We start from the raw sequence: 140675 nt of genomic DNA on the forward strand, positions 1-140675 counted from the left end.
CAGTCCAAGCCTCCCTGGAGGTGCTGGCCCTGCCTTGCTGCTGGTGTCTGCTCTCCAGCCTGGGATGGGGCTGGATTTTGGGGGCAGTTTGCCCTGGCAGCCCATCCTGCACTGCTCCGGACCCCATTCCAGGCTGGCAGGAGCTGGATGCTCGCTGCTCTTCCTCTCGCTGCTCTTCCTCTCGCTCACTAGATGGCATCACCCTGGAGCTCCTGAAGGGCTCTCCGGCTCTTTCCCTGCATCTGGCACTCTCTGGGACATCCCTTCCACCAGATCTCTGCCCTCTCCTCAGGCTTTCAGTACTTTTCCAGGGTGCTCCCCCATTTTAGGGTTCTGCTCCCCCTGGGCAGGATGGGTGCTGCCTGCTGCCAGTGGCTGGCACCTAAACCCTGCAATTCAGGGCTCACAGCAGTGGAAAATCATTCCTGCTGACTGCTGAGAATCAGAGAGATCTGGAAAAATGGGAAATCTCTGCTGGGCTGGGCTCCAGCTGCAGGGATGTGTCCTCTGTGGGGGTAGGAGCATCATTTTGGACTGATTTTTGTGAGGTGGGTCAGGGAGGATGGATGGATGGATGGATGGATGGATGGATGGATGGATGGATGGATGGATGGATGGATGGATGGATGGATTTGTTCTGCACTCAGGGAGGACCAGGACATTCAGGTTCCTGGCACAATCCCCCAGTTCTGAAATGGCCAAGAGAGCAGCAGAGGCTCTCCATGCCAGGATGGCTGCAGTCAGTGTTCCCTCTGCAGTCAGGGCTGGTGGTGGGGCTCTGCCTTCTCATTCCACTCCTTCCTGAGAGGAATAGGGGATTTGTCTTTGCAAACAAGCTGTGGGTCTGCTGGTAGATAAAACCAGCTCTGGAAAATAAAAGAAACAATGGGAAGGATTCCGCTGATTGATGAATGGAAAAAGAGATTTGCTTTTACAATAAATGTTAGGTTTGCTGATAAATGAAATTAGACACTGAGAGATGAAGGGAACGATGGGGAAGAAAAACCCCTAAAATTCCATAAGAATTAAAAATTAAAAGGGAGGATTATACATTAGAGAGAAATCTTTGGGAAATCTCTGGTATGAGGCGTTTTGGGAAGTCTGTACCTCTCAAGTACCTCAGCCAATAGGGAAAGAGAGAAGGGAAATGCAGCCAGGAAATCGGGATAAAAGGGAGGCTGCATCCTCCAAAAATTCGAGACATCCCAGGGGAATGCCCCATGGCCCCTCCCTCAATTCCAATAAAGCCAGAAAGGACTCCTCTGTCTCTTTTTTGGACATAAACCTCTGGTGTTTGTGGATTAATTTTCCTAACACTCCCTGACACCAGGCAGACCTCAGGGACTGCCCAGCTGTGCCCAAACAGCTGGAGCCCACTCACAGCCATGCAGAAACCCATTTGTCCATCCGAGCTGAGGGATGGTTTTCAGAAGTCGTTTGCCCTCTTGTTTTAAACTGCTCAGATCCTGACAGGCACGAGGGAGAGCGCCCGAGCCTGACTCTTGTGTAGGTCCTGACCTCTCCTGTGTAGTTATTTTAGCACAGTTATTTTATTTTATTTGGCTTCACGAAGCTTCAGCCTGTGGTGAGGGCAGCAGGGGATGAATGTTCACCCTAAAACTCCCCTCAGCTGCACCTGCAGCACCCAGCCTTTTTGTGGGACATCTCTGCTGTCCTGCAGCAGCATCCCCTGAGGTGTGGACAAGCACAGGACTCCCGGGCCGCTCACAGAGCCCTCATCTGGGCTCCCTTACAAACCCTTGGCAGATTCCTTGAGGAATGAATGTCCAGGGCACAGCAGAGCCCCAGGCAGGCTCTGCCTCTCCCCAGTCGATTCCCAGAGTTATCTCCCACAGGAGGCGATCTGGTCAGCATGCAAAGCCACTCCCCACTCCTCTCTACAGCCCTCATTAGACTTGTTAATTAAGCACTGGAGCCATTTTGCAGCCTGAGCTGAGATTCTCTCCAAGCCCTGCTGGTTCCTGGGTGCTCATTAGCTGTGAGGAGTGATGGAATCCCTTCAGCGGGCCCAGGGAGAAGACAATGCTGATGCTTAAATGCTTCTCTACCTTAATTCTTCTTTTCAGCATGTGAAGACCAGAAATTGTTTCATTCCTCTCTCAATCAGCCTTCTCCATTGCTCCACATGTCAGTGTGCACTCCCTCTCTTAGCAGCTGGTTTGGGTGTTTTCCTCACCATGCTCTGGGGGATTTGTGCATCTCTCAGGGCTTTTGAACTGGTAAAACTTCCTCTGCTCCAGCCTGGACACCCCACACAACACCAGGAGCTGCAGTTGCAGATGTTGGTGCTGTCCCAGGCTCTCCACGAGCACTTCCACCCCCAGCATGCCACAGGAATGTCACAACGACAGAAGGAAGGGAGGATTCCACAGCTCATCCCCACTTCTCCTCAGAGCACATCTGACCGAGCAGTGGTGACTGGGGCAGGAGTGGGGGTAATGTGCAGGAACCCAGTGCTGGGTCTGCACCCCAGCGGGCACCAGGGAGGTGACCAGTGGCCTGATGTCCCCTCCAGACAGCCCAGCAACGCTTCTGCAGCCACCTCTGCAGGGGCTGGGGGCTTTGCTGAGGGGGAGGAGGATGAAGACGAGCCCTTGGGGAGGGGCAATAAAGCCCTGGCAAAGTGCCTGCACCTCCATCAATTCTCTGGGGTGGCTGTAGCAAAGTTAATAGTATTTAAAAAGAGCCACATTTAAGGAGCCGTTAAGGAGTGAGATGAGTTGTTTATGATTAAATTAAATTCATATGAAAACTAATGACCTGCCAGTGTAAGCCTTGAGTAACTTTATAATGTAATTAAAAGCCCAGCGGGGGAGAGAGCTGTGGTTATGCCATGTGTTGAGGAGCTGCTGGGAGCACGGAGGCCAGGGGTAAGTGCTGGTGCAGAGAAGTGCCTGGGCACTGCCCTGGCTCCTCTCCTGGCACCGTGGGCACGGAGTGGGGCTGCCAGGAGGAGAGGTGGCTGCAGGGGGTCAGCTCCTGGCTGGCAGGGGTAGAATCATGGGTCGGTTGGGCTGGAAGGGACCTTAAAGATCATCCCATTCCATGGGCAGGGACACCTTCCTCGATCCCAGGCTGCTCCAAGCCCTGTTCAACCTGGCCTTGGCCGCTGCCAGGAATGGAACTTCCCTGGACAACCTGGGCCGGGCCTCACCACGCTCACGGTGAAGAATTCCTTCCTGATATCTAATCTCAGCCTGCTCTGACAGGAGCCATTCCCTGCTCCTGTCACTGCACGCCCTTGTGAGCAGGAATGCGGCTTGTCCCGGGCACGGCAGCTCTGGCCTGAGCAGGACAGCCCTTCCCTGCTCGTTCCCTGCCTCCTGGAGGGACGTGGCTGCTGCCGGCCACCCACGGGCACTGCTGCGATGGGACAAGGGCAGAGACACCTGAGGGCACTGCTGCGATGGGACAAGGGCAGAGACACCCCGGGGGCACTGCTGTGATGGGACAACATCAGAAACACCTGAGGGCACTGCTGTGATGGGACAACATCAGAAACACCTGAGGGCACTGCTGTGATGGGACAAGGGCAGAAACACCCCGGGGGCACTGCTGTGATGGGACAAGGGCAGAAACACCCGCGGGCACTGCTGTGATGGGACAAGGGCAGAGACACCCGCGGGCACTGCTGTGATGGGACAAGGGCAGAGACACCTGAGGGCACTGCTGTGATGGGACAACATCAGAAACACCCGCGGGCACTGCTGCGATGGGACAAGGGCAGAGACACCCCGGGGGCACTGCTGTGATGGGACAAGGGCAGAAACACCCGCGGGCACTGCTGTGATGGGACAAGAGCAGAACCACCTGAGGGCACTGCTGTGATGGGACAAGGGCAGAACCACCTGAGGGCACTGCTGTGATGGGACAACATCAGAACCACCCGCGGGCACTGCTGCGATGGGACAACATCAGAACCACCCGCGGGCACTGCTGTGATGGGACAAGGGCAGAACCACCCGCGGGCACTGCTGTGATGGGACAACATCAGAACCACCCGCGGGCACTGCTGTGATGGGACAAGGGCAGAGACACCCGCGGGCACTGCTGTGATGGGACAAGGGCAGAGACACCCCGGGGGCACTGCTGTGATGGGACAAGGGCAGAGACACCTGAGGGCACTGCTGTGATGGGACAAGGGCAGAGACACCCGCGGGCACTGCTGTGATGGGACAACATCAGAACCACCCGCGGGCACTGCTGCGATGGGACAACATCAGAACCACCCGCGGGCACTGCTGTGATGGGACAAGGGCAGAATCACCCGCGGGCACTGCTGTGATGGGACAAGAGCAGAACCACCTGAGGGCACTGCTGTGATGGGACAAGGGCAGAAACACCCCGGGGGCACTGCTGTGATGGGACAAGGGCAGAGACACCCGCGGGCACTGCTGTGATGGGACGAGAGCAGAACCACGCTCAGATAAGGGGGACAAACCGGGACCCGTTCCCGGGAGGGGCTCTCCGAGCCGTGTCGCCGCCGCAGCGCCGGGCTGGGTGCGGAGCGGACGGGCTGGGTGCGGAGCGGACGGGCTGGGTGCGGAGCGGACACCTCGGGCAGGCTGGGGCCGGCCGGCCCTTTAAGCGGGCGGCGGTGGGGCCGCCCCTCCGGCCGGGATAGGCCGGGCCGGGCCGGGGCCGCCTCCCGCCCCCGGAGCGGGCGGCGCGGGGAGGCTCGGCCGCGCTGCAGCCTCCGGTGCCGGCGGCGAGCGCCAGAGCGTCCCCGCTCCCCGAGGGGCACGGCAGCGGCGATGCCCAGGCGGAGCATCGCCGAGGTGAAGGTGCTGGACGTGCAGAAGCGGCGCATCCCCAACAAGCACTATGTGAGTGCCCAGCCCGGCCCTGGGCGAACAAAGGCCGGGCGCTGCCGGCCCCGCTCCCGCGCGGAGCTCCGGGAAGGGAGGACGGACGAGGAGGAGGAGAAAGAGAAAGAGGGCGGCAGCGCTGCCGGGGTGCCTCTCCCGGCTGTGCCGGGGGTGCCGCTCCCGGCTGTGCCCAGGGGGTCCCGCGGTGCCCGTGCCAGCCTGGGCATGCCCCGCCGCTGCCCCCGGCCCCGGGGGATGCCCGGGGGTGCGGGCGGGGGTTGCGCGCACCGGGCAGCGGCCACGGGCACCGCGGGGAAGCGTCCCCGCTCCTGCAGCCGGGGCCGTGGGACCTGTTGGTGGCGGAGTCCTGGGGCAAAGGGACCACCCGGCTGCTGCTTTCGGTGCCTGGGTAGTGCTCGGTCCCTAGGAAGGATCCCTCGTGTCCCCTGCCTTCCTGCGCGCTCCAAACTATTGCGGGTTTGTCTGGTTTTGAAGGTGGTTTTTTTTGGGTTTTTTTATGATTTAAACTTTGGTGTGTTTCCAGGCACACCCGCGGCGAGCTTGTGGGTGAATCCTGGCAACAGCGTAAAACAAAGCCCGAAATGTTCTTCCCTCCCGTGTTGCCGTAGCCCGGGGTGACCCAGTGACACACTCACTGCTCGCGGCACATCTGGGCTGTGCAGATGTGCTCTTCGCTCTGCCTGGAGCCAGTTGCCACAAGAGCCATGCTTTCAGAGCTCTGGGGAGATCAAGGGCTTCTCCAGGTCCCCTCGGCTGTTTGGTGGCATTGAGCAACAATTGGAGGAAAGTGAGGGCAGGAGGCGAGGGCAGCGGGGTCTCTCCTCGCATCAGGGATGCGGCGTGGCCGCTGCCACCCACCTCCCTTATCTCCCCTTCTTCCTGCTGCCCTGCCTGGAGCTTTGCCAGCCCTGGCAGAGCCTGGAACCGGTTCCAGATGTGCGCTGTTCCTGCTATCGTGTCCCTCGCAGCCTTACTCATCGCCGTGCGGCTCCGGAGCCGTGCGGAGCTCCGTGCGCTGCTGTTTGTCTTGGCGGCTCCGGGGCTTCGTGTCCCGTGACGAGCCGGGCTTGGCTGGCTCTGGGCTGGCTCTGGGCTGGCTCTGCTGTCTCTGCAGCCCTGCCGTGCCCCTCGGGAGCAGTGTCCCCACGGCAGGGACGCGCACCCGGTGCCGCACACGCTCTGCGCTGTCCCCGCTCGCCCTCCGCCCGTCGCGGAGAGCGGGCTGGAGCTGGGGCAGAGCACAAATAATGCCTGCCAGGCTGCAAAACCGGGCCGGCGATGTTTGCTGAGCAGGGAGCTGGGTGGAGGGGCTGTGGGTGGGGATGGGGAGCAGGGGCTGCGGGAGCGGTGACGGCTGTGAGCCCCGGACTCCCCAGCCCAGCCCATCCCTCTGCTCCAGCCTTCCCAGCCCATCCCATCCCTCTGCTCCAGCCTTCCCCTGCCCCGGGCTTGGACCCAAACCCAGCAGCGGGAGCCAGCGTGGCTGCACAGGGCTGAGCCAGGGAGGGGCCGGCAGCGCTGGAGTCAATGGGAGCGCTCGCCTTGCTGGAGGAATCGATAGAACCGGGCAGATTCACAAAGCCAGTTAATTATATGAAACCAAAGCTTTTTTTTTTTTCTTTCCCTTTTTTTCCTCCTGCAAAGAGAAAGAGAGGCAGCAAATCATGGCTGAATCATTTGTAGGCAGTGGCTGCTGGCACAGCGTGAATCCAAGGCGACCACCGAGTGTCCGTGCAAAAACCTTTGCCCTCTGCCTTCTCCCATCACACAGATGTGCTCTGCCCCAGCCCTGAGGCAGCTCTCCTGTCCCTGGGGAGGCAGCAGGACCACGCTGCCTTTTCCTCCTGCTGCCTCTGTGATGACCTGCCCTGCTCGGGCTCCTCTGCCCCAGCCACAGGTTTCCCTTTGCTGGACAAAGGTGTGATTGTGCTGCTCAAGGTGAGGCCACAGCAGAGAGTTATGAATTCCACTTTCCCAGAAAAGTGAGATCAAGGCAGTGTTTCCAAGCCCTTGTTGCACCTGCAGCAGGGAGGGCTGCCTCTATTCGGGCTGCTGTGGTTTGCTTTTCACCTGGGTAATTGATACAACAAGAATTGCAATGCCTGAGACAAAAAGTTGGTTGTTTTACAGCTCTGCGGTGGAGCAGGAGGCACAACATTTCCCCAAATTGCAGGGCAAGCACCCAGCAAGGTGCTGGGCAGGGTTTGGGTGGCTGGGTACAGGTGCTGAGGTGAGTTAGGCTCAGCACAGCCCTGTGCCCTCAAACTCCACTTGTGTTTTTAAGCTTTTCTTCATGGGCACTGCCTGGCAGGGGCATTGAGGAATGATCCTTGTGCAGGTGTTTGTTGCAGGATGCTCTGGCTCATGGCAGCCCATTTTCCAAGGGAAAAGGGGACTCCATCCTCCAGGCAGTGGCTGAGGTGACATTTTCAGTACATTTCCCACAGAGTCCTGTGTGAAGTGATCCCAGCTCAGGGATGCTGCCAGCGAGGGCTCCGGGGCCACCCTGCAGATCTGAGCAGGCAAAGTCCAAGAGGAAAGTTTAAAAATAATCATTGTGAGAGACAGAGGAGCAGACTGTCATTTCTCTGGTCTGGCCAAGCCTCTGATAAATGAATGTCTATTCAGAAAAGACCCAAAACAAAGCCATACTAGAAACAGACTGGATTTTCCTTTAAAGGACTTCATGCAGGACCTTTTTATAGTATTGTGTTTGTTACTCTAGTGCAGAAGCCCTAAAAGAAAGCTTTTTCCTACTAAATCCAGGTTGGGTTTTCTTTCCCTTGGGCAAGCTTCAGGATGTTCCATTTTGTTACAGCTGCAATGTTTTCTCTGTGTTAATAGCAATGCCATTGAATCCCAGCTCCATTTCTGCCTACCAGGAACATTTCCATAGTTATATAGGTTTAAATAGTTGTTCTGGATCACCATCCAAAATTATATATATCCATTCAACAGCATGCTGTTTGGGTGGGTTAGATTTTTGGGAAAGCTGGGTTGTGTTCTCTCAGGACTTCCTTTCCTCTGTGTATCCCTGAAAATGGGGGGTTTAAACAAAATGTGCAGCATACATTTATTTTGCAAACCCAGTGAACAAGATGGCAAAGCTTGAAACAAAGTGAAGACCTCATTTGTGGAAGCTGGGTTGTGAAAGTAATTAACAGTGAGTGGTGGAATCTGGCTAATGGGCCCTACAGGTGTTTGAAAACAAATCTGAGGAGAACCACGTTCAAAAAGTGAAGGTGCTGTTCTGTTTTTGATGTGGAATTTGTGATGTGGTGGTGTAGGTGTCCTCTCTGTTCCTGAGGCCATTTGTGGTTTCATTCTTGGTGCAGCCCAGCCCTGCTGTGCTTATCTGGAACTGATTATGGAGTGTTTGAATGGCAAGAGGACAGAGCTGCCAATCTACAGCTTCTTTAGTGCCTTATATTTATGAGCTGGAGGTATTTCTGAGGAGCACGTGCCCCACGGATGTTGTTTTGTGGTCCCAGCTGGAGCAGAGCTCGGTGGCCCCTGGCACGGTGTCCCCTTGAGCAGCTGAGTTATTCCCCTGGATTTTGGGAGGTGTTTCTGCCCTTGTGGATCATCCTGGTTGTTTGCCTTCACAAGGGTGTCAGGGATGACTTTTCCCTGTGCTGTCTCATGGAAGGGTGACCATGCCCTTGGAATGTGGGAATGTCCTGTGGGCAGCCCGAGGAGCTGAGCGAGGATGAGGAGGCTGGCATGAGTAGTGCGAAATCTATGCAGTGTGGTGTCCCCAGATAACCAAACTAGGAGTGGGACAGAGCCAGGGGAAGCTGCAGTCTCACTCCTGGTGGCCTCTAAAGCTTTGAGGGCTTTCTCAGCATCCTCAGTGGTGGTGTGCTGCTGTATCCTGTGGTTGTGCCTTGTCTCATCCCATTTCCTGTCAGCTGGGTGATGCTGTCCCAATGACATGGACAGGGAATTTGGTAGGAATTTTGCCCTGTCCTCGTGCCTGGCCCTGCTCTGCTCCACAGAGCTCACCAGGCTTTCCTCCTCACCTCTCAGCAGAGCTGAGCATGGAGCACTCTTACCTTTGTGGACGAAAACCAGCGCTCAGACTCAAACTCTGCTTTGTTTTTCTTCCCCAGCCATGTTTCTCAAGGCTGTTGAAAAGCTTGAGTGTGGAAGGGCCAAATCCTGCCTGGCCCTTGGCTAGTGAGCAGGAGCAGCTCCATGGGGGAAGCTGATGCTCACACTCAGTCCCGGCTGATGCTCACACTCAGTTCCAGCTGATGCTCACGCTCAGTTCCAGCTGATGCTCACACTCAGTTCCGGCTGATGCTCACACTCAGTTCCGGCTGATGCTCACACTCAGTTCAGGCTGATGCTCACACTCAGTTCAGGCTGATGCTCACATTCAGTTCAGGCTGATGCTCACATTCAGTTCAGGCTGATGCTCACACTCAGTTCAGGCTGATGCTCACACTCAGTTCCAGCTGATGCTCACACTCAGTTCCAGCTGATGCTCACACTCAGTTCAGGCTGATGCTCACACTCAGTTCCAGCTGATGCTCACGCTCAGTTCAGGCTGATGCTCACGCTCAGTTCAGGCTGATGCTCACACTCAGTTCCAGCTGATGCTCACGCTCAGTTCAGGCTGATGCTCACACTCAGTTCCAGCTGATGCTCACACTCAGTTCAGGCTGATGCTCACACTCAGTTCCAGCTGATGCTCACACTCAGTTCCGGCTGATGCTCACACTCAGTTCAGGCTGATGCTCACACTCAGTTCAGGCTGATGCTCACACTCAGTTCCAGCTGATGCTCACACTCACTCAGTCCCGGCTGATGCTCACACTCAGTTCAGGCTGATGCTCACATTCAGTTCAGGCTGATGCTCACGCTCAGTTCCAGCTGATGCTCACACTCAGTTCAGGCTGATGCTCACGCTCAGTTCCAGCTGATGCTCACACTCAGTCCCGGCTGATGCTCACACTCAGTCCCGGCTGATGCTCACACTCAGTTCCAGCTGATGCTCACACTCAGTTCAGGCTGATGCTCACACTCAGTTCCAGCTGATGCTCACACTCAGTTCCGGCTGATGCTCACACTCAGTTCAGGCTGATGCTCACACTCAGTTCAGGCTGATGCTCACGCTCAGTTCCAGCTGATGCTCACACTCAGTTCCAGCTGATGCTCACACTCAGTTCAGGCTGATGCTCACGCTCAGTTCCAGCTGATGCTCACGCTCAGTTCCAGCTGATGCTCACACTCAGTTCCAGCTGATGCTCACACTCAGTTCAGGCTGATGCTCACACTCAGTTCCAGCTGATGCTCACACTCAGTTCAGGCTGATGCTCACACTCAGTTCCAGCTGATGCTCACACTCAGTTCAGGCTGATGCTCACGCTCAGTCCCGGCTGATGCTCACGCTCAGTTCAGGCTGATGCTCACACTCAGTTCAGGCTGATGCTCACACTCAGTTCCAGCTGATGCTCACACTCAGTTCAGGCTGATGCTCACACTCAGTTCCAGCTGATGCTCACACTCACTCAGCTCTGGCTGATGCTCACACTCAGTCCCGGCTGATGCTCACACTCAGTTCTGGCTGATGCTCACACTCAGTTCCAGCTGATGCTCACACTCAGTCCCGGCTGATGCTCACACTCAGTTCCGGCTGATGCTCACACTCAGTTCAGGCTGATGCTCACACTCAGTTCAGGCTGATGCTCACACTCAGTCCCGGCTGATGCTCACACTCAGTTCCAGCTGATGCTCACACTCAGTTCCAGGTGATGCTCACACTCAGTTCAGGCTGATGCTCACACTCAGTCCCGGCTGATGCTCACGCTCAGTTCAGGCTGATGCTCACACTCAGTTCCAGCTGATGCTCACACTCACTCAGTCCCGGCTGATGCTCACACTCAGTTCCAGCTGATGCTCACACTCAGTTCCGGCTGATGCTCACGCTCAGTTCAGGCTGATGCTCACGCTCAGTTCAGGCTGATGCTCACACTCAGTTCAAGCTGATGCTCACACTCAGTTCCAGCTGATGCTCACACTCACTCAGTCCCGGCTGATGCTCACACTCAGTTCCAGCTGATGCTCACACTCACTCAGCTCTGGCTGATGCTCACACTCAGTTCAGGCTGATGCTCACACTCACTCAGCTCTGGCTGATGCTCACGCTCAGTCCCGGCTGATGCTCACACTCAGTTCAGGCTGATGCTCACACTCAGTCCCAGCTGATGCTCACACTCAGTTCAGGCTGATGCTCACACTCAGTTCAGGCTGATGCTCACACTCACTCAGTTCCAGCAGCTCTGGGGCCCTCCCTGGCCTCTGCCTGCCCCCAGCTCTCTGCCCTTGATGCCCCAGCTTTGCTTTGGAGGGTGTCTCTGTGTTCCTGTCGCAGTGTGGGGACAGGACACAGGAGAATCCCTGTGTGTGACCTGCAGAGGGGCTGGGGCAGGCTGGCTGCACTGCTGTGTGCCTGAGGGCTCTGAGCAGCCTCAGCTGGGCTGTCCTTGGGGGTGCCAGCCTGGTGGCTGTGCCCCTGCCATCCCAGCAGTGCTGTGCCCTGCCAGGCTGTATGGCAGCTTGGGGGGAAGAGGCTACAGATCAAAAAATCAAAGAAATCAAAGGGATGAGCTGGGGCCAGGGGAGAGGGGGCTGCTCTGCAGTGCTGGCTGTGTGCTCAGGCTGCCTGGGCTGCTGCTGAGGATCTGCCTGCCCTGGTGCTCCCTCCAGCCTTGGGAGGTGGTGAGATTTTGCCTGCCCTGTTTCCAGCCCTGCCTTGCTGTTTCTGCCTCCCCTGTGCCAGAGAGCCCAGGGCAGCATCCCTGGTGCCCTGGAACACCTTCCCATGCCAGCATGTCCCCCCTCCCAGCTGCCCAGCAGGCACAGAGCAGGGCTGAGGGGGTCACGAGCTGTCTGCCCACTCAGCTGGGCCTTGGCTGTCCCTCTGCTGCTCCCAGCTTTGGCATCCCCTGGCACAGGAGCCCCCTGTCCCCTCCCCAGCCCCACAGGCCTGCAGCAGTGAGGGCTGATGGAGAGGGGCCAAGCACAGCAGTTTGGTGCCAAGAACTTTCTTTGTTTCCAGCCACCTCCCTCCTTTTTTTTTCTTTTTTTTTTTCTTTTCCTCTTGCAATTTCCCACTCCCTTTTCTGTGTTAAACCCACCCTGGCTTGGCTGCGTTGCTCAGCTCCTTTGGTTTCTCTGCCCCTTTGGGTTTCCAAAGGGAGGGTGAGGCTCTCACATCTCCCCTCATTCCAGGGTCACCGCGTTCAGCGTGGGTGAAATCAAAAGCCTGATGCCTTTGACTGATGCTTTTCCTCTTTGCTGCTGAAAGATGCTTTAAATATGTGGAGTTTTCCACAGAGAGGTTCATTGTGCACAGTCCCCCTGGAGCTGAGACCACACAGGCTCCGAGCCTTTGGAAACAGCTCTGCAGACAGCTCAGCCCCCGCTGCAGGCTGCAGTGTCTGGGGCTGCTGCAGGAGCCCTGCTGGAGCCTGGGCACCTTCTCTGTGTCCCTGCACTGCCTGGAGATGTCATTCCAAGTCACCATGAGGTTGCTGTCCCCCCTGCCCGTGTCTGTGTGGAGGAGCTCTGGGCACAGGGGAGCTCTGGGATCCCTCAGGGAAGGCTCTGAGCTGATGCTGGGGTGGCTGAGCTGTTCTGGACACAGGGAAGCTCTGGAATCCCTCAGGGAAGTCTCTGAGCTGATGCTGGGGTGGCTGAGCTGCCCCTGGGCTCCACCTGGGTTCTGGATGCTTGATGATTTCTAATGTAAATGGCCGAGGTCATTTTCTCTGCCTGGTGCCAGGCAGGTTCCCAGTGCCCTCTCCCACGTCCTTTCCTGTGGGGTTTTTGTGTGTCCCCCCCAGCCAGGACACCGTGCAGATCTCCGTGAAAAACTTTGGAGAACTCCTGTAGGAGGGGAGGGAAGCTCAAACTGCAGCTCTAGGTTTTGCTCACCTTCCCTCTGCCTTTTTCCTGCTCACATCTGAGCAGTCCAGGCTGCTTCCCAGCTTGTCCTGGTGTGTTTATGCAGGGAGTCCAGAAGTGATTTTTCTGCGAGGTCACACGGCCTCATGTTTAAGAACGGGAAACTGGTTCTGTTATTTTTTAAATTTTTTTTTTTTTTTCGTATCTGTTCTTCATTTCCTTGCCTCGAGTCAGCAGTTTGAATCAGCTCCTCTCTCCCTCCCCGTGCTGTTGTGAGGGACTTTGTGCCTCTGTGGGCAGGGCAGGAGGGAGGATTTGGGGATGGCTCCTCGGTCCCTGAGGGCAGTGAAAGGCACCAGGAGCCACCGCTGGGTGCAGCCCCAGGGATTTCCAGCAGTCCCTGCAAAAACACTGCTGGGCTGGCTGCTCCCAGGGCTGGCTGCTTCATTTCTTCAAGAGGCAAAAGAAAGAAAAGGAAAATGAAATCTCTGGCTGCCCTTTCCAGAGTCTCGCTGGCTCCTCACCCCCTCTGTCCCCGTGACTCCCGTGGCTCTGGTGGGTCTGAGCTGGCTCCTGCAGCCTCCCAGGAGCTCCCTCCCTGCATCCAGGGCTGTCCTGGATCCCCCTGGCTCTCAGAGTGTCCCCTGGGCTGCTCTGACAGCTCTGGTGTGCTTGGCCAGCTGCCATCTGCATGTCTTGCAGCAAGCTGTCATTTCCTGACACTTCCCTTCCCTCCCAAAGGTTTTCAGCCCCATTTTCCACGGGCTGTTCTCCCTCTGAGAGAGGTGCTGGGCAGGGGACAGCAGTGACAGATGCTGGGTGATGATGGAGGGGACCAAGGGGAAGGCTGCAGGATCCCCTGGGCCTTTTTTCCATGTTATATTTCCATTTAGGGCATTTTGTGTGACCAAGGAGAGCCTTGGGCAGTGGTTGGTGGTCCTGATGTCACCCTGCTCAGTGGGTCACTTTTAAATACTTGGTTTGTCACCATTCCCATGTGCTGTAGGGATCCCAAGGAGCTTGGGAGCCCAGTTCTGTTGAACTCAGCCTTTTGCATCTGCAAGTTTCCATTTTCTGTGAGGGATCTGTTCCATCTCTGCCCTCCAAGGGATGGGAGCATGGAGAGGGTTTGGTGCTCATGAGAAATGCTCCTCTGAGCTGGCATCAAACCACATCCACCTGCACCTCAGAAATTGTGCCTGTGCCTCCTGCAGCTGCCAGCACTGAGGCTCCAGGGTGTCCTTTCCAGAGGGAGGAAGGGCAGCCACCATTCCTGGGTTCCACTGACTCAGCTCCTTCCCTTCCCTGGTCACAGCCCCCAGCTGGCCCAGGAAGGGCTGCAGGTGTTTGGAGGTTTGGGATTTGGGATTTGGACAGCTCAGCTGCTGGTTTTGGCCAGGGGCCCATCCCAAGCCCCCCCTGGATCCAGCCTCAGGAATCCCTGGAGAGGATCCAAGTGCCAGCCCCATCCCTGTGGGGGCACAGCCCTGGGGGATCCCCTCTCTTCCCCTTTTTCCTCCATGGAAAAGCCCTGCAGGTGGTTCCTCAGTGAAAAAGACCCATGGAATAACTGCTTTCCACATGTCCTGGGCTGGGGAAAAGCCTCTTCTCAGAGCAGCTGATGGGGTGGCTCCTGCTGGGACAAAATCTGGGTTGTTTGGGTTCCTGCTTTGTGGTGGCTGCTCCTGGCAGGACACGGGGCAGTGCCAGGCCAGCAGGGGAAACTTCAGAGCAAGGGCAGTGGTTTTAAAGCTGTCTTGGTTGTTGGAAGTGCCTTCCAAAAGCACCTGAGGAAGGGATTTTGGGGTCTGTGGGAGCTCGGTGCCTCATGGAAATGCTCACTGGGTGAGTGCAGTGTTCAGACCTTGTTGTTGGGTGAGAGGAGCACCAGGGTTGTGTTTTCTGGTGGATTTTTTATTTCTGAGACAGCAAGGACTGGATTAGATATTGGGAGACACCAAGATGTGGGATGAGGCTGTTGGAAGGATGAGGAATATCCACCAGCAGAGAGGAAGTTTGCTTTCCCCAGGTTTTATAGATACAGAGGAGCCCCAGCTCCTGTGGGCTCCTCCATCTTCAATGCTTTCCTTAAGTAGGTTGAGGAGAAACCCCTGGAGACCTTTCTGCTGCTGGACAGGGATGTGCAAGGGACTCTTCTCCCGAGCCCTGGGAGTTCTGCATTCCAGCACAGCAGCAGTGAGCTCATCAGAGAGCAGAAATTGCTGCAGAGGCCACAGGGGAGCCTGGGGTGCCCTCAGACCTCGTGCCTTCATTACCCTCAAGAGCTCTGAATGACTTTGGCTCAGTCTGTCCACATCCTGATTAAAATCCCAGTCTAACAAGCTGTTGACTCCAAATAAAGGCAGGGTAGGAATAAACAATGAGGAGGAGCTGGCCCCTGCTGCTGCCCCAGTGGAAGGCTCAGTGCAGGCAGGCAGCCAGCAGTGATATAACCCGAGCAGCGCCGGGGACTGCTGACAAACTGGGATAGCAGCTCAGCTCCCAGCCCACATGAGCTCATGCTGGCCCTGCAGCAGGTCCTGGGCAGGGGGTGAAGGGGTTTGAACCTGTGCTAGCACCAGGTTAACCCCTGGTTTGCTGGGGGAGTGCTGCCTCCCTTGGAGCACAGCGTGGCCTCCACAGCTGGAGCAGGTGTTGTCTTGGAGAGTCCATCTGTGCTCTTTGTGTTCATAGGGAGGAAATGAGGGTCCTTCATCTCAGAATAAGAGCTGGGGAGTGAGAGCAGAGCAGGGAATAGCTGCAGACTGAGGGACTGGGTTTAGGTGGGATATTGGGTGGGGAGCTATTGCAGACATCTTTTATGAAATATCCTTTCCTTAGGATTTTTTCCTCCTGAGAAGCTGAGAGGCCTCAAGAACAAAATGTAAACATTGATTATCTGCTGCTGTAGAATGCAACAGGTGGATCTGGGATTGGCCTGTGTTGGATGTTTCTAATTAATGGCCAATCACAGCCCAGCTGGCTCGGACAGAGAGCCAAGCCACAAACCTTTGTTATCATTCTTTCCTATTCTATTCTTAGCCAGCCTTCTGATGAAATCCTCTCTTCTATTCTTTTAGTATAGTTTTAATGTAATATATATCATAAAATAACAAATCAGCCTTCTGAAACATGGAGTCAGATCCTCATCCCTTCCCTCATCCTCAGACCCCTGTGAACACGGTCACGGGGAGCCCCTGGCACAGGGTGCCCAGAGCAGCTGTGGCTGCCCCTGGATCCCTGGCAGTGCCCAGGGCCAGGTGTTTGATCACCCTGGAAATGCCCAGGGCCAGGTGTTTGATCACCCTGGGACAGAGGAAGGTGTCCCTGCCATGGCAGGGGGTGGCACTGGATGATCTTTTAAGGTCTCTTCTAACCCAACCCAAATTCAACAAAAGTGGACCTTGAATTCCTGGTTTGCAAGTAGGGAAGTTCTTTATTTTAGCAGTAAGAACCTGATCCCTCTTGCTGCCTCGTTTTCTGTCTTAATGTGGAAGTGATTGCACTGGGAAGAGTTTGTCACCCTCAGGAGTGTCCCCACCTGTGCCAGCCCTCTGAGCAGCAGAGAGAGCTTTGAGGTAGATTTTCAGTGCAGGATTTGAGTGGCTTTGATAAACTCAAATAACTGAGTGTTGTGCTGTCCTGGTGTTTGAGCTTTGGATGCTGGTTGAGGGTGTTGGTCACATTCCAGAATCTGGAAAAATGGGAATCTCAGTAGGGAAACCCCTGAGGGATTCTCTTTTAAATACCAAAACATCAGCTTTTAAGAGCCTTGATGCTTGATTTTGCTAGCAGAAGTTCCAGCAGGTCCCTTCACCTGGGCTTCTGGACGTTTTGGTCCTTCTTCAAGGAACTGATGCTTGAATTTCTGGTGGAAATAAGGACTTGAGTTAGGAGGAAAAAAATACCCTGGGTTCTGCTCAGTCAATCTGCTATCAATTTGAGATTTGTGTCACTTGGGTGTTGCACTGGCACCTCACCAAGGGTTATCTCTGCTTTCTGTGAAACACAGAGGGGACATGAGATCAGCAATTGCCTCATTCTGAGATGTGCTTGTTGTCCTTCACAGAAGAGTTGGTGCTGAAATGGGCCGGGTTTGGTGTTTTGTGCTGAAATGGGCTGGGTTTGGTGTTTTGTTTTGTGCTGAAATGGGCTGGGTTTGGTGTTTTGTTGTGTGCTGAAATGGGCTGGGTTCGGTGTTTTGTGCTAAAATGGGCCGGGTTTGGTGTTTTGTTTTCTGCTGAAATGGGCCGGGTTTGGTGTTTTCTGCTGAAATGGGCCGGGTTTGGTGTTTTGTTTTGTGCTGAAATGGGCCGGGTTCGGTGTTTTGTGCTGAAATGGGCTGGGTTTGGTGTTTATTTTGTTTTGTGCTGAAATGGGCCGGGTTTGGTGTTTTGTTTTGTGCTGAAATGGGCCGGGTTTGGTGTTTTGTGCTGAAATGGGCCGGGTTCGGTGTTTTGTTGTGTGCTGAAATGGGCCGGGTTTGGTGTTTTCTGCTGAAATGGGCCGGGTTTGGTGTTTTCTGCTGAAATGGGCCGGGTTTGGTGTTTTGTTGTGTGCTGAAATGGGCCGGGTTTGGTGTTTTGTTGTGTGCTGAAATGGGCCGGGTTTGGTGTTTTGTGCTGAAATGGGCCGGGTTCGGTGTTTTCTGCTGAAATGGGCCGGGTTTGGTGTTTTGTGCTGAAATGGGCCGGGTTTGGTGTTTTGTGCTGAAATGGGCTGGGTTTGGTGTTTTGTTTTGTGCTGAAATGGGCTGGGTTTGGTGTTTTGTTTTGTGCTGAAATGGGCCGGGTTTGGTGTTTTGTGCTGAAATGGGCCGGGTTTGGTGTTTGTTTTGTTTTGTGCTGAAATGGGCCGGGTTTGGTGTTTTGTTTTGTGCTGAAATGGGCCGGGTTTGGTGTTTTGCTTTGCATTCATCCCCAGTTAGAGCCCGGTCTCGGGGTCTGTGAATCACCTGCAGTGACTGGGGCTGATCCTGTGGCATTTTAGGGATCAGGACGCTGATTTCCCCCCCTGCAGGTGTCAGAAACCCAAGCCCAAGCAGGTGGAGTTGCAGAGCCTGGGGGTTTGAGCTGTTGCGGTGCCGTTTGCAGCAGCCAGGCTGGTGCAGGTGCTGCCCTTGGATCTCAGCTTCAGCTTTGGTGCTGCAGCTGTAAATGGGGTGCCCAGGGTTCAGTTATCAGAACTCCTGTGGCTGGAGGGATTTGTGCTGTGTTTTTACACAGAAATGTCACTCCACACTCAATGTGTGCCCCCCTCCAGGGCCACAGAGCTCAGTCCACCACCAGAAACAAACATCTGCTTAAGCTGCAGCCCTGGGGCTCAATAATTTACCCTCACCTGTGCTGTGGTGTGGCTGAATTGATCTGAAGCATTCCCCTGCCTGTCACCCAGCGCTGGGGGGGCTGCACTGGCAGCTTTTTGGGTTGTGGCAGGGCTTTTTTGGGGTCCCTCACGCTGATTTGTGCCTCTGTTTTTCCCTCCAGGTGTACATCATCAAGGTCACCTGGTCCAATGGAGCCACCGAGGTCATTTACAGACGGTACAGCAAGTTCTTCGACCTGCAGGTGGGGAATCCTGGGGGTGCCAGGGGTGCTGGGGGGTGCCAGGGGTGCTGGGGATGCTCCAGCCCTCGTGGGCTGACGGGCTGAGCTCACTGCAGCTGCTGGTTTCTGCTTTACCTGTGCAATCGCTGGGGTTGTTATTGAGGGGGGGTTTGTTTGCCTTTGGGGAGGGTTTTGTCAGAGTTAGGTCCAAATTCCGCTCCTGTGGCTTCCCCAGCTGCTGTCACAGCAGAGCAGGGCTGAGAGCTGCCCCTGGGGAGGATTCGATGCCCTGGAGCAGGGGAAGTGCCCACTCACTCCCCTGGCAGCAGCTGCTTTGGCCCTGAAGGGAGCCTAGAGGAAAGATGGAGAGGGACTTTTTACAAAACCACGATGTGGCAGGAATGGCTCAAACTGAGAGAGTGGGTTAAGAGCAGATATCAGGAAAAATCCTCCCTGTGAGGGTGGCACAGGTGCCCAGAGAAGCTGTGGCTGCCTCTGGATCCCTGGCAGTGCCCAAGGAGAGGTTGGATGGAGCTCTGGACAAGCTGCTGTGGTAGAAAATGTCCCTGCCCATGGCAGGGTGTTGGAACTCAATGATCTGTACGGTCCCTTCCAAGCCAGGCCATGCCATTATTCTGATTTAATTCCCTCCTGGTGCAGGAGGGAGCCAGGAGGGAAATGGAAGTGGGGGAGAGGAGGCTGGAAAGGCAACTGGGGCAGGCTGGGCTGCAGGAAACCCAAAGCAGGGCTCTGGTGAGCAGGCAGGGGGTGTTCTGCACCTCCTCCTTGGTGGAGGTGAGCCAAGGGGTCTGGCTGGGCTTTATGAGCCCAAACACAACCTGAGCTGCTGGAGCAGGCTCTGTGCAGAGCAGAAAGGGAAATGCACAAAGGGATGGATCCCTGGGCTGGCAGAGGGGCTCTGGGGTGCCTGTGGCACCAGGGAGGAGCTGGGCACCCCCTGAGCCCTCTCAGGTGGGGCTGGGCATCCCCCTGGGCTGGATTCCCCTGTGACCGTGCTCACTGGGGTCTGAGGATGAGGGGAGAGACGAGGAGCTGACTCCGTGTTTCAGAAGGCTGATTTATTATTTTATGATATATATTATATTAAAACTATACTAAAAGAATAGAAGAAAAGCTTCTCCTCAGAAGGCTGGCTGAGAATAGAATAGAATGGAATGAATAACAAAGGTTTGTGGCTCGGACAGAGAGTCTGAGCCAGCTGGGCTGTGATTGGCCATTCATTAGAAACAACCACATGAGCCCAATCCCAGATTCACCTGTTGCATCCCACAGCAGCAGATAACCATTGTTCACATTTCATTTCTAATGAGGCCTCTCAGCTTCTCAGGAGGAGCAATCCTAAGGAAAGGATTTTCCATGAAAAGATGTCTGCGACATTCCTCTGCATCCAGACACGGCTGAAATTCCAGCCTGCCCAGCAGAGCCAGCCCTGGGCTTGCAGATGGCTTTGCCAGGTTCAGCTGCAGAGCCTGGGATGGGGCAGAGGCTGCTCTCAGCCCTGTCCCCTGCCCAGGGAGGGGGGCCCTGGCAGTGCAGGGGTTAAGCTGTGGGCAGCTGTTTGTGTAACCAAGGAAATATTAAAGTAAATAAATAAGGAACAGCTGTTGGGCCGCAGCCAGGGCTGGAAGGAAATGGAGCTCGTGCTTCCTTCTCTGCAGCATCTCCTCTTCATGGTGCTCCAGGCTCATTCCTCTGGCTGGGACACAGAATTTGGGGTGTCTGTGCCCCCAAACCCCTCTTGGGGTGTCTGTGCCCCCAGACCCTTTTGGGGTATCTGATCCTCCAGGCCTCTTTTGGGGTGTCTGTGCTTCCTGACCCCTTTTGGGGTGTCTGTGCTGGTTCCTTTTGGGGTATCTGATCCTCCAGGCCTCTTTTGGGGTGTCTGTGCTGGTTCCTTTTGGGGTATCTGATCCTCCAGTCCTCTTTTGGGGTGTCTCTGCCCCCAAACCCCTTTTGAGGTGTCTGTGCTGGTGGTTCCCTCTTGGGGTGTCTGTGCTGGTTCCCTCTTGGGGTGTCTGTGCTCCCAGACCCTTTTGGGGTATCTGATCCTCCAGGCCTCTTTTGGGGTGTCTGTGCTGGTGGTTCCCTTTTGGGGTGTCTGTGCTGGTTCCCTTTTGGGGTGTCTGATCCTCCAGTCCTCTTTTGGGGTGTCTGTTCTGGTTCCCTTTTGGGGTGTCTGTGCTGGTTCCCTGGGCTGGGGAAGGGCTGTGGGCAATCCTGGCTGTGCTCCCTCTGTCCCTCCATTCTGGCTGGAGCTGTGCACAATCCTGAGGTGGAAAATGTCATAACTGGAGCCAGGCACTCTGCAAAACACCTTTAGAAGCAGAGCTGCTTTATAAATACATAGAGATGTGTATCATGGTGGAGGTGGGAAAGTTTAAAGCAAACATCTTCTCCCTTTGCTGTTCCCTGCAGTTTTTTCCTTTAAAAAAATGAGAAAAATATTAAAACAGCCACTCCTTTTTGGCTCTGTTGAAAGAATGAAAGAAGCTGTGGTTTTTCCCTTCCTTCCCCCTTATCACACATGCTTCCTGGTGTCCTTCTTTTAAACTCGTGCTGCAGGACAGTGGAAATTGGATTGAGAGGTGAGGAGTGAAACAGATCCTCTGAGCACAGTGGAAAAAAATGCTCTAGGTAGGCTTGGTAGCAGTGCCTGGTGCCATTGCTGGAGGCCTTTCTTGTGTGACTCTTGCATGATTCTGGGCCAATTTTAGCTCTTCAGGCAGAAGTTTTCCATGCTGGAAATTATTCATGCCTCTGGTTATTTTAAAAAAAAAAAAAAAAGGGAAAATTCCACACAGCCCCCCAGAAAACGAGTGTGGGACTGAAACGGTTCAGCTGCTTCTGAAAACAGCAAGAGGGGAAAATATTTTTCCTAGGTCCAGTTCTGATGATCTTTTTGAGGTGCTGGAGGAAGAATTGGAAATTTGAGCCGCAGGTGAGCTCTGTGTCAAGAATCTGTCTGTCTTGTTATCCAGGGAAAACCCATGCAGGCTGATTGATGCTCACAGCCTTGAGCAATCCCAGCACATGCACGTTGGGGTCAGGATGTTTGTTCATTTAATACCAGTGCTACCAGTGGCTCTGGCTGCACTTTCCATGCTCCTGTCAGGGGCTGAGCAGGGTTTGTTTTTTAAAAGAGCAGGGAAAGGGTTGGTGCACCCTCCTTGGCTGTCAGGGGCTGGGACCTGGAAACTTCTGGATCCAGGTGGGAGAGAGGAGCCTGGTGGGGCTGAGGAGATGCTGCAGCCCCGTGGCAGTGGCTGGGGAGCTCCTCCTGGTATTCCCAGTGGGGCCACAGCTGAATCATTTGTCACCTTCCACGGTGGCTAAACAGTTATTTCAGGAGCAGGGCCAAGGAAAACGCGGTGAGTGCTGAGAGCAGGGCCAGGGGGCAAAGTGTGCTCCCCTCCCCAGGCAGGCAGGACACTGCAAACACTGAATGAACTGCAGTGAGGCCTGGAGGCTGCTGGACTCTGAATCCACAGAATCCTGGAGGCTGGAAAAGAGCCCCAAGGTCAGAGTCCAACCTCTGCCCCGTCCCCACCTTGTCCCCAGCCCAGAGCTCTGGGTGCTCATTATCATCCACAGAGATACTCAAAGATACAAATTCAAAGATACCAATCTTTAGCAATTAGAAGGGAGAATAGGCTGCCCAAAAGATTTAATTCCCATGTAGAACTTTGCACTTCTTATGATCTGTTGGTTCAGGGTAGATACTCAAGAAACCTTGTTCTGAAACTGCTCATTGAGCACCAGATCCTCCAGGTGCCACCTCCAGGGATGGGGATCCAACCCTCCCTGGGCAGTGCCAGTGCCTGAGCCCCCTTTCCATGGGGAAATTCCTGCTGGTGTCCACCCTGAGCCTGCCCTCAGCCCCCTTTCCATGGGGAAATCCCTTTGCCTTGGAGCCATCAGAGCAGCTGCATTCCCCATGCTGGGATGAGCAGTGTCAGAAGCCACCCTGCTGGTCACAGAGATGCCACAGGTTCCAGCCAGGAGCATTTCAGGCTTTTCCTGGGTACTGTGCCCTTCCCTTTCCTGTCCTTGGTGCCCAAGCCTGGCCCTGTCCTGCACAATTCCAGGTTCTGGCCCTGTCCTGCACAATTCCAGGTTCTGGCTTTGTCCTGCACAATTCCAGGTTCTGGCCCTGTCCTGCACAATTCCAGGTTCTGGCTCTGTCCTGCACAATTCCAGGTTCTGGCCCTGTCCTGCACAATTCCAGGTTCCCAGCTCGTGGCTGCTGCACCTTTCCAAGCACCACCACCCTGCCTTTCTCTTCCAAGGGTGGCAGGACCTCCTCTTTCTGCCTGCTTGGCTGTTTCCATTCCTTGTGCCACACCAGTGTCCCACAGGAGCTGTCACCTCTCCCCAAGGGCTGGTGACCCTGCCCACCCCTCAGCTGAGCTCAGCTGCTTCCTCCTGGAGCCAGGCCAGCAGCTGAGGCAGATGCAGGGGTGGCTCTCATCCCGTGGGAAATGCTCAGGCCATGCCTTTTGCTGCTCTGGGGTCACCACTCCAGGGCTGAAATCAGGGTGAGGATTCTGGAGCTGGGCATCAGCTCCAGCCTGTGCTCTCTCCTGTGCCCAGGAGGGGTTTTGCTCTGCAGGTCCTCTGCCTCTCCTCCTTTTCTCTGGGAATATTTTCTGCCAGGTGGCAATTTAGGTCAGGGCAGCTTTTTAGGAAGGAAGGAAGGAAGATAAAATTGTAATTCTGAGGTTTAAAACCTGGTGTAACTGTAGGATTTGTAGTAAGTTTCTAACTCCAAATGCTAAACTCAGTTCTGCATAAACCCCTTGGCTGGAGGAGTAATTTCCTTCCAACAGGACTGAGGCTCTTTCCCAACACTCACAATTCCAGATGTGAGCTGCTGGCAGCAGATGGATGCTGTCCCTGAGAAACAAAGGGATGGGATTGGTGCTTGCAGGGGTGCTGGGAATGTCAGCTGCCATGGAAGGTGGAAATCAGGCATGGGAGTGGCTTCTGTGGTGGGCAGAGGGAGAGGATCAGGGTCTGCTCCTGCCTGGGAGGTGCAGAAGCTCTGCAGTGCCATGGGAGGAGCCTGACGAGTTCCTTGGAAGGATCCTCTTGAAACCTCAGGCTGCAAGGAGTGCCACTGCTGCTCAGAGAACAGATTCTGGCTGGTCTCTTGTGGTTTCTTGTGGAAACCCCCAGGAGGAAGCATTTTTCCCCCCTTTGTCATTCTGAGTTCAGCAGGCACGGCTGGCAGTCACTCCAGCTCTTCATGTGACTGAGAGCCACTGATGTCTTGCTGCTCTCCTAAAACACCCCAGACCCAACCCTTTTACACCTTTCTTGCCACTGCCAGCCCCCTGTGCTGTCCCCATGCAGCCCCACTCCATGTCTTTAGCATCTTCTGCCTTTTGGCTGCTGCCACATTCTCAGAATCCCAGAATTATTGAGATTGGAAAAACATCTCTGAGACCATCAAATCCAAGCTGTGCCCCATCCCCACCTTGTCCCCAGCCCAGAACTCTGAGTGCCACCTCCAGCCCTTCCTTGGGCACCTCCAGGGATGGGGATCCAAACCTCCTTGGGCAGTTCCAGTGCCTGAGCCCCCTTTCCATGGGGAAATTCCTGCTGGTGTCCATCCTGAGCCCCCTTTCCATGGGGAAATTCCTGCTGGTGTCCATCCTGAGGCTCTCTGAGGTTCCCTCTCCTCCTGTCCCTGTTCCCTGACCCCCTGGCTGTGCCCTGCCATGTTCCAGGGGTGCCCCTCTTTGGGACAGGTTACCCCAAGGCTTTTCCCCTTGCAGTCAGACCCTTCAGCCCCTGAGGGTGATGATGTTCTGTGGCTGCCTCTCTGCTCAGAGCTTTCACTTTGAGGCCAGGGCTGGAGACACAACATAGGCTGGGCTAAACGTGCTCCCCGCACAATTCAGGGACAGAAAAACCAGGGAATTTGAACAACTCTAAAATTGGCTCTGGCTCTCCCTCCCATTCCTGTCTGTCTGTGCATCCAGTGTGTGTTTCCCAGTTCTCTTGTTTGTCCATATGTTCAACAACTCCTTCAGGCTCTTTGCTGGAAACTCTCAGCTTTGACCCACCTGGAGCTGTGTCATCTTGGAGAGAGTCCTGCAGCCCTGGGGCCAGCAGCTTTGTGTGGAACACCGAAAAATAAATAGTTCTGTTGAAGTGGTGCCTGCTTCCATGAGAAAATTGGCAGCAGGCAGTGGCCTGTGCCTGCCATCTCCATGTGGAGCAGAGCCTGGTGCTGCTGGAGGGGGTTCCTCACCTGTTGTGTGCACACAGGCGCCAGGCAGAGGCAGGGAGAGGGGAAAGTCTGTGTCTGAGGGAGTCAGAGAGGCTCTGAATAATCCAGCACACTCAATGGGCTCTGAACACTGGAGCTGGCACACAAAGAGGAATTGTTCTCATCAGCTTGTTTCAGGCACTTGGAGGCTTGAAAAATTAAAATGAGCCTCTTGCTTCCATTGCTGTGAGCTCAGAGCTTGCCTTCCTCTGTCTCCTTCCCTTCCTCCTCCACTTTTTTCTCCTCCTCCTCCTCCATTATTTAACCCAGGCTCTTGGCAGGAGTGCTCAGAGGTGAAGTGAGAGTTATCTTCATGCTCCTGATGTGGAGAGCAGAGAGCAGCAAGCACTGGGCTCCAGCAGGTGGGAATGCCAGCCTGGATCTCCCTCTCCTGGCTCATTCCTGCTCTGGGAATTCCAGCCTGGATCCCCCCTCTCCTGGTTCATTCCTGCTCTGGGAATTCCAGCCTGGATCTCCCTCTCCTGGCTCATTCCTGCTCTGGGAATTCCAGCCTGGATCCCCCCTCTCCTGGTTCATTCCTGCTCTGGGATTCCAGCCTGGATCCCCCTCTCCTGGGCTGCCTCTTTGATGGCAGAGCCCTGAGGCAGCTCAGCCAGGCAGGGTTTTGTGTGTCCAGGGATGGCAAACAGGGCTCTCTCAATGGTTCTTTCGTAACAGGAATCTTATTTCAACACTTTGGGGATTTTTTTTTTTTCTCCCCCTCCAGGGTTTATGGAGTTCAGCACAATTCTGGGCAGTTGCGTGTGCCCTGAGCTCTGTGGTTTCAGCCTCCCACAGAAATAAATCAGCAGGATCTCTCTGCCTCAGGCAGCTGGGGCAGGACAGGCAGGCCCTGCGTGACTGAGGGCAGGGAGGAACCCACAGCTCCCTCCAGCCAGGTTCTGCTGCAGAGCACCAGCAGCTGCTTTGTCCTCTCTGCCCAGGCTGCATTCAGAGCCATGGGCTCAAACAGCCCTTGCAGAAGTGGAGGAATGGTGAATTCCCATCCTGGAGCTCAGGAGAAAACACTTTCCATTAAATGAGGCCTTCTTCTGTTTGCAGAAGGAAGAGCCAGTATTTTTCCAGCAGTGCATCAAAGACCTTCCCCACTCTCCTCCTCTGTCCCTCCACAAAGAACACGCACAGCCCAGTGCACTTCAGCCTAGTTAAAAGTTGGCTCCTTTGTGTTTCCTCTCTCCAAATGTCTCCCATTTATAGCGTTCCAGCCCTTGGCAGCAGCAGCCAGCACATTCCCAGAGCCAGGGCAGCTCAGGGGCTCAGCCTGGGCTGGGCTGGCACCTCCTGGGCCTGCCCTGGGCTCAGCTCCCTGGATGGTGCTGGGTGAGCATTCCCAGGCCAGCTCACAGCCAGGACACGCTGCAGGGCTGGCCAGGAGGGATCAGCTGCAGATCCCTGAGCTAGAGCCTGGCTGGAGCAGGGCTGGGACCTCCATGGCTCATCCCAGGCTGGGAGCAGCTCTCCATGGCTTATTCCAGGTTAGGAACAGCATTCCATGGTTCCTGACTTATTCCAGGTTGGGAATAGCACTCTATGGGTCTTAGTTTATTCCAGACTGGGAACAGCTCTCCATGGCTCATTCCAGGTTGGGAACAGCTCTCCATGGCTCATTCCAGGTTGGGAACAGCTCTCCATGGCTCATTCCAGGTTAGGAACAGCTCTCCATGGTTTATTCCAGGTTGGGAGCAGCTCTCCATGGTTTATTCCGGGTTAGGAACAGCTCTCCATGGTTTATTCCAGGTTGGGAACAGCTCTCCATGGCTCATTCCAGGTTGGGAACAGCTCTCCATGGCTCATTCCAGGTTAGGACCAGCTCTCCATGGTTTATTCCAGGTTGGGAGCAGCTCTCCATGGTTTATTCCAGGTTGGGAGCAGCTCTCCATGGTTTATTCCAGGTTGGGAGCAGCTCTCCATGGTTTATTCCAGGTTAGGAACAGCTCTCCATGGCTCATCCCAGGCTGGGAACAGCTCTCCATGGTTTATTCCAGCTGGGAACAGCTCTCCATGGTTTATTCCAGGTTGGGAGCAGCTCTCCATGGTTTATTCCAGGTTGGGAGCAGCTCTCCATGGTTTATTCCAGACTGGGAACAGCTCTCTATGGCTCATCCCAGGCTGGGAACAGCTCTCCATGGTTCCTGACTTATTCCAGGTTGGGAATAGCACTCTATGGGTCTTGGTTTATTCCAGATTAGGAATAGGACTCCATGGTTTATTCCAGGCTGGGAACAGCTCTCCATGACCCCTGATTTATTCCGGGATAGGAATAGCACTCTATAGCTCTTGCTTTGTTCCAGACTGGGAACAGGATTCCTTGGCTCATTCCAGGCTGGGAGCAGCTCTCCATGGTTTATTCCCATGGCTGGGATGGGCAAGAGGAAGTGGAAAGCAAGGAAAGAAGCTCAGCACAGCCTGTGTAAAACGTTCTCTTGGGCTTTTTTTTCCACTATTAATATTCTTAAGAAAAGCTTTGCCTTTGATGAGTCACTTAAAACATCACAAAAAAAAAAAAAAAGGCTTTTAATTTCAGCAGCTCACATTGAAGCTTTAATTGTAATGAATCCTCACCTGCTGATCTTTCTTCTTGGCAGATCAGCATTTTCCAGTTGCTTATGCAAGAGCAGGGCCATGAGGCTGCTGTTCCTGCCCTGAGCTTGGCTCAGCTCACAAGGAGCTGTGGGGATGCTGAGCTGGTCCCTGGGGGTTCCAGCAGCAGCTCCTGTCTCTGCCAGAGTTTTGTTGTCAGCTGGGAAGGGGCAGGAGGGACCATGGCCATGCCAGGGGCTGAGGTTTGTTCTCTATAAACCCCTGGCTCTGGCAGCTGAACCCCCTCAGGGTCTGCAGTGCCCCTTTGTTCTATCCTTGCATTGCCCTGGAGCTGCTCTTGGTGACACCACTGTGAAATCCTCCCTTGTGTGGGGACAAAAACCCCTCAATATTGGCTTTTCTGCTGACTTGGAGCATGGAGCAGCAGGGGAAATAGATGGTTTGGGTGCTTGGCAAGAAGTGTGATGCAAGAAGAGGGTCATGAGGCTGCTGCTCCTGCCCTGAGCTTTGCTCAGCTCAGCCCTTGTCTGGGCCTGTCTCAGGTTTGGCCTGGGCATGGGTTTCAGGGAAGGGATGCACACAGCTCTGCTGCTCCCCACACTGAGCAGGGAGAGGGCACCCAGGTCAGGAGTGCCTGGGGGAGGAGCTGGGCACGGGTCAGGCTGGGGTTTGGGGTCTCTCTGTGACCCTGGAGCCCTTCAGTGGGGTTGGCTCTGGAGCAGGGTGAGGTGTGAAACTCCCCTGGAGGTGTGAGCACAGCCCTGGCCCATGGAATAGGGCAGATGTTGGTGTTCCCCTGCACTGTTCTCATTTCCACAGCAGAAACTAAAATCTGATGCATTCCCAGTCTTCCATCACTGGGGAAGATGCTGGTTTGAGATGTTTGGGGCTGCTGGAGAGGGTGAGCAGGACTCACCTGGGTGGGAAGATGCTCCTGCTGCTGTGAGCACCCAGCTCCCCCTGGCATGGACTGGGGATGCTGTGGCACCACTGGAGCCCTTCCCCAGACTGGGCACTGAGCTGGGGAGAAACTCTTCCCTGTGCTCGGGTGGAACTTCCTGGGCATCAGTTCCTGCCCGTTTCTCTTGTCTCGTTCAACACATTTGGGATCTGAGCTTGCTCCTTGTTAATCCCTCTGTCTTCTGGGCTGCTGTGGGGATTTTTTCACCCCCTGTTTGTTCAGACAGCCCTTGAGGATGCAGGGAAGGTGCCTCTTGTAGGATCTCAGAGAGACTAAACACCAGGAGCCTGTGAGCTGCTGCCAGATTTCCCTTTCCCAGACGATTGCTTGGCAGAGCTTTCCCAAACCAGCTGATCCCAGTGCTTTGATCTGCAGGAACACATTGAGAGGTCCCTGGTTCCCAGCCTGGAGCCCTGTCCCCCCTGGCAGGACCCCCATCCCTTTCCCACCTCCCCAGTGGGACACTGGTGGCCCTGGTTTGTGCTGGTGGCCAGCTGGGCTCAGGGATGTCCCCTCTGAGCTCACCCTGGGGCACTCCCTGCCCTGCAGGGACGGGCTGTGGGGAGCTGGGCAGGGTGGGATGGGAGCAGCCTTGGCCCAGCTCATCCCTGCTCCGTGCCAGGCTGCTGCTGCTGTCCTTCTCACACAGAGCCTCTTGTGGTTCTGCCACCACACTGGGGAGCCTTTTGTTGAACTCCTTTTTGCCCTTGTCCCTGCTGGCTGCTCTCTCTGGGCACCAGGGCTTGGGGCACAGAGCAGCAATGTGGTTTGAGCTGAGCCTCTGCCAGCCAAGAGAGCAAATCCCCGAATCCCAGGGTGGGTTGTGACCACAGAGGGTCCCTGGTGCCACCTCCCTGCTCCAGCAGGGCCATCCCAGAGCTCAGGGCACAGGGACAGCTCTGGAATGTCCCCAGGGAGGAGATTCCATCCCCTCTGTGGTCTCTGTGCACTGAGCAGGGAAGAAATTCTTCCCTTTGTTCAGGTGGAGCTTCCTGGGCATCTGTTCCTGCCTGTTCCTCTTGTCTCATCCCACAAATCCTCTTGATTTGGGAAGACTCCTGCCCTGCAGTGTGGAGCTCAGAGGAGCAGCAGAGCATGGCACACCTTGGTTCTGCTGGGCTGGCACTTGGCCTGAGGCTGTGATGCCTTTGGCAGTGATTCCTCCAGGCTCTTCCCAGCTGGGTCTCAGCATCTCTGCTGCTCACAGTGACCCAAGATGTGTCACAAAGTCTCTTTTCCCAGCCTGGCACTCAAAGAAGGAGTCAGGGCTCTTCATTTCTCAATCTCAAGGTTGTTTATTGTATTTTATCTATAAAATTCTTTCTCCTGTGCAGCCAAGGCCCGCTCAGCAGGACAGACAGAGGCACTCTGCCTGCCCCAGGGCAGTGTTATCTTTCTATACTAAAAACTACCTGTGCAATATTTACAATTACTGCCCAACACCTATCACCTATGTTAGACAGTGAGCTTCTGCTCTAAACCAACCCAAAAGTGCCACCACCACAGCAGGAGATGGAGGCCAGGAAGAAGAAGAAGAAGGAGAAAGGCTGGACACACCCGGATTCCTCCATCTTGCCCCCTGAACCCCCATTCTAAAAACCCCAAAAATCTATTTTTCACCCTGTGATAAATTCACTGTCATTCTACTTGAACTTTCGTGGCTTGTAATCCTTCATATAAGGTTGGTAATTGTTTTTTCCAAGGGCTAAATGAAAGGCACAGGGGTCTTGGGCTCTGTGCCAAGGTCTCTGAGCCCCCTGGGCAGGGGCTCGAGTCCTCCAGGGCACCAGAGGAATTTCCTGGGTTCTGACATCCTCTAAACCAATCTAAAAGTGCCAGCATCACAACAGAAGATGGAGGCCAAGAAGGAGAAAGGCTGGACATGCCCAGATTCCTCCATCTTGCCCCCTGAAAACCCCTATTCTAAAACCCCAAAAATCTATTTTTCAACCCGTGATAAATTCACTATCATTCTACTTAAACTTTCATGGCTTGCAGATCTTCGTATAAGGTTGGTAACTTCTCCATGGGTCAAAATCAAACCCACAGGTGTGTCCTGGGCTCTGTGCCAGGGTCTCTGAGCCCCTGGCAGGGTCCTGCACTCCAGGACAGCCACAGGGATGCCCTGAATCCCCACAGCTGGGGCCTCTGGGGCTGTGCAGGGCTCAGATCTCAGGCATTTCTGATCTGAACAAAGCAAACCGAGCAGAGGAGGACTGCCTTTTGTTAAACAATGCCAGGCAGTGACACAGTGATGTTCTGTGCATTTTAGGCCCTCCAAAGAATATTAACTGATAAAGCATTAGACTTGGAAGCCCCTTAATTTGGGAAGGTGCATTCAGGTTGAAGGTGTAATTTTTGAAAGTATGTCATACTGTCTTGATCAGTAATATGAAATTAGCAGTGTTGGTGACTTCACTTCCCAAAGACATACTCACCAAGAATTGCTGCAAAGCAGCAGCCTGTCAAAAATAGTTCCAGAGAGAAGCTTGTTCTCCTTAACTGTTGGCCTCTATTTTTGCTACAGAGAGGGCAGTTCTGTGTTAGAATTGCCTGTGTGCACGCTGTAACCCCTGTGGCACTGCACCACAGCTCCTTTTTGGGGCAAAACCAGAGATCCTGCAGAGCAGGGACACTGCCTGTGACCGTGCTCACAGGGGTCCCAGGATGAGGGGAGAGACGAGGATCTGACTCCATGTTTCAGAAGGCTTGAGTTATTGTTTTATGATATATATTACATTAAAACTATACTAAAAGAATAGAAGAAAAGGTTCTCCTCAGAAGGCTGGCTAAGAATAGAATAGAATGGAATGAATAACAAAGGTTTGTGGCTCGGACAGAGAGTCTGATCCAGCTGGGCTGTGATTGGCCATTCATTAGAAACAACCACATGAAGCCAATCCCAGATCCACCTGTTGCATCCCACAGCAGCAGATAATCAATGTTTACATTTTGTTCCTGAGGCCTCTCAGCTTCTCAGGAGGAAAAAGTCCTAAGGAAAGGATTTTTCATGAAAAGATGTCTGTGACAACTCCCCTCTCCCCAGGATCCCCTGCAGCACTCCTAATTGCTCTAATTAGGATATTATCTTAGGGCTTTCCTGTTGATGAAGCAGCTCTCTGCCAGCTGCTTTTCCAAGGCTGCCCATTTCTGGGGGGTTATCCTGGTTTGTTTTTCCTGTATTTCCCTGTTAATGGACAGCTCAGGATGGGGACGGGGAGTTCTCGGAATCTGCCTTGCTCCATACTCACTGCCCAGACATTCCTGGCTAAGGAAAACAGCTCACTGATAAGATTAGTTGGTGGTGGAGATAAATGTGGATGAATGTGCCCTGTGCTGGTGTGGGAAGCCTGGGCTGGATCCCCCACTGGGGTTTCTGTGCCCCAGTCCTGGCTCCAGGGCCTGGGATCGCTCTCCCTGCTGCCCAGGGGTCAGTAAAAAATGGGACACAGCAGCTTCCCTGCATAACAGACACCAGAATTCCTCAAACTGCATCCACCCCAGCCTTTTTCTTTCTCCTTCTCTGTCAGAAATACTTAAAAATAATCTTGGAAGGGGAGAAACAATGGATTAATTGTTGCTGGGTTGGTTTTTTGATTTTTTTTCCCTTCATTTTTTTCTCCCTGGGCTGGCTGGGTGCATTGCTGAGAGCAGGACTTGGCCCCTCTGTGCTGCCCTGTGTTTGGTGTTTGGTGTCTGGCTGCATCTCTGCTGCCCTGTCTGCCCCTCTCCCTGGGAGCCTGGCTGGCCCCTCTGGGGATGGGATGGGATAGATATTTTATATTATATATTATATTATATATATATATATATATATATATATATATATATATATGGGATGGGATATATAATATATTATATATTGTATATTGTATATTGTATATATATGGGATGGGATATATATTATATATTATATTGTATATTGTATATTGTATATTGTATATTGTATATAGATGGGATGGGATGGGATGGGATGGGATGGGAGCAGCCCTGTTTGGGGCTTGGAGAGGAACCTTTTGCTGCAAACAGGGTTTGTGGGAGTGCCCCCATGCCACCCTCCTGCCTCCCACAGCTCTGCTGCTGGAAAGGCTGCTCTACCTGGAAATTCTGGCACTGCAGAGCACCCTCTGGTGCCTGTCCCTGTGTCCCTCCCCCAGGGTTTGTGGGGTTGCTGCACTTCTACCCTTTTCCCATCCCTTTTGCAGAGCTGGAGCTGCTTTCCTTGGAGGCACTGGAAGCAGTCCTAGAGGCACTGGGGCAGTCCTGGAGGCACTGGGGTGTTTTTGGAAGCACTGGGGCATTTCTGGGGGCACTGGGAGCAACCCTGGAGGCACTGGGGCAGTCCTGGATGCACTGGGAGCAACCCTGGAGGCACTGGGGCAGTCCTGGATGCACTGGGAGCAACCCTGGAGGCACTGGGGCAGTCCTGGATGCACTGGGAGCAACCCTGGAGGCACTGGGGCAGTCCTGGATGCACTGGGGCAGTCCTGGGGGCACTGGGAGCAACCCTGGAGGCACTGGGGCGTTTCTGGGGGCGCTGCAGGAGAAGGAGCATCCCCATCTTGCAGGGTCAGCAGGACAGGGAGGACACAGAGGGAACCCCAGAGCCTGGGGCCCTGCCAGCTCTCCCTTGTGTCTGCTGGCATCCCCTGGCTCTGGCTCTGCTCTTTTCCTCTGCTCTTTCCCCCTCTCTGTTCTGTGTTTTCTGTGTGTGTGTGCAGCTCAGGAGGATCCCTCAGCCCAGGCTGGCTCTCTGTGGCTCTGTGCTCCTGGATCTGCCATCCCAAGCTGCCTCCTGTGCTCACAGCCAGCTCTGGGCTTGTTTTGCTTGGAGTGAGGTTTCCAGCTGTTCTTCCCACAGGCTCATGCCCAGGAAAGCTGCTGAGCTGGTGTTGGCTGTGCCTCCTCCAGAGCTGGGTGATGTGGCAGCCAGGCTGGCTGGGATCCCCCCCTGCCCTCTCCTCTTCCTCTCCATGCCAGAGGCTGCTCCAGCCACTCTGCAGCCTCTTTTCCTCCTTCCAGCAAGAAAGAAAAGAGCAATTTGTCCCTTGCAGGCTGCATGGTGCCAGCCCAGGTACTGGTACTGGTGGTACTGGTGCCCCTGGGCTGGGCTGGAGCAAGGAGAAGGCTCCTCACACTGAGCAGGGCACAAAGGGACATGGAGATGGGCTGGGCTGCAGTTCTGGATGGCTTTGGAGGGATCACATGGCTGGGAAGGGACCTGGCCAGAGGCACAGCCCAGGCACAGACCTGGGACAGCACAGCCTGCAGCCTCTGCCTTGGAGCTCAGCGAGCTCTGCAGCCAGGGATGCTCAGCTGGGGCTGCAGCAGGGCCAGGAGAGCTCCCAGTGCCTCCAGGAATGCTCCAGTGTCTCCTTGAGTGCTCCCAGTGCCGCCTGGAATGTCCCAGTGCCTCCTTGAGTGCTCCCAGTGCCTCCAGGAATGTCCCAGTGCCTCCAGGAATGCTCCCAGTGACTCCTTGAGTGCTCCCAGTGCCTCCAGGAATGTCCCAGTGCCTCCAGGGTTGTTCCCAGTGCCTCCAAGAATGCTCCCAGTGCCTCCAGGCTTGTTCCCAGTGCCTCCAGGGATGTCCCAGTGCCTCCAAGAATGCTCCCAGTGCCTCCAGGCTTGTTCCCAGTGCCTCCAGGGTTGCTCCCAGTGCCTCCAGGGTTGCTTCCAGTGCCTCCAGGGATGTCCCAGTGCCTCCAGGGTTGTCCCAGTGCCTCCAGAAATGCTCCCAGTGCCTCCAGGGATGTCCCAGTGCCTCCAGGGTTGTCCCAGTGCCTCCAGGGTTTCTCCCAATGCCTCCAGGGTTGTCCCAGTGCCTCCAGGGTTGTCCCAGTGCCTCCAGAAATGCTCCCAGTGCCTCCAGGGATGTACCAATGCCTCCAGGGTTGTCCCAGTGCCTCCAGGGTTTCTCCCAATGCCTCCAGGGTTTCTCCCAGTGCCTCCAGGGTGACAGGGTCCCTGGCTGCTGCTAGGTCTGGGGACATTTTTTCCCTTACAAACCCCTCCCAGAGCCACCCAGGTTCTGAGCTCACTCTGAGAGCTCTTTCTGCTTTTCCTGTTGTCTTTGGGAGTCTTGGGGGAGTTTTTAACTTCTTCTCAAAATGCAGGGAAAAAATACCTCCTTCCATCCGTCCCCTCTGCACCAAACCTCAATAATTTATCCCAGGGTTTGGAATAAAGAAATTTATCCCAGAGATCCAAGGAAAAAAGTGCAAGTGCTGCCTGTGCAGGGCTGCTGGTTGGATTTTCCAGATGCTCAGGACACTTCCTGGGCAGGTTGTCTCCAGTGCTTCCATAAATGTGAATTCTTTAGGCAGAGAGCTCCAGCCAGACCCATTTCAGTACCTGGGCACACAGTGATGCAGAAATCCTGGCAGGCACTTCAGATCCATGCCCTGAGGAAACCAAAGGAGAGTTTGCACCTCCCTCCTCCTCCTCCTCCTCGTCCCAAAGGAGGGAGTGTTGGAGTCCCTGGTGTGTTCTGTCTCTCTCCTGGGCAGTGGCTTCATGTCCTGCCCGTGAATCCCTCATCTTCCTCACCTCTCTTGCATTTCCTCTCCTAGATGCAGATGCTGGATAAGTTCCCCATGGAAGGAGGCCAGAAGGACCCCAAGCAGAGGATCATCCCCTTTCTGCCAGGTAGGACCGGGGCTCCAGCAGGATCCAGGCTGGTTCTGGCACGGCAGGACCTCTGTGGGACTGGGAGCACACCCACATGTGGGAGCATACACAGATTTTAGCTCTGATCTGCTGCACCATCTGAGCAGCAGCGAGTTCTTGGCCTGCAGTGTGTCCTTTAAAATCTCTGATTTGTCAGCAGTGGGTCCTAAACCCCCCCCCAGGATTTCTCTGAACCTCCAGAATTGTTGAGTGGAAGCCCAAGGATTTCTCTGAACTGTCAGAGACATCTTTTATGAAAAATCCTTTCCTTAGGATTTTTTCCTCCTGAGAAGCTGAGAGGCCTCAGGAACAAAATGCAAACAATGGTTATCTGCTGCTGTGGGATGGAACAGGTGCATCTGGGATTGGCCTCGTGGTTGTTTCTAATGAATGGCCAATCACAGCCCAGCTGGCTCAGACTCTCTGAGACAAAAGCCTTTGTTATTCATTCTTTCTTTTTCTATTCCTTGCTACCCTTCTGATTAAATCCTTGCTTCTATTCTTTTAGTATAGTTTTAATGTATTATATATCATAAAATAATAAATCAGCCTTCTGAAACATGGAGTCAGATCCTCATCTCTTCCCTCAACCTGAGACCCCTGTGAACACCAGCACACTGAACCTCCAGAACTGTTGAGTGGAAGCTCCAAGGATTTCTCTGAACCTCCAGAATTGTTGAGGTGAAGCCCCAAGGATTTCTCTGAACCTCCAGAATTTCTGAGGTGAAGCCCCAAGGATTTCTCTGAACCTCCAGAGCTGTTGAGGTGAAGCCCCAAGGATTTCTCTGAACCTCCAGAGCTGTTGAGTGGAAGCCCCAAGGATTTCTCTGAACCTCCAGAGCTGTTGAGTGGAAGCCCCAAGGATTTCTCTGAACCTCCAGAGCTGTTGAGTGGAAGCCCCAAGGATTTCTCTGAACCTCCAGAGCTGTTGAGTGGAAGCTCCAAGAGCCCCACAGGCCCAGGGCTGAGGGTGGTGTGAGGCTCCCCAGAGCTGCTCCCACGCTGCTTTCCCTGTCCTGTACAGCTCCAGGGGACACCAGAGAGGAGGAAAGAGCAATGGAATTCAGCCTTTGAATGGGCTTCCCGCCCTGCTCAAAGCCAGGAGCTCTGTGCCATGTCCAGCACCAGTGGTTTTATCAGCACATGTGATAATCTGGGGCACTTTGTGGTGTGGCTGCTGCTGTGGGGGGAAAAATGAGCCTTAATATGGCTTGGGAAAAGAAACAGCCTGTGGGGAGTCTCTGTGACCACAGAGTTGTCTTTACCCCCACCCTTGAGCAGCTAATGAGGATATTTAGGAATGTCACAGCACCATAATCACTTCCAGTGGCTGTCAGGTCTGTTTAGTGCAGCCCTTTGTGCTGTGCTCTGCCTCCTGGCTCTTCTAGAAACATAAAGGCCTTTGTGGGCTTTGCTTTGCTCTGAGTGCTGTGGGAAAAAAAAAATAGAAAATAATTTAATTTCCACCCCTTTCTGAGCAAGAGAATCTGCTCTGGGTTTGTGATTCTGGCTTGTCCTGGCTTTGTAACATCAGCAAAAGCAAAGCTCAGCAGAAAAGCTCACCTGGGGTTAGAGCAGCAAAGCTCACCTGGTGAAACAGCAGAAAAGCTCTTGCTGTACAAGGGCTCCTGCCAGCAGGGAGAGATGGAAGCCAAACTGGCAAAGGCCATCACTTGGAAAAACTGGATTTGTGCTCTGCAGAAAATTCCCACCAAAACTCTGCTATTTTTGGGAGGGAAGCCTGGTCAGAGCTCTGCTGCTCTCACTCACCAGTATTTGTTTCTCCCTGGTGTTGGAATAGTTTCCCTTTGCTGGGAAACTTGTCACTGGGATTTCCACTGTGGGAAAAAAGGGGGTGGAAATTGCTGGAAAAGAGAGGCTGGGCCAGCTGCAGAGCCCTGTGCTTGGGGCAGGGTGGTGTTGGAGCTGGGGATTGTGGTGCCTTTGCCCTGGGGCAGGCAGAGCCACAGCTCCCCGGGGACAGGGTGGGCAAGCTCTGCTTCTGAGGGCAGGAAAGGTTCTTTCAATATTTGCTGGCTGTCCTGGAGCCTGATTCTTTTCTGGAATCTTTTCCCAGTTTGGTGTGACTGTGGTGGTGTTCACAGGGGTCCCAGGATGAGGGAAGAGATGAGAGTCTGGACTCCATGTTTCAGAAGGCTGATTTTATTGTATATATTAATGTTTATTATATATATTTATATTATATAAATTATAATGTTTATTATATATATTTATATTACATAAATAGAATATATTTTATTATATATTTATTATATATTATATATTTATTATGTATTACTATTTAGTATATATTTTATTATATATTATATTAAAACTATATTTATTATATGTATTATACATTTTATATATTATTATTTAGTATATATTTACTATATATTATATATTTTTATATATAATATATATAATATATATAATATAATAATATTTAGTATATATTTTATTATATGTGTTATATTAGAGTATATATTATATATTATATATTATATATTATATATTATATATTATTATTTATTATTATATATATTTTATTATATATATTATATTAAAACTATACTAAAAGAATAGAAGCAAGGATTTCATCAGAAGGCTTGCAAGGAATAGAAAGGAATGATAATAAAATCTTGTGACTGACCAGAGAGTCCGAGACAGCTGGACTGTGATTGGCCATTAATTAGAAACTACCACATGAGACCAATCAAAGATGCATTCCACAGCAGCAGGTAATCATTGTTTTTCTTTTCCTCTGAGGCTTCTCAGCTTCTCAGGAGAAAAGATCCTCAGGAAGGGATTTTTCAGAAAATATGATGGCTACAGATGACAACCAGTTTTGTCCCAGCTGAGCCCCAGCTTTGTCTCTCAGCCCAGGGGTGCCATCCAGGTGAGCTTGGGACTGGTTTCCTGGACAAACATGGTTCCATCTCCCTAGATTTGCTGGGTTTAGGTTGTGTTCAGCTTCTGGGAATGCTGCAGTTTGTTCCCAGTCCCATTTGGAGCATCTGAATTTCATTAGCAGGGGAGATTTGGCTGCTGTGGTTTCCTGCAAGCCCTCTGCTTGCTGGGAAGCCCTTGCAGAGCAGCACCAGCCCTGTGGCCACTGCAGCTCTCCAAAATTCTGCTTTTAAAAACAACCTCCCCAAACCCCCTTTGTCCTGCTCCCTTCTCAGGACTTCACTGCTAAATCTTCCTCCTGCAGCTCTGGCTCCCTCAGCAAACCCCAAAGTGTCCCAAACTGGGGTCAGCACCACCACCTGAGGAGGTGCCACGGGGTTTGTGTGTCAGGCTGGGTTCCTGGAATGGGAAGGAGCTCCAGGATTGCCCCACATCCCAGCACCCAGCCCACAGCAACTCTGCTGGCTTTGTATTGCCTCATTTTGTGAGGGCCTGCCTTGAGGATTTGACTTTTTATGGGAAATTTCTGGAGGCTCTGGCCTCTCTGAGCAGGTCTTTGATGCTGTCAGGAGGGGATTCTGTAAGTGCAAAGTTCCTTCAGCCCACTGAGCTCTTGTGGGGCCACTGAGCTGGGTCCTCCAAAGCAGAGCAGCTGCACTTGAGCTTTGGGACCAGGGCTTGAGCTTTGGGGTCAGGCTTGAGCTCTGAGCTTTGGGGCCAGGGTTTGAGCTTTGGAACCAGGGCTTGAGCTTGGGGCAGGCTTGAGTTTTGGGACCAGGGCTTGAGCTTTGAGGCCAGGGTTTGAACTCTGAGCTTTGGGGCCAGGGTTTGAGCTCTGAGCTTTGGGGCCAGGATTTGAGCTCTGAGCTTTGGGCCCAGGGTTTGAGCTCTGAGCTTTGAGGTCAGGCTTGAGTTTTGGGGTCAGGGCTTGAGTTTTGGGGTCAGGGTCTGAGCTCTAAGCTTTGGGGCCAGGGTTTGAGCTTTGGGACCAGGGCTTGTCCCTTTCTGGGTGTTGGCACCACCTCCATCCCACAGCAGAGCCTGGTGGTGTTTGAATTTTCCTGGCAGTGCTCCTGCTGTGTGCCTGAAAAGCTTTGAGGGGAATTTGAAGTGCTTTTTGAGCTCTCTTAGCTGGCCTTGAGCCCCTGGCAGAGCTTTCCTGTGGTGCTGGAGCAGCTGTGGCAGCACCCAGCCCATGGCTGGCACCAGCTGTGCCCTGCCAGGGCTCTGGGCAGCTGCAGAGGGACAGAGGGACAGAGGGACAGAGCCCTGCTGGTGCCTTGCTGGGACATCACACCAGGGTCCCAGCCTGGCACAGGGCAGATGGAGACCCCAGGAAAGAAAGAAAGGAGAGGAGCAGAGCAAACAAATGAGCTCAGCTGGGGAGGGCTGTGCCAGATCCTTCAGGAAACAGCTTTGCTGAGGAACGTGGAGCTTTCCAAGCTCCCTGCAGCCCCAGGGGCCTGGAGCAGCTCCTGGCCAGTTCTCCTGCCTGCCTGGAAACGTGAGCCCCAGCAAGGAGGGTTTGCCTGAGGCTGAGCTCACTCTGGCTGTAAAATTGCTTTTCAGGAAGATTTAGCAGTGAAGCCCTGAGTGAAGGGAGCAGGACAAAGGGGGTTTGGGGGGGTTGTTTTTAAAAGCAGAATTAGCCCTGCTTTCTGCTCCCTTCCCAGCCCACCAGCCTGCTTCAGCTTTGGGGCCAGGTTTGAGCTTTGGGGCCAGGGTTTGAGCTCTGAGCTTTGGGGCCTGGTTTGAGCTTTGGGGCCAGGCTTGAGTTTGAGCTTTGGGGTCAGGTTTGAGCTTTGGGGCCAGGGTTGAATTTGAGCTTTGGGGCCAGGGTTTGAGCTCTGAGCTTTGGGGCCAGGTTTGAGCTTTGGGGCCAGGGTTTGAGCTCTGAGCTTTAGGGCCAGGGTTGAGTTTGAGCTTTGGGGTCAGGTTTGAGCTCTGAGCTTTGGGGCCAGGGTTGAGTTTGAGCTTTGGGGTCAGGTTTGAGCTTTGGGGCCAGGGTTGAATTTGAGCTTTGGGGCCAGGGTTTGAGCTCTGAGCTTTGGGGCCAGCATAACTCCCAGGATAACTGTGAGGGTGCTTTAGATCCCCACAAAACCTCTGTGAAGGCAATGGGAGAAAGAAAACTTGTCGCTGTTGAGGCGGTCGTGACACAAAGCAGAGACCACAAGCAGTCTGAGATGGCAACTCTTTATTATTGAACATGGCTGACTTTTTATACACTTTTAAATTGGTTTTGCTTCTTCTACTTTAACTATTAGCTGCAATAAGTCAATATAACACTATTGGTGAAAAGTTACAATGACTTCAACTAACTTTTTAAAAATGCTTCGTTTAGCTGCAAAGTTCTCTTATCTTTCTTCAATTCTTCACTTCTTTCAGTCTCTTTAGTTACAACTTTAAAAAGTTGTCAGCTTCTTCTTGCTTCTCAGCTTCTTCTTACTCCTTTAGCTAACAAGCCTGCTGTTAACCCTTTCTGGAAAAACTGATCCATTTTCCAGCTCTGGGACCTGACTTTGCTCAGTGCTGTTGCATCTTCCTGTGAGCTGGAGATGGCCCAAGGGTCCTTGTTGTTATTTTGTGCTCTGATGAGAGGGCATCTGTGCTGCAGCAGGCTGGGAGGGCAGGCTGAGCCCCTGCACAGAGCACATGCACAGTGCAGGACTCCTGCCTGATCCCCCATCCCAGCCATGGCTGGCTGCTCCAGGGGCTGGGATTCATTATGTGTGCATTCAGGGCTGCCTTTTCTCTGAAGTGAGCTTGGAACCCGTGCTGGGGAAGGTCTGGATGTGATTTGAAGGTGCAGAGGAGTGAATTCTTTCCATGGGGAGGGGGGGACTCCTTCAGGGTAGGGCAGGAGGCTCAGCTGCTTTTCCACTCCTGGAGCCCCTGCCTGGCTCACAGCTGGGCTGCCCTGGGGATGTTTGGGGTTCTCAGCCTGCTGCACATCCAGCCTTTGGCTCCACTATTTTGCTACTTAAGGTCCTTCTGGTTTTTTGGGGTTTTTTTTTGTTTGTTTGTTTTTGTTTTGTTTTGTTTTGTTTTTTGGTTGTTTTTAGGGTTTTTGTTTTTTCGTTTTTGGGGTTGTTTTTTTTTTTTTGGTTTTTTGTTTTTTTGTTTTGTTTTGGGGTTTTTTTGTTTGTTTTTTGGTTTGGTTTGGGGTTTTTTTTGTTTGTTTTTGCTTTTGTTTTTTTTTTTTTTTTTTTGTTTTTTTTTTTTTTTTTTTGGTTTGGTTTGGTTTGGTTTTTTTTTCCCATCTCCTTGCTCCCAGTACAGCTCCAGCTCTGCCTGGTGAACTCCCCCAGGAGGGAACCATTTGCAGAGCCCTGCGTCCCTGGTTTTGTTCATTTGGAGAGATTAACCCCTCCTGTGTCCTGCCTGCTCTGGCTCTCACTGCTGGAGACCCAAATTCCTCCTCAGCCTTGTCCCCAGGGTTTCTGACACTGCTCAGTCCCAATGAAGCCTGAGGCAATGGGGACCTGGCTGCATTTTTTTCCAGCCTGCCTATTTTGGGGCTGCTCCAGCAATTTTTGCTCTGGGTCAATCAGATAAAGCAAATCAGCCTTGATTACCCACAGAGGAGTTGGGTTCTTCCACTCCTGGGGAACAGATCCTTTCTGGCACCAGAGGAATTTTCATGGCCAGACAGAATCCCTTCAGTGGAGCTTTTTTTCCCTTTGGAGGGATTAACAGGTTTTTAAAGTCCAGAAGAAGCAGGCAGCCCATTCTGCAGCGTGGGTGCTTGCACAGCCATTGTGTGTTGGAGCCTTATCTCAGCTGTCCTTTTCCAAAATCAACTTGTTTGACACATTCCTGGGTGAGAAACCTTCAGTCCTCTCTCAGCTTTGTTTGTTTCTGTGAAGGACAGTGCATTTTACAGGGTATTTTTACAGTGTGTTTCAGCACACTTCCTGCTGGAGGGAATTCCTGGTGCCAGCAGGGATGGAGCCTCGCTGCTCATTGCTCATGCATGACATTATCTATGTAAATAAGAAAATCTAATTATTTCTGAGTCCTGGCATCGTGACGAGAGAGGGAAGCTGGGCAAGTGGAGCCTGCAGCAGCACTGGCCTCTGCAGCTGATGGAAAATCAGAGCTGCCCCCCTTCACCTCTCTTGTCCTTGGTGTTCCTCATCCTGGGGCAGGAGCAGTGCTGGGAGGGGAAAAATGGGTTTGGAACCGTGGAGCCTTGGCATGGTTTGGGTTGGAAGGGACCTTAAAGGTCACCTCACCCAGCCCTGCCATGGGCAGGGCACCTCCACTGTCCCAGGTGGCTCCAAGCCCTGTCCAGCCTGGCCTGGGGCGCTGCCAGGACCTGGCTGAGGATCCTTACAGGCTCTGGAAGCAGCCAGAAAAGCACCAGGGAGAGAGTTCTGGGAATGAGGAGGTGGGAGCCGTCCCCTGGAGCTGCAGAGTGATTCAGGTGCTCTCTGCACCCCTCGGTCTCCTGTTGTGCTCCCCTTGTGCTTTGTTGTCTTGGGCCGTGGGAAAAGCCCCACTGGACAGAAATTCCCACTGGAATTTCTGCTGAAATCCCTGCCTAAATTCCCAGATTTAGGTCTGGGCCAAGGAAAACCTGCCCAGGGAAATGCTGCAGGTTGCCCACCTCTCCCTTCCAGGAGGGAAGGGGTTTCCTGCTCTCTCCTGCCTGTCAGCTCAAGGGTTTCTATTGCTAGATTTGGCAGCACTGAAGGGGCTGCAATTATGTTAATTAGGCTTTTTGATTAAAGTCAGCTTTTTGTTAGAAAATAAACTTCCTTGTTGAAAAATACCAGATCTAGAGCAAATGGAGAGAGGAGCTGGATTTCCTGCTGGTTCACATGCTCCATGCCTGGGCTAATTTAAGATCACTTGTGATGAATTTGTTCCCCCCAAACTGTATTCTTTTTATTATTACTCACTAGCATATGTTTGTTAAACATTTCAATATTCCCACACCCAGAGCTTATTATTTCAGCCATTTGTAACCTACCCACCCAGCAGTGATTTCACTTTGGCAGACCCAGAACCAGAACAGCCATTCCTTACCCCTGCCAGCAGAACTGGTGGGATCCATGCATCTTTCTAGCAATCATCATTCAGACAGAATCCTCAGCAGCAAACACACTGGGATTGCTGATGCAAAGGCAAAACTCGATCATTCTCTTGTCAGATGAAAATAATTGCTCAGGGCAAGGAATGGAGCTCCAGCCTGGGTGCTGGTCCCAGTCTTCCCAGAGAAATCCCGTGTTCCCAGGCTGTTCACCCTCAAAATAGAAGAAGATTGAATAGAGGGGGATTTTGTTCTCACTCTGTCACAAAGGCTGCCAGATTTGGCTCTTCTTGGCATGCTTTAGAGGGAATGCACTGCAGGGCAGAGCATTTCCCACCATCAGTGTCCCAGCCCTGCTGCCAAGGGCCCAGAAATGAGGAGCAATCCTGGGCTGAGCTGCCTGACCCCCTCCCTTCCCCTGCAGGGCAAGGATGGAGCTGCCTCTGAGTGGGTTCAGTCCTGTTCCAAAGCATTAACTGAGCCTGGCAGGAGATCTGGCTCCTCCAGAACGTTCTTGCTCGTGCTCTTTGCAAGCTGAAGTTGGCTTGGCTTTGGTTCATCTCTGCTTCAAAAATGCCTTGGCTGCTTGCACAAGTCACCCGTGATGCAGCTCCTGGCCAAGTCAGGGAGAGGCACAGGGGGTGACCCAGCCCTGCATTGCAAACTGGGATAGCTCACCCAGCCCTGGAGTTCAAATTCTGATCAATGACTCAGCCCTGGAGTTCAAATTGCCAGAACCATGTGACCATTTTCCTGCGTCCTGCTCTCGGTAGCATCCAGCCCCTGGCTTCAGTGATTCCAGGGGAAAGGGACAAAGCCATGGTGGGACTCCCCAAGGGCTTTTTCCCTGCTCTCATGTGGTTTGCAAGGGTGGAGTGAGGGGAGTTTGGCTTCTGGCTTGCCCCGTGGTGACCCCTTTGATAAATGAAGGGGTTGTTGCTCTCCTTGGCTTCAGGGATGGGATTGGAAACCCAAGCAGGCGCAAAAAAGACTTTCCTGTGGTATTGGAGCTGCCAGGAGGAGCTTGAGGGAACTTCATTGCCACAAAGCCCAGTTTTGCAGGTGATGGTGTTGCAGAGCAGTGCCAGTTCCTAGAGCTTTGGGAAGTGCTCTGAAATGCTGCCAGCACCAACCCTTTTGATCAGGGATCTGTTTCACTGTCTGCTAATGGCTTTTGTCTCCTTAAACCAGGGAAGCTGTTCTCTGAGAGAGCAGCTTGAAGCATTTAGGACTCATTAGGCTTCAAAGGAAAGAGGCCTGTACCATAACCAGAGGGGAGGAAACGGAGTGGCAAGAGGATCCCATTAATGGAGAACAAAAATAAACCCCAGACAGGAAGGAAAATTCTATAGGTCTGACTCAGAGCTGCAGACACTGTGGCATCCAGGAGCTGCACAGGGAAAAACCCTCTGGGCTTGGCTGCTGCCCACACTGGACCTGGACACGCTGGACAATGGGACAGGGATGTCCTGCAGCCTTTGCCAGGGATTCTGTCCAGCCCAGACTTGCACACCAGCAAACAGAGGGGTGTGCTTTAGTGGGGGCTGCTCCTCAGCACTGGTGAGAGACCAGGGGGATGCAGTTTGCTGGGAGCTGTTTCCTCTTCACTCCCCTGGCTGTCCTTGCCACTTGGACTGTGCCTGATTCTGGTGAGCTGTTTAATCCATAGGAGGAAATGGGCTTTTTTTGGGGAGCAAGAGGGGGTGCAGGGAAAAGGTCCTGACAGAGTGGTCCCAAAGAGTGCTGAGCTGAGCTGCCCTGTCTCCCTTGTCTCCTCTCTTGTTTCAGGGAAGATTCTGTTCCGCCGGAGCCACATCCGCGACGTGGCGGTGAAACGGCTGATCCCCATCGATGAGTACTGCAAGGTAAGGGGCTCCAGATCACAGGATCACACACAGGATCACACACAGGATCACAGGATCACAGGATCACACACAGGATCTCACACAGGATCACACACAGGATCACACAGGATCACACAGGATCACACAATCACACACAGAATCACACAGGATCACACAGGATCACAGGATCACACACAGAATCACACAGGATCACAGAATCACACACAGAATCACACACAGAATCACACACAGGATCACACACAGGATCACACACAGAATCACACAGGATCACACAAATTCACAGGATCACACACAGAATTCATAGAATCACTGGGTTGGAAGAGACCTTCAAGCTCATTGAGTCCAACCCAGCCCCAACCCCTCAACTGAACCCTGGCCCCCAGTGCCACATCCAGGCTTTGTTAAACACCCCCAGGGATGGGGACTCCACCACCTCCCTGGGCAGAACATTCCAGAACTTTATCACCTTTCTGGAAAAAACTTTTTTCCTAATATCCAACCTGTATTTCCCTTGGTGCAGCTTGAGGCTGTGTGCTCTGGTTGTGTCAGTGCTGCTGGAGAAAGAGCCCAGCCCCAGCTGAGCACAGGCACCTTTCAGGAGCTGCAGAGAGTGATGAGGGCACCCCTGAGTCTCCTTTTCTCCAGGTTGAGCACCCCCAGCTCCTCCCTATCTTTGGGCACCCACCAAGGACAATCCCAGTTTGGCCCAGCTCCATCCTGATGGACTGACAGCATCTCCTGGTCCTGGTGTGGCAGTGCTGCCCTGATGCCTTCAGAGGCTGCCTGGAGCAGAGGCTGGGCAGAGTTACAGCAATAAATTGGTTTTTATTAAAAGCCCTTCACAGGACACACCTTGGGCAGTGCCGGAGCCCGGCCGTGGCTCCACCCCAGATGGATCCTGGCCACGAGTTCTCACACTTTGATAAGTTTGGGTCCATTTCCACGCTGGCTTCATTGTCCAATTCCAGCTCCAGGTGATGCAGTCCCACCCTCCCAGGTTGCTCCCCTCCATTCCCTGTTGTTTGCACTTTTGGGCTGAAGCTGCAGCGGTGTCCTTGGTTCTGGGGCTGGAAAAGGATTGTTCTGTGGGACTGAGCTGTGAGGAGAACCTGCTGACACCTGATATGGAGTGCAGAGTTATAAACCAATGCAGTGCAGAGGCTGGGAAACAGGAAAGCTCAAACTGAAGGCATCGAGAGCACAGGAGTGTGGCTTAGCCCCTGCTGTCAGTCCCTTTCTGATTTAAACCCACCCATGGTTTAGCTTTTCTCCCCGTGGGATTCGTGCAGGGGCTTGGAGGCCTGGCCTTGCAGGGCAGAGGTGCCCAGCCCTCTGCAGTTTGCTCCCTGCTGCTGGGCTCTGCCTCCCCCCTGGCCCTTCTCCAGCTGCCAAGCAGAGCCAGCTCTGGAGCAGGGCCTGGCTGTGCCCGTCACCACAGGTCTGCAGTGAAATGGTTCCATGCAGGACTCGGTTTGAAGCTCCTCAGGGAGCCTTTCCTTTCCCATCTCTTGGGAAAAAGCCTCCTGTTTGATGGGAGGAGGCTACTTGATCCTACTTGAGGCTGTAGGATGGTGGGGTGGCTCCAAACTGGGATGCAGACTCCAGTTACTGGTTACAAAACCAGGGTAAGATGAGTTGTACCTCAGAAAATTATTGGAACACAGAGGAGGCTGAGACAATTTGCTCCATACCCTTGAAGGATATAAAACTGGGCTGAAGTGTAAGGGAAATTATGACTTTAGGGCAGATTTTTTTTTGGCAGGGGAAACAAAATTCTGAAGTCCACAATGAACTATTTTCACACAAATCCAGTGTGTCACATCTCAGCATGTCAAAAACATGCTTTGGTGCTTGCAGCAGCCATGGTAGGACTGGTACCTCCAAAATCCAGTCTGAATGTTGTTGGAAATTTATGCAAAGACTGTAAAACCCACGGGAGAAGATGGGGAAATGGTGAAATCCCCATGCCATCCCCTAGGTGAGGGAGGTGTGGCAGTGCCTGTGTGTGGTGGGGGGAGGCTGTGGGGTTTAGGGCTCAGGCAAGCCCCTGGCAGGGAGGAATCACAACTCCAGGGATGGAGATGGGCTGGGAAATGCATCCCGGCAGCTCTGCAGAGGGGCTGCAGATGAGAATCACTGCAGGCCAGGAGAGCAGATGAGCGCTGCAGGTGTGGTGCAAGGTGTGCCCTGAGCTGTCCTGGGGGAGCTGATGGTGCTTGGCCACTGAGCTGTGTCCCTGCACAGACAGACACGGCCATAAATCCCATTTTGGGGAAGAAAACGTCCCTCAGTGGTGAAACGCTGCAGCTGCCTCTTTCAGAGCAATGCCATTAGTGGCGTAAAATATAATGAACCCTTTTTCCTTAACAAGAGGAAGGTAATGGCTGATGTTCTATGACCCACTTAGGGAGCTGTGCTCTCCTCCTCCCGTTAATGCATCACCCAGGAGGCCCCAGAGCTGCTGCTGCTGCTTGCCCGGAAAGCAACTGGGCTGAGCTGGCTCTGGGGCTGGCCAGAGATGGAAAATGAGCAGGGATGAGCAGGAGGAAGCTGTGTGAGGAGGTTTTTCTTTATTGCAGTCTTCTCTGGGGGAAGTTGGGTGTTTTCATTCTCTGGGAGAGCCCTGCAGAGAGGATGGGTGAGATTTGGGGTGGAAGCAGGGAAGAGGAGCAGGGGGGGAGCCACTGCTTTCACAGGGCTCTGTTCCAGCTCCTGTTGTACTGAAAAACGTGGCAATTTAAGATAAAGTGCAGGAGAAGCAGCAAAGGAATCAGAGCAAACTGGTAAGAGCAATGAGTTGCTAAATGAGACTTGGGACAACCATGGGATTGGCAAGGAGAGGGAGCAGAGGCCTGAAATGCCTTCTCATTGCTCCAGTTTATTCTCTTTGGCCTTTCCCGTGGTGTAGGATCTGCCTTCCTCCTGTCCAAGGGATTTTGGGGAAGTGTCAGGGGGGATTGATGGAGGAGTGGTGATGCTCTACCCCAAAGAGACTGGGTGGCCCACTGAGAATGCTGCTGCCCTGAGAAAGGCAACAAAATCCTTTCTCACTGCCTGCAGAATGATTTTAGTCCAACAAGGATCCTCTGCCTTCAGTCCTTTCCCCTCAGGCCTGCAGGAAGGATGGGAAAGGTGACTTTGCTGTGGCTCCAGCACCGGAGCTGTGTCCTGCTTTGGGTGGCAGGGCCAGAGGTGGGACAGACAGACGTCAGGCAGGGCCAGAGGTGGGACAGACAGACGTCAGGCTGCTGTGCCTCTGTTTCTGTGGCCAGCAGGACAGCAGGGTGGCCTGCTTGGCTCAGCACAGCCAGCTCGAGGTGGGCTTCCTTCCAAACGTGCTGGGAAATGAGCTGTGGGCCTTGTGTCTCCTCCTTCCAGCCCAGGGTGTTCTCTGGGATCATCCCCTCCTTTCAGAGGGCACAGAGACTTCTCCAGGCCACAAAATCCCAGGGATTTTGGCAAGGGGAAGTCACTTAGGTCATGGGATGCTGGAGCTGGGGAGTGGTACCACATGGGAATGGCATCCATGCAAAACCTGATATTTGAATAGCCCTTCCCTGGGCCCAGAAGCCATGGAGGGAGTGGTTTTCTCTCTGCTGTGTCTCACATGGTGCTGTTCAGTCTGGCCCATGATTAGTGGGCTGAAGGCTGCTGTGCTGGCACTGAGGCACTGCTGCTCAGTGCCTGGAAGGGCTTTGGGGCCAGCACTTGGGGCAGTGAGGAGCCACATCTGATCTCTGTGGTCACCCCGAGGCTCTGCTGCTGTGGTTTTGTCTCCAGGAGAGAAATGAGGGGAGGTTTGCTTTGCCCACGCTGCTGTCACGGGACTGCTGGGACAGCAAACACAGGGGAGGGGGAATTGCACAGAAATCTGGTTATAAATCTGCTCCAGCTCAGGCTGCAGCTCTGCTCCCTGATTTTAAACACTCCTTTTTTCCACTGCCCTCCCAGCCAGGCACTCTCACCCTGCAGGTCCCACTGTTGAAGATTTTTTGCAAGAGATTCCTTGAAGGGAAAGAAGCAGAGGGAATTTTACATCTCCTGCCATTCCACAGCAGCCTCCCAGCCCTGGTGTCTGTGCTTTTGCCTCCCTTGCTTCTCCCCCTGCTCCTTCCCAGGCTGCCATTGCCCAAAGGAGCATTTTTAGGCTGTGCTGGGGTGGCAGTGGGAGCCTGCCACGTGTAAAGTGCCCAGCCTTTCCCAAGGATGGCTGCTCCAGGCTGGGAAATGAAGCTGGGAGGCTGCATGGGCACCCTGGGGCTCCCAGCCTCTGGCACAGCATCTGCCCCAAAGGTGGAGCTGCCTGGGGCAGTCTCTGCTTATTCTCCTTTAGTTGAACTGCAGCAGAGGGGGTGCTGGGTGGGACAGGGGCTCTCTGGCTCTGCTGTGCTTGGCTGGGAACCCCTTGGGTGCCACTGGTGTCCCAGGAGTCCTCGCTGGGCTCCTGGCACAGTTTGGATGCTGCCAGCAGCAGTGTGTGTGTGTGTGTGTGTGTGTGTTTGCTCCTCAGGCTCTGATCCAGCTGCCCCCCTACATCTCCCAGTGTGAGGAGGTGCTGCAGTTCTTCGAGACACGGCCCGACGACCTGAGCCCCCCCAAAGAGTGAGTGGGTGGGTGTGCCACTGCTGGGGGGGCAAACTGGGAGGGGGAGAGACTGGGATGGTGGTGAGAGACAAACTGGGATGGTGGGGACACAAACTGGGATGGTGGTGAGAGACAAACTGGGATGGTGAGAGACAAACTGGGGTGGTGAGAGACAAACTGGGATGGTGAGAGACAAACTGGGATGGTGGTGAGATACAAACTGGGATGGTGGGGACACAAACTGGGATGGTGTGAGAGACAAACTGGGGTGGTGAGAGACAAACTGGGATGGTGAGAGACAAACTGGGATGGTGGGGACACAAACTGGGATGATGGTGAGATACAAACTGGGATGGTGGGAGACAAACTGGGATGGTGGTGAGATACAAACTGGGATGTGATGGGACACAGACTGGGATGTGGTGAGACACAAACTGGGATGTGATGGGACACAAACTGGGATGGTGGGAGACATGAACTGCCTTGGGCTTGCTGATACCCAGCACTCTGGTGCTCATGAGCAATTCCCTTGCGAGTCACAGGTCTGGGATTTGGAGACTTTGGTGCAGAGGCTCTGCAGCTCAGTGTGGACACTTTTCTCCAGTGGGGAAGTGGAAACACTTCTCTGTACCCCATGAAGTGTTGGTCTCTTCCTGAGCCTCTTTCTCCTTGCAAATACCACTCCAAGGAGCATGATCAGCCTGAAGAGCCTCACTTCACGCACTTGCACCAACCTCTGCCCCGTTGGAAGGGCACTTTCCCTCCCCATATCCACGAGCCTCATCCATTACAACACTCCAGAGCCTCTCCATGCAAACCCAGCAAGCTTTGCAGGGAACCTTACACAACTCAGTGTGGTTCTGAGTCCTGTGACTGTGAGCTGCTCTGGCCAGGAGCCACCCATCTCCCGCTGATCACGAGCAGCAGGAATCTGAGCAGCCTCCTCCATGTGCTGCTCTGCTGCTCTCCCTTCCCCTGCTGCCTGTGACAGGGCTCCTGAGCACTGCAGGAGCCTGATTGACTGTGAGGGGAAAGGCAATAAATTGATTTGACACCATTCTCTATTGGAAGGGTGTGGAGGTAGATTAAGGGATTTTGTTTTTCTCCCCTGAGCAGCAGCTGAGCCTGTCAGGTCACCAGCTCAGTACAGTGCTTGTGTGTTCTACATCTTCTCCCTGGGTTTTTGATTATTTTCATTCCCTCTTAATTCCCCCTTCCCCCATGCCTGCTTTCCTCCTTTGGCTCCTGTTTCTATTGGCTTGGCCTGTCATCATTTCTCCTGCAGCTCGTGGTCACTGATGAGATTGGTCTGAGAGCCCCAGAGCCCATTAACTAATTGCTTGCTGTCTCTGATGCTCTCATCTGTCCTGCCCAGCTATTGCTCACCACTTAACCTGCTGCTCCAGGGGTCATCCACCCCTCAGAGAGGGTCATCCACCCCTCAGAGAGGGTCATCCACCCCTCAGGGAAGGCTCAGCTCAAGGACAAGCAAGGGACACCAGGACAAGATGAGCTTGCAAGGACATCAGAGGGGGGGTATCAGAGTGTGGGGCTGTTTTGGGATGTCTGTGCAGGGATCTTTGAGCCCTGCATGAGGAGGAGGAGCTGCTCTGCAGTAGGAGTCAGGTCTTGGACCCACCTGCAGTGAGGGATTTTCAGCCACAGGGGATGGAAGGGCAGCTTTAGCCTTGTACCCTCTCTCCTCACCTTTATTTTGTTTTTTGGGCTGAGCCAGAAATGAGGCAGGGTGGGCACTGTGGCCAGAGCATTCAGGTGTGGGGAGACACCTTTGGGGCAGCCCTGGGAGCTGCTTGTGCTCCCAGCCCTCTGTCCTTGCAGCCATCAGTGCCAGTCCCCTGTCACCTCCCTGCTTTGGGTCTGAGACACAAGGGACCGCCCAGAGCCCAGTCCCAAATATGTTTTTATGGTGGGACAATCCACAGCGTCCTGGGTGCAGAATTCTGTGAGTTTGTGAGTTTTGGCTACTGCAGGGCAAGCAGGTGATGCTGAATCCAGTGGTGGTTGTGCTCCTTCCCTTCTCCCTCCCTCCATGGGGAATGTGCTCCTTCCCTTCTCCCTCTCTCCATGGGGAATGTGCTCCTTCCCTTTCTCTCCCTCTCTCCATGGGGAATGTGCTGCCTCCCTTTCTTCCTCTCTCCATGGGGAATGTGCTCCTTCCCTTCTCCCTCTCTCCATGGGGAATGTGCTCCTTCCCTTCTCCCTCTCTCCATGGGGAATGTGCTCCTTCCCTTCTCCCTCTCTCCATGGGGAATGTGCTCCTTCCCTTTCTCTCCCTCTCTCCATGGGGAATGTGCTCCTTCCCTTCTCCCTCCCTCCATGGGGAATGTGCTCCTTCCCTTTTTCTCCCTCTCTCCATGGGGAATGTGCTCCTTCCCTTCTCCCTCTCTCCATGGGGAATGTGCTCCTTCCCTTCTCCCTCTCTCCATGGGGAATGTGCTCCTTCCCTTCTCCCTCTCTCCATGGGGAATGTGCTCCTTCCCTTCTCCTGCTCTCCATGGGGAATGTGCTCCTTCCCTTTTCCCTCTCTCCATGGGGAATGTGCTCCTTCCCTTCTCCTGCTCTCCATGGGGAATGTGCTCCTTCCCTTTCTCTCCCTCTCCAGGAGGAGATCCAAGCTTGCAGCACACAGAGGGACCCAGTGGGTGCCCCTTGTCCCTTGGCCTCCATCAGCCAAACCCTGCAGCATCTCAAGGACATCCCCATTGTGTCCCCATCCCATTCCGAATGCCAGAGGGGTATTTATTAGCTACAATTCAAAATGCTAATTAATCCAAGTCCTTGACTCTGTCCTCTGGAGGGACTGGGAGCCCATTCCCAAGGCCTGGAGTGCTGCCAGCTCAGCACTAAGGAGATGGGAGCTGTGATAGACGGCTGGCCTGGATCAGACGTGACGGCGTGTCTGGGGCTGGCCCGGATGTCATCCCTCATCCAGCACAGAAACATTCTGCCCTGGGAATCTGAAAGGGAGCCAGGCCACGAACAGAGTGGGGGAAAGGAGAGGAAAAAAAAAAAAAAGGAAAAAATAAAAGGAAAAGATTTTTCTGCTGGGTGGCTGAAAGGTGGGGATGAGGGAGGGGAAAAGGAGTGGTCAGCCGCTCTCATGGAGCCCTCCTGCTCCCTGTCCCTTCCCTGGGCATCCCTGGCTGACACCTCTGCTCACCCCTGCCCACGAGGGTGGCAGCTGGTGGCCGTGGAGGGCACGTGCCTGTGAGTGGTGTTGGATCCACCCTGTGCTTGTTCTGTCTGGGTGCAGGTGAGGCTTCACCCAACTCACTGCACCCCAGGATGTCAAACCCTGCCAGGGCCACAGCTGGCTGCAGCCCTTGGAGCTCTGCTTGAACTGCAGCCCTTGGAATTATGATTTAAGTGCAGTCCTTGGAATTCTGGTTCAACTGCAGTCAGTCCTTGGAATTTTGGTTTTAACTGCAGTTTGTGAAATTCTGCTTTAACTGCAGCTCTTGGAGCTCTGGTTTAACTGTAAGTCATGGAATTCTGATTTAACTGTAGTTTGTGGAGCTCTGATTTAATTGCAGTTTGTGGAGCTTTGGTTTAACTGCAGTTCATGGAATCCTGGTTTAACTGCAGTCCTTGGAATTCTGGTTTTAAGTGCAGTTTGTGGAATTCTGATTTAACTGAGGTTCATGGAGCTCTGGTTTAACTGCAGTTCTTGGAGCTCTGGTTTAACTGTGTAAGTCGTGGAATTCTGATTTAACTGCAGTTCGTGGAATTCTGATTTAACTGCAGTTTATGGAACTCTGGTTTAACTGCAAAGGGTGAACTCAGTCCTTGGTTCTGGCAGTGTTTGGGAATGGAAAGAGGAGGTTGGACAGCCCAAGCCTTTCTCTCCAGGCCCCTGTGGTGCTGTTTTCCCCAGAGCTGGAGCTCCCTCTGGGCTGAGCCAGGGCTCTCCTGCTTTTCCTGCTCCCTTCAGCAGCTCCTGTGCTGCACAACACGAGCGGTGCTCAGCCCTTCCCACCCTCCCCCTGCTCTCCAAGGGAGAGGAAAAGGCTCAAACTCTGACTTTATTCCTCCTCCTTCCACCACTGCTCCCAGCTGGGCAGGATGTCACAGCCAGGAGGGGAGTGAGACAGGAATCTCAGCATTTGGTGGGGGGAAGAGGGAGGTGAAGCCCTCCCTCCATCCCCTCTTTTCCCCAAATTTTCCTGTGTCCTGGAGAGACAACATCAAACAGGAGAGCAGGGGGAGGTGGCAGGGCTTCTACTGGCAGTGAAAACTGGTGGCTTTTGTGATGTGGATCCCTGACTGGGATTACCCCAGTGCTTCCAGCTCACAGGGCTGCCCAGCGTGGGGCAGAATGAGGCTGAATCCAGAGGAATTTGTGAAGAGCGGTGAGGGAAGGAGGAGAAGAGAAATGCTTATGGAAAAAGAAACCTCTGGAAACTTAGCAATCCGGGGGATGTGGGATTTTTCTCCTCGGTGTTGGATGGATGCCCTGCAGCTTCAAAGAACAGAAGTCATCAAATTCCTGCTCCCCACGTCTCTCAGCAGGTCTGAGCAGCACAGGATGCTGAGGTGGGAGGGTGCTGTGTGCCCCCCTCAGCTCCCCCCCTGCCCTTTGCAGCTTTTAACCACAGCAGAGGTGCTGGAATAAGGCTGGGGAGGTCTGAGGGGCTGGGCATGGAGCCACTGCTGAGTCAAGGCATTCAGCTGCTCCCTCCTCCAGCTCACTTTCAGCTATCAGGGAGCCCAGGTTAACTCTGTAGAGAAGCAAGGCCCTAATAGTAATTAATAATTATTAACATTAATGACTAACTAGTTACCAGTATTACCAAGCAGTTACTTATTCACTGCCCACAGTTACAAGTGGGGTGTGCTGGGGTTGGGGCTGTCCTGGTGCTGTTCCCACCCCTGGCCATGAGAAACCTCTTCAATTAAAAGCTTCTTTCTCTGGGTTTTTTGGGGAGCTGAGCAGGCCCTCATGCATAAAACACTTACAAAAGTTGTTGCTCTGAACTTGGTCCCTGCTCTAGGATGCAGGGGCTGAAGGAAGCCACTCCAGGAGCTTCTGCTGGTGGAGCAGAGACCCATGAGGTGGTGGATGTTGCTTTGGATAAGGATTCCTGCTGGCTTGTGGCTTTGGGGTGGTGTCCTGCTCTGCAGACAGATCACAGCTTGTACACAGAGTTGTTTGTTCTGCATTTCTGCCGATCCCCACGTGCACATTCAGCAGGAGCTCAGGCTGGATCCCAGCTCCAGAACAGCCTCCTCCTTCCCTTTCTGCTGGGAGCTGGCTGTCCTGGCTGACAGCAGCAAACACCAATTTCTGCAGAGCCCTGCAGTGTGCCAGCTCCCTGGACAGGCTCTGGCTTTTCTGAGCTCCCAGGGCAGGTCCTGAGCCCGAGGGCTCAGCTTGGCCAGCTCTGCAGTGGCCCTGGAGTGTGGGCACAGGGGCTCCTTTCAGGGCTGCTGGAGCATTTGCTAAACATCACTTCTCCCAAACAAGGGCTCTCTTGTCCCCTGTTCCTTGCCTCCATAAATCTTGCAAACATCTCCAAGCTGGCTGAATGCTCAGGAGATGAAGCCCCTCCTGACAGCTATTTTGGTGCCATTACTGTGTTACAGCAGGACTTTTTTTTTTTTACAGGAGAGGTTGTTTTTTATGTGAGGGAGATGTTTTCTTGGAATGCTGACCTCAGATCCGTCCTGTTTGATGTGGCTCCTGTGCGGGTTTGCAGCAGCTGCAGTTGTTTTCCTTCTCTTGGTGCTCCAGTCCTTCACCTATTCCACCGGCAGGGCCAGTGCTGAGGTCCCCAAAGCCACATTTGGGGGCACTTTTCTCCTGTGAGTCCCACTGCAAGGTGGCTTTTTCTGTGTGACAACCTCAGGGCCACTTCCCTGCAGCTCTGGGACCTGCCTGGCCCAGCAGCCACCAAATGTGCCTTAGGAAAGAGTTTATACACTCAAGCCAGCTTGTAACAGCTCTTCTTTAGACCTGGCTTTAGAATTAATGACTCTTAATTAACATTTCTTGCCTGAATTATGACCCTCTAAGTCCATGAAGAATTTCAGTGTCCCCAGCATCCTGCACTGAGTAGTTTAACAGTTGTCTTACAGGTTGTTGAAAAGCAGCCTCTTTGTATTTGCTTTTAATTTATTTTTAAAGTCTGCTCACTTTGCTCAACCTCTGTGCTCCCCATCTCACTCCTTCCCACCCCTGGATCCTCAGGGATGCTGCCTAGAGAAGATGCTTGAGAAACTTGACTCTCTTTTCCTGAAAAAATCGTGGCATGTGGGTTATTGAGTGTGCTAAGAGTTCTCCATGTGTCAGAGTTTCCTTTCAGGGGATTGTGAGGTTCTTGAAGGACACTGAGCTGAGCCCACTGAGGCTGTGGTGTTGGCTCAGAGCTTTAAGTGAGGCTCCAGTCACACAGCAGCCTTTGCCTTCAGCATTCTGGGAAGCAGCTGGAGAAGCATTCCTGGCTTTTTCCACCTCTGTGGCGCTGGTTTGTGTCCCCCTGTCCCAGCTGGGCATTGGTGCTTTGTAACTGTGCCATGGCTGCTGGGGGCTGGAGCTGAATGGGATTTAAAGTGGAAGGCAGAGGGGTTTTTCCTCCCCTTCTGCTGGAGCCATCAGTTTCCAGGGAGCTCTTTGCATGTGAGCTCTGCTCTGCCCTTCTCTGCTCCACGGGGATCTGAGGAGGAGGAGGAGGAGGAGGAGGAGATGCTGCCAGGAGTTTATTGCTGTTTCCTGTCTTGTCTGAGCTCCTGTCCCCTCTGAGGTGCTTGGGCCAGGGCTGCTGCTCTTCAGCCCTGCAGCTCTTTGTGTCCCTGCCAGGAACATCCCAGCAGCAGAGTGGAATTGCAGCTCCTCGCTTGCCCCCTCACTCAGAGAGAGCAGCCAGGGAAGGGAAGCAGGGGATGAGTTACAGTGATGGGTTTAGCAGAAGGCAGGGCAGAAACTCCAGTTATTCCCATCACCACCTGCTGGTCTCCAGCCTGCTCATCTGGCCTTGCTTTGCCTCCCTTCCCTGTTCCCTGTGGAACCTCTGAACTGGGGCAGATTTAATGGGGATTATTAATTAACTCTGATTTAGCTCTGCAGTGCTGCCTCTGTTGGGAAATCTTTGGGATGCTCTGTCCCAGATTCCCCTGCTGGTCTCTGCACCTGGGACATGGTGCTCAGGTCTCTGCACAGTCTGTGGTCTCTGAACTCAACAGGCTCCAGTTTCTGTAGCAATGTCCTCTTTGTTTCCACTCCATCTTGGCTGCATTTTATTTCATTTTATTGACACTTGCATGGATGAGTGCCCAAGGGGGTACCAAGTGCCTCGGTGGAAGTTGCAAGGCCAGGCCAGCAGCCAAGCTCAGCCTGGGAAGGACAAAACATTGAATTATGAAGTGAAAGGAGGGGGGCAGGGGCTGTTTGCAGGTGGGTGATGCCCATGGAGACAGTGCTGGGTGAGGAGGGTCAGTGGCCCCACCAGGCCAGCGCTGTGTGCGCTCCTGGGTGGGTTGGTCACTCAGCCAGCGCCCCAACTGTCCCCTCACTCTGCTGACACTCTTCCTTCTCTCTTTCAGGGAGCCCATTGGGAAGAAGAGGTCTGGTAAGGACTCCTTTCCTCTCTGCTGCTGCTGCTTACACCAACTCCTGCTCCCACCCACGGGCCAGCTCTCCTGCTGTGGGGCAAGGTCCCACCCCATGGCCCATATCCATCCCATATCCCTGGGGCTCTGTGGGGCTCCCAGCCCCATGGCCCCCATCCCATCTCCCCTGACCCTGGGTGGGTCAGATGCCCACAGCTCCCAGCACTGCCCTGGAGGTGCTGTGAGCACTACTGGACCCCCAGTCCACCCCCTCCCTGCCTCATGCCTTGTCTCCCATCCTTTTGTTCCTCATCAGGGATTATCCAGAGAACGGCCTCTTTCCTGCACAGAGGTACTAACAGCTGCTCCTGCCCTGCTCTGCTCTGCCTTTCTCGGGGGACACCTGCTCAGCTGGGGGGGCAGGAAGCTTCTCACCCTTGCCAGAAGCTGTCACATCCATCCCCCGTGCCTTTCTGTGGTGGCTGCTGGACACGGGGTGGTGGCACAGGGGCTGGGCTTGGCTCTTGGTGCAGCTCCACGGGCAGGGGACGTGCCCCAGGGCCTGCTGAGGGTCTGCAGGGTTGGGGGTGAAATATTTCAGGAGTTCAGGGGAATGTCTGAGCTGCCTGGGGGGCAGTGTGGGGCTGGGAGTCTCGTGGTGCAGCTGGATGTTCTCCTTCACCATGGCACCAGCTGGGAGCCTTGGGAAGGGGCTGGGGTCTGGGATGCTCTGCCCTTGCTCCTCAGGAGAGGGGGACATCTCTGAAACACCCCCTTGTTGGTGTGGTTTAGGGTTATTTGAGCTTCCCAAAAAGAGCAGGAGACAGGAGTGGAAGAGCCTTTGGTCCATGGGTTAAGGAGGCGTCTTTCAGCTCCTGGAGCTGCAGAAGGTATAAAAATAATGTGAAATTCTTTGGGAAAGAAGGTCTGAGCTTTGGCTGCGTGGAGATCCTGCTGAAATCAGTGGTGGGAAGGATTTTGGCCAGAGAACTGGCACTGCCATCGCCTGTGTGAGCAAACCCCCTTGTGGGTGAGTGGGATCCTCTTGCAGGAGGGGGGACAGGCACAGGAGGGACTCAAAGATTCCATTCCCTTTTCCAGTGGAGCTGCAGCTCATCCCTCCTTCAGGAGCTGATGTTTTCACTGAGGCTGGGGGTAGGATGTGGTGGTGTTTGCAGGGGTCCCAGGACGAGGGGAGAGATGAGAATCTTGACTCCATGTTTCACGAGGCTGATTTATTATTTTATGATAAATATTATATTAAAAGAAAATGATATATTAAAACTGTATTAAAAGAATAGAAGAAAGGATTTATCAGAAGGGTAGCAGGGAATAGAAAGGAATGATAATAAAATCTTGTGACTGACCAGAGAGTCCGAGACAGCTGGGCTGTGATTGGCCATCAATTAGAAACAACCACATGAGCCCAATCACAGATGCACCTGTTGCATTCCACAGCAGCAGTAATTATTGTTTACATTTCATTTCTGAGGCCTCTCAGCTTCTCAGGAGAAAAATCCTAGCAAAAGGATTTTTCATAAAAGATATCTGTGACAGTAGGATGCAGGTGGGAAGCTCTGGTGTGGTTGGGGCTCCTGGGTTTGATCTGTTCTCGTGGGCTGAGTGCTCTCCTGTGGGGCTCACAGGGTTTTAACCTGTTCAAACCTTTGACAGCATTTTCTGCTCAATCTCTGACTGCTCTCTGTCCAAGCAAGACATTGGGATGGACATTTTAAACCCTCATGAGCCATTTGCCAGCACAGCCTGGCTCTGTTCTGGAGTGCTGGGGACAAGAGAAGGAGAGGCCTCTCTAGGGTTGAGAAGAGGAAGAACATTTCTGCTGCATAACTCAGTTCAATGAGGGCAAAATTCAATTTAAGGGCGCTGCCTGTTAGAGAAGCAGGAGTTCTCCACTGAGAAGGAAGAGTTTGGATAACATCCAAGCTCTGGCAGGGCAGGATGTGCTGTTCTGGCCCTGGCAGCAGCCAGCAGGGAAAGGTGTTTGCTCTCAGTAACCTTACACAGGGTTGATGCCTCGTGCCAGACATGTTCAGATTCATCTCACTGCCTTGCATTTCCTGGCAGCAGAAACAGAATTTGGTTCAGCTGCTGTCACCCCAACTCCTTCTACACCTTGAGGAAATCCCTGGTGGCTCATTGGGTCTTCAGGCCAGGCCTGCTTTGAGGTAGCAAATGTGCAGCAAGGCACAAAAAACACTCCTTCAATCCAGGGTGTCCCTGAGGAGGGGTCATCCAACAGCTGCTAACAAACAACAATCACGAGGATTGTCCAAAAGGCAATTTCCCAATTGCCTGAGGGGGGGGTGAGCTGCTCTTGAGTAGTGCTGGGAAGAGCTCTGAGGTGCTGGCAGTGCAGGCTGGGTTTGGAAATGGGATTTGAGCAAACACTGGGATGCAGAGTGGGTTAAAGTGCTGCTCCTGTGGTGACCACGAGACTCAGATGACACTTGGGGTTTCGAGGAGGGCCTGGTGTGTGTGAGCACTGGAAATCAAATCTGCTTTCTTTGCTTAGCTTTTTGTACAGCACTTGGAATCCCGCCTGGCTGAGCCTGAGGCGTGGGCTCTGCACAGCTTGCAGGGGGTGGATTATCCCAGACTTTGGGGCTCTGCCTTGGCCCTGATTTAGGTTTGTCTAAAAGCAGCCATGCCATCAGTCCCCTGATTGTTGGAGCGTTTCTGTTCCCTCTGCCTCTCGCAGAAAGCACAGATGGAGAGCATGGCTTGGTGCAGGCGAGCCTGAAACTGCCTCCAGAGTTTATATTTGGCTGGAGCTGCCCAAGGAGGCTGGCAGAGACCTCAAATGCCCCTTTGCCAGTTCGGTTTTCGCTGGGTTTTTTGTGCCTACGTCCCTTTTGCTGTGCTGGGGAATGTCCCTGCAGTGTTTGGGCTGAGGAGAGGCAGGGAAGGAGCCTCAGGGGAGCTGCCCGAAGCCCCACTGCTGGATGGTATTTCCATGTGATTGTTTTCCACATTCTGGAAGAATCCCTGGGGAGATGAGAGGGTTTGCAAAGAATTCAGCAGAGCCTTCAGGGCCCATTTCAGTGAGAGCAGGAGGAAGGCCCATCCCCCTTGCAGTGCTGATCATCCCAAACCCCTCAGGGCTGGGAGAAGAGGGGCTGCCCTGATCTGACCCACACAGGCAGGGGAGGAAGGGACTTCATCCAAACAATGACATTATTGGCAGATGCATTAGGCCAAGGCTGGAGTGTACAACAGCCTTCAAACCCAAATGCCTGTGCCCCTAATTCAGTGCTGAGCTCTTTGTTTCCCTCTGGGAGCACCAGTGGCCAAGCTCTGTCAGGAGTTCCTCACTTTTGGCATGAGGGAAAGGAAAGGAAAAAGGGAAAGGAGAAAAAGGAAAGGAAAGGAAAGGAAAGGAAAGGAAAGGAAAGGAAAGGAAAGGAAAGGAAAGGAAAGGAAAGGAAAAAGGGAAAGGAGAAAGGAAAGGAAAGGAAAAAGGGAAAGGAGAAAGGAAAGGAAAGGAAAGGAAAGGAAAAAGGGAAAGGAGAAAGGAAAGGAAAGGAAAAAGGGAAAGGAGAAAGGAAAGGAAAGGAAAGGAAAGGAAAGGAAAGGAAAGGAAAGGAAAGGAAAGGAAAGGAAAGGAAAGGAAAAAGGGAAAGGAGAAAGGAAAGGAAAGGAAAAGATCACAAGCACCCCCATATCTGTGAGATTTCCTGCTGGGTTGGTACATCTCAACCCTTGGGTGAAAGGCCAAGTTTCTGGCCAAACAAAACCTGCAAGGATTTTTGTGCTGGCTGAGGGTGAGGTCACTGCTGGGAGCAGCCCTGGGTCAGCTCTGGGCCTGCATCCAGGGTGAGCATCGCTTCTGGCAGCCCAGCCCAAGGCCTCAGTGGTCCCTTGGCTCAGTGGATTCCCCTTCTCTAGGCCACATTTATGTCATTGTCCCAGCTGAGGATGCCCAGCTCCTGCCTGAGCTGCCTGCACACCCCTCTCTGGGGGTTCCTCCTCCCCTCCCCAGCTCAGAGCTTTGGTGCTGTCTCCCACCTCCCTGGGCAGCCTTACACTGGTGCTATTTTGAGGAACCCAGGTCTGGCTGTGCTCAGGATGCTTTGCTCCCTCCAGGGAGTGTTTTTGTGGTTGAGGATGATTAGGGCAGGTGAAATGCTCCCGGAATTAACGCCTACCTCTTCCTCCAAGCTCGGTTTACCACTTCTCTTCTGGTTTAATGGGCACATTGGAGGATCCAGAATTGGCTGCTGAAACTGCAAATAGCCTCGGAGGCACGGGTGTAATTACAGGAGGGAGGCAGAAAGGGGAGTACTTATCTCTTCCTGCAGTTGTTATTTTTCTCTCAAGGGTTGGGTAGATCCTCAGATCCCTTTAAGCACAAACCTTTAATTGAGCTGCTAGAAGAGATAGTCCCAGCATCCCCCATTCACTTTGAGGGCTATTTTGAGCTCTGCCTGCTGCCCCACCTTTGGGTTTTGGGGTGTAGGAAGCTTTCCTGGGCAGGAACAGATCCTCTGCACTGGCCAGCTCACCTGGAGCTCTGCAGGGTGCTGTTTATGGGCACAGACCATTTCCTTCCTTTTCCTTGAAATAACACTGCCCTGCAGACACGTGCTTCATTGCAGCCTTGGTTGTGGTCTGGCATTCTCAGGAGCAGCTGGGAGAGGTTGTGAACAGGAGAACTTCTCCAGGAGGCAGCAGAACATCCTGGCAGTCCTGAGGACCTGCTAGATCTTGTCCTTCAGGATGAGGATGGCACCTTAGCACACATCTTTCCTCTCAACCCCTCCTCATACCTCTCAATTTGTCTTTACAAACTCTACTTTTTAACCACCTGGAACATTTGAAACACCCCCTCCTGACTTTTCCAGGTCTCTGCACCAGGTGTGGCAGGTAAAAACAGAGAATAAAGTAGACAAGGAGAGTTCATATTAGCCCAGTAATCTTTGTAGATGGATCCTGATAGCCAAGGTCTCCCATCCTTCTCTTCCAGTGGGAAGTCCAGATCTCTGGGGCATTAGAGATCAATTCAAAAGATCAATTAAAAAATACTCCAATGACCTCAAGTAACCCCTGTGACCTCAAGTAACCCCCGGATCAATTAAAAAATACTCTAATGACCTCCAGTAACCCCAGATGAACTAAAACAATGCCTAGCAGGGACTCCAATGACCTCTAGTAATCCCAAATGACCTCAAGTAACCCACATCAGGGCCTCCAATCACCTCACACAACATTCACCAATAGTGGTTGAATAAAATGCACCTGCTCATCTTTCCCCCTTAGCAAAAGAGCATTTGAACAACTGTTCTCCCCTTGGCATAAAATTCAAATCAGACAGAGAAGTGTCTGCTAGGAAACACAATTCTGGGTCCAGCAGGAGCTCCAGGTACAACAGCAGATCCTGACACCCCTAACAATCCCTTTCTAAAGGTCTTTTTCACAAATGGCACAATCATTCCCTCCCTGTCACTGTCCTGGTGGCCTCCCCCCTTTCCTTTGCTCCTGGGGTTCCCTTCTCTTCATCCCATCAGGGGCTGTAAAACTGTGCCATGATCCTTGCCTGTACCTTTACCTTTTCTTATCCCAGTGCAGCGGAGTCCTGGACGAGGTTTTGTTGAGACTTTTGTGCTTTTTGGAGGTTTTTGGAGGCAGACAGGGAAGTGCTGTGGTGCTCTGGGTACCTGAGTGCCCCGTGCCTGTTTCATGGGGGATGTAAGTGCAGGAATGCCTGGCTGGACACTGGGCACTGGCAGTCTCCTGCCAAGCCCTGGTGCTCCATGGGCTCCCTGGCATGTGGGCAAAGGGCAGCTGTGCTCTGTGTGGGGGACACTCATGTTTGTGGGGTGGTGGCAGGTGTGAGTGGGGAGTTGTGCTGCAGCAGGCAGTGCCAGGCTGGGGGGATGCATATCCAGACTCTGCCCTAAATGAAATGGTGCTGAAAGCACAAACTGGGCACCAGGCTGGCCTCGCTCCCCTCCGGTGACAGCAGGGCTGGCAGTGCTCCGTGTGACCTCAGTGTCCGGGATGTGTGTGGGACATCCCGGTGTCCTGCCCTATCCCACAGTGCTCCCAGTGTCCCAGTTATCCCACCGTGTTCCCGGTGATCCCACAGTCTTCCTGGTGTCCCGCCCTATCTGCCCTGTTCCCGGTGTCCCGGTGATCCTCCAGTGCTCCCGGTGTTCCGGTTATCCCATGTTATTATCCTGGCGTCCCGGTTGTCCTGCAGTTCTCCCATTATCCCAGTTTTATCCCACAGTTGTCCCAGTGTCCTGGTTATCCCCCAGTTATCCTGGTTTATCCCACAGTTCTCCCAATGTCCCAGTTATCCCACAGTTCTCCCAGTGTCTCAGTTATTCCACGGTTATTCCGGCTTATCTCACAGTTGTCCCGGTGATTCTACTCTGCTCCCGGTGTCCCGGTTATCCCACGGTTATCCCGGTGTCCTGGTGATCCCATGGTTATCCTGGTGTCCCAGTGGTCCCATGGTTATCCCGGTGTCCCGGCTGTCCCATGGTTATCCCGGTGTCCCGGTGGTCCCATGGTTATCCCGGTGTCCCGGTGATCCCATGGTTATCCCGCTGTCCCGGTTATCCCATGGTTATCCCGGTGTCCCGGTGGTCCCATGGTTATCCCGGTGTCCCGGTGATCCCATGGTTATCCCGGTGTCCCGGTGATCCCACGTTTTCCCGGCTTATCCCGCAGTGCCCCCTGCCGCCGGTCCAGCTCCGTTCCCCGGCTCTCGCTCCCCACAGCATCGCTTTGTTCCCGCCGTGTTCTGCCCCCTCTGCTCCTCCTCGGGGTATTTTCCCCCATTTTTTTTGCCAGGACACTGGGATGTGCAGCTGGGCAGGGAGCAGAGCAGACCGAGGGGCTGAGCACAGTGGGGCTGGGAGTTCAGGGGATGTGCCCTGTCCTACAAACACCTCCATCCTACAAACCCTTCCCATCTGGGGCTCCTCAGCCCAGCAGAACCCGCTGCAGGCTCTGTGTCTGGGGCAGCCAATGTGCTCAGGGGAGTCACCAAAACCCCAGGGAGATCCAGGCTGCCGTGAGCTCCTGTGCTGGTGAAGGTTGCTTGGATGGCTCTGGTGGGCTGCTGCAGGTCTCACCTGGCTGTCCCCACCTCACCTGGCTGCTGGTTTGATCTCTGTCCCCCTCACTCTGCCCAAAGCTCTGGCTCCCCCCTCTCACGCCGGGTCCCCAGGGTGTCCTGGAGCTGCTGGGTGGCGGTGGCCGTGCCCTGGGGACAGTGCTGACCTGGCACACGGGTCGGTTTTGTCCCCTTCCCTGTGCAGGAGCTGACTGTGCCTCGGCCGAGCCCCTGGTGCTGGAGCAGTATGTCGTGGTGGCCGACTACCAGAAGCAGGAGAGCTCGGAGATCAGCCTGTGCGTGGGCCAGGTGGTGGATATCATTGAGAAGAATGAATCAGGTACAGGGAGCTGGGCTCTGCACAGGCTGCTGGGGCTGCACGGGAGCAGCCCTGGGCTGTCAGTGTTCTCCTGAGGCAGAACAGCCCCCAGGCATGCTGAGGTGGGGTGTGCAGGAAGCAGCTCTGCTCTGTCAGTGTGGATGAGCCTGCAGGGCTCTCTCTCAGGGCTGATTTCCCCGGTGCCGTCCCCCTTCCTCAGTCTTGGTGCTTCTTGGAGCTGGAAAACTTGGCTGAAGTGTGCTGCGGACAAAAGCCATGCCTGGGCTTGGCAGGCTGGGTTTAGTGAGTGACAGAGGGGGACACTCTCGTGGTGGCCATGAAAGGCCCCTTGGTGTATTCACAATTCCTGTGGGCAGCAGCCGAGCTCTTCGCTTGCTTCCAAACTTCAACTCGCTCTTAACCTCTGCACAGGGACTGAGCCATGGCATGGAGAATTTATTCCCTGCAAAGGGACTGAGCCATGGCATGGAGAATTTATTCCCTGCACAGGGACTGAGCCATGGCATGGAGAATTTATTCCCTGAAGCTTACAGATGTTGCCTGTTGGGGGGAGTTAAATGAAAATAGATTTTAGCAGCTCTGGAGACCTGCTTGCCAGAGGATCAGTTGCACCAGCAGCTCTGTTTGAGAACGAGAGAAATAAAAGCAACCCTGAAGCAAATGAAACGATTAGCACAGCCAGCTCAAAAGCTGTGGAAAATCATTTATTTATCAAAGGTCAGCCCTGCTTTTCCCTCCCATGCAGGTAGCTGATTCCCTCCCTGACAATCTGGTTGTCTTTCTAAATGACTCACTGGGGGGGTTCTGAGGGTGACACTCAGTCTTTATTTCCCCCCCCTAAAGACACAAATTGTGCTTTTAATAACGAGCAGCAAGCATTGGTTTTGATTGGACACACAGGGGGGCCCAGAATTGCTTGTGGTCTCTCTGGAGCTGGCTGGGCTTCCACTGGGAGAGCTGATGTTTTAAATCCTGCATTTGCTCGTGGCTTTTCAGTTCTGCTGTTTCCACAAATGTAGAGAAGGCGAGCGCAGCAGGGCTCAGCCATCGATTCACACACAGGGTATTCATCTCTGCTAATTAGCCCAGGCTTGCTGACCCACACTGAGGGAGAATGAACCATGAAGGGGCAGAAAAAACCAAAAGCAAATGCAGTGGCTGGAGCCATTCAGCTCTCAGAGCCTCTCCTGGTTTTCCTGGGGAGGGAATTGTACTTTTAGATGTCACTCAGCTGCAGTTCTCCTGTGCTTGGCTCTGTTGCTTTGGGGTCACCCCAGCTTCCCATGGAGATGCAAGAAAGGGGTCACAGCCCCCCAGGCACGTGGTTTGGAGGGAGGGAGGGAGTTTTGGCTGGTGTGAGCCCTTGGCTGAGCCTCCTGCTGTTTTCTCCTCAGGCTGGTGGTTTGTGAGCACGCTGGAGGAGCAAGGCTGGGTGCCAGCCACCTGCCTGGAGGCCCAGGATGGAGTCCAGGATGAGTTCTCAATGCAGCCTGATGAAGGTAAGAAGCTGCTGGAGGCATCTGCCCCAGCTTCCTCTGCTGGAGGCACTGCCTCACCCTCCCTAAGCGGGGCAGAGCACGAGCCTGGGAGAGGCAAACCCCAGGAACGAAACCTGGGAAAAGGGACAAAACCCCAGGAATGGTCCTGCAGCAGGAGTGGGGCAGCTGGACACTGGTGCTGCATCCACTGGCCTCTCTGCTCCTCCACAGAGGTGCCAATGCTCACCCCAGTGCCTCCCTTCAGCCCAGGGAGCTATTTCACCTGCCCTGGAGGAGGAGCAAAGCCCAGGTCCTTGGACAGTGCATGTGCAGGACAAAGAGCACACAGTGTGGGAAAGGCAAGGTTCCAGCCTGTCCTTGGAGCAAATCCCAGGTGTCCCTGGATAACAGATCCTTGCCAGTGCCTCTGTGTGCCCAGGGCAGAGCAGAGCTGGCCCAGCCCCTCGTCTGGGGGGCTCAGCCTGGGGAGGGCTCCAGGCCAGCAGAGTCTCTGTGTCAGCCCTGTCTCCTCCTGGACATGAAGTGCCACCTCCTCACGTCCTCTCTTGTCCTTCTCGTGCTCTCCCCATGCTGCTCCCAGTGCCATGGAGGTACTGGTCTCTGCCCAGGCACCTTGGCCGCCGCCGGACCCTCGGGGACTTGTACACCCCTGGATGGGCTCAAGGTGGAGCACACAGAGCCTTTCTTGGCTGCCCCTGTGTTGTGCTTGGAGCCTTGTGTGCATGTTGGTTTGCTGTGCATGCCCACCCCTGCTCCTCAGCCTTCCCTTGCCTTGTGCATGTCCCTCTCCTCTCTCAGCTCTTCCCTCTCATGTTTTGGGCTCAGAAATTGCAGTTCCTGCTTTCCCCCAGCACACATGTGCAGAATTCTCCCAGCTGCTGCCTCAGTTCCTGCAGTAACCTGGGTTGGTGCCTCAGGGTGGGGTCAGGAGGAGAAGGTCCTGCTGGATGTGACAGGACATTCTCTGCTTGGTCTCCTCTGCATGAAGGGGGTGGAAAATCAGTCCCTTCCAGAGCTGTGCCACTCCCAGAAGACAAATCCAGGAAACCTGCATGGTGGGGATGTAGGGATGTCAGAGGGGTGAATTTTGGAGGGAGATTTTTCCCCGAATGGTGTTCACCCTGTTGTGAAGGCACTGTGTAAGCACAGGCAATTGTTTCCCTCTGTTTCTTCCAGAGAGGAAGCTGAGGGAGGGGGAGGATGGATGGACCCATTTGTCTGACATGGCTGCATGGCTTTTAGGATGTTTCTCCTTCCTCCTGAAGGGAAGAACATTCACATTCCTGCTTAACATCCTTTGTTCTGGTGGACGTGACTTCAGGTTCTTCTCCAGGCTCCCCACATGGCTTTGACCAATGTCCTGGGGGTTAAATGGTGATGTTCCTGCAGATCTGCTGCTCTGGAGCACTTTGAGGGCACCTCTGTGTCAATGGGGTTGTCTCCTCATGCCTGTGGGATTTCTCTCCCCTTTCAGAGGATGGTTCCTCTTTAAAGACTCTGAGAATGAAATTTGAGCTGAAATGAATGCATGGAAGAGGTTCTGTGTTGAGCTGTGAAAAGTCTTTAGTCCTAAGGGAGAGGAGAAACTGTTTCAGAGAACTTCTTGGGCCAGAGCAGCTCACCAAGGTTTACATTTCCAAATACATTTCACTGTCATTTCCCTTTGAGTGGTCGTGTATCTCTGTATGTTTGCACCTAAATTACAAGAATTATCATTTTATAAAGCACTTCATAGCCATTTGTCAGCTGAGGCCAGGTTCCCATCAAACAGCTCCTCAGTGAAGCTGCTCTTTCTTTCCACCAGAGGAGAAGTACACAGTGATTTATCCCTACACTGCAAGAGACCAGGATGAGATGAACCTGGACAAAGGGGCCGTGGTGGTGGTGACCCAGAAGAACCTGGAGGGCTGGTGGAAAATCAGGTACTGTCCCAGGCACTGCAGCTGGGGCTGTGGGATGTCCATTCCCAAGGCAAGTCTGTGAGCTGGGGAGGGCAGAGTTCCAGAACTCATTTCTCTCCACCCTGACAGATTTGATGTTCAAGCACAGCTTTGGCTGAAAATCTTTGAGCTGCCCAGATTTCCTGTGCTGGGAGGTGGCTGTGTCCTCCAGCAGGGCTTTAGTGGGTGTCACATCCTGCTGATGGGGAAACCCAGGGATGTCCCAGGGCTGGCTGCATCCCCTGGCTCTGTTGGAGGCTCCTGCAGGGAATGGCCAGGTCTGGGCCAGCTCTGCTGTGTGCCAGAGGCTCCAGCCCATCCCCAGCTGAGGTTTGTTTTCTGCTGGAAGCTCATTTTCTCTTCTCTGTGGTGGAGCAAACGGCCAGGCTTGCTCAGGGTGGGAGGACACACTGCAATTTTCATAACCTCACACTGAACCTGTGCTCCTGGCAGCAGCACAGCCCCAGAAACACATCCACTGACGTGTGAGGCACAGGAGAGCTGCCACAGGAGCTCAAAAGGCAATTACAGACTCCGTAGTTGGTGCCATCTGAACGAGGTGGCTGCAGCCCAGCCAGCAGGGAGGGTCTGGCATGGCAGGGGCACTGTGCATGTGGTTTTCAGTCAGGTCACAGGGCTGGTTTCTCTCCTAAACAGATTTAGAGCAGGGAAGGGATCCAGGCTGCCAGCAGGGAGAGGGCTTGTGCTCTCTCCAAGACCAGGTACATCAATCCCAGCAGCAGCCCTCGTGTTTTTCCCTCTGCTTTCCCTGCCAGAGCTCTTCACTCCTGAACCGGTGCCATTGCTGAGGTGAAAACTGGGCTTCACAGCACTCCCATTGCTTGGCCCTGGCTGGGGCCAGCTTGTGTGGGAGCATTAGCCATGAGGGAGCTCTGCTGGTGCCATGGAGAGCCTGGCAAGCTCCTGTTGCCCAGAGCTGCCAAGGTGTGTGCTGAGCTCTGGGCTCACGTCCTCGGCGTGTCCCAGGGGCTCTGTGCAGTGACCCTGCTGTCCTTGTCCCCACAGGTACCAGGGCCAGGAGGGCTGGGCCCCTGCCTCCTACCTCAGGAAGGGCAATGGAGATGGGTTCCCACCCAAGCTGGGCTCGGGCTCCTCGGCTCACTCCGGTGCCCTGGATCTGGATGGCATCTCCAGGCAGCAGCTGCTGGCCAGCAGGGACAAGGACGGGCTGGGGGGCCAGAGGGACAGCAGGCTGGAGAGCCGGGCCCTGCCCAGCGCCGACATCCGCCGCAGTGAGTGCTGGGCAGGGCAGGTGGGGCCAACATGGCCTCAGGTGGGCTCCAACACGGCCTTGAGTGGGCTCAAACATGGCCTCAGGTGGGCTCGAAACATGGCCTCAGGTGGGCTCCAAACATGGCCTCAGGTGGGCTCCAAACATGGCCTTGAGTGGGCTCCAAACACAGCCTCAGGTGGGCTCCAAACATGGCCTCAGGTGGGCTCCAACATGGCCTCAGGTGGGCCTGAAACACAGCTTCAGGTGGGCTCCAAACACGGCCTCAGGTGGGCTCCAAACACGGCCTTGAGTGGGCTCCAAACAGAGCCTCAGATGGACTCAAACATGGCCTTGAGTGGGCTCAAACAGAGCCTCAGATGGGCTCAAACATGGCCTTAGGTGGGGTCAAACATGGCCTCAGGTGGGCTCCAAACAGCTCCTCCCTCCCAGGCTGGGGATCCTCTCCCAGGCTCCAGGATCAGCTGGAGATGTTCTCCTCTCAGAAACTGGGGCACCTAAAGGGAGCCTGCCAGGAAAATTGAGAGGATGTTTTACAGGACAAGGGAGAATGTCTTCAAACTGGCAGAGAGCAGGTTTAGATGGGATATTGGGAAGAAATCCTTCCCTGTCAGGGTGGTGAGGGTCTGGCACAGGGTGCTCAGAGCAGCTGTGGCTGCCTCTGATCCCTGGCAGTGCCCAAGGCCAGGTTGGACAGGGATAATGAAAGGTGTCCCTGCCCATGACAGGAGGTGGAATGGGATGAGCTTTGAGGTCTTTTCAAACCCAGGCAATTCCATGATTCTGGGATTCTGTGATCTTAACCCCTCTGCAGGCTAGGTCCTCTGGGTCAGTCCTGCAATGCAAAATTTCACATGGTCACCTCAGCTGCATTTCCCAGGAGAACCTGAAAGCTGGGATACCCTTGAGACCTGGGGGACCTGTGCCACTCAGGGTTCTGGGCTGATGGGTTCTGGGCTGATGGGTTCCTCAGGTTCCTTTCCCTGGGACAGGTTTAGTCCTTGCCTTTCTGTTCTGTCTCTCACTTGTCTTTCATGAACATGTGCTTAAAAGCCAGAAACTCAACAGCATCTGGAATTCTTCCTCCACAGAGTCACCAAAGATGAGGCAGAGGCCACCTCCTCGCCGAGACCTCACTATAGTAAGTGCCAGCTGGTGTGGGAGGGCAGCAGTGGCACAGGGGAGCACTGCAAGGAGCTCTGGTGGCTGGTTGGGATCTTGTCCCCGTGCCTGGATGTGGTGTCACACCTCCTGTACAAACACACTGATGACTTTTCTGTTTTCCTGTCCCAGCCCCGTGGTCTGAACCTGCCTAAGCCTCCTGTCCCCCCTCAAGTGGAAGAGGAATATTACACCATTGCTGACTTCCAGACCACCATCCCTGATGGCATCAGCTTCCAGGCAGGGATGAAAGTAGAGGTGAGACTGTCACCTTCCCTTCACACACTGTCACTGTCACTTCAGGGCAGTGCTCCTGGCTGCCATTGCCCTGGCACCTTTTGGGCAGGGCTCCCCTTCCAGGCCAGGGAGAGCTGCTCCCCATGGTGCTCTGGGTGCAAACCAGGCATGGTTTTGTCTCTGTTAGCATTCCAGACTCTGAGAGTGGCATAAAAACCTGTAGGAGCTCAAGAGACTCTGGCCCCACACAGTTCTTGGTGGCCTCCTGTCCCCCAAGTGTGAGTGCTCTGTTTGAGCAAATGGAAAATAAACCCACACCACGAATGGCATTGCAGATGGAGTTTTTCCTCTTAGTTAGGCAAGGTGTAAAGTTAAAAGCCCTTCCAAATTCCTAGCACACCCTCTTTGCTGGCAGAACCCCTCCTGCAGATGGGATTTTGCTTTCTCCATGTGCAGATGTGATTTACGCCTCTCTAAGAGGATTTTTCCTTCAGGGCTGCCCCACTCAGCCCCTGTCAGGCCCTAGCCCCACTCCTGGAGCTGCAGACAGGCTGGGCAGGGTGGGATCCACACGGGATCGCTGCTGCTGCTGCTGCTTCATTGCTCCAACAGTGCCACGCTGTGGCCAGCACCCAGCATCCCTCTCCGGGATGGATGAGGGACAGAGACAGCTCAGCAGCTCTTCCTCAGCCCTCTTCCTTCCCTGGCAGCCAGGACCAGGCGTCCCTCCCCTTAGGATGCCACTGCTGGGATTCCAAGGCTTTTGGCTGGAGCAGCACAAGGCCATGTGTCACCCTGCCATCATTTCTGCAACCCCTGAGCGCAGAGTGGCTGTCTGAGGTCTCCTTTCCCCCTTGGCAGGTTATTGAGAAGAACCTGAGCGGCTGGTGGTACATCCAGATCGAAGAGAAGGAGGGCTGGGCCCCTGCCACCTTCATTGACAAGTACAAGAAAACCAGCAACGCCTCCAGGCCCAATTTCCTGGCTCCCCTCCCCAACGAGATGGCGCAGCTGCGGCTCGGTGACACCGATGGCGGCAGCGCCAGCGAGGAGGTGACAGGGCCCTGCCGACCCCTGCCAGAGGCTCCTCCCAACGGCATGGACTGCACTGGGAGGTGGGGCAAGGACTGGAAGGGGAAGGAGGCTCCTGACAGCGGGGACCTGTCCTTCGCCGGGGGCTACGAGGAGATCTCAGACCGTGACACGGAGGAGAAGCCCAGCCTCCCACCCAGGAAGGAGTCCATCATCAAATCAGAAGGAGAGTTACTAGAGAGGCAGAGGCCTCCCCCCAAGCCCCCAGGCATGATTTTGCCCATGATCCCACCCAAGCAGTCGGCAGCCCCGAAGGACAGCAAGAAGCCGGAGCTCAAAGCGGAGAAGGGAAAACTCTTCCAGCTGAAGAACGAAATGGGGCTGGAGTGTGGACACAAGGTGTCGGCCAAGGAGGTGAAGAAGCCAAACCTCCGGCCCATTGTCAAGCCAACCAAGCCAAAAGCTGAGCCCGTGGAGGACAAACCTGAGCCCATCACCCAGAACCCCTTCTTGAAGTCAAGACCTCAGATCAGGCCGAAACCCGCCGCGTCCCCCCGGCCTGAGGCACCCCCAGCCGATGACAGACTGGACATTTGCAGCCTGCGGAGCAAGCTGAGACCTGCCAAGTGCCCAGAGAAGCCCTCGGAGCAGGACCCTGCTGCTGGGGAAAGCTCCTTCAGCAACGCCGCGCTCTCCTCAGAGCCTTGCGGGCGCTTTCCGGAGCGGCCGGGCACGGAGAGCAAAGCCCTTCCCAAGCTGGACATTGCCCCCAAAGAGGCACTGCCCAAATCTCCCCTGGGCCCAGCGAGCCCCCCCTGTGCCCGGGACGCCCCTCAGCGCCCCGTGGTGCCCCCTCGCAGGCCACCCCCTCCCAAGAAGATGGGGGCTCCTGCTGCCATGGCCGCCGAGCCCAGGGCCCCGGCGCGGGAAGCCCCCGAGGCCAGGCCCTCAGCAGTGCCAGGCAGGCCCATGCTGGTCCCTCCCAAAGCCAAGCCCTTCCTCGCTGCCTGCATGCCAGACGAAGCCAAAGCCAGAATAAACCCAAAGGTCATCTCCAAGCCCGTGGAAAGAGGGGAGGCCAAGGAGAGGCCCTCAGCTGCCATCTCTGGGCCCGATATCTCCAGGGAAGCTCTGTACGTGGCAGTGGCGGATTTTGAAGGTGACGAGGAGACCAACAGCTTCAGAGAAGGGACTTTGTTTGAAGTTCGCGAGAAGAACAGCAGTGGCTGGTGGTTCTGCAGGGTCCTGGCTGGGGGGCCCTGCTGGGAGGGCTGGATCCCTTCCAATTACCTGCGGAAGAAGCCGTAGCTGCTCCATGGCTGGAGGCTCCCTGGTCTCTCACCTGAGTATTTAATGAGCAGATTAATTTATAGTTTTCTGTAAGGCTGGCTTTAAAAGAGAAGATAATAATTTGAGATCCCACGCTTCCCAGCTGGAGCCCCTTGGCACCAGCTGGAGGAAGCAGCTCGGCCTCCCCTCCTCACCCCTGTGCTCCCTGTACCCATCCTCCTCCTCACATTCCCCAAAGGACTTGGCTTCCGTGGTTCTCTGTGCTGGGGAGATGGACCTTGAGTGACGTTCTGCCACCTCTGTGGTGAACTGGAGAGAGATCCAGCAGCAGCCAAGTGGAATGGTACCAATGCAGGAAATGACAGAAGGATTTGCCTTTCCCTGAAGCTCAGGGTCGCAGCCAAGAGTTGCAGGTCATGTTGCTTAGTCCAGGGGTGTAGCAGAGCCACGAGGAATGTGGCAAAAAGGAGGAAATGATTGCTGAGAACAGGTTCCTGTAGCTCTGTCTTTGGTTGAGGGCTGTGCCACGCTCCCCCTGCACGGGGATCGTCCCTTGGTCCTTCCCTGCTCTACGATGACAAGTGTTAACTTCAACATCCTCCTGATGGAAAAAAATAGGGAAAAATACACCCTCATTTACCAGGTCCTGCTGTGCTGCTCCAGGACAGCTCTCAGGCTTCTCCCCTGCAGTACTGCAACCAGACATCAGAGGGGTTTTGCTTCCGGAGCGGAGGAATTCTATGCAAGGCACAGAGGACCAGAACGACCCCAAAACCCCTGGAAAAGGGAATGCTTTGCTCTCCTCCCCACACAGACTGCCCTGCCTGTTGGACTCAGAGGGGACCACCCCTTCCAGGACCCACTGAGCTCCCCGGGCTGGCGGGCAGCAGCCGGGAGCTGGGTCCTTCCCTCGGTGCTGATTTATCAAGTGCAATCCAGAATGTGGGAGCTCAGCTCCTCATCACCACCAGTTCTGAGGTGTGTCTGGTGCTCAGGGGCCGCCTGCCTTGTTTGTCACCCCTCCTACCTGTCCTCCAGGTTCTTGCATTTCACCCTGTGGGCCAGGTTGGCTTGGAGAGGCTTCTGGGCAAGCAGAGCCTGGGCTTTTTCCATGCTGACATCCCTGCCTTGCCCTCAGTGCTGCTTATCCCAGCAGGAGGATGAGCTGTTGCTCCCCAGTGCTGCTTTCTTCCTTTCTGTCCTTGGCTATTTGCAGCTTCAGGGCCACATTTCTCTCCAGAAGAGCTTTAAACCCAGATGTCTGTGGGTTTCACAGAGTCATAGAATTGTTGGGGCTGGAAGGGACCTCTGGAGATCATCCAGTCCAGCATCCCTGCCAAGGCAGGGTCAGGTTTGGTGTTGACCAAGCCCTGTTGCCCTCTCTGGTCTAATTGCAAGTGTGAGCAATGCAGCCACATTGTTTTGCTGCTGAAAATAATGACAGTTTTCCCTCTAATTTGAGGCTGACTGAATTGAAGGAGTGTTCTCCACTCCCCCAGATGCTCACTTCCTTCTCTGTCCATATTTTCCACCCTGGGAATGTGAAGATCCTTCTGTTTGCATACAGAAAAAACAGTAGTCCCAGGATCATTCTGGGAGGGCAGTGGGGCAGTTTGATCTGATAGAGAAATCCTGACCATCCTCATATCCAGAAGCCCCAAAATTGATTTTTAGCCATGGGAATTCACTCACCCCGGTGTGTGGCTGATTCCTCTCCCTCCCACCTGCGGTTTCCTCCGGTGGCACATCAGCCCCTGATGGGCTGACTCACCTGAGCTGGCAAAAAGCATTTTGCAAAACCACATTTGCAAGGCAGTGCAATAACAAAGCTCCTTGCTGGCACATCGGGAGGTGTTGATGTGCTCCTGGGTGGGTTGGGACAGCTCTGCCTGGCTCCACTCGATCCCTTGTGCTTTGGAAAGGAGTGGGGACAGGATGAGTTAAAGCAGAGCTGTTCCACAGCCAAATCCAGCTCCTACAGTATGTGGGAAGGGCTGGACCTGTATCCCTGCTCTTGACACAGGGTGGAAGGGCCGTGTGTCCTTTTCCCAGGCACCGTGTCCTTGCTCTGCCTTTGCTGAATGGCCTTTTCATCTCAGCTCTGTCTCAGAGACCTCTGTGCCCTGGCTCTCCTCAGAGAGGGCTGTGCTATTTGTGTGGTCTGGCCTCTGAAGGAGGGCTGTTCCCTCTCCCCTCCCAGCCTGAGCCTCAGAACTGGTCGTGCTCCGTTTTCCTGACACAAGTACTGTATTGGCTCGCTGAGCGTGGGGCAGGAGCGCTCCCTTCTTCCCAAAGAGCTTCCAGGAGGGAGTGCCCTGGTGGGATCCCCCTCAGGAGGTGCCCACACCTGCAGCCTTACCCCTTTTCCACTCTCCTGCCTGCCCAGGTTCCTGTGGGGAAGGTGCCAGGAGCTGCTGGGCTGGCAGGGCTTTGTCCCCCCTCTGCTTTGTGCCCCCGCTCCTGCAGCCACCTGTGCCCCAAGCCAGGCTGCCTCTCCTCCCTGGACCTCCCTGCCTGCCTCGTGAGGAGGAGGAGGGTGGCCAGAAGCAGCCCAGACTCGGGGGCAGCCCCCCACCAGGCACAGCCCAGCCTTTGAGAGCAGGGGCTGTGCCATGGCCTGGGGCCCAGGAGCTGGGATTTGGGGACAGAGCAGGCTGGGCACATCCTGGGTGGGCATCAGCCCTGCAGTGCCCAGCTCCTGCCAGGCTCCCAAAGCCCATTTGTCTGTCCATGTGTCTCTATATTATGTAATGTGTATAAATCTCCATTACTGTGGGTGGGTGGGGGGCAGCAGAAGGTAGATGTAGCTGTGTCCATGCCCTGTCTATACCTTCACCTTTAAGGGATGGATTTTTTTTTTATTTGATGGGTTTGGGGTTGTTTTTTTTTTTTCTTTTCTTTTCTTTTTTTTTTTTTTAAGAAACAAAAATAAACTGCTTGACTGGTTTCAAGCACCCTGGTGAACCTGTGTGTATGGCTGGTGGAATTCTGGGGTGCTGCTCCTGTATCCAGGGCTGGTTTGGGGTCTGTCTGTCTGTCCATCCTGTCAGCTGTGGCAGGGAGGCTCATGGGGACCTGACAGCTCCTTGTGTCTTCCTTGGTGCCCAGATTTATATCTCATTTATATCCCACCAAATGGGGCAGTGGAGTGTGGGAGTTTTTACTGTGGGCTCAAACCAGCAGAGTTCAGTGATTTTGGGAAGATGCAGAGAGAGAAGGAGGCACTGCCAGTGCTGAGGGGCTTTGGGGGTTCTGGGTGGCCAGGGATCAATTCTGGGGGTAAACTGAGGCAGCAGAGTGTCTAAAAAGGCATTTTTTCATAAATTGTCAGCTCCTTCAGCACCCAGAGTGAGCGAGGGGTTTGTGTGAACACTCAGCTCTGGCAGGGCAGAGTTGTGGATGAATTTTTCCACTCCACATGAAGAGAAAAAGAAAAGGGAAAAGGAAACAGGAAAAGGGAAGAGGAAAGAGGAAAAGGGAAAGAGAAAAGGGGAAAGGAAACAGGAAAAGGGAAAGAAAAAGAAAACAGGAAAAGGGAAAGGAAAAGAAAACAGGAAAAGGAAAGAAGAATGGGAAAAGGGAAGGGTAAAAGGAAAAGGGGAAGGAAACAGGAAATGGAAAAAGGAGAAAAGGAAAAAAATTAAAATTAAAATCAGCCTCCTGCTGTGTCTCCATCACCCCTGGCTGCCTCAGCCCCAGCAGGGCACAGGAAGGGGCCAGGCTGGTGAGTGGATAAGAAATTTGGGGCTCTTTGAGAAGGCCACCAAAGCCTTCCACCTCTGTAGCCCTGCAATACACCCTTGTCCCCCAAACTGCCAAGGATTTGCAGGGTTAAATGAGCCAGCAAAGCCTCCCAGCCCATGGAGGGAGTGAGCAGCCACCGGGCAGTGACTCCCAGGAGCAAAGCAAAGCTCAGGAAAGGTTTGTAAAGTTGTTTTTATTATTTTGGAAGTCTCTGCCCCTCTGGATTAGTCTTTCCTCACTTTGCAAATCAAGGCTTTCTCACCGCCCCAGCTCAAACTCTTTGAAGCATTCCGGAGCACTCTGTACAAGCCAAAGGTTTATTTGTTTCATAAACAAGTCAAAATTATATTCATGGAAAACAGGTAAATGGACAAAAGGAAAACACACAGCACTGAACACTATAGAGCACTGACATGTAGAGGTGCAGCTCCCTCCCTCGTGCGATGCCCTCCCTCCCCAGGCCCCCCAAAATTTTGCTTGAAAAGCCTAATACAGAGGTCCAAAATCTGATTCAGCTTCAACAAGATAATACAGGTCACAGTATTGAATCATAAAGGTAACGACAAGAGAGGAACTGCCTCAGAAAGGGGGAGAGGTAAAAGAGTTCCCCCATCTCTTTCCTTTCTTCCTTTTTTCCTTAAATTTTCAAACAATGGTTAAGGAGGAGAGGAGGGGAAAATCCATGGAAATAAACACTTTTTCACTCCTAAATATATATATATATATATATATATATATGTGTGTGTGTGTGTGTGTGTATATACATATATATATATATGTATAAAGCAGGATTCTCAGTGAACACAAAATTCTATAAAACTACCATTGATCTGTGTTGGTTTTCTCCCCCCATCTTTTTTTTTTTCTTTTTAAAAGTTGCTTTAAAAAGGATAAAAAGTGCACAGACACCCTTATAAGGCACAAACAGATCTTCTGTACAAATCATATATCATTGGACTGTTTAAAAAAAATAGCAATACGAATACTAACAATGAAATCTGTAAGAGGCTACGTTTTCCTGGAAATCTTTTTTTTTTCTTTTTTTTTTTCTTTTTTTTTTTTGAGGCCTATTTTGGAAAATTCCTGTTGCTCTTGGATAGGCAGGGCCACAGGTCCACTGCTCTCCCATCCCTCTTGGCTCCTTGCTGGCCTCACTGGGTGCTGCCCCTTCTTGCAAACTGGTTTTGGCTGCTACAGCAAAAATTCAGCCTCTGCAAAGTGTCCTGATCAGCTCCTGGGGTGGATTTGGTGTTTCTCCTTGCTGGCTTAAAAATACAAAACAGAGCTACACCAAAAAAACCCCAGCCAGGCTGCACCCACCCTGCTGATGGAGGCCCTGAGGTGGCACCGAGCAAGGGGGGCTCTGCCCCGCTGGTGTCACTGGGAGCAGTGACCCAAGGGCACCCCTGGAGCTGGGACAGCACCCTGGGCACGGCCCAGACCTGATCCAGGCTGGGCATTCCAACACCTCTCCTTGAATTCCTCCCCAGGGAAAGGCTTCCCACGGCTGGCAGTGCCCAGGCAGGTGCTGACACACCCTGGCACTGCCCACAGCTGGGCCTGGGTCTGCCGACGTGAGGCTGGGACATCCCTGGGAATGCAGAGCCTGTGCTCCCTGGGGTGCAGGACAGCTGGGAGGTCCAGAAAAGCTCCAGATGCAGGGAATGTGCCCTGGCTCCTCCTCGGGGAAAGGTGGGAGTGCAAGGTGCAGTGGCTCTGCTCAGGGTGGTGGCACAGCCAGTGGCACCAAAAAGGTCTTCAAAAAGGGCTCTGCAAAGCTGTTGGGCCCTCGTGCAGGGCCATGGCTGAGAGGTCACAGCAGCCTCTCCTTCCACGCTCGATAAAAATGTTCATCAGCACTCCAAGGAAAAAACAAAAGGTTTCTGGGTGCCCTGTGAGCACAGCCAGCTGCAGGAGGAGGATGAGCTGCTCCCTGGCTGTGCCCTCCCTGATGGCAGCGTGGCACAGGGCTGGCACAGGGCAGTAGCCAAACCCAGCTCTCCTGGCACAGCCAAGCCCCCACCTGGGCAGCAGCACCACACACCCACAGCCTTGGAGGAGAGAGGGGATAGGCAGACATCCCTCAGGCTCCCTCTGTGCTCAGAAGCTCTAAAATGTACAGGAGTTATTATTCCATTTTTTCCCTTTTCCAGACTAAAATGTGGTAATTGCACCTTTCTGAAAAGCTGTTCTTGTGCACTTGGTAGCACACGGTCACCGAGCTGCAGGGACACAGCTCCTCTCATCCTCCCATTTCCATCTTTTTTCCCTCTTTATGAGCCTGAAGCAGCTGGAAACTGGCCAGCCTGGAGCTGAAGGACAGGATAGGGGCTGTGCAATGGGCAAAGGACAGAGACTGGAGCAGCAGGGAGGAGGATGCTGAGCTCCTCACACCAGCCCTGGTACTGAACAATCAGGTGCTGCCTGCAGCTGACTTTACACCCAAAACCCATTTACCTTTAAATTCCCACCATCTAATTCAGCCTCAGAGTCTTTTTCTTTCCTCCTCAGTAAAGCCAAGTGAGATAGTCCCTGTTTTTTCTCAGCAAGGTCTCAGGTACAGTTGAGACCCAGCGTGCAGGCAGCTGGGAGCTGTGCTGGGAAAGAAAGAACAGGTAAAATCAGCAAATACAGTCCCCAGAAATAAAGGTGAGCCTGATAGGACTGGGTCAGAAATGAATTTCTCACCAAAGCCTCCAAAAATCCCCGTGGTGGGGCGGGAGGAAGGCTGAGCCCTGCCATGGCACTGGCTGCAGGGGAAGGTCTAGCACAGGTGACAGTCAGGACAGGTGACACAGCAGCTGTGCCACCTCCAGGAGGGCAGAGCAAAGTGCAGAGGTGTGTGCCTGCAGGTGGCAAAGCCACCACTGCAGTGTCCCATCCACACATCCCTGTCACCCACAGGCTGCATTTATGGCTTCAGAAGGCAGCAGGGCAGTGCCCGAGGTGCCCCTCACAGCTCCCTGCAGCTCCATCACTACAGCGGCTCTGTGTGGGCTCCTGCTCCTCACTGCTACCCCAGGGCAGCTCCCTGGCTCTCAGCCTCTGTGGCCAGAAGTCCCTGTTCTGCCTCAGAAAGAAAAATCTGCATTATATAAGCCCAGACCAGCTCCTCCATGTCCCCATGAGTCTGTTCATGGGGACAGAACCCCAATAAGTGACAGTCTGGCTGCGTCACTATTTGGCCTGAGCTGGTTCTCCTTACATGACATTTCCAGATCATTTCTGTCCACTTTGAACCCTCCTGCTGGGCTTTATCCCATTTTTACTCCACCACAGCACAAGCCCCTGGCAGCAGCCCAGAGCTGTGGGGTTTTAGGGTCGGGAAGCCCAGTGGCACCTGGCACTGCCCAGTGGCACCTGGCACTGCCCAAGTGACAACTTCCCTATCTGAACCCACAGCACAGCGAGCCTCCCCCTCAGCAGGAGGAGAGAAAAAAGAGCCTTTGCAGGGGAAATTTCTCATTTGCAGCTGGCTCAGGTCCCGGGCCCCACACGATCCTCAGCTTTGCTCCCTGAATTGTGCCCTAGCAGTCAAATAAGGAAACACAGATAACGAGCCACTGGATAACGACTGACCAGCACGATAACCCAGAAGCAGGGACGGAAAGGCGTGGGTTGCTAGCGGCGTTCCCCCTTCCTGCAGCCCCTACGGACGGTAAATCTTAATCACGTCTTTGATGACCCGTCGGCAAATGGGGCAGCAGGCGTTGAGCTGCTTCTTCAGCTTAAGACCACAGGTGTTGCAGAGGCACATGTGTCCGCAGGTGTAGATCACCGTGTCCACCTCGCTGTCAAAGCACACGGTGCACTCCCCGTTCTTGCTGCTCGATGGCTCCGGAGGGGAGAAGACAGGAGAGATGGGGGGGCTCAAAGGGGAGCTGGGGGCGGTCACTGCAAGAGAAAAGGGAGAATGAAGCTGGTCAACTGGGATGGAGCAAAGCTGACACTGTGTGACACACTTAAGGCAGGTTTTAAAGATGTCTAGTGATTGCCTGATTCTTTGGCCAAGTGAATCCCAGTGTATTCCAACGTGCAGCAGTCAGAGCCTGTTAGCCTTTTTCTACACACAGGGTAGTGCCACATCCACACATTTTCTGAACCCATAGGGATGGTGATTCCACCACTTCCCTGGACTGCTTGTTGGATACCTGACCACCCTTTCCATAAAGAGATTATTCCTTATATTTGAATTAAACCACTCCTGGTGTAACTAGATGCTGTTTCCTGCCATCTTGTCCCTGTTCCCTGGCAGCACAGCCCAACTCCCCCGGCTGTCCCCTCCTGTCTGGGAGTTGTTCAGAGCCAGAGTGTCCTCCCTGAGCCTCCTTTTCTCCAGGCTGAGTCCCTTTCCCAGCTCCATTCCCTTCCCTGGACATGCTCCAGCCCTTCCATGTCTTTCTCATCTCGAGTAGCCCAGAGTTGGACACAAGATTCGAGGTGCAGCTTCAGCAGTGCCCAGCACAGGGGACAGTCCCTGCCCTGCTCCTGCTGGCCAAGCTGGGGCTGATACAACCAATGCACAGCCCTTCTCCAGGCCATGAAAACCTTTCCAGCACTGTGTTTTCTTCCCATTCCTTCTGTTGGCCTGGCAGGAGAGGTAACCCCCCTCCCTGGGGCTGAGGCTGGCTGTCCTTACCCAGCGAGGACTCGGAGGCTGATGAGGACCTGTTGACGCTGAAGGCCATGTCTGAGTCACTGTCATACTGGGAGCCACCAGGAGATCCTGAGGGAGACACCGTCCCTGGGCTGGACTGCACCGTGCCTGGAACACAGGAGAGAGCTGAGCCCACAGAGGGACACCCCAAACCTGGCCAAACCCCTCAGCATGCTGAGCTGCTCCCACCCCCCCTGCACAGCGACTTCAGGGCAAGTCCTGGGTTAATGCTGCCCCTTGGAAACAACGTAGGGCAAGATTCTGGATGTGAGCCCAGGGTCTGGACCTTGTTATGCCTTTGTACGATGCCTGTTCAGCTTCAGAGAAGCAAGCACCAGGTTATGCAATATTTGCCTTTCCACTTCCCCACGGTCCCACTCTCCCCAGCAGCAGTGGGCTCCAGCTGTGGCTGTCACACTGTCAGCTGGGAAAAGCCATTGCTTTGGATGAAGAAAACCTGCTTTACAAAGTCATTAACATCTGCTTTTCTGATTGAATCCTTAACAGAAGGAAAGGAGAAAGGCTGGAACTGGTCACCAGCAATGGATCAGAAGTGCCAGCTGATCCCTGAGCTGTGGCAGTGCTTCAGGAGCAATTACTGCCCATGCTTAAACCAGAGCTGTGCCCATAAAAATCACCATCCTTAGCAAGGCAGACGTTTAATATCTGTGGGCTGGAATAGGGAGTTTATAAAGAATCCCTTCTATAAACAAACCTACTGAAAAACAGCTGCCCCCCACAACCATCCCTGTTTGTAAAGACTCCCTTCTATAAACAAACCCACTGAAAAGTGGCTGCTCCCCACAACCATCCCTGTTTATAAAGAATCCCTTCAAAAAACAAACCCACTGAAAAAAAGCTGCCCCCCACAGCCATCTCTGCCTCTCTGCCTGGTGCTTGTTTTATCTCTCAAGCCTCATTCTTTCCTGGGGCAATCCTAGAGGCTGCACACATCTCTGTGACAGGCACCATGCTTTGTCCCTCTTGTTTGCAAACACAACGAGCTGCATCCTCCCATCAGTGAACACTCTGAGTGCAAACCCAGAGCTCTGCTTCTGGCCCAGGAACCTACTCCAGCCAGGTGCTCCACGTGCTGCACTTACCCAGGATTTTGAGCTGGTTGATCACACCGTGGATGGTAAAAAACACCCAGAGGGACTGTGAGGTGTCCACGCACATGAGCATGCCCCGGCTGGCCCCGTTGACCCCGTGGTGCACCTCTCCGTTGGGCAAGACCATGAAGCTGAGGATGTCACCACTGTTGAGCACTGGGAAGGCCCTGTAAACCACCCAGTACTCCTTACGGTCCAGGAGAAAATCTGGATCCGCTGGGAGCTCGTTTGTCCGCAAAGTGCTCGGATCACAAGAGGTGATGCCGAACGAGAGGGCCCCGTAGTAGGGCAGCCCCAGGTGTCCTACTTCCACAAAGAGGCTCTCCCCGATGTGCAAAGGCCGGTCAGAAAACACCAAAGTCCTATTGCTCTCCTGCCAGTTGGTGCAGGCCACCATCCTGTCCTGGGAGAAGGTGATGTCGGGGCCGCGGGTGGGGTGGAAGCGCAGGTCGGTGTCCAGGAAGGCCGGGACTCCCTGGGCGTGCTGCCGCCGGCTGGGGCAGCAGGGGATGATGTGGTTGTCAGTCCCAAGCCCTGGTACCCGGCTTAGGTTCAGGTTTGCAATTTTGGCCACCACTTGGTTGTTCTCGAGCTCGTTGTTGTTGAAGTTGGCCGAGTCGTGGTTGCTCTGGGGAAGGCAGGTGCTGAGCCGGGCGGTGCTGAGCCGGGCCGTGGTCATGGTCTCTGCAAACATGCTGTCTGTGAGAGAAACCCAGGCACAGAGGCTTTAGTCAAGAGAAAACCACCTGCTTTTATGCTTATTGCAGTTGTTATTGCAGCCTACAGACTCCACAAGGAAAAATCAGCCCCGGGTCAACCACTAATGAACAGCTCCTGGTGCAGAGTCACGCGTGGAGCAGGCAGAGAGTGGCTGCATCTGGCACCAGCCAAGGAAAACCAAGTGTTCCAAAGTACCTGTGTGATCTGGGAGCTCCCTGCGCTGGGAAATGGGGAAAAGCTGTAAACCAGTGTGCTTCTACAGCTTTCTGAGCAGAAGGATCTGATAGCTCTGAGGTTACATTATTTTAAAAAAAAATCTCAATATTTTGTTGTCCCAAGGTCTTGTGCAAGACAGGTCCACAAGTGATGAACTCAAGGATGAATGGATATTCTTTCCACACTCCTTGTCAATGCCTTACACCTGTGTCCAGGCACAGATGTGTCCCAGAGAGGTCATTTCAAGCCTCATATCTCAGGGGTGTTCACAGCCCTGCAGAGGTTTTGAATGGAGAGCTTGTCACAAAAGCTACTTCCTGCAGGTGTTAGAAAGCTTTTACAGCAGAAGGTTGTTTTCCCTTTTCACAGCAAAGGGAAAGTCAGGATGTTGATCCTTAATTCATTTCCCAGGTTTCCACTTGAGCCATGCCAGGCTTGGGGGTGATATAAAGGTGTGGGAAAGTTTGGGACTGTTCACCCTTCTACCTCCAGCCCTGCAGGGGCAGCTGGACACTTCACTCTGAAGGGTTTAATGCACTGAGCAAAGTCAGAGCATGTGGAATTTAAGAGTCTGTGTGAATGACTCCTGGTCTTCCCAGAGATGGAGAGGGGTGGAGCAGCCCAGCACCAACACTGCCTGCTCCCTGGAGGAGAGAATCCCCAGAGTTTTGGCAAAAAAGGAAAAACACCCAAATCCACCCAGCAGCTGCAAAGCAGAACCTGCCTCACTCAGAAACCCAGGAAGGAGAGGCCACTGGGGTGGGCTGATGGCTGGAGCAGCTCCTTCTCAGCCAGCACAGCTTGTGTGGCAAGAAATGCTCCCACAGAGGAGTCAGACACATCCAAACTTCATGACGGGTGTCTCATCCCTGGAAGTGTCCAAGGCCATGCTGGACAGGGCTTGGAACAGCCTGGGATAGTGGAAGGTGTCCCTGCCCATGGTAGGGGGCTGGAATGAGATGATCTCTAAGATCCCTTCCAGCCCAAACCGTTCTGTAACTCATGATGCTGAAAGACACATTTTATGCCTCAGAACTGGATTTCACAATTTTCTCAACTCGCAACATTTTGGGAGGATGAGGCTGAGACAAGCAGATCCTTAAGCAAGGAATTCAGGTCCTCTGGTGCCCCAGGTGGCTGATTATGGCCCTGATTCCTGGGGCAGTGTGGGGGATTTGGTATTTTAATTTAAAAAAACCCTCCCAGCAGAGTACAGGTGCTCTCAGCCTGAGTTTTTCACTGGGAACTCTTGGATGCTGCAGGCAGGAGAGGTGGTGGGGAGCAGAAAGAAGCTGCATTTTATTTTTCAAGCTCCAATTTAATGAGGAGAAAGAAGAGCTCTGGTAAAGCAGCTGCCTTGGCCAATACAGCAAACATTCCTTCTCCTCTGTGATGAGCACCAGAGGCTGGAGTGTGTCACAACTGCAATTACAGGACAAGCTGCTGGTGAAGTTTAATTACACATTTGAGGCACAGCAGACAGGGAAAAGCGTTGTTTGTGTGTGGCCTTCTCGCCTGTAAAATAATTGGCACTGGTCAGAAGGATGTGTGATGGAGCTGCCTGCCCTCTGGACTCACCATTCCACAGCTCAGCCCTGGTGCCTGCTCCGTGCCAGGCTGGCAGCACCATCCCCTGGGGCAGGTGCAGCTGCCTTGGGCTGTTAAAACTCCATCAGCTCCAAGGAGTCTCCGGCAAAGGGCAACTCTCTTGGATTTTAAAAGTGCTCCCTGTGGTGCAGCCCAGTTCAAACACTCCATCTAACGCTGAATTAATTAGAAATTTCAATGCTGTAAAAGCCACTAAAGGAAAATCATTCCATGGCCATCAGCTGGGTTTGCTAATGGGAACAGATTCATCCCCTCTTGCAGCCCTCCCTAAGGATGAGGCTCTAAACCAGCCAGACTCCACCTGATTCCAGGGGTCTGAGTGATGTCCCTGTGCCAGGGAAGGGTCACAGTGCCAACACAGCCCCTCAAACTGCCAGCCTGGGTGGGACCATGGCCAAGAGCAGAGAGAGGGGCTGAGGAAGGGCTCCAGGAAACTCTTGGGCAATTACTCAAAGTTTTCCAATGGACTGGCAGTAACTGGTAGCTGGGAAAGAATAGACAAAGTCACAACTGGTCCTTTTTGTCTCCTCAGTCCCTGGGACCTTGCTCCATGTTTTTCCATGCCAGAGCAGCACATCCAGCTCAGGAAAAGCTGAGTGGAATTACAGGTAAAGATTTCCATTTATCCCTTCCCATAATGTGCAGCCTTAGGACTTTTCATCACTGCCATCTCTGGAATATATTGCTACTGCTGGCAGAGGAAAAATGATTAATTGGCGGTACAAAACCAACAGCAAATTAATTTTCTAAAGTGTCCCATAGAAAAGCTCACACAGATCATGCATCAGAAAGAGCAAGCAGAAGAGCAGCCCACAGGCCACAAAGACACACTTACCTAAAATTTGCACTTCATGGGTAATTCCATAGACGTCTATGAGCGCCCAAAGAGGCCCGGAAACTTTAATACCACAGTGAAACAAGATGGGCTCCTCATCGTTAATACTGTAGAAAACTCTGCCGTGCCGGTCCACCCAGAAGGCCAAGATATTGTCCCTGACCGCAAACCTCTCGGGCAGGGCCTTGGCCCAGTAGCCGGGGCGGGTGACGAGGTCGGGGCAGGCGTACTTTGGTATCTCCTCGGAGCTCATCTGCGAGGGGTCGTGGATGGTGAAGCCGAAGCGCAGGGCCCCGCTCCAGCCGTGGTGCACGGCCACCAGCTTGAGGCGCACCTTCTCGTAGAGGTGGATGGGCCGGTTGGTGAAGGTGACGCCGTTGCAGAAGCTGTTCCTGCGCGTGGCCCGGCGCGAGTGCGCGTCCAGCCGCACGTTCTTGCCCTTGGCCTGCGAGTGGAAGCGCGGCGGCTCCGCCAGAGCCAGCACCGAGCGCCGCTCATGGCTGCTGCTGTTGGGCAGGCTGTAGTAGGGACGGCTGGACACCGAGCGCGCCTGGTGGCTCGTGTCTGCAAAGGGACAAAGGACAGATGTCAGCGGGGCTCGGCTCGGCTCGGCTGGGTGGGATTTGCAGCGCTCTGGCAAGAGGTGGAGTGTCACAGGATCTCACGGGATCACACAGAATCTCACAGAATCACACAGAATTCACAGAATCACACAGAATTCACACAGAATTCACAGAATCACACAGAATTCACAGAATCAGAATCTCACAGAATCACACATAGAATCTCACAGAATCCCATAGAATTCACAGAATCACATGCAGAATCACACAGAATCACAGAATTCACAGAATCACTGGGTTGGAAGAGACCTTCAAGATCATCCAGTCCAACCCAGCCCCAACAGCTCAACCAAACCCTGGCCCCCAGTGCCACATCCAGGCTTTGTTAAACACACCCAGGGATGGGGACTCCACCACCTCCCTGGGCAGCCATTCCAGAACTTTATCACCCTTTCTGTAAAACACTTTTTCCTAATATCCAACCTAAATTTCCCTTGGTGCAGCTTCAGACTGTGTCCTCTCATTCTGTCAGTGCTGCCTGGAGAAGGAGCCCAGCCCCACCTGAGCACAGGCACCTTTCAGGGAGCTGTAGAGTGATAACATCACCTCTGAGTCTCCTTTTCTCCAAACTAAACACCCCCATAGCTCCCTCAGTTGTTCCTCACAGGGCTTGTGTTCCAAGCCTCTCAATATTTCACCTTCACACAGCATGCTTAACCACAACCTGCTCTTTGCCGTCCCAGTTTGGCTCTCAGCCTTCTGCAAAAATGTGTCAAGCAAGGTTAGGCAGCTTCCCTGCAAAGCTGGAGAGGAAGGAACGTCCTTTGTTCCCATCAGACGCTTCCTATTGCCCTCAGAAAAGCCCAACATCTGTAGCTCCAAGTTTCCTCCTTGCAGTGCATGTGCTGTTAACTCACATGGTGGCCAGAGACAGGAGCTCTGAGGATTGTGGCTGTTAAAAAATCACAGATGATCAAGGAGAGCATGGGTTTTAGGAGATTTTCGTGGGACATGCAGCCACCAGCTCCTCTGTGCCCTGATTTTATAATGATGAACAGGAACTTTTGACCAGCACAAATAATCCCAGACATTCAGTAGCTGGAGCACCTCTGCAACACCAGACTGTTCCTCCTAAACCTTCAACCCAGCCCCTGGCTCAGATATCAGATGCAACTGGCACATTCAGGAACATTTCATCCTTGCCTTCACCCAGAAGCTCCCATTTGAGCTCAAAGCACTTTATAAATGATGATTGTTTTCAGCTTCACAGCACCGCAGATGGCACAGAAATCCTGCCATCCTCCTTTTACAGATGGGAGAATTGATGGGTGAGATCTTGCAGCATTTAAAGTCAATAGCAATTCTGAGACTGACTTCAAGAAAAGCAGATTTGGGACCTAAAGTGAGCTTCACACAGGCATGAAGCTGAAATGAAAAAAAGCTCAACTTTGAATCTTAAACCTTAGCTAGAAGCTCCCTGAGGTGGAGACAACGTCTTTTGCATATCCCTGAGCACATGGGGACTTGCTCCAGGTCCTGGGCTCCCACCACCACCATGGTGTTCCAGGGAATTTGGTCTCCCCATTCCCCACCCACTCCACCTCCCCTCCTGTCTCTGCACCTGGCTTTGTAGATGTTTAAAACAAAAATGGAACACGTTCTGAATGCCCAAAGCCATCCTGTTAAATATAAAACCCCCTCACATGCTCACAATTATTCTGAACACTTTTGCCATGCTTGAAGCTTTAGCAGCCACCTGCCAGGCCCTTCCTTCAAGCTGCTCCCTCCCTGTGTGCAACCCCAGGCTTTGCTTTGTGACAAGGGAAGGATTTTTCTGTCATTTCTCTCAGTTGGAAAAAAACCACCAGAAGATCCTGGGAGCTCAGCGGGGTAAGCTGGCAGGAGGGCTGCAGTGGTGGCAGCTTTGTTTTGGAAGCTAAACCAGAGCAGACAGGGCAGTGAGAGGCTGGGACCTGCACTAAGGCACCGAGCAGAGAGAAGAGAGGTTGCAGCAAGATCTGAGCACAGGATTAGCCCTTCAAATCAGGCACCTGCAACAGGAGTCAAAGGGCTATGAAGGCAAAAAGCTCCTGTTTGCAGTAAGATATAAATAACAGTCAAAAGGTGTTCTGTCTCTCGCTTTGTCCTGCACGTGACAGTTGCTGTGCAGTGGTTAATACTGTCAAACACCAGTGGAAATTAATACATCCTTGCTCTCAGGCAGTGAGGGGAGGGTGCCAGTTCCATGCTGGGGCTGTGGAAAAGAGCCCTGGATGGGGAAGGGAAAATCCTCCCCAGGCTCAATCCCCCTGCCCATCACAGCACCTCTGCCCCAGCAGCACTGCAGGCCAGGCCCCAGCACAGCAGGGCTCCCCAGAAAGGGACATTTCTTTCTGTATTTCCAGGAGAAATCTCATTCCTTGCCTGCTGAAGAGCTAAAATGCAGAAATGGCTGCTCCCAGCACAGCCCACCCGTGCTCATGTGGGTGCTGCTCCATGTGTGCCTGTCAGCATTCCTGACAAACAGAGCTGCTGCCAAGGGAGCAGGGTTTGGGGGCTCCAGGCAGGGACCCAGCCAGCACAGGGCAGGGTGAAGCCTCTCCTGGCCTTGCCTCCCCACACAGCACCCCTGTTTCCATGAGCATTCACACAGCCTTTGTGCCCTTCAGGTGGGACCCTGGTCCAGCAGAGCTGGGATGGATCCCAAGGGGCTCCTGAGGGACTGGGTGGGCTCTGTGCCACTTCACACCCTGCCTGGCTGGGCAGATAAACCCTCACTTTATAACCCACTGAGCTGCTTTTTGTTTGTAAAATGGTTAAAAACAACCCCCCTGTTGCTGCAAGTGCCATGGCCTCAATGCCCCACATTGGCCAGCAGGAGGAAGGAGGGAAGACATATTTTATTCTCCTCTCTGCTATCCCCAAAATCCCCTTGTCCCCAATGCCAGTACAGCACCAGCCTTCCTCCCACAGCCCCCTGACGGAGAAGAGGCTCCTGCCAGGGATGTGATGCCCCTGGCACTGCTCCCAGGCAGGTTCTTCTCCTGCCCCTTTCAGAAGGCACAGAGGACCAAGGTGGCAGTGCCAGTGCCACCAGCACGAGTGACAGGACAGCGAGAACACTGGCACCCGCTTCAAACACAGCTTTGGGTCCACCCTACCAGAGGGGGATTCGAGGTCGGGATCTGGCACTTTTTGTTTTGTTTGTTTTGTTTTTAAAAAAAAAACAGGAAAGCATATTGTGGCTAAACAATAGGAAACGCTGGGACGGAAATGAAGGGACAATTTATTTATAATGCTGCTCCCCCCTTCACATGAACACCTGCCTGTGGAATAAAGCCTGCCACCACCCGAGGCAGCGAGGCAGAGTTTTCCCACTGAAACACGCCTGGGGGTGAGCTGGGGCATGTGCTTTACTCATTAGGTGCTGACGGGGACTCCAAGCTCAACAGGATGTTTGTGCCTTTCAATTGTGTCTTTGAATTGCCCTCATTTGCAGCTCGGCTTCCACAGTTTGGCTCGGTTTATTCCCTCTGCTATTGCTGCAGAGCCTCTCCTCTCCCGGCTGTGCAGTCCCACCCCAAAGTGGGATGACGGCAGCCAAGCTCGTGGCACAAGTGCCACCCTGCCCAGGGTGCCTGACAGGCAGTGAAGAGCGACGCCAACTCTTTTTTCTTTTTCCTTCAGCTGTGAGATTCCTACAACTCTTGGGAGCAAGTCATTTCTTCTCTTTCTGCCTCACTTCCCTGTCTAAAAGAGAGTAACACCATTTCCTCCACCTCATGGGCAGCTAAAAGGATGGAAAAATGTGAGATTCTCTAACACTTCAGCCCCTGAGCCCTGCGAGCCTGGCTGCATCACCACAGAGGACACGAACCCACTGAGCGATGCCTTGAGCTTCCATCCCTCTTTTTATTCCAGTTTTCCATTTTTCATCCCCACTCTCACCAGTTTCAAACATGACGCTCACAGCATGTCCCTCAAACACACCAGCAAATATAAAAGGCAGGAAAATGGAAGGAAAAGCTGAAGTGAAGGGAGAGGAATGGTCTGAGGCTCCTCACTGAAGGATAAACCCTTTTGGCAAGGCAGCATTTCCATCCTTGTGGTGTCAGATGACACTGAGGCAGATTTGGGTTCTGGGGGCCGTGCTCTCATCTGAAGCTTCACCTGCTTTCTAAAAGGCCAGCACACTCATTCCAGAGGTTATGCTGACCTTTGGAGAGGTATTTTAACAGACATGCACTTTGCATTTCAAAAAGGTACAGCAGGCAGACCCTGGACAAATTCCACATATTTATCATGGTTCCAGTTCTAAAAATAAACATTTTTTTTCACCCATTTGTTTGCAGTGGCACTGTAATCCCACTGACAGCAGCAGACAGAATTCAGCTCCAGAACCCTGTCTGAGGCTGCTGCTCTCCCTGGGACGTGGGATGGAGGAGGCTGCTCAGCTGGGGAGTGACCTGGAGCCAGATCCATCCTGTCTTCACTTGCCCTGACAAGCCAGGCAGGAATGATACCCCTAAAATGGGGGAGAAGGGAATAATGCTGAAGGAGAGCAGAGCTACAGCGAGAGCAGCCTGACAGGAGGAGGAGGAGGAGAGCGCTGCGTCCTCATGCGTCACCGGTAAATCCATGGTCTGCACCAGAGACATTCCCTGCTGCCACAGCCTGTTCCTGAGGGCCTTTCCCAAGTAAATCCATGACAAAAGACCCACAGGATCCCAGGGAGCAGTTTGGTGCCAAACAGGCCTGTGCAGTGGGCACAGAGAGGGGAAAATTACTGGGACCATCCACAGCTGGCAGCAGACACGGCTCAGGCTGCGGGAGCAGGGTCTGCCCTTGGGCAGAGAAAGGCTGAGAGCTTCAGAGAAAGGCTGAGAGCTTCAGAGAAAGGCTGAGAGGTTCAGAGAAAGGCTGAGAGGTTCGGGAGAGGCTGAAGGGTTCAGAGAAAGGCTGAAGGGTTCAGAGGAGAGGCTGAAAACCTCCTGAGAGGCAGCAGCCTGCAGCCTGAAATCCATCTCTGGAGCTTCATGCCCGGTGAAAGGGAATCCACCAAACACACCCACAGCTTATCTTTATGGGCTCTGCTTTATCTGAACTTCTTCCTATCCCAGCAGATACTCAGGTGGCTGCTGCTGCTGCTGCTGCACATTGAACAAGGTGCCTGCAGACAGGGGCAGGTGGCTTTTGCTTTGTGACAGAAAAACCCCAACGGGGGGACAAGAAGGGCGAGTTCACAGCGTGACAGCGAGTGGTGGGAACAATCCCAGTCAATCCCAGTGTGCTCCAGTCAAAGCACATCTCAAAGGCCTCATCCCACTGATGCCTTGGGAAGGCTGAGCCAGAGCAGAGACCAGACAGAGCTAAAGAATAAAGCAGGGATTTATTAAAAGCATCTCCTCCATGGATCCACCTTGGGCAGCACCAGAGCCCAGCCAGGGCTGCACCCAAGATGAACCAAAATGGCCCCAAAATGCACGGCCGGGCACGGGCTCTGTCCCTGGGATCAGTTCTGCTCCATTTGCACCTTGCAGTTCATTGTCCCATTCCAGCTTTAGCCCCTGCAGTCCCACCCTGCTTGTTTTTCTCTCTCCAGCCCACGGTGTTTGTGCTCTTGGGCTGAGATTTGGGTCATTTGTCCTTGGTGCCCAGCTGGAGCAGGAATTGTTTTGTCTCCCTGCTCTGTGCACAGAGCTCAGCATCCCCTCATGTGGAGCTCAGACCCACACACTAAAGCAGCACAGAATGTGAAACACATAAAAGCTAAAACCTGAGGCATGAGCACAGCATCTCCACTGCTGGAGCCACTGGGATTGTGGAAGAGGCAGGGGAGGCTGTTCCTGCAGACACCAAACATCCCCAGCAGCACCAAGCAGGATTCTGCTCTGACATGATCTTATCTTCTGAAGACAAGAGATACAAATCTGCTCACATATAAATTTAGTGAGCTGTCTAGACATTTCTTTCTTTTTTTTTTTTTTTTTAATACAGAAAATGTGTCAGGGAGCTCTGTGGGAAGCACTGGGGCAGCCTATTCCATGTTCAGCAGTGTGGATTTGGAAAGCTGGGCTACCAAACCCAACAAAAAAAAAAAATCTGCCTTATTTCTGAATGTTCTGCTGGCTCAAACACTGGAAAATTCAATTAATAAACCCCCCTGTGTAAATTCCTATGGTTTGCACAACCAGTCTGGAGTCCTGTTCTGATGTAATGTCTTCTAACCTGAAAGAAACTTCCAGAGAATTCAAAAAAGGTTCATTTGCAAGAGAGTGACACAGAAATTGAGGTGTTAAGGGGACACTGAAGAGCCTGTGATGAATTACAGGAAATGTGAAATTTTTGAAGAAGTACTTGTGAAGGAGGGGAGGAGAAAAGACATACAAAAGTCACTTTTTCATTTAAAGAAGCTGTGTTGTGGCACTGAGGTAACTCTCAATGCACATATCTCATGGACATACATCATTTCTCATTGCAAACAGTTCAGAAAAATCCCTGGCAGAGAATAGGGATTGACTTTAGCTCACAAAATCAAGTTGTGCTTGTCTCCACGAGAAAACCCTCTAATGCTTCAAATCAAACATTTTATGGGGGATTTTTTTTTTAAATACTAAAATCTATTTTTTTTACAGGCAGGGGCTAATGATGTATTTATTCTGGACTTCTAGGTGTACCTCCATGAAAACAGGGAGGTATTTGCCAACAGCATTAGGCAAAATCCTTTAGTTCTGATCCTTTTTCTCAAACCAGCAAAGGCAACTCCAGCAGGACCTTGCAGTAATTTCCAGCTTGTTCCACCTCCTGCCTTCCACTGTATTTTCCAGGCTGCTCCACCTCCTGTGTGTCCTCAGGAAAAGAGCTCCTGCATTGCTGCTCCTTTCAACTTGAACCCTTTTCTTGCAGTGAGGAGCTCGCACCAAAGCTCAGTCACATCCTATAAAAAATAGGTGGCCTGAAAAGAAAGCCAAGACCAAGCCTTAACTCTCCTGGTTATCCCAAAATCTCCTCATGGCAGCAGCACTGAAGCCAGAAGATGGGGAGTGCAGCTGAAACTCTGACATGTTCCTCCCAGGAACCACCAGCTGGCTCAGGGCAGAAAATAAACCATGACAGAAGCTCTGCTCTGAGGATGGAAAGTGCTGATGGCAAATCCTCCACAACCTAGAAGAGCCCCAGAAGCGGAGGAGAGCCTGGCAGGAATATTCTCCCATATATATATATTTTTTTTTTAATTTTAATTTTAATTTCAATTTTAATTTTAATTTTTATTTTTATTTTTATTTTATATATATTTATATTTATATTTATATTTATATTTATATTTATATTTATATTTATATTTATATTTATATTTATATTTATATAATTTTATATTTTATATATATTTATATACTAATATAATATAATATAATATAATATAATATAATATATAATTATATTTGTTAGATGTATTTAATATATTATTAAATGTTAAATACTTTAATATATTATTAAATGATTATTATATTATATTATATTATATTATGTTATATTATTGCATTTATTCTATGCATTAATATTATATATGATGTAATATAATATAATATAATATAATAATTATATATATAATTATATGAATTTATAATTCTATATATAATCTAATGTAATGTAATATAATGTAATGTAATATAATATAATATAATATAATATAATATAATAATATAATATAATATAATATAATATAATATAATATAATATAATATAATGATTATATATATATATAACATCATATTCTCCTGCTTGGCTTTGCTTTTGGTGGTAGAAGAAATCAAATATGCCACAAGGAAAGCCAGTGCATGACCTGGATGGAGAAGCATTTCCAGAGCAAACTGGGGAGCCCTGAGCTAAACCAATATTGATGGATCAGGCTGTAAAAGCAAGGGCTGCTCCCCAAAAAGAAACTCCTGCTGGGTCTGCAAGGATGGGAACATCCACCCACACTCACCTCTGCCTCTCTCCTGTTGTGCCTCTCTCTCCGGGCACGCAGGAATTTTGCTGCAAAGTTGGCCCCATCTTTATTACAGGCTTTTAGTCCTCCTGCATATAAATAGCACTCAGTATACACAGAAGCCAGCGATTAAGCACAGGGAAAAAAAAAATCTCCTCTTCCCTGTATTATTAGGGAATCTGGGTCAATGAGTCTGCAACTCGAGTAAGAAATTCTTAGAGCTGCTTAATGAGAGACAGAGCGAGCGGGATGGAGCAAAGGCAGGGTTCATGCCATAATCCCTGCTTAAGTCCTGCAGTGCAAGCGATGAAAGCAGCTGCGTGATGGATGAGGAGCCCTGGAAAGGGCACAGCTCCTCCTGGGCTGCTCCAGGGCTCGACACCCAGGTCTGGCTCGTGTGGCTCCCAAAGCCACACTCCCGAGCCAGACAGCGCCCAGACACAGCAGGGCTTTGAGAGACATCCTGCAAAACTCGCTGGAACTCTTGGCTACTGGCTCGAGATAAAAACATCCTGTCAGAAATGATCAGTCAGCCACTCTCACTGCAGCTCTGAGTGGGGATTTCTGGGCTGTGCTCTCACTAATCAGCTGCATGTGCAACACACGCGAGTTGCTACACCAGCAAAGCAAACCCCTGCCCCTGACTTGATGTATTATGGGTCTGCAGAATTGTTACCTTCTTTAGAAAGTGGAGCTAAGCTCGAGGAGAGCAGAGGTCTGCTCAGCTCACTTTATCTTCTCTGAGTCCATCACGGAGTTTTGGGAGGTGACCAAAAGCAAGGAGCAGTGAGCAGCTGATGGCTCTTAAAGCAACTCCACAAATGGTTTCTGAGGAATGCTAGGTTGGAAATGATCGTCACTAGGTTGGAAGACTGAATATTTTCCAAATCTAAATGCTTGGGGATTAAAACATTTACTCCTGTGATTTATTGTTTTCGTTGTTTTCTAGAAACAGGCAGTGTGCACCAGAAAGCAGAGAGAGCGTTGAAATATGCAACACTTGAGGCTGGAAAGGCTGATCTGGGAGGAATGGTCACAGCTGGAGACCCCAGGATGGGAAGAGAGGAGCAGAGATGTGAACAAAACCCTCATGTTCTCTGGGGTGGCTGGGCTCTGCTCAGATTTACTAATTTCATACAGAAATAGGGTCCAAGGTGAGAGTACAGACCCAGCCTAAGAGCAACCCAAGAGACCCCAAAAACCTCCTGTGTCAGGGAGTGCTGCTGGCCCCTCTCCCTCTGAGACCCATCCCCTGCCCCTGCCTGGTCCCTCTGCACAGCAAAGATCACAGAATATTCCTCACAGGTCAAAAAACCTGCCTTGGTCTCCTTGCCCCCAGTTCTTCCCCATTCATTTCTCACTTCCGAGACAACTCCTGCTCCACAGAGAGCATAAACAGCTCAGGTTTTCAGAGCAACACATTGGTTCAAAAGCTTCATTCTGGTGCTCTCCTTCTCCAGTCAGGACTGGGATTTGTTGAAGAGTTACAAGATCTTGTGCCTGCCATCATCACTGACATTGAAATGGTCCATGCCCTCGGCCTCCTCCTGCTGCCAGAGCAGCACGGCAGGACCATTAATGCAAATAAACTCCCTGTTTCCATTGAGCCTTTTCTCCTGGCCAGCTGCACCAAGTCATCTGCTCCAGGGATTTATAAATAGTGACCATGTCATTCCAATGTTAATGGCTTTTAATGAAATTGAAGGATGGCATGCATTCCCTTTGAACATCCTCAGAGCTGCAATTCCACTCCATGCCATGGTTTCAATGCAGCGCTCGTGGAAAGAGCTCTGGGACTCAGCACATCCTTCCCACAGCCCATCCATGTGTTCCTCTGGACAGGAACACAAAGAGGGAAATCATTTTGTTGTCTCCTTGATGCAGGAAACCCACCCATCCCCTACAGACAGGCACTGCACCACGAGGGCAGCTTGTGACACGGGGAAAATTTAACAAAAAAGATTTGAAGAGCGATAGTGGCAATTGAGCTTCACTTTCCATGCATTGTTCTCCGAAAATCCCCAAAAAGCTGTGTTTACCTGATCTTCATCCCTCTGGGTTTGGGCTGTACACAATCCACATGCCTTCCCCACCTCCCAAAAGCATGTTTGGAGCAAGGCCAGGCCATGAGCTGTGCTGGTAGGCTCAGTGCATGACTCAGGTGGGTGTGTGAGGCTCCAGCCAGGAGCTGTGATTTCCACACTCCCTGAAAACACCAAAAGCTTCCCCCTGAGCACAGGAATCCTGCAGGGCTGGGGAGGAAGAAAAGCTGCAGGTGATGATGAGCACCTGGCCTGGTGAGGGTGTCCCTTTCATGGCAGGGGGGGGGAATGAGGTGATCTTTAGGTCTCTTCCAACCCAAACCATTCTGGGATTCTGTGAAGGGTGAGATCAGCGCTTGGAGCGATGCTGCAGGTGGAGGAAGGAGAGCCTGGCCATTCATTCCACCTTCAACTTTTCCCCAAAAACCCCTCAAGACAAAATGAACAAACCTGCTCTTTTTCTTTGCTTCCTCGCTTTTACAGAAGTTTCTTTTGTCTTTATCTCTCTTCACAGTGGTTCTAAGAGTCCCTTTTTTTTTCTCCTCCTAATTACAACTTCACTACACTCCAAAGAATTCAGTTGAAAAGAAAAAAAACAGTGGAGGTCTTCCAGTCCAAACAGGGATGGATAACCAGAGAGCCATCAGATTTAACAGTGCCACCCAGAGAGGGCTTTAGATCTGCCCTAAGAGCCAAAACCCCAGGAAAAGGGGGGAAGGTGTTCTTCCCAGTAAATCCCTCTTCCAGCATTTTTTAACTGTGTCCACAGTTCCTTTTCTATTTACACACAATTTAAACAGTGATCTGGCAGCAGGAGGGGAGAATACTTGGGGAGGAATGCATGGCTGAGGAAGCTAAATAAAGCAGTGGCCAGCTCCTCAATCATCCTATATTTTATATATACAAAGGCTGTGATCCCACTAAGCTTTTCCAAAACAATATGTAAAGAATCCAAAACAGGGCAAAACAATGGTAATAACTGGTTATAATGACATCAGGGGCACAGCACAGCTCTGCTCCTCTGCCAGGCTCCTTTCCCTGGGACAGAGGCGCCGGTGGCACTGGTGGCACTGGTGGCACTGGTGGCACTGGGAGCTCTCTGGGGCTGTACTGGTGAGCTGCTGCCTCAAGCCAGCACTGTCCCAGCAGGGAGATTTCAAGGAAATTTAATCTGGCCAAACTCTCTTTCTGATGACCTCACTCAACTCGTGTACAGTCCAACCTGTACAATAACATCACATATTTTGTTGGCTGTTTTAGTAAATATTCAGACAAACAAGATGGGTTTATTTTCTAAATACTTCAGAAACAAATCCAAAAAAAAATGTAAAGGGAAAAAGAAAAAAGAGTAGCATTCTGGTCCAGAAACACAGGAAAACATCCCACTAAAAAAAGATGCATCCCTCTTTTCCTTAGCTGAGGTTTTTAAAAATGCAGATTTCTCTGCTAAGCTGTGAAGGCAATCTGAGAGGCAGGTGGTTGTGCAACTCTTGGCTGCTGCATGGCTCAGCTCTGAGATCCTTTTCCATGATATTTGCAGGAATTAATAAGAGGAAACAAGACCCACTTCAAGACATTAAACTGTCCAAACAAAAAAAATAAATAAATACAGTCATACCATTACTGGACACACCATGACCTCAGCCCCTTTCCTTCATCTCAAATGTCTTCAATTATTTCAACACAAGAAGGATTTGAGCAAGAGAGGTTTATTTTTAAGCCTCTGTGTCAACCTTAATTCCAGTGGGGTTTGAACCCAGCACACCTAAATCAACATCAGCATTTTTCTCCCTTTATTCTTTCTGTCTTTGTGGTATCACAGCCAAAATATGATAGAGGCAGGTGAACCAAAAACAATCTGGAGATGAGACACAATTCCTTGCGTTGTTGAAAAGCCAGAAAATGATGAAAACAATTTTTTTTTTTTTTTTTGCTCCCTGCCCCAGAAGAAAGAATCCTTGGGGTGAAGGTGTGAATTATGGAGCAAACAGCACTGCAATGGCCAGGTCCAGGCAGTACCCTAATTTACATCTTGTTTTCTCACTTTGTTAATGTGGAGCTTGGGCTATTGTTCAGCAGAACTCCTTTGGTCAATACCTTCCAAACAGTTCAGTGCAGAGCTGCCCGTTGTTGTTCTTGTTACAGCTGAATTTTGGGGTTTTTTGTATTTTTCATTGATCATTTCCACCTCCAAACCCCAGTGCACAGTCCAGCAGCACTCCTTGGTAACTGTGGAATTGGGAATATTAAAAACCCCACATGAAACAAAAAAAAGCAGCTGCCTAAACCCTCCCATTTCCACCCAGATGTCTCTTGTTTCAATTAACAGAACCAAACTAATTCAGAGCCATTCACTGGCCTTGTTTGGACTCACTTGGAAAAACACACCTATAAATCACATCTGAAAAGCTGCAAAGAGAGAAAGAATTTGTTCCTCTTTGGGCAGTTCTTTTTGTTCTTTTTTTGGTAGAATAAACTTCTACTACCAAACACAAAATGCACAATTATGTGTTGACAGCTCACAGCCTCTGTGGTTCTGGCCACAATAAAACACAACTGCACACTGTCCCTCCAGTTCTTCGAAATTCAGGACACCCAGGAGCTCCCATTTGCATCATCTTCCTGGGAATCTGAGCTGGAAAAGGGATTCCAGGGAGCCTGAAGTTACCAAAACAGAGCCACAGCAGGGATTTCCCTGGTCCCAAATCCACCAGGCACTGAAATGCAGGAATATGGGCACAGAAAGGGGAAATGGATGAATGGACACAGAAAGGGGAAATGGATGAATGGGCACAGAAAGGGGAAATGCAGAAATGGGGACAGAAAGGGGAAATACAGGAATTTGGGCACAGAAAGGGGAAATGCAGGAATGGGCACAGAAAAGGGAAATGCAGGAATGGGCAGAGAAAGGGGAAATGCAGGAATGGGTACAGAAAAGGGAAATGCAGGAATGGGCACAGAAAAGGGAAATGCAGGAATATGAACATAGAAAGGGAAATGCAGGAATGGGCACAGAAAAGGGAAATGCAGGAATATGAACATAGAAAGGGGAAATGCAGGAATATGAATATAGAAAGGGAAATGCAGGAATATGAACATAGAAAGGGGAAATGCAGGAATATGAATATAGAAAGGGAAATGCAGGAATATGAATATAGAAAGGGGAAATGCAGGAATATGGACACAGAAAGGGGAAATACAGGAATGAGGACAGAAAAGGGAAATGCAGGATAAGGAGGCAGGGGGCAAATCAGGGAGGGGGGAGAACGTGGTCCCAATCCAGAGGCACACAAGGAAAGCTTCTCCTCCTTGTGGGACCTGCTGACACCATTAATCTCATCTCCAAGGAAAATCTGAGGCGGTGGTTGAGAGCTGCTTGCCGTGGTTTGGAGAGGATTCCTCCAGCCTGCCCATAGGCTCTGGCATTTACAGGAGTGCAGTGAATTTCCACGGGGCTGTAAACATTGACTAAATAGGAATGCATACAAAAAGAGGCTTTGAAAAGAGTTTGGTCCAAAATGAGAAGTGGTGTTGACCTCTCAGGGAGGAATGTCCTGCTGCTGTGGAGATGGTCAGCTGAGCGCTCCACGAGGGTGGGAGAAACAAGGAGCTCGCCCAGGGAGCTGGGAAGTAAATTCTTATTTTTGTTTTTCTTCTCGAAGTAGCTTTTAATATTTCTAAGAGCAAAAGGCATTTTGAAAGAAACACAGCTCCTCAAAACACAACTTCGAAAAGGGGCTCCTTTTGAATCAAAATAAATTTTGAAGAAGAAAAATGTGAGCATACTCTTATTAAGTGAAAAACTCCAGCTGTTCCACACAGGGCTGGCAAGGCAGAGAGAAATAATTCACAAATCATTTTATTAATTAACCAACAGAGTGTCCTCATGAGCTGATGGGAGACCCCCCACGCTGGGCTCCCCACAAAAGGGAAATAATCTGCATTGCAATTAAAAACCTGCCCTGGAAACCATCAGATGGAGGGAGGAAAGGACTATTTTAACCAATTCATTAATTATGAATATTAAAGAAATCAAGCTTTGAAGCTCAGTTCATAAGGAGTCAAACTTCCACTTTTGTTCTGCTCGGGAAAATCCAACTCTCCAGACAGCATCTGTCAATCTGATCATTATGTGGCTAAATGAGGGAGAAAAAATGTGTTCTCTCTCACCTGCAAAAGCTATCTGAGCCTTGAAAATTTAATTTGAGTTTTCCCTTCTAGATTTGACTGGTCAAGTTAAACTAGAAAGATTATTCATGGAAAAGCAACCGCAGTTGGTTACTAGGATACAAAAAATCACTTAGTATGTTCCTCCAATGAATAATCCCAAGCAGAACACACACAAATTCAATAAATTATGAATTTCTCGGTCTCTCTTACATAAACATTGGGGTTGCAGAGGCATTTCTTGGAAGCCTTTAATATAAATTCATCTCTTAATGACTGTGCTCTAGCCAAACAAACAGAGGGGATGGCTGAGCCCTGCAGGTGAGCTGCATCCTTTGTCTAGACATGGACGTTCTGGCAGCAGGCAGGGTGCCCAGGGCCAGCAGATCCCTGGTTGTCACATCTCAGAGCAGATTCTGGAATCTGGCAAGCTCACAGGCCCTGGCACAGCGGGTGACGTCAGCAGCAGACTAAGCTAATTTGGAAGAAGGCAATTCTTATTCCAGAAAAAATAAAATAAAATAAAAAAATCCCCCTTCCTGCACAATTCCACGGATCTGAGAGGTCTTACATAAAGCACTTGTCAGATGTCTGAAGGCACGAGGCACAGTTTAGGCTGGAGAAGATCTCTTAAGATTATTGAGGAAGGCAGGGAGAAGTTTTCCTGCATCCATCCGAGGCCCCCAGCCCAGCACAGGGTGGGAAGAGCATCCTGGGGTCAGACAGAGCCTGCCCTGAGCCACTCTGACATCCCTGGGAGCAGCCCTGGGGCTCAGGAGGTTGATTTTGGTCATTGAACAGAATTTGGGTTTGTGTGTATGGGGATGTGCATGGGGCTGTGTGGGCTCCTCCCATCCCTTCCAAAACCACAGGATAAGAGGGATTACAAAACCCAGGATAGCAGGGATTACAATCCCCAGGGTAACAGGGATTACAACCCCCAGGATTACAGGTATTACAAACCCCAGGAGAACAGGGATTACAATCTCCAGGATTACAATCCCCAGGATAACAGGGATTACAAAACCCAGGATTACAATCCCCAGGAGAACGGGTATTACAAACCCCAGGAGAACAGGGATTACAACCCCCAGGCACAAACCCTGCTCCAGGCTCAGGTGTTTAAAGCCACGCTACAGGGGCTGAAATCACTTTGTATAAACTTAGAATTCCTTGAAATTGAGCCTTGTGGAGCTTCTGTCCTTCTCACCCTGTGCCTTTGATGGCATCGGCAGCTTGAGCTGCTCTGTGCTGCCAGATCACCCAGTAATTGCTGTTTAAAGCCCACAAATTGCTGTTTGAACCTGTTTAAACAAATCAGGTGCCCGGTAATTGCTGTTCAAACCCCACAAATCCGGTGCCCCGGTGGGGATGTGCCTTGCACCCTGCAGAGGACGCCTCCACTCCAGGAGGGAGCACCAAAACACCTGGAATTCTGAAACACCCGCCAGGGGAAGAGGCTCTTGATCTCTACGAGCAACAGCCACTTAGAAAATGATTTCTGTTCTCATTCCTGGAAACCCTTTCACTTGGCAGGACAAAATAATCAAGAGTTTTTGCAGGTGTCCTGAGGAAAGGAGCACCACAGAGCAGCCCCCAAAGAGGTCACAAGGGGACACAGCTTTCTGCCAGGAGCTACAGGGATTATCAAAGCCACCCTTAGCCCTGGTAGTGCAGTTCTACTCATTCCATTCCTAGCTGATGAATAAGAAAATAAAAATAACTTGGTCTTTGAGATCTCCAGTGATAGAACCGTTCTTATTTATTGTATTCCACCTGTATTCTAACTTGCCTGGCTGCATTCTGGAGAGCACATGCTCAAAATTCCTGGTCCTGTCTTCCCCCCAGAATTCACAGCAGCCTCTGAGCTGCTCCTGTTAACAGAGTTTGAGCCATCCCCAGGACACCACACCAGGCAGCTCCCAAGTAGAGTTTTGTGTTCCCAGGAAAAAAAAAAACAACTCCATCCAACTGTGTCAAGTTTAAGACCCCAAGAAACAGCAATTTTCCCTCATTAGGAATTATGCTTTCAAGCTGAGGAGATAACTTTTGAACTGCACTCCATAAATTCCAGGAGACATCAAGCTGAGCAGCTGGTGTCCCAGTGAGAGCAGAGGAGATAACAGGCTCAGGAAAGCTGTGCCACAGTGCCAGTTATCTCTGAGCAGAGCAAGATAAACCTGAATGAAATTATTTCATTTGTGCTGCCAAATGGGATATTCTATCTTTTATCTTTGCCTTCTCCAGGCAGGGCCTGGAGGATTCAATGTTTGACTTGTGGAGGAGGGCAAAAATCAAAAATCTTTATTCCCTAGCATTTGGAAACCTGATGGAAAACTTTTGCTCCAGGGAATTCTTTCTTGACTGATTGTTTTCCCTGTATTGCCACACAGCCAACAAAAACCAGAGCTTTACTTTTATGTGCCTATTTATTTCTCCTACATAACCATTAGACATTTTCCTATCAGGAGTGCAATCACAGGAAAATGGTTAAAATGGGAGAATTCCTAAAGTACAGAATTATCATTATTATGTAAAAATCCACAGCAAAACCAGCAAAGTTCAAAACCAAAACCTGTTACATGCAATTATCCAGCCAACAACCACAAACACAACTCCATCCATCCTTCCCCCCTCAAAGCATCAGCAGCTCTTAAAAAAATCCTAAATGTGATTTCCCAGCTGCACTGAGAAAGCTTTGAAGTGCAGTTAGATGGTTTTGTCTTTAAGGAATCTTCCTGTGCAATTGAAGCAATAAATCATTTTTTATCTTCTGATTCAGTTTCCCAACAGCAGAAGGGTGCAGAAAGGGAAAAAAGATATGGTTTTGTTGGAAAGGGGGAAGGATTGGGGTCAGATCCTCTCAGCAGGAGATTCCTGAGCTGCTCCATTGCCAGAGGTCTGAAAGAACCCAGGGAGAAAAAAACCTCCTGGGTGGAAAGCAAGCCCTGCTTACACAAAGCAGAGGAGGAGATCTCCCTGGACACAGAGGGGAAAACAAATTAACAAGCAAGAAATCACTTTCTCCTCCCTCCCTCCTCCCCAAAGGCCCAGTCCAACTGCTCAGGCACCAGGAATTCATGTTCCAGCACTCAGTAATTGAGACAACAGAGCATCCAGGTCTGAAGGGAAAAGCTGGCACAGGTAAGCTGAAATAAAGCTCCCTCAGTGCCAGTGATTCATTCTTTGTATCAGACACGGGGAAAAGAAGCACAGCCATCACCGAGACAGGGAAGAACACAGAGTAAACAGCATCTCCTTCCCACCAAAAAAGTCCTCCCATGGGCACAGATCTTATCAGAGGGAGCCTGTCCCTGCTGATGCCTCTGGGGAAAGAGCTGGGCTGGGAAGGAGAAGGGGTAGAACCTCTCTGAGGGCACCAAAAGCCTCTGTCCCCTCCAGGACACAGATCAGTGACACCAAACAAGGCTGGAGAAGCTGCCTGAACGAGAGGACAGAACAAAGTATGGAAATCCTCCTCCAGCAAAACTCCCTGCAGCTGCTGCAGGCAGAGGAGCTCCCCTGAGATGTGCCACGGAGCCAGGCCCTTCCCCACAGCCCTTCCCCACTCCTTGGCACCTCTGCCCTCTGGATAAGTCTGCAGAATTTGGGTGCCAGGGAGTCCCGAAAGCGGCCAAAAGGAGATCCTGAGGAGCGGGGAAGGGGCAGGTCATGGGTCAGCCCCGTGGTTTGGCTGCTGTGCAGGACTCCAGACTGCTCCCAAAAACTGCCCTGGGCAGGGGAAGAGAGATGAACACAGCACAGTAACATGGGAATGTGTCAATTATACCCTTTTTTGACTCGGAGATGGGGTAACTGAGAGGCATTTTAAAAACTTTTATTCCATTTCCAGTCTCATGAGAAGGCTGAGACACGGCAGATGTTCTAACTCACGCCATCACACAGACCCATTCCCCACAGAAACGCAAGGAGAAGAGCTGGAGGACCTGACACACCTTCCCAGGGTGTGTGGGGATGTCCAGGTGGGCTCTGGGGTGTGTCCCGGGGAATCTCATGGTGCAGCACACGAAGCCAGCCCAGCAGCAGCTCCCCAGAGGGCTCTCCCTGCGCCAATTCTCCTCCCCGCTCCTCTCCTGAGCCCACCACATCCATCGCGGTGACGTGCGCGCTCCACCTTAGGCAAGGCTGCTCCTAATTTAGCTGCCGAGGCTCTCAGATAGGCTCTGTAAACACAGGGATGCTGCCGGGCAGGAAAATGTTTCCTTTCAAGGCAAACCCCGCTGTGGCAGGACGCGGCTGCCCCGAGAGCAGCTCCTCAACCCAAGGGGCTCAGAGGTGAAATCCCCCGGAGCTCGGAGGTGCTGGTTTGTATTCCTGATGGAAAAGGCAGCGAATGTGACACGCGAGGAGGATCCTCGGCAGGACCGGGAGAGAAACCCGGCACAGGGCTGGCAGTGACTCATCCTGCTGTCAAATAAACATCCATGCCCGCACATTCAAATCTGCCTGCCTGGAGTTAAACACCTCAAAGATCCCATGGAAGCATTTCCATGGGTTATCAGATGATAACCTGCTGGGGAGCTGCGATTTCCTCTGCCTGCAGGGAGGAAATCCAAGGGTTCTGCCTACACAGACAGAGCCTGGGGTGGGATTTTCAGCCTCTGCAGGAGGGTGAGGTGCTGACACACACAAAATTACCCAAATTATCCAAAGAAATAAAATTACCCAAAGAAATTAAAAGAAATAAAAGTGGGGAAAGCGCTGCTTGACAGAATTCCCAGCAAAGAAATTCCCTGTGGGGAAAGTGCTGCTTGCCAGAATTCCCAGCAAAGCAATTCCCCTCTGGAGCATAAATCATTAAAATTTAAAAATTATTAAAATTTAAAATAAATAAAATTTATTTTATTTATTATAAAAATATATTATAATATATATTATATTATAAATATATAATTATAATATATTATATTTATATTATATATTATAGATTTAATTCATATTTATATTTATATTTATATTTATATTTATATTATAATATATTATAAAATTTTTAATTATTAAAATTTAAAATAAATTTAAATTATTAAAATCATTAAAATTAAAAAAAAAAAAACCACAAAAACAGAGAGAGGGCACCTGCCCAGCACCAGCCAGTGGAGAGCAGGGAAAGCTCTGCCTTTAATGACACACTTGGCACAGTGCTGGGTGTGTGTGACAGCCCGTGGGCCACGGGGCATGACACAGCTCCATTTAACACCAGCCTGGGAGGCAATGCCTGCCTGGATTGCTCCTCCAGCCTCCAGAGCCGAGGTGCCAAAGGCTGAATTAATCGTGCCAGTTGGCTGCAGCACAGTTTGGGGCATGTACAGTGGTTAAAGAGAGCCCTCAGTGCACAAGCAACCTGCTCCAGCTCTAAATCCCACAGAAGGCTGAGCAGCCTCACAGGTTTCCTTTTGAAGAGTGGGAAAGCAGAAGGCTGCTAAGAAAGCAGTGAATTAATCTTTTTTTTTTCTTTTTTTTTTTTTTCCACTTCTGTGACCTTCTTCCAGGAGATGCTTCATAATTAATTAACTCTTATACCCCCATGTGAGCCAGGGTTTCCTGCCTCCCTTACATTCAAAGCAATCCTGTGACAAAGCCACTTGCTCAAAGGTCTCACAGGGAGTCATCAAAATCAGTGACAGACTCTCAGAACCTCAACTCTCAGCCTAAAAGATGCAGAAAAACAGGCAAAATCAGGCTGGATTAACACCTGCAGTCCTTGAGGATCAGCACTGAACCAAACCCAAACCAAAAACTGGTCTGGACAGGAACTTTTTTCACTCAAACCAGAACAACCTGAAGTGGTTATTTGTAGTTTTATTGAAGTCAGACTGGAGCCAAATCAAACAATTTACTGAACTCCTGACAACGATAAGAACTCCTCCCACAGTGCATCACTAGCAGCTGAAGGAGGAGGGACCAGCAACAAATCTAAACAAAAGTGCTCCTTCAAGTGAGATTTCAGCCCCTGGAAAAGGCAGAGAGATCTTTTCCCACTGCATGGACTTTGCTCCTCATTTCTTAGAGGAGAACTGAATCAGTATTTTCAAAAGGCATACACAGAAATGTCTTTTTTAACCCACATGCTGTGAATTCCTGCTGCTCTGCCTTATCCAGCACCCTCCAACCATCCCTGTTTGGCCTGGCAGATGGGAGCACCAGCCTGGTGAAGGCCTAAACTTGGGATTTCTGCCTTGTTGAGGGTGGGTTAATGATTAGAAGCCTTTTCCTTAAGAATACAAAATAATTTCTTGCACCGAAGTGACTTGTGCCAGAACAAGCCCCATTCTCCCTCGTGTTTACCAGACACAAATGCCACTCATACTTGGTATTCCTCACAGTTGTGAGGAAGGCTGTGGGAGAAGCACAGCAATCAGATCCCAGCCAGATTCTAAAAAGGGAATTTGGCTGCTTTGTTAAATACCAATGCCCCTATTTGGGTCAGGACCAACAGCTGGATCCCAAAGTCCTTCCCTTGTGCCTGGGCTGGCGAGTGCCTGCTGTGTCCAGCAGCTGCCACCTTCCCCTGTCACCAGGGCTCACAGACACTGCTCCTCCAAGGCTTTCCCTGGATCAGAGGAATTTTCCCCTCTCCCAAGCCTGCCCTGCCGAGGTCCCGGCTCCCACTGGTTTTTAACCCTTTCCTGAGCCCTGTGTGTGCCTGCAGGAAGGAGCCCCGTGGAGGAAGGAGCCCCATCCATGACACCAGGGTGCTGTGTGCTGCTCCCTGCCTCTCTCACCCCAGCTCCAGAGCGATTCCCTGCAGCAAAACAGGCACAGAGCCACAAATCCCACAAATCCCACAAATCCCACAGATGCAGCAGCTCCCGGCCCGCTCTGCAGCCCAGCCCAGGTGCTGCCCATCACCTGCAGGAGCCAGGACAGCACCGTGCCTCAAAAACCAACAATCCCCTAACCCAGCTGCCCGCAGATCACCTCGGGCCGTGGGCAGGGAGGCGAGGGGAGCAGGGAAACAGCGACATCCATGCCCAGCCTGTGTGGAGCCGCTCCTGCCGGAGCATCCCGAGCGCTGCGGGGCAGCAGCCGCGTGTGTCGGCTGTCGTTTCGCTGTCCCCCAGAGAACAGCGGCTTCCAGCAGCACCTCAGGCCTGTTGTTAAGCGCATCTGACACATCCCAGCTCCTTTCCCTTCAATGCCTCCCCAGGAGCTGCGTCTCATTAGGCGCAGCCTCATTACTCGCGTGGGTGCCGCTCCGCTCGGAACCTCGCTGTTAATCTGACAAAGCCCGGGCCCATTGTGTGCTGACCATCGGGTACTGGGCAAACACGAGTTTCCCAAGCTCCCGGCACGAATTCCTCCGGCACCGATAGCGTGTGCTCTTGCATCGCTCCGCGGAAACGCGTGGAGGAACGGATGGGGCTGGGCGAGGGTTTGAAGATGCAACAGGAACGGTTTGCTCAAGCACATTCGGACAAAGTCGGGTATAAAAATGAGTTGTCTTCAATAGGATTTCAAATTGAATTCTGCTGTTTGAGAAAAGCATTGCCATTTCTGTGTAGAACCTGAATTGCTGCTTGTTTGGCTCTTCCAGGAGCCAGGTCCCTCCACATTCCCTCTACATCTGATTGCCTTGAAAAAGCTTTTTCTACCTTTAGCTATTTATGGTGAACAAAACGACCAAAGTGATTCTGCACCGAATCAATTTAAGTAAGCAAATTTCAGTTTGAAGACGTTCTGTTTGATTGTTTGGGTTTTATTAAGAAGTCTCTTCAGTCCGTGGGACAGAGAACAATTCCTCTGTTTGTCAAAATGAGAGTGAAAGTGCCTTGCTCAGTCTGCAGGGTGAAGAAAGAGGTGCATTCTGGACCAAGAAGAGGAAAGACTTAATTCTGACTGATTATCTTTGAGTAATTCTAAACAGCCCTCACATTTATAAACGGGACTTCATCCAACCATTCAGTCTCCCGGAAAAAACTTTCTAATTTTCAAAAGGACTGTTCCAAGAACAGCTCTAAACCTGCTTCCCTCCGCAATGCCATTTGGATAATGAAAGACAAACAATCCATCCAAAATTCAATTTCATATGAAAAATTGCTGAATGGGGTCCAACCCGACAAAAGAAATTCATAAACTTCCAAACTGCAAACATCCAAAGGCTCCTCTGCAGCCACAGGTTAACAGCTCCTTTGGGCTGTCATTACTCTTGTAAAAAGCAAACTAAATTTGGGGAAAAGACATTTCCAGCATCATCCAGCCCTCAGCAGAGGCATTCAAGTGTCCTGCATAGCTTTGCCTTGCGCAATTTGACAAATGTTTGCAAATGGACCATCCCCAGCGCTGCGATCCTCCCAGACAGCCTCCACCTGGAGGGACACCACCGAGATTTTCTAGGCCACCAGAACAAACGTTTGAGCTGGGAGGTCTCCATAAATCAAGCCTTCATTTTTCTCCCCCCCCCCCTCCCTCCATCAAACTTTTCCTCTTGAACAACTCCTTTTGAAAGCACCGCGAGGAAGTCCTGAATGGCGGAGCTGCCGTGAAGCTGATGTCATCCCTTTTTTTAAATTCACGTGTGGAGGGCTGAGCATGTGGAGGCTGCTCAGGAGAGACTGTTCTAGCACCAGGCAGAAGGGCTGGTACAACTCCCAGCCTTCTGGAACGGAGCTCTCAGCAAGATCCCACCACGGCCCAGCAGGTACAGATATTTTTCCTTCGGGAAGCTCCAGCCTGACCGGGGTAACCTCTGCTGACCCAAAGATGTTTCCCTGGATTTTTTTTTTTTTCCCTCCCAGGTTTTTTACATGTGCCCCCAGCTGAAAAGCCAAAAAGCGAAATAAATCTCCTCCAAGGTCATGCACTCCTCACGATGTCTTTATTTGCCAGTTGGCGAAGTATTGAAAAAAATGAAGACTTCCGTATTGTGAGAGGAGCTAATGTCCCATTTAAATGTAATAGAGAACGAGAGGAGATGCAACTAGAAATCTAATCACTGCTTCATAGCTAAACCACGAGCTTAGCAGCTTTCTTTTGTGCCCTGAAGGTCCCAGGCACCCTCTCTTTGCAAAGACAATATATGGCACATCCAAATGCTAATCTATTCCTCTCTTTATTTCTATATTCAGCTCCCTGGCTGATTACAGGCAGACGTGTATGTGTTCAATAGGTCCTCCTGCTTCTTTAAATAAGTTTAATAATACCCTTTTTATTTATGGGAGCCTGAAGTACAAAGGATGCAATGCAGGAGCTCTGCAAGAGCAGAAAAGAGAAGAAAAGCAAAGTAGCTGAAGATACAGCCTGGCAAGGGCTCAGTAATTCAACACTGTTGATTCTATAGAGACCAACTGCTTTTATTATGCACAGATTCTCCGAGGGGGGAGAGAGCCCCACAGTTACGAACTTGCAAAGGAAAAGAATCGGAACGTCTCTTGTCTGAGTGCAGAATTGGCTAAAAAGGCAATTTTAAAGGCAGGGCAGCCCACCGACCAGTTCACCCGGCCACTCCGCACAACTGACGTCTCTCCCCATTAAAAAGTTGTATTAAAATAATATAACGAGAAGGGGAAATGAAGCAGAGAGCCCCTCCGAGGAGTGGGTGCGAGGGCTGGGAAGCGCCGCTCCAGCTGCGGGATCAGCCCCGCTTCACCCCGCGCTCAGCATCCCCGCCCGCCGCGCATCGCCGGCAGCGAGCGGCTCGGAAAAATCCCTGAAACGCCCGAACGCCCGGCTCCTCCGGGCATCGCCGACACGCTCGGCTTCCCCGGGCATTGCCCACACGCTCGGCTTCTCCCGGGGAGCCTCGGACCGCGGAGGGGCGGCACGGCCGCCGCCGCTCGCCCGCAGCATCCCCGGGGCAGGAGGCGCCCCCCGCCCGCAGCCCCGCGGCCCCGGCGGTACCTGCCAGCGTCTTGTGCACCGTGTTGCCCATCGCTCGCTCGCTCGGCGGCGCGGCGGAGCCCGGGGCCGCCCGGAGCTCCGCAGGGCCATGGACAGCGCCCGCCTCCCGCCGCCGCTCCGCGCCCGCCCCCGCCCCGCCCCGCGGAGCCGCCCCGCCCGAGCCGCGGGTGCCGCTGCTGTGCCCCCATCCCTGCCCCTGTGCCTCGCCGGGATGTGCTGCTGCTCTGCCCCCATCCCTGCCCCTGTGCCTCGCCGGGATGTGCCCCTGTGCCCCCCATCCCTGCCCCGGTGCCTCGCCGGGATGTGCCCCTGTGCCCCCCATCCCTGCCCCGGTGCCTCGCCGGGATGTGCCGCTGTGCCCCCCATCCCTGCCCCGGTGCCTCGCCGGGATGTGCCGCTGCTGTGCCCCCATCCCTGCCCCTGTGCCTCGCCGGGATGTGCCGCTGTGCCCCCCATCCCTGCCCCGGTGCCTCGCCGGGATGTGGCCCTGTGCCCCCCATCCCTGCCCCGGTGCCTCTCCGGGATGAGCTGCTCTGACCCGATCCCTGTCCCGGTGCCTCGCCGGGATGTGCTGCTGCTGTGCCCCCCATCCCTGCCCCGGTGCCTCGCCGGGATGTGCCGCTGTGCCCCCATCCCTGCCCCGGTGCCTCGCCGGGATGTGCCCCTGTGCCCCCCATCCCTGCCCCGGTGCCTCGCCGGGATGTGCCCCTGTGCCCCATCCCTGCCCCTGTGCCTCGCCGGGATGTGCCGCTGTGCCCCCATCCCTGTCCCGGTGCCTCGCCGGGATGAGCTGCTCTGACCCGATCCCTGTCCCGGTGCCTCTCCGGGATGTGCCGCTGTGCCCCCATCCCTGTCCCGGTGCCTCTCCAGAATGAGTCTCTCTCCTTCCCATCCCTGTCCCGGTGCCTCTCCTGGATGTGCCGCTCTGCTCCCTGTCCCTGTCCCGGTGCCTCTCCGGGTTGCACCCACTGGCACCTGTCGGAGGAGCTGCCAGCCGGGGATTTGGGCAAACACGGGCCCGGATCTCTCCCGAAGCCCCCAGAGACCTCCGACAGACGTTTGGCCTCACCCTCCTAGGGTAAAAAAAAGAATCCTCTTTCTCCCGTGGCACAAGCACACCTCTCCATCGGCAACACCTTCCCGAAGGGCACAGCTGCACTGGGGAGCACTGGGAGCCGATAGAGCTGAGCCCTCTCCCTCTCCGTGCCATTTCCTTGCCGGTGACCTTGGCTAAGCCACTTTGCATCTCGGTGACACGGCTTCCCCACCTGGGCACCGAGGGAATTAGCAGCAGTGTTGTGTCGGCAAAGGCGTGATTAGTTCGAAGCACGGCGGTGACCAAGGACACCTCAGCCCACAGCCGAGAGCTCAGCACCGACAGAATCGGCTCCACAGCTTCCCTCCTTCGGGTCTCAGACAGATAAACACCTTTGGAGCCCCCCCGGGGAAGAGCAAGGCTCCCTCCCCACCCCTCCCTCCTCCTGGCCCGAGGGGTGACGATGCTGACAAGGGAGGGTGCCAAGCCTTCCCTCCCTGCCCAGCTTCCAGAGTCTTAAGACTTTAGAATTGGGAGCCTCAGAGCTCCAAAATGTTCAGCAGCCAGCACCTTGGGCTGATGACACGGTGCACAGTGCTGGGGAAAAGTGTCCCCTAGCAGGAGTCACATCTCTGGACTGTCACAGAACCTGGGACACAAAAGGAGAAGTGGGAAGAGGGGGAGAGCCAAGGAATAGTAGCTCAATAGCCTGACAGAGATCAGCCTCTGATCTATTATAGAGAAGCTAAAATAACAAGCCTTTAATCCCTAGATCATGTTGAACAGGTCAAGTGTGGCTCGAGAGATGAGAGAGGACAGAAAAACCCAATTTCCAGCATTTTTTCGCTATCATAGGGATTTGTTAAAAATGGGATTATTGAGTGAGACACCAGCAGCTGTTCTTAAAAGCGCCTGCACCCATCTGCTGTCTCCTTGGGTTAGCACATGTCTCCCACTCCCTTTGCTGCAGGAGCTGCCAGAGGGCAGCAGGAGCCCAGTGCTCCTCCTGGGGGACAAGGGGAGGGCGGCAATGTCACCCTCTTGTCACAGAGGGGAAAGTCCTTGTGTCACCAGACAGCGGGCAGTGGGAGGCTCCGCTAATCGCGGCTGCTTTCCCTCAGCAGGGAGTGGCAGTTGTTATTTTAGGGCTTCAATTCGCCTTCAAAAGCCGGCGGCAGCAGCCGGGGGCTGCTCATGTGTGTGCCGTGTGCGGGCTGGTGTCACCTCCCTGTCCCTGTCCCTGTCCCTCCTGCCACACCCCGGCCACACCAGCCCGCACACTGCCCGCCCCAAGGGTGTCCCAGCCCTTCCTCCTCCCCAAAACGGGGTAAAAATAGAAGACAATGAAATGGGAATGCACATCCTTGGGACACGGAGGTTGCCTGCTGGAGTGCAACCAGCATTCCTGCTCTTGGCATTGTGAAAACTGAGAGTTTGTTAACATAACCTGCTTCTCACAATGCAAAACAACACTCCTGGGAAAGGGTTCAGCCAGGAGGATTCTCACCCTCCCCAGAAAGAGAGAGTAAAAGAGAGCCAGGACTGGACCCTGAGCAGGGCCTGAGCAGCACTGCAAAGTCAGCCTGGAGAAAAGCAGAAACTGCCCCAAGCAAGGCTCCACAGACAGAAGCTCATTAGCATTTTAAGATTCTTTCTGCTCCAGCAAGTTTTGATAACTCTTGATCACAACACACTTCAGCAATTTCCTCTGTGTGCCTCTGAAGAAATCTCCTGCTCTGTCTGCCCTCGCTGGCCAGGCACAGCCTGACCTGCACACACAGCTCTGCTCTATCTGCACTCCCAGAAATACAAAACTGTAATCTCACCTAAGCTCCTTCCCAGCAATTTTTACCACTAGACCTCAGAGCATTTTGCAGACAAGGTGAGTGACAATATCCTCATTTCATGAGGGATGAAACCGAGCCACAGAGAACCCAGGAGATTTGTACAAGGTCACAGCTTGGCCATGGGCAACCTGGGGAGCAGAGCTCTGGAGCAGCCACAAAACTGAGCTGGATCCAGCTCGCAGGACTGGACACTTTTAGCTGCACACATTTTAGTTGCTTCTCCCTCTGCATTTTCTATTGCTCCCCATAACAAATTCATCTTAGTGGGATCAGTGGAGTCTGATCAGGATAATATTATGCAAAGGAAAAAGTCTTTGGGAGGCTTTCTGTATCCCACTGATGTCAGACAGCTGCTTCCCAGCTCAGTGTAATCACTTCTAAATCTCACTGTGCAGGGGTGTGTACCCAGGCCTTTCAAAATGGACCAAAAAAAAAAAAAAAGAAAAGAGAGACAAATTTCTTCCTGAATCAAAAATGTGATGAATTCCACTTGAGGTTTGTCGCAGACAGGAATCTGACACAAACCCTCCTCTAAGCACCCACACAGGCCAGGCCTCTCTCTCAGAGAGGGAAATATTAGCAGTGATATAAACACCTTTGTATAAATGTAATGTTCCCAAAGATGCACATAGCATACAAGGAACAGCTAAACTTCCACTGATTGTTACCAGCCCAACGAGGAACTCTTCTTACGGCATCAGATGGGTTTCATTGTCTTTGTAAATCCCCCGGGGGCTCGAGTTTTGGGGGCTGGAAGCCGCTGTGAGCTGTGCGGTACCACTGGGAGCAGCTGCCATTCGTGTCTCTAACAGATGGCAGCAAATAATGACAGGCTGGGCTCTTCCAGCAACAGCCAGACAAAACCCTGAGAAATCCGAGTGTCTGTGGGGCTGGGAGCCCTCCTGCCCTCCAGGGGAGCCTCCTCCCATCCCAGATCCCTGTTCAGGGTGGGATCACCTTCCCTGGCTGGCAGAGCCCCTGCCCCTGGCTGCCTCCACAAACAGCTCTGCCCCTCCACTCTCAAACTGGCCAGGTCAGTCCCATTCACAGAGCAGTCCCGGGGAGCTCCCAGAGTTCTCTGTCCTTCCCAAAGAGCAGATTCCTGTGCCCAGCCCTGCTGCACAGCCCAGGCACTGCCAGCTGCTCCTGTTTCACACCCTGCACCCTCAGCCCTGGATCCTTTCCCTTCTCTGTGACTGAATCTGAGGAGAGGCTCAGAGCATCCATTTCTCTTCCAGCTCCATCTGCCTGGAGCTCTGAGGCTGCCCAAACCTCCTTCCCTTCCATCACCTTGAAACCTCCCTTTCCTTCCCCTGCTTAGCAGGAGCTCCCTGGGAATTCTCAGAGGCTGCAGATGGAAAATCCCCTAAAAAAGACATCAGGGGACTGTCCCAGCCTAAAATGCCCTTCCAGCTTGCAAACACCACCTTGGCCAAGAGAGTGCAGCTCCTCTGAATGCACATCAGTGACATTCAACACATTTTCTTCAACAGGTGCTTATCCAGCATGGAAACAATTCCTTCCTCCTGACACGAGTTCATTTCCCTGGCTGTGCTGGGTGCTTTTATGAGCTTCCCCCTGGAGCTCCTGCCAGCACCTTGTGCTTTCTCCCCTCCTCCTCCTGGCTGAAGGGCCTGTCCAGGAGAGAGCAGATTTGCCTGATCAAAGCAAATGTAACTCGTCTCACAACTTCCCAGCCTCCGCATCTTGCCTATGGAAGGAGAGTACTAATAAGCCTCTCTCCTACTTGGAGATGAGTGGAAAAAAAAAAAAAAGAAGAAAAAAAAAAGCTGAATTCTCATCACACACACTTAAAGAGGTATTTGTTTAGGAGGGATGCATGTACAGAGCATCCTCCAGCAGCACACAAAGCCCTCCTGCCACCCACGCCTCCTGACTGCTGGCAGCAATTCCCTCCCTGCCCTGCTCCCAGCACCAGCACAGGATGCTCAGGGTCTCCACAGGTCACTCTCCCAAACTGGTTCTGACTTCTTTTTTCCCCTCTAAGAAATGAAGGGAAGCAGGAGGTTCCAGCACAACAGTAGGAAAATCTTGCAAAGAGCTTCTTGAACTGGCCTTGACTACGCAGAGGCTGAAGCTGTTTCCTGATCCTTGCCCTCAGAGCCTGCTGGAGACTTGGCTTATTTACCCAAAACTGGGACACTAAACCACACTTTGTGGAGTATAGGGCAGAGTGCTGCTGACCCACAGGATGTGGTGCAGCCAGGGAAGGGAAGCCTGCAGGGATGGATGGACTTTGTGGTCAGATGCCCAAAGGAGCAGGGAGCACCTGCCCTGATGGGGTTCTCTGCTCAGGGTGCAGGTTGTGACACGTGCCAGCCACACAGGGGATGCAGAAGCCACCTCTGACAAGATGCCAGAGCAGCTCTGAGCTGAGGAACATGTGGGCATTGCTGGCAGAAAGGGATTTGGCCATGGATTCCTCAGCTGCAGGAATTAAAGCCCAGGCAGAGAGAGGAAAAGGAAATGGTGAAACCACAGCACAGCTCAGTGTCACTCACAGCTGCCACGTCCCAAGTGGCTTTGGGAGGATAATGACAGTCCCCAAACAGCAGCAGAGGCTGCCAGCAAGGGCAGGAGCTGGGGTGGCAGCGAGGATGATGATGATGATGATGATGCAGGGAGGAACAAGGAGAACAGAGGCAGAAAGGGAGAGACTTGTGACAGCATCTTCTCCTGGGGAGAGTGTAACTGGGCTAATTCCACACCCTTCATGCTATAGGTAAACAAAGCTGCTTTCTCTCCACCTTCCCAGGGCTGTGGGGAGGAGAGGGCTCCTGGCCATGATGGACCAAGGGCCATCCCTGCAGCCCTCAATTCCAGCCCTGCTGGGAGATGCTCCCTTGCCAGCCCCAGAGCAGTGCCCTTTCCTCCTGTGGGGGTGGAGGGTGGGCTGGGCCCATGGAAGGAAGAAATTCCAATTTAGAAACAAACAGAGGCAGTTCCTATTATTGTTAGTGGGATGTCAGCATCTCTGGTCCCCAGCACCACTGTCAACAAACAGGCTCACAAATGCTCCTTCAGCATCAGCCAAAATAACATCCATGAAAGCATCTATAACTCAGCATTCACTACACACACAACAAGCTCTCCTTCTTCTTTTTAAATCCAGTCTTGTCCACGTAATTTTAACATAAAGGAACTGGTTGTGGGCTGTGTTACCAAATGAGTCATCATTTTATGTGACAGTGTAATATGATTTAGAGAATTCTTGGCACACCAGCGTGGATTATGCATTATAATCTCTTAATTTGGGCTCTCAGTGCTGTGTGCCAGAGCCTGGAGCAGGAGGGAAGGAGCAGGAGGGAATTGCAGCCCGAGCTCTGCTCCTGCTCTGCTGTGTGACCTTCACAAATTTGGTACCCTCCTCCTGCCCTCCTTCCTTCATCTGCAGAGCAGGAACATGCCTGAGTCTTCAGCAGGGTCAGCTAATGCTCACCCAGGAGGTTTTAAGAACATTATGTAAAAGCAAATTGTTATTTCAGAAAGGCAAGGAAAGCAGAAGGACTCTGCAGTGCAACAGGCTGATCTTGGGAAGGGCTGGATGCAGCCTCTGGGTGCTGGGTACCAATCCCAGGCCAAGTGGGGACAAGGATTTTCAGATGGTGAGGAGGAATTCCTAACAGGAAACCTGAAGATTTGCAATCTGTGACTCTTTGGAAAACGAGCATTGTTTCTGACAAATATTGATTAAATAAATAAATAAATAAATGCTTGGGGAAGCTCCTCTCCCCTTCCCCTTCCCCTTGGGGAGGCTCCCAGCGTCCCCGTGGGGATGGGCAGCCTCCACAGGGGAAGTGGAAGTGTGTGTGACCCAGGAGCTGGGGACGCTCATCCACTTCAGGCTGGCCCGAAATTCCGGAATCAGCTTCCCCAGAGAGGAAAAGTCTGGGATCAGAGAGTGCTCTGGAGATCCAAACAAACAAACCCAGAGTGCAACATCTGCCAGGGTTACCCCTGACCCCCCAGGCTTTCCATTCCCCGTGCCACTGGGAAATGCAAACTGACTCACATTTAGCCAAGGGGCACTGGGCAGGCAGGAGAGATGGTGCCCATTCCCAGATCTATCCCTGAATCCCTGAATCCCTGAATCCCTGATCTGCCTTGCCCCATTCCCAAATCCATCCCATCCCTGAATCCCTGACATCTGCCTTGCACCATTCCCAAATCCATCCCTGAATCCCTGAATCCCTGATATCTGCCTTGCCCCATTCCCAAATCCATCCCATCCCTGAATCCCTGATATCTGCCTTGCACCATTCCCAAATCCATCCCATCCCTGAATCCCTGACATCTGCCTTGCACCATTCCCAAATCCATCCCATCCCTGAATCCCTGATATCTGCTTCTGCACCATTCCTAAATCCATCCCTGAATCCCTGATCTGCCTTGCCCCATTCCCAAATCCATCCCATCCCTGAATCCCTGATATCTGCCTTGCCCCATTCCTAAATCCATCCCATCCCTGAATCCCTGATCTGCCTTGCACCATTCCTAAATCCATCCCTGAATCCCTGATCTGCCCTTGTACCATTCCCAAACCCATCCCTGAATCCCTGATTTGCCTCTGTGCCATTCCCAAACCCATCCCTGAACCCCTGAACCCCTGATCTGCCTTGCCCCATTCCCAAACCCATCCCTGAATCCCTGACATCTGCCTTGCCCCATTCCCAAACCCATCCCTGAATCCCTGACACCTGCCTTGCCCCATTCCCAAATCCATCCCTGAACCCCTGACACCTGCCTTGCCCCATTCCCACAGCCCCTGCTCTGGGATCAGAGGCAGCAGCGTTCCCACAAGCCAGCAGGATGCATTTCATGAGACACAAATACCACATGACAGGTTCTGGGAGACTGAGAAATCCTCCCCAGAAGGAGGAAGAAAATTCTGAGGAAGAAATGAAAAAGAAAAAAAACCAAAACCCCCTACATTTGCTGGCAGGAGGGTTTCTCTGAGCGCTGTGAAAAGCAGCCAAGGCAAATCTGTCAGAACTGGGAGAGAAAAGCAGGGCTGGGGCTGCCTAAAGCCCAGCTTTTCCCAGGACAGCTCTCAGTGGCAGACAAAGCAGGCAGACAGAATTGTCTGACCTCTGGGAGCTCTCTGGGGAGCAGATGACAAGTGAGAAACACAAACAGAGGAGCTCATCTGCCCCTGCTTGGAGCTCTTTCACCTGTTACTGATTTCCCCAGGCAGGGCAATGACTGAAAGGCCACTTGGAAATGCAGCACTTGATAATATTTTACATTTTAGGTGCTCATGGGAAAACCAAACCACACCAAACCAAACCAAGACAAATCCTGCATTTACTCCGTCACCTTCTAAAAACGGGACCAACTTCTTAAGTCTCTACTTAGGAGTTTTTCTCTTGAAATAAAGCACTAAGAGAGGACACAGAGCTACTGGGTAGGCAGAAAATTATTCAGGAAAAAACCATATTTCACTCCTTGCCTGACCCTCCTGAACTTTTCATGCACAATAGAGCAAAAAGGAGCTGACCCTTGGTGACTTGCAGTTAATTTATAAGCAAGAATCTCTGTGCCCAGGCAATGCCTGTGCTCCTGTGCCACTACCAGGCACAAAGGCACTGCCTGAGGGGCTGGGGGACAGCTTCTCATGGGCAGGGGCAGAGCAGAGCCCACCAAAACCCTGCAGCTCTGCCCAGCTGCACCTGCCATGCCAGGGCCTGTCCCCAGGCTGTCATCTCTGGGGAAAAACACCCATGGGGTGAGCCAGGGACACAGAGCCACTGTGATATTGAACTGAACACCCACAGGGCTTATGGAGAGAACCCAGCCCAGCACGAGATGCTCAGGATGTCCCTCAGCCTTGGCTGTGGGCTCACAGCTGGGCGCTGCAGGGATTCCTGGCTGGTCCCACAGCTTTTCCCTGGGGCTTTCCTAGAAGAGATTCCCTCCTGGGAAACCAGACCAGCTGACAGAAAACAGGATTGGGCTGGGGGGTTCAGGTCTGGCCCTGCTGTGGGCTCCTCTGGCTTGCCCCAAGGAGGGGGACACGCAGGGCATCATTTCTGCTGCCCAAAGGGCACTGCCTGGAGAGCAGGAGGGACACATGTGGCAGCTCCCCAGGTCACCTGAGCCCTCCCCTCCCTGCTCAGCAGCTCCCACAGGACCCCTGGTCACAGCACAGCTCCTTGCAGGGCCCTCCTGCAGCATCTCTCAGCTCTGAGGCTGCTGCCAGCTCCCACCCTCCTCCAGAACCCCCCAGAGTGGGGCAGAATTCACCCAAATTCCAGCCAAATCAGCCCAAACAGCAGAGCACCCCTGAGCAGGAGGGCAGCAAGGGGTGGCAGTGACAACTCACAGCAGCAGTGCCACCAAACACGCTGGGAGCTCCAACCACAATCCACACATGGCTTGGGAAAAAATCTGGGATGAAAGAGAACCCAGATGAGAGGCACTCACCTGATCTCCCCTTAGTGAGAGCCCATCAGGGCAGCAGGAGTGCTGTCACCCTTTGGGAGCTGCAGCTCTCCCATCAATGCCACCTCCTCTTTGTCACAGATTGTCCCTGCAGAGCTGTGCCATCGAATCCTGACCCCATGCTTGTCACAGACATCTTTTATGAAAAATCCTTTTTTTAGGATTTTTCCTCTTGAGAAGCTGAGAGGCTTCAAGAACAAAATGTAAACATTGATTATCTGCTGCTGTGGAATGCAACAGGTGCATCTGGGATTGGCCCATGTTGGTTGTTTCTAATTAATGGTCAATCACAGCCCAGCTGGCTCAGACAGAGAGTCCGAGCCACAAATCTTTGTTATGATTCCTTCCTATTCTATTCTTAGCCAGCCTTCTGATGAAATCCTCTCTTCAATTCCTTCAGTATAGTTTTAATATAATATATATCATAAAATAATAAATCAGCCTTCTGACACATGGAGTCAGATCCTGGTCTCTCCCCTCACGCTCAGACCCCTGTGACACTGTTGGTCACACATGTTGGACACTGCTGCCTTCATCCCCAGCCCTGAGAGCACCAGCCCAGCGACAGAGCCCCAGCTCAGCTCTCCTGCTCGGGGCAGAACAAGCCATGATTTATAGACTGATGTACACACATGCCCAGCTATTCATCCTTGCAGCAAACGCTTCATGAAGTGTGCCCCAAGCCTTTCTGAATCGAGCAATTCTCTGCTCAGACAATCAATTCCTGACTGAGACTCTGCAGGGAAAGACATCATGTTGCAGGAATGCTGCAGAAGCTGTTGCATATACTGTTTCCTTTGTTGAGAATAGCATCTTTGCCTTGGATATATTTTTTTTCCCCTCCTTAGCCATTTAATTTCATGAAACGGGGCCCAGTTCCAGCAGGCAAGAAGATTTTGCTTCTCCTTTCCCGAAAGGCTGAGAAACCAGATTTAAAAAATGTGCTTAGTGGGCGTTTGGTGGGACGAATTCTCTCCCAGAGTTCGGCATTTCTGAGCTAGAGCAAGAGCTACATTGCATATGGTGCCTGCTTTTTCTTCCCTAGCAGGTAGCCTAGAGATTTGCTGCCTTTTCTGCCATGAAAAAAAATAAAAAAATCAGAGTAACTGCTTTGATTCAAAAAAAAAATCCTGCAAGAGGTTTCAGGTTGGACCTTTTGACCAAAAGGCTGGGTTCAGGAATTTGTAGAAGTGCTTGTGTGTAATAAAAAGCAAATTATTGTGTAATAATTAAGTGTAATAAAAAAAGCAAATTATTCCTTGCCAGCCACCTAAAGGGCAGGGACTCTCTGGGGCAGGGCCTGTGGGGCTCTCTGCAGCCCAGACCAAACTCTGCAGGGATTTTCCCACTCCAGGGCTCACCAAGAACCACGGAAAAAATAAAAATAAAAACCCTTTGGAGGCAGCACGGGTTGAGCTGTCTGTAGGAGCAGATGGAGCTGCCTGGGATGGCAGCAGGAGCACAGCTGTGACACAGAGCTGGGTGCAGGGGACCTTTGGGCACCATTGCCCTGCAGGGCTGGCTCGAGGGCACAGCGGGGCAGCTCTCGGGCTGGCCCTGCCCTCTGGTGCCACGGCCAGGCCTGGCTCTGTGTCCCCACTGTGGGAAAAGGGGCTGGGGCGAGACACCAGGGAGCACAAGGGTGGGTCCAGTGTAACAGGGATCCTAAACCACTGTAACCAGGGGCTTTAAATCAGTGTAACAGGGATCCTAAACCACTGTAACCAGGGGCCTTAAACCACTGTAACAGGGATCCTAAACCACTGTAACCAGGGGCCTTAAACCAGTGTAACCAGGGGCCTTAAACCAGTGTAACAGGGATCCTAAACCACTGTAACCAGGGGCCTTAAACCAGTGTAACCAGGGGCCTTAAACCAGTGTAACAGGGATCTTAAACCACTGTAACAGGGATCTTAAACCACTGTAACCAGGGATCCTAAACCACTGTAACCAGGGGCCTTAAACCACTGTAACAGGGATCCTAAACCACTGTAACCAGGGATCCTAAACCACTGTAACCAGGGGCCTTAAACCAGTGTAACCAGAGACTTTAAACCACTGTAATCAGGGACTTTAAATCAGTGTAACCAGGGAATTTTATCCACTGTAACCAGGGATTCTAAACCACTGTAACCAGGGCCCTTAAACCAGTGTAAGCAGAGATCCTAAATCACTGTAACCAGGGGCCTTAAACTAGTGTAACCAGGGATCCTAAATCACTATAACCAGGGGCCTTAAACCAGTGTAAGCAGGGATCCTAAACCACTGTAACCAGTGATACTAAACTGCTGTAACCAGGATCCTAAACCACTGTAACCAGTGATCTTAAACCAGTGTAATCAGGGACTTTGAACCAGTGTAACCAGTGATCCTAAACCACTGTAACCAGGGATCCTGAACCACAGTAACCAGACCTTAAACCAGTGAAACCAGAGATCCCAAACCACTGTAACCAAGGATCCTAAACCACTGTAACCAGTGACCCTTAAATCAGCATAATCAGTGACCTCAAACCAGGGATCCTAAGCCACTGTAACTAGTGACCTTAAACCACTGCAACCAGGGATCCTAAACTCTGTAACCAGGGATCCTAAACCACTGTACAAGTGACCTTAAACCACTGCAACCAGGGATCCTAAAGCCCTGCAGATGGACTGGTGAGGAGCCCTGGGTGCCCACAGGGGCACTGCAGGAACAGGCAGGTGCAGATCTGAGGACACCACACAGGGGAGAGGCAGAAGGAGCAAAGCAGAATTCCCAATGAATGACACCCCTGTCCCTGTGCACCCTTATCAGCAAAAGAAAACAACTGCCAAGATGTGCTACATCTGCACAATTGTCTCCGAATTAAATGTACATCCACGTTCTATAAATATCAGTAATTCTCCTCTAAAGCATCAGTAATTCTTCAATTCTGCTGGGATTTCTTTCTTAGCTGCCAATTTTAGAGTTTTCCCAAGAGATGCTGGCTTGAACCTTCTATCTCAGCTATTAAATAAAGACAGGATATTTTTATTAAAAAAACCAAAGCACACCCTTGAGACTCAACAGTTCAGACTGGAGATAACAACCCCTGAGTCATGCAACGTGGTTTTAAGGAGACTCCAATAAATCATGGAATGGTTTGGGTTGGAAGGAACCTTAAAGATCATTTTGTTCCAACCCCACTGTCATGGGCAGGGAAATCTCTGCAGCTACAGAATCTTCCTACACCTGCACTGGCCATTTTTTTTTCCAAATACAAGACTGAGGTCTGAATCTCAATGTTGTTTACAGAGCCCCAGAGCTGTCCAATAGAGGGAGAACACTGAATTCATTACACCCCCAGGCTGCTCTGGGCTCAAAGGCCTCTCAGATGATGAGGATGCTCCAAAACTCAGGAGGACTACAGCCTTTCCTCTGTGCTGCTAGAGAAGTGAAATTTTGGGATGGCATTCAACCTTTCCCTTTGAAAAGCCCCATTTCCCTGAAGGAAAGGTCCCATCCTTGCAGTGCACCTTGTCACTGGAGTGTTTTATTTAAATAAAATAGGAAGGAGCATCTTTTAGAGACCTGTGTGCAGTGAAAAGGAGGAGACACCTCACAGCACTTGTGGTACCTCTTGGTATTAAGGACACCATGGAGGGGCTTGAAGCTGGTTTGTAAGTAAAGTTGAGTTAGTAGAAGAAATAACAATTGATGATTTTTGAGTGTATTTATAACAAGGAAGAAGACAAGGCTGTTTGCATGAGAACAGATTAGAAAAGATACCTGAAATTTTTTTTAAGTTAGATTACGTGCATAAGTAAATGTGTGTGCGTGCCTTATTAAATTTCTGTAAAACTTTGGCCAATTATATTAATGTTAATGGCTTTGCACCGATGAGTATAATAAGTTATTGTGATGTAGTCAATGACTTAAATCACACTTTGTTAAGAGTATATAAACCAGAGAACATGCAGAATAAAAACTTTTTCTCCTTAGATCCCGATCAGGTGTGCGTCACACCCAACCCAACAGCGACAGACACTTGACAAGGCATCCTCTCCCCTGCCTGCCAAGGGCTGAGCCTGCTGCCTTCCCTGCTCCTGGCTCACTCCAGCCCATCCATCACCTGCCTGTACCTGGCCCAGATGAGGAAATGATGTCTGGGAGCAGCCCCTGCACCACAGGCTGGCACTCCCATTGTCCCACAGCAAACATCTGTCCAGGTGCCAGCAGCTCTTGCCATCCTTCATCTGGACTTTTATGAACAGTGCTGCTGTGTCTCCTCCCAGCTGCTCCCATCACGTTGCTGGCAGCTCAAAAAAACCAAACTAACCCAACTAGGGCAGCTTTCTGGGTCACCTGGAGGGGTTTGGTGGCACTGCCATCCCCCTGCAGCTCAGCAGGATGGGATGAAAGAGAACCCAGATGAGAGGCACTCACCAGATCTCCCCTTAGTGAGAGCCCATCAGGGCAGCAGGAGTGCTGTCACCCTTTGGGAGCTGCAGCTCTCCCATCAATGCCCCCTCCTCTTTGTCACAGATTGTCCCTGCAGAGCTGTGCCATCGAATCCTGACCCCTGTGACACCTCAGCTGGGGGAGGGACAAGGCACAAGGGGGGTACCAAGCCCAGCGTCTGCCTCACAGCCAAAAAACCTTCAGAGCACAGCACAAAAACCTCACCATGGCCAGAACACAGCCTAAAACCCCTCAGAGCACAGCACAAAAACCTCACCATGGCCAGAACACAGCCAAAAACCCCTCAGAGCACAGCACAAAAACCTCACCATGGCCAGAACACAGCCTAAAACCCCTCAGAGCACAGCACAAAAACCTCACCATGGCCAGAACACAGCCAAAAAACCCTCAGAGCACAGCACAAAAACCTCACCATGGCCAGAACACAGCCTAAAACCCCTCAGAGCACAGCACAAAAACCTCACCATGGCCAGAACACAGCCAAAAAAACCCTCAGAGCACAGCACAAAAACCTCACCATGGCCAGAACACAGCCAAAAAAACCCTCAGAGCACAGCACAAAAACCTCACCATGGCCAGAACACAGCCAAAAACCCCTCAGAGCACAGCATAAAAACCTCACCATGGCCAGAACATAGCCAAAAAACCCTCAGAGCACAGCATAAAAACCTCACCATGGCCAGAACACAGCCAAAAACCCCTCAGAGCACAGCACAAAAACCTCACCATGGCCAGGAAGAGGCCCCTAAGTCATGGGGAGGGAAGGAGGAGGACTGGACACTCCAGATTTTGGTGTAAACTCTCCCCAAACAGCAAGAGAGGGTCCTGCCCTCCTTCCTGTGCCCACAGCAGGTGCCAGCACCCTCCAGGCACAGCCACCAGGGCCAGCTCTGCCTGCCCAGAGGGACACTCCTGACACCTCAATCCCCTCATATCAGGGCTCCAGAGCACCCCAACAGCCCCAGAGCACCCCAGGGAGGTGATGGGTGCTGGGCTGCATGGGGAAACTGAGGCACAGGGTGGCACAGGGGAGGCACAGGGGAGGCACAGGGTGGCACAGAGGTGGCTGCAGCCCACTGAAGGCACTGGGAAAATCTCCTGCTGTATCAGAGGCAATGTGGGTTAGGGACACCAGCCTTCTCCAGGCAGGGGAGCCCCTGGCACAGGTGAGGCCCTGGCACAGGTGAGATGATGGCACAGGTGAGACCCTGGCACAGGGCAGACCCTGGCACAGGTGAGACCCTGGCACAGGTGAGATGATGGCACAGGTGAGACCCTGGCACAGGTGAGATGATGGCACAGGTGAGACCCTGGCACAGGGCAGACCCTGGCACAGGGCAGACCCTGGAACAGGTGAGACCCTGGCACAGGTGAGATGATGGCACAGGGCAGACCCTGGCACAGGTGAGATGATGGCACAGGGCAGACTCTGGCACAGGTGAGATGATGGCACAGGTGAGGCCCTGGCACAGGTGAGATGATGGCACAGGTGAGACCCTGGCACAGGGCAGACCCTGGCACAGGTGAGATGATGGCACAGGGCAGACCCTGGCACGGGGCAGACCCTGGCACAGGTGAGGCCCTGGCACAGGTGAGGCCCTGACACAGGGCAGACCATGGCACAGGTGAGGCCCTGGCACAGATGAGGCCCTGGCACGGGTGAGACCCTGGCACGGGTGAGACCCTGGCACAGGTGAGGCCCTGGCACAGGTGAGGCCCTGGCACAGGTGAGACCCTGGCACAGGTGAGGCCCTGGCACAGGTGAGGCCCTGGCACAGGGCAGACCCTGGCACAGGTGAGGCCCTGGCACAGGTGAGGCCCTGGCACAGACAATCAGGGTTTGCTGCTGCACAGCCAGGGAAGGGCAGCCCTTAAGCAGCTGCCAGGGGGGAGAGGAGCCACCTTAGGGAAGAGCAGGGCTGAGTGACAGCAGTAGCTCTGCACGTGGCACAAGTTCTGCATCATGGCTGGCCAAGTCCCCTCTCCAGTCCCCATCCTCACCCGGCCTGGGAGAGGATGTTTATTCCTAAAATCAGATTTATTCCTTCATCAGCAGGGTTTGACCTGCAGCATCTCTGTATTTCTGGGCCACACACAGCCCTGCTCAGCCTGGAGCTGCAGCTCTGTCCTGCCCTGTCCTGGAAAGGTCTCAGGCTTGAACTCTGCCTGGAAAGGGTTCTGGGCTCCCAGCAAACTTCACATCAGGCTCCAAACCCTCTCCATCTCCGAGCTGTGTCAGTGTCAGAGCCTCTCTCCAAGCACCCGAGGTCAGACCACACAGTGCACTCAGAGCTCTCCCCTCACAGCAGCCTGGGATGGTGCTTCAGGATCTGCAGCCTTTTAAAGTCCCCAGAAATTACAGCTACAGAGTCCTGAGTCCTTCACTGAAACCAGAAAAATCCCTGATTTACAAGCAAAATCCCTGATTTACAAGAAATCGAATAGGGGAAAACAGGACATGGGTTTACTTTCTTTTTTTTTTTTTTTTTGTTTTTCTGTAAAGGCTCCAGATCTGTCCAAGGAAAGCATCCCTCAGGCCTTATCAGAGCAGCCACCACAAAGCAGAACAAAGGAAACACCAATCATTTCCAGTAAATCAGAAAAATGACAAGCTTTAACCTTCAGAGGAGAGCAGATTCCTGCAGAGGGTTTGGCTGCTCTGCCTCTGAGCTTCCTTTTCCCCAGCCCCAGTTTCCTAGCACGAGATTCCTCAAACAATAGAGGCGGGCATCAAAAGAAAAAAGGGGGGGAAAAAATGGAAAAGAGCCCTCCTTTTACAAATGGGCTCAAAATGGAAGGACAGGACTCGTCCCTTGGGGGAACTGGTCCCCACTGGTGCTGCAGGGGATTCAGGTCAAGCACAGCAGCCCTGCTGAGGTGTCACAGGGCAGAAAGATGCTCTTGGCTCCATTCCCATTAGTGGGAGAGCTCTGAGGGGCTGGGGAGTGGCTGCTCAGAGCACCAGAGTGGGAGAATGAGGTGCTCAGACCTCACAGAGCTGCTGCAGGGAACTCCAGGAGGGTCAGGGAGGGTAAACACAGCCCAGGCAGCCCCTTCCAGGGCTCAGGGCAGAGCACAGCCTGCCCCAGGATGGGATTGGAGCATCCTCATCATCTGAGAGGTCTCTGAGCCCAAACCAGCCTGGGGTGCAATGAATTCTCCCTCTATTGGACAGCTCTGGTTTGTGGGGCTCTGTGAACATCCCCAAATCCACTGCTCTGGGAGCTGGACACAGCTCACCCTGCTCCTCACCAAATCCCTCTGCAGCTTTGCACCCTCAGGTGTGAAACAGCCTCTGCCAGGTCTGCAGGGGCACAGCCAGCTCACTGTGGATGTTCTGGAAATGAGGGGCTGGCCCAGGCACCCCTGCCCTGCTCTCCTTTCAGAGCAGAGAGCAGCACATGCTGCTTATCCAGAAATCTGTGGGAATTCTGGCCAAGCTGGGATGCGCTGGTTTAAAAACCAGAGGCGCCTAAATCAAAAGGAGGGAATAAATCACCCAAACACACCTGGGACTGTCAGAAAAGACAACAGGCATGGGTGAGGAGCCCAGAGGTTCCTTGGGAGCTGCAGATGTTCAATCCAGCTGGATAACTGCTGCAAATCTAAACTCAGGGGCCTCCTTTTTCGTGGAGGAAGCTTTTTAAACCCCCACAAAGACCAATGAAATCCTTCCTGTTTTACCCACACATTTTTTCCCTCACCTGAGAAGAACAGAGGTGTCTCAAACCTGCTTGCTGGGGAGGGAGGCACCACCAGAGAGCCAGGGAATCACTTGGGAAAGACCCAGCTGTGCCTGACCCCCACCTTGTGCCCAGCCCAGGGCACTGAGTGCACACTCACAGCTCACACCATTCATGTGTCTCTGTTCTCCTCTTGTCCCAAGCCAGACCCCGTTGTTTTAGCACTTTTAAACCCAGTTAACCGCAGGAAATGTTTGCTCTGGGCAAAGCAGCAGAGCCAAGCAGAGCAAATCATTCCTTTTCTGTCCTGCAGTGAGCCAGGCCATGGTAACTGAGATCCCCTAAAAATCACTCATTTTCTGTCCTGCAGTGAGCCAGGTAACTGAGATCCCCTAAACAATCATTCCTTTTCCCCACAGCAGTGAGCCAGGCCATGGTAACTGAGATTCCCTAAAACATCACTCATTTTCTGTCCTGCAGTGAGCCAGGTAACTGAGGTCCCCTAAAAAATAATTTCATTTATAAACATATATATTTCATACATATCTACAAAATATATAAAATATATTTCATCTAAATATAAAATAAATATTTAAAATATATAAATAAATAGTTGAAATATTAAATGTATTTAATATATATATTAAATGTATTTATATATAAATATATCTATTATAATAATATATATTTATATAATAATATATTATAATATATATTTATAATATATATATTATATATAAATGTATTTTTATATATAAATATATATTTATAGAAATATATTTTATATATTTCTATAAATTATAGAAATTATATATTTCTATAAAAATGAAATACAGAAATGTCTATAAAAATGGAATATAGAAATACATATATATATATATATATATATGTATTTCTATAAATAAATCTATAAAATCTATTTCATATCTCTTTCAGGAAAGAGACCTTTTCAACCTAAAAAGACAGAAAGGATGTACTTGGAAAAGGGAGCCCTAAACATATCCTGTGGTGGGCAGGATGTGAACATAACCCACAACCATCAGTGAGTTCTTAACCTGAGACATTCATGCAGCTTAGAATTAGTCCTCAGTATTATTAAACTGGAGTCTGTGCATGATGTTAGGGTTAAAACAAGGCCAGCAACCATGCCAGAACTTGATTTTATCTCATTGAGAACTAAGCAGATGTAATTATTCTGTTCCTAACTCAACACTAAGCTGAGGCTGCTCTCATTCTGAGCAGTAAATGTGGATGTAACCCTGCCCTACAAACAGATTAACTAAAAGCTAAACCAAGAAGCTTTGATCTCACCCTGTCCCTGTGTTATTCAAGGCTTTGCATCAACCAACAAGCAAAACATCAGGATGCTGGGATCAAGTCTGTCCTTTGGGAGATCTGTCAGCACGGAGAGCAGCAGCTCAGGGGGACACAGCTGCGGGACAGTTCAATACAAGAGATCCCTCAGCTCCAGCTTGAGGCGTTTCTGGAATTCACGTGCCTGAGGGTAGGAGCTGCACTGAGGTTCACAGCCCTCCACATCATGGCCAGAAGTGGTGGTGTGATACTGGAAAAGTGAAACTCTCTGGGTTTTCAACAGGAAATTTATTCTGGGACCTTGAAGGAGGACTCCTTAACTTTCCCTTTTGGAAAGAATTGTTGGTGATCTCACTGCATGGCTATCAGTGTCCTGGGCCAAATACTCCTTCTGCTCCTGGACTTCTGACCAGCTAACAAAGCAGATGCAGGAACTAATTAAAGAAGCAGAGCCTGTGTTTTCTGCTTCTTGCAGCTCTAAATTCAGTAGCTGGTACATGACACCTCGTGAGCTGATGCTTGTCTGTCTGTGATCTCAGATGAAAGAAACATTCACCAAATAATCCAGGGGGATGGGAGCCTGAGCACTCTCTGCCAGGGCTGTTCCAACAGATGGAGAAACAAAATCAATTGCAGGATCCCAGATTCACAGGCAGTGGTTCTCAGGAATGCCATGAGGAAAATAACCCCATCTCTACTGGCTGGAAGGGTTTCATACCTGGGATGACATCACCTGGAATTCGTAATCCTGGATTTTGCAAGAGGACAGACTCTGGGGCCAAGTTGCACAGGCTTTTTCAAGCTTTATTTATGGCAGCATATTCAATCCTGCACCATATTTCATAGGATGGAAGAGACTAAAATGAAGTTGCCTTGGTGAACACAGAAAAAAGAGCAGAGGAGATTTCAGTGCCACTGGCCTGTCACTCATTTATGCTCTCGAGAAATTTTACAAGGCACATGCAAGGGACATCATTAAACATAAAGCAAACTAACCTGCAATTTAGAAGAGAACCTTCTCTTCCCTGAGTTATTTATTAACCAGTTAAGAATCTGTCAAGCCCTTCTTAACTATTAACAAACAGTTGTTGAGGTTGGGCCATAATCCCAGGCCAAACTGCACAGCAATTAATTGACAAGAGAGCCTGACATTTATTGCTCTCCTTGTGCTAACATCCATGTGCAGCTGCACAAAGCCACCTGTGCCCCAAAGCTCCAGGAGCAGCTCAGAGCTTGGGGTCCTGCTCCCTGCAAACACTGCAGGGGCTGCTCCCAACACACAGAGGGGACGCAGGAATAAACAGATGAACACTAAATTGGGATATTGCCAAACAGCCACTATTGAAAAATGTGTTTGATTGAGGAAGATTATGGAATCATGGATTGGTTTGTGTTGGAAAGGACCTTAAATATCATTCAGTTCCAACTCCCTGCCATGGCAGGGACACCTTCCCCTCTCCCAGGCTGCTCCAAGCCCCATCCAGCCTGGCCTTGGACACTTCCAGGGATGGGGGAGCCACAGCTGCTCTGCACCAGGGCCTCACCACCCTCACAGGGAACGATTTCTTCCTAATCCCTAATCTAAACCTAATCTCTTATCAGTTTGGATATAGAAAATACACAACTTAACCAGCAGGAAGCCAACAGAAATGCCAGGCATGGTAGAACAAGTGCTGGGGGAAATAATGACCAGGAAAGCAAATCTCTCAGCCTTAAATGGTCACAAAAGCTTGTGCTTGTGGGAAAAAACCAAACAAATGGCAATGGGGAGCATGACTCTCCCACACCAGGTGTGCAGCCACCTTTTCACAGCACAGCTCTCAAATCAAAGCAGCAAATTTTCCATGATTGCTTCAGAGGCTGGGAGAAAAAGAGTTGCCTGAAGCAGACATTGAGGGCATCATATCATGAGGAATTTTGAATAAAAATATATTCTACACTTAAAGCAAGCAGGTGAGTTTGCATCCCTGCAGGTGCTTCTGAACCTGGTGTCTCATTTCTTTTCACATCCTCCAGACCTCCCTCACATCAGGATATTGGAGTCTTTAGGACAAGCCCACTCCCGGGTATAAATTTGCTCAAATTTCCCTGTGGCTACAATCTGAATGTTAAATTAAGATCCTATCACCAACAGCCAGAGCTCACCTGATGTGGTCCCACAGCTGCCAAAGTCCAAACCCACCCACACCAGTGGTGCCTGCACCCACAAGGGCAGGACTGGGGAAGAGCTCCTGCCCTCCTAAAGCCTGTTCATATTTCCAGGGAGATGTCCAGCTGTGGAACAACCCCTTGGGCAGCATCTGCAGAGATGGAAGAATCTCAGACCCTGGCAATGCAAGCCACTGGCCCAATTTCATTTCATGTACAGCAATTGCTGGTGTGAGAGGGAAGGAAAATAAGTGCAATTTGTTTCTTTGCAGACATATGTCTCTATAAAAGAAAAGGACCCAGTTCAATACAAAACTCCTTTGGGCAAGGACGTGGCATTTAGGTTTTGTCTGTGGGCACAAAGCACATGGCTGATGTACCATGAAAATAAAAATGTTCTCTTGACCATTATCCAAAAATGCAAAGGAATCAGCAATGCTGGAAAACTCTGCTCTGACATTTCCTCCTCCCCACCACTCTCCTGGGTATCCCTTTGGGCTGGCCCCAAATTAAATCTGAACAACATCCTCTGCCTCTTCCTTTTCAATAATATCTAATGATTTGGGAGTTTCTGTCCTGGCTGGGGGGAATAAATGATCTTTGATGTCCTCTCCAAAGGACTCTAGGGCATACTCACCCTCCTGCCTGGGAAAAATTTGCTTCACTTTGTCTCATCCCTAGAAATTTCCAGCAATGCTGCATTTTGGTCACTGAGAATGTCTGTGGCAGAAAGCTGAATTTCCACCCAGATCCAGCTGTATCTGAGAGCTAATGACAACAATCTGGAAGGAAACCTTGCTGCAAATGTTACTGGAAGGATCTCAAGCAAACCAGATCTTTCAGCACAATCAAAAACAAGCCAACTCCCAGCTGCAGGTGGGGATCAGATAAGGAAAAAAAAAAAAAAAATTGGGAGTAGAAAAAGCCTTTACATCATCATTACTTTTCTTTAGTGTGGTTATCGTAGGTTTCACCTCCAAGTGGACATAATCAGTTCTGTCTTCTCTCAGGATCCTTCAGCTGCAAAATGCCCAGCCACACTCCTCTAGGGAAATGGGTTTTCCTCCCCACCATCTGGAACGTGCTCTCCTGACCTAGGAACAATCACTCTTTTCCCCATTGATTTCATCCCTTCCCACTTGAAAAATATCAGCTTGAGCTTCCTCTCTTTCCCAGGGGCCACGTGCCAGAGCAGCTCTGCCCTGCTCATCTCCTCCTCCAAAATCAGCATCAACACTCCCCATGCACACTGAGAACACCCTGGAAACACAACTTCTACATCAGCAAGGCACACAGAGTCCGAATTCTGACCTCAGCAGCTTTGGGGGTGGCAGCCCAGTGTGGATGTACAGACCAGAAAATCCTCATCTATGGGATATATTTTAGGACAGAGCTTTGCTTTCCCTTTTTAATTTTCACCTCAGCTCCCTCAGGTGAATCCATGTTCTCTGTATGTGAGCTGTACCTGTCCCTGGGGCTCCACCTCCTCCAGGTGAGGTCACTCATTCTTTTCTCAGGTGCCCCTCATTTCATTGCACTTAGATTTTTCAGGAGAACTGCTCATTCCATTTCCTTAACTGAAAATGCGTTTTATTTACCAGTGCCTTTCAGCTTTCTAGGGGGAAAACAATGAAGAACCCTGAACTGTGTAGGGTTTTGTCCCAGCGTGAGCTGTCCTGTGGGAATATTCTTCCCCAAAAGAGAAATCATCTCTACATTCAGCAAAATGAATTGTCCCATTGATTCCAGGCCCTTCCCAGACCATGGCTCCAAGGTCTGCTAGCTGCAAATCTGGATGGACAGGCAAAAAGCCTGGCAAATATTCCAAGGAATATTGAAAATAACCATCAACTACTATGGCTTTCCTTCTTCACTAGAGTTTGTTTGCCTCGTGGCCATGAGTGATAAAAATGCTCAAATCCTCCCTGTTACATAAAGTCTTTGGGAGATGAGGATGTCAATTGAACACAGGCAGAAAGGCCAAAGTCTGCACTGCCAAAGCCTCACAGTTGCTGAGGACAGAGCCTAAAACCAGCTGGAGCCCACATCCTGCTCCCATTCCCCAGGATTAACCCCAGGGCTGCTCTCTCCCTTTGGTTTTGGTAACAGGATGAAAAATGAAAAGTGGGACTGAAGTCAGTGAATTTCCATCTTTCCCTGGATGCTGTTAGAGGTCACTCCATGCATGTGGGATTCAAGAACACCATGTCAATCCCAAATGCTGTCTGCAGGGCGAGAAGGGGAGGGAAGCTCTGATTTACAGAACTGGCTGGGTCTGGGATCCCGTTTGGATCTCTGGGCAGCAGAGCAGACCTTCCTTGGTCTGACAGCACAGTGATTAAACACTGAGGCTGAGAGAGCTCCCAGCTGCTGTGACAGAGAAGGAAGAATCTGGAAAAGCCAGAAATGTTCCCCCCACACCCTCATCCAGAAGGACTTTGTGCTCATTAAGGCAGAATTTGCTGACAATTTCCAAGAGCACAGGGTGACCTGGGGGCAGCAGGCAGAGATAGGAATCACCTTGGGGCCTGAGTCACATCTGACTGTGCTCATGAGCCAGAGGGGTTTACAAGGCACTGAGGGCTGTGCTGGGTGACCTCAGGCCATTCCCAGTGTCTCCACTGAAGCAAATCCTTGTGTGATGTTCTGATCTCCCTGACTCACCCCCTGCACGGGATGCCTGGGTGGCTGTGAGCCCCACGAGCTGCTCACCCCACCTTCCATTCCCAGTGTCACTTTAACACCAGAGTTATTCACAAGAATTCCTGCCTCACTTCACACATCTGCACAAAGCACTTGGCAAGATTCGCTTCAGACTCTGCAATTACATCAGCCAGCTCACAACATCACCATCCATCAAGGACCTGGAGCAGTGATGTTCAGCTTTCAGCCCTACAAACACCTGTACATTCATAGAATCAGAACAATTTAGGTTGGAAGGGACCTTAAAGCTCACCTCATCCCACCCCCAGCCAGGCAAAGCTGACACAACTTCAGACCCTCTGCTTAGAGTCTAAAAATCCAGACCTCCATCCAGAGAGCAGCTTGCAGACCATTCTCTGTGTTATTTTTACTTGCTTTCTAATAAGAGAGACCTTCATCCAGCAGGAGAAAACCCTTTTCTCACATATTTATCCCTAATCCCCTGCCAGGCCTTCAGAAAGCGTTGCTGTGGAGACTGGAGGATGGTGACAAGTGGCACAAGCAAAGGACCGAGGTTGTGCTGGCCCCAGTCTGACTGCAGGGACAAAGCTCTGCCTCTGGGGGAGGTTTGGGGCTGAAAGGTGGAATTTGGGACACACCAGGGACAAAGCTCCGCCTCTGGGGGAGGTTTGGGGCTGAAAGGTGGAATTTGGGACACACCAGGGACAAAGCTCCGCCTCTGGGGGAGGTTTGGGGCTGAAAGGTGGAATTTGGGACACACCAGGGGCAAAGCTCTGCCTCTGGGGGAGGTTTGGGGCTGAAAGGTGGAATTTGGGACACACCAGGTGCTCTCAGGTGGCCCCAGCAGAGCCCAGAGTGGGATGAACCTGCCCAGCCATGGATCTGTGCAAACCCCCCTGGGCAGGGCTGGCCATGGAGGATCTTTAAGGTCCCCTCCAACCCAAACCATTCCATAATTCTGTGATTTCAACATCCCATGAAGGCAATGCCAGGGTTCACACTGCTGTCCCTGTGCTTTGAGTGACAGAAAAAGCCAAATCTTCTCCTCCACTCCAATGCTTTGAATTACCAGAGTTTTTCTCAGGAGAAGAAGAAACCTTGATTAAATTCCCTGTTAGGAAAGGGACCAAAGGGAACCTGGGGCCTGAAACCCTCTCAGTCTTTTGTGAGAGGGTGAATGTCTTTCCACCTGTGATGGTGCTCAGATCTGGGAGAGGAAAGGGGAGAAAAAAAGATCTTTTAAAGACTGATTTCAAATCAAGACCCATGATCTTGTTACCAAGGTATTTAGGATGTTAAAAAAGACAGACTTCTGTGGGTGGAAACGAGCAAAAAGATCAACTGAGCCTCCAGTTCCATGTAGCTGCCTTCAGCAGAATATAGCATGAGAGGGGGGGAAAATTCCCCATGAAAGAAACCCAGAAGATGAAAGGAAGCTGCCTGGGAAAGGGAATGATCATCAGAACATCATCTGCTCCTTAACAGCAGGCTGAAGGCTGCAAAACTTCTTTTTAGGAATTGCCGTAGACTAGGAAGTATCTCCGATGACCTAAAAAGAGAAGTAAGGATATGTGCATATAAAATATATATATATATATATATATATATATATACACACCCAGAGATATATCCAGAGAGGGAGCCTATCTGTAAGGACAGATCCCCACAGCCTCTAAGGCTTGGAGCCAACTCACTTCCTGCTGTGCTCAGTCATTGAAGCTCCCCAGCTCTCAGGACTCCAGCATTGCTAAAATTGGGCAGCTCCAGATCTCCATTTCAGCTCCAGCCCCTTTCCTGAAGCAGCAGAATGCAAGTGGGGCCCAGCTGAGGAGCCACCTCTGCTCTTGGCACAGGGGAGCAGCTCCTGGGCACCGTGGGGCCCATCTTGGATCATCCACAGGGAGGATGGAGGCATCAAAATGGGAGCTGCTGCTTGGGTGAAGCTCAGAATTGAGAGCATTGGCAGATGGTTTCTGCTCTGTGTCACAGGAGGAGCCTGCAAAGGGCCTCAGGTGGGTTTGGGGTGGCCCTAGATCAAGACTGGGGTGGCACAAGCAGCAAGGCTGCACCTTGAGGCAGCTGCAAAAGAAAATTAATAGATGAAACACAGCCAGTCCCAGACTCAATTTCAAAGCTGGGCCATTGCAAATGTCATCTCCTTAGAGCACAAACTGTTGTGATTTGAGACAAAACTGTGACGTGCACAAGCCCAGTGGAAAACTATTGAGTTTTTCCATGGTTATTAATGGCACTGTGTCCAACCAAGGGTTACTGATGACACTGTGATCCTCACCACGAGATTTAGTTTGACAGGAAAAGAGGAAATTACCTCAGGCTGGGCTAGGGCAGGCTCAGGGTGGGATCAGCAGGAATTTCCCCATGGAAAGGGGGCTCAGGGCAGGCTCAGGGTGGACACAGCAGGAATTTCCCCATGGAAAGGGGGCTCAGGGCAGGCTCAGGGTGGGCACAGCAGGAATTTCCCCATGGAAAGGGGGCTCAGGCACTGGCACTGCCCAGGGAGGGTTGGATCTCCATCCCTGGAGGTGGCACTGGGGGCTCTGGGCTGGGGACAAGGTGGGGATGGGGCACAGAGGGGACTCAGTGCTCTGGGAGGGCTTTTCCAGCCTGAATTATTCTGGGATCCTGTGAAGGGTGCTGTGGTTTCTCTCTGCCTCTGATCAGACACCACAGAGCTCAGGGGGATCCCTCCAAGCCAGCAGAGCAACACCTCCACCCCCAGGAGACTCTTCCTCAGCAGAGCCAGGCAGGTGCCCCCTCCACATCCCTCTCTGGTGCTCAGCAGAGTCTTTGCAAGGGCACAGCCCCAGCACTGCTCCACGGAGAGCACAAAGCCAGGATCTCCAGCCCCCAGGGACATCCTGTCCTCACCCTCAGGGGGACCCTGCAGGACAGAGTGGGCACGAGTGAGGACACAGCGAGGAGAGAACGTCCCCTTTGCTTTACAGCCTGCACATTCTGCAGTCCCCAGCTCTGGCAGGAAGCAGAGTCTGTTTTTCCCTTCATTCCCAAGCTGACACTAACACTGACATATTCTCCCCCTATATTTAGTGGCCACATCACCTGGCACTCAGTGCTGTGCTGTCACGAGCAGCTCTGCTACATGGCAGAACAGTGGGAATGGGGAGTTTTCCTCTGTTTGGGTTATTTTTTTTTCCCTTCCTCTTCCCTTCTCCCCAAAACACTCACACAAATTTCTTGCAGCACAATCCCTTCCTCCCTCCTGGGCAATGCCATCAGCTGTCATCCTGCATCATGTGCTTCTGCCTTCCCTGGATCACTCACACCCCCCACACCACTTTCCCCAGGTCTGTCACAGTTATTAAAACCTCATAACAAGCTGCTTTGCATTTAATCCCATCTGTCATCAGATCCTGTTTAAACAGCAAGAATTACCACTTTAATGTGACTACTTCCTAAGATATGACAGCTTTCTTCCACGGATCTCAGAGAGTTCTGCAGGAGAAGCTGAGCATTCCTGAGCTCCTTTTTTTTTTTTTTTTTTTTTTTTTTTTTTTTTTTTTTTTTTTTTTTTTTTTTTTTTTTCTGGATAATAACTGAGACAAGAGGAAATAGGGCAGCCCAAGCAAAATGAACAGCCCAATGCCAGGAGACAGAAGAAACCCAGCTGGGATATCACAGCCTGGACTTGTGACTGTCACATCAAGCTGCTTACAGGTGGGTTTGGGGTGTCCCTAGATCAAGACTGGGGTGGCCCAAGCAGCAAGGCTGCACCTTGAGGCAGCTGCAAAAAAAAAATTAATAGATCAAAACACAGCCAGTCACAGACTCCATTTCAATGCTGGGCCATTGCAAATCCCAGCTCCTTAGAGCACAAACTGTTGTGATTTGAGACAAAACTGTGACGTGCACAAGCCCAGTGGAAAACTATTGAGTTTCCATGTGAGAAGAAATCCCCTTTTCCCCAGCACACGAGGGACATGGAGCTGTTGGATTCCACCAAGATGGTTACAGGGAGGGAACACTTCTTCTGTGAGGAAAAGCTAAAAGAATTTCCAATGTTCAGCCTGGAGAAGAGAAGCTATGGGGGGACCTAACTGTGACCTACAAGGGATGGGAGCTGAAGGGAACCTACAAGAAAGACAGAGAGAGACTTTTTACAGAGCAACTGGAGTGGTAGGACAAGGGGGAATGGCTTCACACTGACAGGGGGTAGGTACAGATTGGGTATTAGGAAGAAATTCATTACTGTGAGGGAGGTGAGCTCCTGGCACAGAATGCCCAACGTTGTTCCCATCCCTGGAAGTGTCCAGAGCCAGACTGAACAGGGCTCTGAGCAGCCTGGTCTAGTGGAAGGTGTACCTGGCTGTGGCAATGAGTTGGAATGAGATTTATTTAAGGTTCCGCCCAACCCAACCCAACCCAGCCCAACTCATTCTGATTCTCTTCATGCCCACAGAGAAGTGGAGTTACCCCACAGGAGCATTCCCATCCTGCCAGAGAATCCCTCCCAACCCTGCCACACAAACTGCAGGCTCTAAGCCCCCTCAGGACCCCTATCTCTGGGGCAGAGCACGGGGCAGGTTGCTGATTAAGCCACCAACACGTTATTTTGTAAGAGAAGGGAAAAAAAATTAATTAAGAAAGCGCATTTGTTATTATTCATTAAATGTACTGGAGCTGCCTTATGTGCTAAATGTTCTTCCCCTGATGATCTTAGCACCTAATTAAAGGAGGCTGATGAGGCACGATAGAAGCAGTGTGTGAGTACATCCAAACTACCAATGGAAATGGAGGAAGGGAGAGCACATAAATTACCCACGTGAAGGAGGGAGAGGGCACCAAGTTCTCCTGGTGATCAAAACTCCTTCCTCCCTTGGGAACTCTCTGCTGGGTGTCACAGCAGCAATGTCCCCTTGCCAAACTCATCACCTGCACCGCAGAGTCCAAGACTGATGCTCTGGGAGCTGGTGAGTCCTAAAGCTGGGAGGGTTTTAGGAGGATTTGTCCCAAAGAAACATTGGCCTGGGGCCACTTTTGGAATTGAACTCAAATCAAGATTTCTGGAAGGGCTTATTTATATTTACGTGGGATGGCAATGCCGAACATTGGGATAGCACAGGAGAGCTGGTTCTCATGGAGTTTTCCATCCCACTTTTAGGACACTCTGCTCCAGAGTCCTTTGAAGGAACTCCAGCTCTGTACCTTTTGGATTTCCTCCAGAAATCCACAGGAGGAACAGGGAGAGCTCAAGTTACAGCTCCAGGTCCCAATATTCCACCCAGATGAAAATGTCCAGGTTAAAAGACCAAGCTGGGCCTCAGTATCACAACTTCAGCCAGGGAAAGGAGATCAGAGACATCCTTGCCTCTTCAGTCCCTAATTAACTTCTGTTGGCATCCTCATAAAATTAATTACTGTGCATCCTCAAAAAGCAAGGCACAGAAGTGTTGGATCCTCCTGCAATGAAATCCTTGGCATCCGTACCACTGGCCATAAATCTTGGGAACAAATTCCTTGGGATTTAACTCCTACTTTGAGCCAGAATGGAGTTCCCCAAGGACAGTGCCTGTCAGGAGCTTGACATCACAAATTGCACATGGTTATGAAAATGGAAACAACTTCAAGAAAAGGCAATGTTGTTTGTTGGGCTTTTTTTGTTCAGATTTCTCAAGACATTCAGTTTAAGGCCAATTCATACATCTGGGCTGATTCCTCCTTTATCCAAACCTGCCTGACCTAAGCACAGATCCTATTTTCAATCACTTCAGAAGAAGGAAGCCTCAGGAAGTCCAACAGCCACATTAAAAACCACAAAACATGTTAGATCTTTGGGTTCTGCCTCATCAGCCACATCCCAAACAAGAGCCCATCCAGCCCCAACAATGTTTAGACAAGCCAAATCACAGCTTGATATTTAACCCAACTATTTGATGGTCCAAAACTCCTCTGATTGCAGGCTGCGCCGGGCTGCCAAGTTTTAAACAAAAGGGGGGGTTTGGGTGACCTGACACAGGGATGGGACAGGACACAACCTGTCCCTGTGCCATGGGGGATCCTCCCCTGAGGAGGGGAGACCCTCTGCCCTACAGGAAGGTGGGGAAGGAGGTGGCAGCCAGCCAGGAGAAGGATTTGGTGGATCCTGCAGGGCAGGTTCCACCAGCTCGAGATGCTGCAAGACAGACAGAGAGAGAGAGAGAGAGAGAGAGAGACCAGCTGGCAAATGTGTGTAGGTGGGGAGAGTCATGCTGTTTGCCAAAGGGGCAGGGAATAACACATGTTCCTGTGCCTCGGTGGAAGGGGAAGTTCCCAGAAGCTTGCCTCATCTGTCTTTCTATTCTTAACCCTTCTCTGGCAGCCTCTCAAGTCTGGGTACTGGTGGAAGAGATGGAAAATAATGCAGAAAAAGCAGCCCTTGCTAGCCTGGCAGAGAGCAGGTCCTTTTTGCCTCTCCAGCATCAGAAAGGCAAGGGCTGAAATGCTTTTTCCAGTGTGAACCAGTCCCAAAAGCCTGGTTTATGGAGAAATGGGCTGTGGATGCCACCAGGGAAGAACTGCTTTTGAGCAGGGGTAGGACTGAAAGGTCTCCAGACCCTCTGCTGCTGTGAATCACCTCCAGGACTGGGCTGGCATCAGTGCTAGAGGAATGCAAACCCTCAGGTGTGAGGTAAAAAAAAAATCCTAAAATCTTCTAAAATTCCCAGGGCAACAAAGAGGCTTTCAAAGCGACCAACTTGTAAAGGATTTTAAAAGAAGATTTTTTTTTTTTTTTCCTTCTGGGAAATAAAAATTCTTCTTTTTCTGCTTTCCTCTACACCATTCCCATTCCCTGCAGTGAGACATTGTCATGACAGTGAATTTGACAGTGAATTTGACCCCAAGGACTCAGCTCCACCTCATGTTTGGGACAAGCTGTAAATCTGGAGCAGAGACAGGAGGTCATTGCTCTTCCCCAAAATCCCAACCTCGATGAAGCTGAGATAAAGCCATGG

The 140675-nt window shown here is 52.0% G+C and overlaps 2 protein-coding genes across 3 annotated transcripts; one reads left to right on the forward strand and one right to left on the reverse strand.

Moving 5' to 3' along the window:
- The first annotated feature begins 4762 nt into the window (after positions 1 to 4762).
- Positions 4763 to 75477, forward strand: SH3PXD2B (SH3 and PX domains 2B). 2 transcript variants are annotated; one of them, XM_066560444.1, is made up of 14 exons: positions 4763 to 4847; positions 18251 to 18331; positions 34701 to 34776; positions 44534 to 44610; positions 49121 to 49212; positions 56755 to 56780; positions 64050 to 64184; positions 65579 to 65683; positions 66264 to 66347; positions 67488 to 67605; positions 68650 to 68876; positions 69967 to 70016; positions 70169 to 70294; positions 71135 to 75477. In XM_066560444.1, the coding sequence occupies exons 1-14, from the start codon at positions 4776 to 4778 to the stop codon at positions 72611 to 72613; spliced, it is 2748 nt and encodes a 915-aa protein (XP_066416541.1). In that variant the 5' UTR covers positions 4763 to 4775; the 3' UTR covers positions 72614 to 75477. The 2 variants fall into 2 exon arrangements, with proteins under 2 accessions (XP_066416541.1, XP_066416542.1); XM_066560445.1 differs by lacking the exon at positions 66264 to 66347.
- A 1165-nt stretch (positions 75478 to 76642) lies between these two features.
- NEURL1B (neuralized E3 ubiquitin protein ligase 1B) lies at positions 76643 to 110202 on the reverse strand. Its single transcript, XM_066560446.1, has 5 exons — positions 110108 to 110202; positions 85488 to 86051; positions 82100 to 82807; positions 80979 to 81104; positions 76643 to 80233 (listed from the first exon to the last, which is right to left on the reverse strand). Exons 1-5 carry the CDS (start codon positions 110136 to 110138, stop codon positions 79989 to 79991), a joined length of 1674 nt encoding a protein of 557 aa, XP_066416543.1. The 5' UTR covers positions 110139 to 110202; the 3' UTR covers positions 76643 to 79988.
- Positions 110203 to 140675: the final 30473 nt, after the last annotated feature.

Source organism: Molothrus aeneus, chromosome 15 (assembly GCF_037042795.1).
Source record: "Molothrus aeneus isolate 106 chromosome 15, BPBGC_Maene_1.0, whole genome shotgun sequence".
Classification (NCBI taxonomy): domain Eukaryota; kingdom Metazoa; phylum Chordata; class Aves; order Passeriformes; family Icteridae; genus Molothrus; species Molothrus aeneus.

Coding starts and splice junctions, on each gene's coding strand:
- SH3PXD2B (XM_066560444.1), top strand. CDS start 4,776: ATGCCCAGGCGGAGCATCGCCGAGGTGAAGGTGCTGGACGTGCAGAAG. Junction 56,781..64,049: donor CATTGGGAAGAAGAGGTCTG/GTAAGGACTCCT, acceptor TTCCCTGTGCAG/GAGCTGACTGTGCCTCGGCC. Junction 68,877..69,966: donor CAGCGCCGACATCCGCCGCA/GTGAGTGCTGGG, acceptor CTTCCTCCACAG/AGTCACCAAAGATGAGGCAG.
- NEURL1B (XM_066560446.1), bottom strand. CDS start 110,138: ATGGGCAACACGGTGCACAAGACGCTGGCAG. Junction 86,052..110,107: donor GGTGCACAAGACGCTGGCAG/GTACCGCCGGGG, acceptor GTCCCTTTGCAG/ACACGAGCCACCAGGCGCGC. Junction 81,105..82,099: donor CAACCAGCTCAAAATCCTGG/GTAAGTGCAGCA, acceptor CCTGTGTTCCAG/GCACGGTGCAGTCCAGCCCA.